At 36.4% G+C, this 141244-nt stretch overlaps 15 protein-coding genes, 1 long non-coding RNA gene and 3 pseudogenes across 19 annotated transcripts; 11 read left to right on the top strand and 8 right to left on the bottom strand.

Moving 5' to 3' along the window:
* Nucleotides 1-2001: 2001 nt before the first annotated feature.
* On the top strand, nt 2002-7515 carry LOC137715104 (telomere repeat-binding protein 5-like). Of its 2 annotated transcripts, none has more exons than XM_068454330.1 (10): nt 2002-2259; nt 3335-3537; nt 3646-4480; nt 4608-4808; nt 4912-4974; nt 5073-5152; nt 5290-5531; nt 5811-6110; nt 6316-6379; nt 6884-7515. In XM_068454330.1, exons 2-10 carry the CDS (start codon nt 3457-3459, stop codon nt 7049-7051), a joined length of 2034 nt encoding a protein of 677 aa, XP_068310431.1. In that variant the 5' UTR covers nt 2002-2259; nt 3335-3456; the 3' UTR covers nt 7052-7515. The 2 variants fall into 2 exon arrangements, with proteins under 2 accessions (XP_068310431.1, XP_068310430.1); XM_068454329.1 differs by having other exon boundaries at nt 3646-4510.
* An 8926-nt stretch (nt 7516-16441) lies between these two features.
* Nucleotides 16442-19209, top strand: LOC137714935 (scarecrow-like protein 14). Its single transcript, XM_068454098.1, has one exon. The coding sequence runs from the start codon at nt 16771-16773 to the stop codon at nt 18985-18987; it is 2217 nt and encodes a 738-aa protein (XP_068310199.1). The 5' UTR covers nt 16442-16770; the 3' UTR covers nt 18988-19209.
* A 6094-nt stretch (nt 19210-25303) lies between these two features.
* LOC137714934 (scarecrow-like protein 33) lies at nt 25304-29299 on the top strand. Its single transcript, XM_068454097.1, has 2 exons — nt 25304-28406; nt 28610-29299. The coding sequence occupies exon 1, from the start codon at nt 25902-25904 to the stop codon at nt 28329-28331; it is 2430 nt and encodes an 809-aa protein (XP_068310198.1). The 5' UTR covers nt 25304-25901; the 3' UTR covers nt 28332-28406; nt 28610-29299.
* Nucleotides 29300-31751: 2452 nt separating this feature from the next.
* Nucleotides 31752-32776, bottom strand: LOC137714265 (uncharacterized). The gene is made up of 3 exons (XM_068453516.1): nt 32687-32776; nt 32213-32501; nt 31752-32116 (listed from the first exon to the last, which is right to left on the bottom strand). The coding sequence occupies exons 1-3, from the start codon at nt 32774-32776 to the stop codon at nt 31752-31754; spliced, it is 744 nt and encodes a 247-aa protein (XP_068309617.1).
* Nucleotides 32777-47922: 15146 nt separating this feature from the next.
* LOC137715694 (beta-amyrin synthase-like) lies at nt 47923-64713 on the top strand. 2 transcript variants are annotated; one of them, XM_068455031.1, is made up of 19 exons: nt 47923-48123; nt 48566-48751; nt 48831-48920; nt 49607-49804; nt 49911-49995; nt 50660-50826; nt 50943-51131; nt 51238-51351; nt 51855-51974; nt 52081-52203; nt 52500-52598; nt 52774-52830; nt 52913-52959; nt 53048-53191; nt 53319-53496; nt 53676-53756; nt 54461-54544; nt 54771-54877; nt 64695-64713. In XM_068455031.1, the coding sequence occupies exons 1-19, from the start codon at nt 47923-47925 to the stop codon at nt 64711-64713; spliced, it is 2289 nt and encodes a 762-aa protein (XP_068311132.1). The 2 variants fall into 2 exon arrangements, with proteins under 2 accessions (XP_068311132.1, XP_068311131.1); XM_068455030.1 differs by lacking the exon at nt 64695-64713 and having other exon boundaries at nt 54771-55300.
* A 3761-nt stretch (nt 64714-68474) lies between these two features.
* LOC137714865 (uncharacterized) lies at nt 68475-69534 on the top strand. The gene is made up of 3 exons (XR_011065478.1): nt 68475-68712; nt 68980-69112; nt 69208-69534. It is a non-coding gene; the product is annotated as an uncharacterized lncRNA (long non-coding RNA).
* A 4327-nt stretch (nt 69535-73861) lies between these two features.
* On the bottom strand, nt 73862-74314 carry LOC137714264 (uncharacterized). The gene has a single exon (XM_068453514.1). It carries the CDS (start codon nt 74312-74314, stop codon nt 73862-73864), a length of 453 nt encoding a protein of 150 aa, XP_068309615.1.
* A 2087-nt stretch (nt 74315-76401) lies between these two features.
* Nucleotides 76402-79039, top strand: LOC137714938 (scarecrow-like protein 14). The gene has a single exon (XM_068454100.1). It carries the CDS (start codon nt 76809-76811, stop codon nt 78825-78827), a length of 2019 nt encoding a protein of 672 aa, XP_068310201.1. The 5' UTR covers nt 76402-76808; the 3' UTR covers nt 78828-79039.
* Nucleotides 79040-79142: 103 nt separating this feature from the next.
* On the top strand, nt 79143-82109 carry LOC137714936 (scarecrow-like protein 30). The gene has a single exon (XM_068454099.1). The coding sequence runs from the start codon at nt 79658-79660 to the stop codon at nt 81725-81727; it is 2070 nt and encodes a 689-aa protein (XP_068310200.1). The 5' UTR covers nt 79143-79657; the 3' UTR covers nt 81728-82109.
* Nucleotides 81874-83659, top strand: LOC137714263 (uncharacterized; annotated as a pseudogene).
* LOC137714262 (uncharacterized) lies at nt 83631-94901 on the top strand (annotated as a pseudogene).
* A 116-nt stretch (nt 94902-95017) lies between these two features.
* Nucleotides 95018-96928, bottom strand: LOC137714933 (uncharacterized). Its single transcript, XM_068454096.1, has 5 exons — nt 96710-96928; nt 96383-96477; nt 95767-95848; nt 95582-95661; nt 95018-95419 (listed from the first exon to the last, which is right to left on the bottom strand). The coding sequence occupies exons 1-5, from the start codon at nt 96749-96751 to the stop codon at nt 95164-95166; spliced, it is 555 nt and encodes a 184-aa protein (XP_068310197.1). The 5' UTR covers nt 96752-96928; the 3' UTR covers nt 95018-95163.
* A 668-nt stretch (nt 96929-97596) lies between these two features.
* On the top strand, nt 97597-100440 carry LOC137715310 (uncharacterized). 2 transcript variants are annotated; one of them, XM_068454592.1, is made up of 10 exons: nt 97597-97685; nt 97966-98016; nt 98347-98418; nt 98640-98664; nt 98783-98815; nt 98930-99051; nt 99141-99271; nt 99369-99592; nt 99759-100000; nt 100083-100440. In XM_068454592.1, exons 2-10 carry the CDS (start codon nt 98014-98016, stop codon nt 100197-100199), a joined length of 969 nt encoding a protein of 322 aa, XP_068310693.1. In that variant the 5' UTR covers nt 97597-97685; nt 97966-98013; the 3' UTR covers nt 100200-100440. The 2 variants fall into 2 exon arrangements, with proteins under 2 accessions (XP_068310693.1, XP_068310694.1); XM_068454593.1 differs by having other exon boundaries at nt 97680-97797.
* A 3063-nt stretch (nt 100441-103503) lies between these two features.
* LOC137715722 (uncharacterized protein C24B11.05-like) lies at nt 103504-105843 on the bottom strand. The gene is made up of 9 exons (XM_068455063.1): nt 105782-105843; nt 105354-105413; nt 105202-105267; nt 105016-105113; nt 104864-104901; nt 104690-104777; nt 104316-104576; nt 104051-104116; nt 103504-103946 (listed from the first exon to the last, which is right to left on the bottom strand). Exons 2-9 carry the CDS (start codon nt 105397-105399, stop codon nt 103788-103790), a joined length of 822 nt encoding a protein of 273 aa, XP_068311164.1. The 5' UTR covers nt 105400-105413; nt 105782-105843; the 3' UTR covers nt 103504-103787.
* Nucleotides 105844-109407: 3564 nt separating this feature from the next.
* On the bottom strand, nt 109408-111511 carry LOC137715309 (uncharacterized protein C24B11.05-like). Its single transcript, XM_068454591.1, has 7 exons — nt 111353-111511; nt 111080-111145; nt 110827-110962; nt 110476-110563; nt 110101-110361; nt 109847-109912; nt 109408-109719 (listed from the first exon to the last, which is right to left on the bottom strand). The coding sequence occupies exons 1-7, from the start codon at nt 111411-111413 to the stop codon at nt 109552-109554; spliced, it is 846 nt and encodes a 281-aa protein (XP_068310692.1). The 5' UTR covers nt 111414-111511; the 3' UTR covers nt 109408-109551.
* A 657-nt stretch (nt 111512-112168) lies between these two features.
* LOC137714261 (ATP-dependent zinc metalloprotease FTSH 10, mitochondrial-like) lies at nt 112169-116588 on the bottom strand (annotated as a pseudogene).
* Nucleotides 116589-117792: 1204 nt separating this feature from the next.
* On the bottom strand, nt 117793-122876 carry LOC137714976 (ATP-dependent zinc metalloprotease FTSH 10, mitochondrial-like). Its single transcript, XM_068454163.1, has 8 exons — nt 122607-122876; nt 122293-122524; nt 122095-122166; nt 121230-121363; nt 120198-120671; nt 119320-120087; nt 118523-118750; nt 117793-118400 (listed from the first exon to the last, which is right to left on the bottom strand). Exons 1-8 carry the CDS (start codon nt 122655-122657, stop codon nt 117921-117923), a joined length of 2439 nt encoding a protein of 812 aa, XP_068310264.1. The 5' UTR covers nt 122658-122876; the 3' UTR covers nt 117793-117920.
* A 2897-nt stretch (nt 122877-125773) lies between these two features.
* LOC137716100 (uncharacterized) lies at nt 125774-127207 on the top strand. Its single transcript, XM_068455494.1, has one exon. It carries the CDS (start codon nt 125893-125895, stop codon nt 127105-127107), a length of 1215 nt encoding a protein of 404 aa, XP_068311595.1. The 5' UTR covers nt 125774-125892; the 3' UTR covers nt 127108-127207.
* Nucleotides 127208-132410: 5203 nt separating this feature from the next.
* Nucleotides 132411-140088, bottom strand: LOC137715500 (abscisic acid 8'-hydroxylase 2). The gene is made up of 8 exons (XM_068454845.1): nt 139742-140088; nt 139049-139367; nt 138799-138948; nt 137839-138099; nt 137641-137730; nt 137136-137321; nt 136398-136516; nt 132411-132785 (listed from the first exon to the last, which is right to left on the bottom strand). Exons 1-8 carry the CDS (start codon nt 139948-139950, stop codon nt 132680-132682), a joined length of 1440 nt encoding a protein of 479 aa, XP_068310946.1. The 5' UTR covers nt 139951-140088; the 3' UTR covers nt 132411-132679.
* Between the last annotated feature and the right edge of the window lie 1156 nt (nt 140089-141244).

The following is a 141244-nucleotide window of genomic DNA, read 5'->3' as shown; positions in this document are numbered from 1 at the left end:
ATAACTGCTCCGACGAATACAACAAAGATTAACGCATGCTTAACAATTTACGATGGTGTTAAATGACTGATACGCCCTTGATGAATGTTCGGATCCGTGTTCGAGGAGAACCATTTGTAGATCTGAGAGCGTGAGGGGGGAGAGAGAGAGAGAGATTTGGGATGGGATTAGTGTTAGAAGGAAGCAAGGAATAAAATAGTGGTCACTTAAACGACTTAAACGACTAGATCAACATTTGAGTATAAATTTTACCTTCGTATTTTACACGGTAATATATCAGGTATTGGGTTCGATTTATAGCACTATTGAATCACACGATGGTTGTCGGAAGATACTGAAATGCCTCTTCAAATCTTTTCGACTCTTGAAAAGATGAATTGTTGTAGCAAAATCATCCGCTGATTTTAAAAAAAAAAAAAAAAAAAAAACAAAAAGACAAAAAGACAACTGGATCTCTACTACTTCTCTGCGGTCCACCACCACCTTAATTTCTCTGTCTTGTGTTTTAAAGCTCATTTGGATGTACTTTTAAAATGACTAAAAACGTTTTTAAATAAAATGTTCTTGGGTTTCAAAAGCACTTTAAGTGCTTTCTACAAGAAGCACCGGTTATGTAATTCTTCCAGGAAGCACTTTTAGTGCATTTCAGGATTTATTAGCATTTTTACTAAGGATTGTTTCCAAAAAAATTTCACTAAAAGCGCTTTTTGTTATTTTAAAAGCACATTCAAACGAGCTCTTATCCTCTGCAATGAAACTGCTTTTTGTAATTACTTGTGGTAATTGCACTTTGTGAAGAAAATTCATCAGCTTATATTTACTTAATCAATGTTTTTTTGCACTTAATTCTTTTGAAGGACGAATGTTGTTTCAGTTTAGACATTTCAAAAGTAATTTGAGATTTCTTAATTAATATATTCTCAAAATCCTGCAAACGAAACATTGTCTAATGAGTCAGAGAGTGACACCGATACAATGTTTGGGAAAAATAATTGTCAAACAAATAGTTCTATTCGATGAGGAACAATGACCAAACAAAACATTCTTAATGAGAAGGCCACACCAATGCGATGCTTGTGGAATCCAATTGAGAACTAGAGTTTCCCTTTGATGTTAAATAATAGGGTCAACATGATTTTGTACAAATCTCTCCCAAAATCATGCAATCAAACAAATCATTCATTCATAGTAATGAGAGTAGCATCGAGACTTAAGTTAAGCTATGCACCCCCTGCCCCTCGACCCCCGATGGCTGGGAGGCGCATAAAACGCTTCGCTTTCAGTTATTTGAAAAACTCAACTGACTTTTCTTTTAATGTGACACTTGAGACAAACAATTAGAGGTAGAATGCTACTTTATATTAAACATTGAATGAACATGATCTTATTCCTAGTGAATTTCTTCTCAAAACCCTGCAATTAAACCTAACATTTACGAGAAACATAACGCTATTTTGTTACTTGCGAAAACCCTTTCCATACTTTGAGAAATTAAAACAATTTGTTTTTCACAACATTGCCAAATTTGCAAGTAGTTAACCCATTTGGAAAAAAAAAATTACAATAGCAAATTTTATTTTTTATGATAACAAAAATTACAATAGCAAAATTTGAACACCATTTTTCTATCTTTTTCTTGGCAACCAAACGCCATCCGTTCATTTTTCATGTGAGATTAACCACAGATAAGAAATAATTCCACGTCCCGCAGAAATGATAACCAATAAAAAATACAATAAATTCTTTGTGACCCATCGTTTTTCTCGATCCGGCGGACCACAAGCAGCCACATGATAGCGTAACACTCCACGTGTCACGATCACACGGCTCTTGGAAAGTGGGGTTCACTTAATAGCGAAGAACCGGTCCTTTACGTGGTTTCCACACACCTGGTATAGCCGGTAAGCCCCGGGGGAATTACCGATAGGTCCGGTGAGAGGGGTCAATGGTATAGGATGCGGGGGTTTAAGCAATGGTTCGTGGTTTTCAGAGGGTTTTGGCGATCGGAGGGAGAGAGACGAGTCTTTTTGGTTTTAGAGAGAGAGAGAGAGAGAGAGAGAAATGGGTGCTGTTTGAATGGGAAGAAAAAGATCTATATATTCCTGGGAAATATTAAAGAGAGAGAAAATGGGTGAGAAAAAGGTGTGAATTTCTGTGTTTGTTTATTTGAATTCTCCGATCTTACATTGCCGGAAAGTTTTCGAGATTTTCGATTTCTCGGCGCAGTTTGAGATTTGAGCTAAAATTCCCTTGCTAGAGGTAAGCATGTTGTGATTTTTTGGCGAAAATTGTTAAAGCTTGCGTTTTTTGGTGGGTTTTTTACGGTTTCGATGAGCCTTTCCCGAACAGTGTGTTTGGTTGCCGAGAAAGTGCGGGAAAGGGGAGAAAGTTTTTTGGTATTTGACGCGGAATTCGACCGGGAAAGCCTTTTTTGGCTCGGAATTATGGGATTTTCGGCTCGGAAATTCTGAGCAAACAAACGGGTCTTAAAAATGATATTTTTTTTCCGGTGGTTTTATGGACGATCTGATTTGTTCCAAGGGTTTGATGGATTCGATCTGGGTTTCCCGGTGGAAATCATAATTTCCATCCCAATTTTTATCCGAAATAAAAAAATTTTCACTCAGAAACTCGAGAAATGAAGATTCTCTGTTTGTTTTTGTCTGTTGTGCAGACCCAATCTGAATTGTGTGTTCTTCAAGGTCTATCCCGGCCGAGCGTTTTAGACCTCTTTATTTTTCCAGATTTTCGGACAATTCCCTGAGAATTAAGGGATTTTTTTTCTTCAGAATTTTGGTTGTTTCATTGCTGGATTTTGTATTTAGATCTGCCTTTTGGGTTTTGCCGTGGTTTAAGGACTTTTTCCTTTTTCCCGCTTCTCATTTACTCCGTCAAAAATGGCGAATTTTTGTTCTCCCGACAGAAACTGTTGAGGATTTTGTATGATGGGTTCGATTGTCAATTGTTGTTTCCTGTTAATTCTTAGTTTTCCCCCTTTCCTTATGTTTCTTGTTCTTCTGGGTTTCTATGTATATGTTTTTGTAGTCAGATCATGTGGATCTGATCGGAGTTTCGGACATGAAATTATGCTGCTTGTTTGTAATTTGATATGTACTTGTACGTTTTTGGAGTTTTTGTATGCTAATTTTGGTTTCTTTGAACCCAAATGCAATCGATGTTGGGTAATAATGTTCCGGATATCTCCCGGGATTCTATTGATATGCTCCTCGATTGTATGTTGCATGATCGAGTGAATTATCCGAGATTATTTTCTGTGATCCTAACAATTAGTTTGTTTCTGCGAAACTCATTGCTTACATTCATCTGTTTTCAGGAACTCTAGCTTTTGGATTCTGATTAGTGGTAGCTCGCAACGTGTATATTAGTTGAAAGGATTATTCTGGGTCCTGGTGCTTCGTGGTTGGATGTAAATTTTCGTGTTATGATTTTTGAGATATGGTGTTGCAGAAGAGGTTGGATTACGGATTCAATGGCTATCAGGTGCCTCCCACTCCTAAAGCTTCTAGATCAGCAAGGGTATGCATATCCAACGACTCCTTATGATTTACATTTTACGTTTGCAATTTATATGCTTTATGTTTTATCAAAAGAATCCATATGCTTAAGTTTCATAACGATTTTCAGAAGCGACGTGCGGTTCGTAAGGTAGTTAAAGACAATGCAATGGGTGCATTTGACTTGTTGGCCACCGTAGCTGGCAAGTTATTGATCGAGGGAGAGAGTTCTCCCGCTTCCACTCATACATCAATCGGAAAAGATCAATGTGCAGGTAGTAAGGAACATTGCCTGGACGGAGATAAACCATTGAAAGTGGAACCTTGTGATCAAGGCAGCTGTGACTGGATACCTTTGGTATCTGATCATATCTCGCAAGGTCAGAATCTAAGTTCGCGCACCAAGGCATCTCCAGTTCATCAGAATGAATGTCATTCTGTTATGACAACTTCTAATTGTTCGGAGAGGTTTGTTTCTGATATGTTGGTGAGTGGAAAATGCAAGAATGAGATGGGAAGGCTTACTGGAAAATTTGAAGCTGGCTCTGCTGGAAACAGGGAGTCTGGTGATTGTAAATTAGATGGTGAAGTTAAAATATTAGTAAATGATGAGACTAAGAGTGGGGAGGTGCTAACTGGTACCGGGGATGATATGTGCAGTTTAGAGGATCCGGTTGTCTGGGAAGGGGAGCCTCCTCCACTAGATAGTTCAGATAGTAGCACCAAGGTGCCTATGTATGTAGACCATATTCCTCAACGATCTTTCCCTGCTAGCCGGGATGATGTAAATGTAGTTAGTAGAGATGATGACGAAAATTCCTCTGGGTGTACACACCCTAGTACCGCAATGAAGTATTCAAGGCCAGCTCCGTTGCGGATTGGAGACCAAAGAATACGAAAATTATTGGCTTCAAAATATTGGAAAGTAGCTCCAAAGATGAAGGATGAGACACATTCTAATTCCTGTAAGTGGCCGCCTCGTACTAAAAAATTTTGTGAGTTTCTCGAGCTTCCTTCTAAAGTTTATTGGTAATGCTGTGTGGTTTTGCTGATCTGTTTTCTAATAACTATTATCTTTTTCTGAATCTTTAGATCGGGATATGAAACCAAATTACCACAATAGGAAGAATTGCTACAAACATCAAAGATCTCAAATGAATATGCCTTTCAAGAAAAGGAGGCTTTTTGACCATAGCACGGTTCCAAATCCTGATGAAGGTATTAGTAGAGAGGGATTCTTTGACTTACGTGAGAAGGGAATCAATGCTTCTGCTTCGTGTTCAAAGATGCAAGGTCATTTTCAAAGCCAGATTCTATTCAATCTGAAATGTGATTATTTTAAAGTGTTTTGAGATGTATGAATCTTTTTACCAAGTAGTTTGAAAAATTTATGCAGCCACTGGGACGTCTTCTTCAGTAGCAGGTCAGCACCCATCTTTCCAATCAAGAAATTCTCATGGTATGAGAAGCTTTCACGTGCGCTTGATATGTACGCTTTTAATTTGATCGGTGTCTTAACATTGCAAGAGCTTCTTACGAGGTGTTTTTCTTATACAGTGAAGCTCAGGATCAAGTCGTTCAGGATTCCAGAACTATTTATTGAGATCCCGGAGACGGCAACTGTTGATTCATTAAAGGTATTTTGGGACTATTTTGATTGTCTTTATCGTCCTCGTTTAGCGTTGAAGTTTAGTGGATTTGTGTGAATGTCTATACATACAGTTCTTTCCCACGGTCTTAGTTCAGCCCCTGATGATGTGTGATTATTCTGCAGAAAACAGTTATGGAAGCAGTGTCAGCTGTCCTTGGAGGTGGATTATGTGTTGGTGTACTTCTTCGAGGAAAGAAAGTGAGAGATGACAATAAAACTTTACTGCAAACAGGAATTTCTCAAGATGACCATCTAGATTCTGTGGGATTTTCCTTGGAACCCAACCCTTCCCGAAACCCCCCTCCTTTATGTTCTGATGATTCTCCCTGTATGCTTCCCTGTGATGAATTAAAGCCTTTAATAAGGTAATGCAAATATGTTCTGGCCTCGTCAGTTTTGCACCTGGTTCAGTTTTTTGTTTATCTCCCTGTGTGCTAATTGATTACAGATGGTGGGGCTTCTTTTCTGTGTTCATTTTTCGCTTTTTCCAATTGAATGCTAGGATGATTTCAAAACTTTTTTACAATGTTAGCCGTTAGGTTGTACATAATAGTCGTGTCTAGTAGCTATGCAAGCTCAGTCTAGGATTGCTTTCAGACGAAGACTAGATGGTTGCTATTTAGCTAATAATGATTTTGCACCAGGTACCAACCGGGTCCTACTAGCGAACCCATACCTGAACCTCATATGGCCAGTTTTGGGATCTTCATAGAAAGCGATCATGATTCAGCACCCTCTCCAACAGAGATGTCAGCTGAAAAAAGCACAACAGATTCTAAAGCACTGGTTGCTGTTCCAGATATGAGTGTAGATGCACTAGCTGTGGTCCCTGGGAACAGGAAATCAAGGCGGTTTGATATTGGACAGCGCCGAATTCGTCGACCTTTCTCTGTTACGGAAGTGGAAGCACTTGTCCAAGCGGTTGAGAAACTTGGTACTGGAAGGTATAAATGATATACGAGCATAAGTTCTCATTTTAACATTCGAGAAAATTGATTTTGTCCACATGACAATCTAAAATTTTACTCATAATTTTTCAGGCCCATGGCCTCAAAAGAGTAAACTGCAAGCTTTCGATTTAGAAAAAAAAAAAAAAAAACAGCTCTTCCTGCTGCAGTGTGGAGTTTTAATGGTTTTACTTATTTACAGGTGGCGTGATGTTAAACTACGAGCTTTCGACAATGCTAAGCATCGAACATATGTGGATTTAAAGGTAAGGAGTCTATTTGCCAATGATGAAATTTGAATACAAGCATTGTTTCTTTCAAATTTTCCTGACTTACGAGAAGTTTACTCATCATTGCATTGGCCTTCTTGGTTTTCTGGTTACCTAATCGAGCCCCGGTAAAAAATTTCAAATTTAAATTTCATATCATATGTTACTTTTTACTATTTATGAATCCTTTTTCGTGGCTTGGGCCCACTCGAGGTACGTAGTTTGATCTGGTCAGTCTGTCAAACAGCTTGCTTGAATTAGAGGCAAATGATTAGGCAGTCTTTATATGGCTTTGTTAATCTGCATAACTTTATCTGTTAAATACAACTGTCTCAAGGAATCTCTTATATTCTGTTCTTCCACGCATCTCCTAAATCTGACTTTGTCTGTTAATTACTGTTGCTTGCTCTGCTTTTTGGTTTTCTGTTTGAAAACTGCTTAAAAAGTGAGGCATGTGATGTGGGTTTGGTTGTGATTGTGTCGTTTTTACGGGTTGTGTAGGATAAGTGGAAAACCTTAGTGCACACGGCGAGAATATCTCCTCAACAGAGGCGGGGAGAGCCTGTCCCCCAAGAGCTCTTGGACAGGGTCCTAACAGCTCATGCGTACTGGTCCCAGCAGCAAGCCAAACAACAGCTCAAACAGCCCGAGACTTGCGTTCTCGTCTGAACGAAAAGCGGCAGCACATGTTGAACAAAAATCGAATGGTTGGATTTAGGAAAAGGGTATGTCTAGATGTCTGATCAATTTTTATTTTTTTTTTGTATTTTTGTTAATGATGTAAAAAAAGTATGACAAAGTACAAGTTGAAGAATGTTTATGACTTGTTTATGTAATATCAGTCGGGTCCGTCGTCGCTTTTGCCATGGCTCCCTTTCCCTGACCGGAGAGGCCGCCGGCCCTTGTAAATGGATGACAAAATAAGAAGAGAGATGGCTAACTGAATTCTTTTGAAACCCAAGTTGTTGGTTGGTGTTTCCTGATTATTTTTTGGGTGATTGTGAAGGTATTAGTTAATGTAATGTTAGTTTAATTTAGCATTCATGCTAATGCAATTCTTGTAATCTTCCATTCTCTTGCTTTTCAGTTGCAAATAGATAACAAAATCTCAAGGCCAACTTACATCATTACTATGAGTTTTAACTTTCTCATGTCTCAGCACGCTTGGTTTGAGATATCTCTATATTTTAACGGACATTTCATTGGTTGTTTTGTAAGCCAATTGTGTACTGATATGAGTTTCAACTTTTTCATATGTATCCTTGCACAATACTTACTGTTACAATGACATTCTCGTTGCATCGAATTCGTATCAGTGTTACGCTCGAAATGCCAAAAAGTATTATAGGATGAGATCCACATGTAAAATAGTAATATGAAGAGGGTAATGACTTGAGCAATACATTTGTCATTGAGGGACTTTCAGGTGGTAGTCAGATTGGAATCAAACTGGGGATAATGATGCATAAATGGTGTGGTTTGAATTAAAATTATAGGTTTGAGATTGGAGTCTAATTTGAAACCACCACATGGTGGTCCAGTGGTTGGGGCGATTCTAAATATATATTTTATACAATTTATTCTGTGTTCAGTTTCTGATGCTAGAAAGTCACATGATCTTGATAAAAAAGAGGCTAAAATGTAGTGATGAGTCCCTTAAAAAAATGAAATTGGAGTCTAATTTTCTGTAGGACAAGTTTAAAAGTCCTGAATTTTTAATTTGGATCGAACTTTTTGTGACATGAGGTTTCTCTCAGTCCACTTTCGGGTTCATCACATTTTATTTAAATAATATTCTTTTTTCCCCTATATTTTAAGGTGGAACTAATTTATTTAATTTTTTGTTTTCTTTGGGGGTGGTGGGTTGTGCAAGTGAATTGTGACGAGTATATGGACCCCTTTAGCCTTTAGGATACAAAAATAAAATCAGAATCCCACACCCTTTCATCAATATTATTTCATTATTTTTTTGAAAGTTTTTTTTTTTTTTTTTTTTTTTTAATTTTATACAACGATACTTTATTTAAAAACGAAAAGTTAGCTAGAGTTAGTCATAACCAAGTGATCTCAACATAAATTTTATATGTCCTAGCCATTTATTTTATTTGAATTTGAGATATCTTACTTACAAATAAACAGAAATAATATTAGATCATCATATCTTTTGGCAGTTTGAAGACTCAATCCAATTTTTGAAAAATTGAGTATGTTGCTTTTAACGGATTCCTATGAGACAGTATTAGATCGAAGGCACTACATATGAATCGTCATCACATCGATATAAGTAGGACATAAAATTTCCAACGAAATAAAGACTGAATACCACTAAACCAAAGGATTATGTGCCAATTTTTTTTATGGTGTATGGTTTTCCTTGTAGAAACCTAAGGATAGAATAAAAAGTGAAGAGATATGGGGGCAAGGTAGGGAAGAAGAATAGGAGAATATGCGAACGGCATGTGAATAATTGAGTAGATATATACTTGAACTTGATCCTCCTTCAAGTTGTTTGGAGAAACGTCATGTTACTTCACATCTTTTGTCATTCAAAACCAAAAATGTTGGGCAAATTGGAATGGTCCCTCCATCCCACCCCACCCACAATTTTGTCAAATTGTCACTAATACGTCCATGCCTATATATCTCTATATCTATATATCTATCTCCTTCGTGTAATGTCTATTAATTCTATGTGGATAGTCTAGATAGGAGTGGATTTGTGGTTACTAATAATTGGGGTGTCTTTTTCTGCCACAATTCTCATTTACAAGGACCATAAAACATGCATGTAAATAAGACCAGTAGTGGTTCCAGGATTCTAACATCGGGTGGTCCTAATCAAGGTATGCTAGGCGCTAGTCGGGTGGCGGGTTGGGGTTTTCTGCCTTTGAGCCTAAACAGGGCCTAGGCATATTTAAGTATGTTTATTTTATATCATACAAAGGAGTGCGTATTTAGACTTAAAAAACTATAATTGTATTGAAAATTTGAGTTTTTTTATTTTAATTAGGTTTATTATTTAACGTATATCATACAAAAATATCAGAAACTTTTTGCTTTAGTATTTTAGTGAATTTGATGGCATGAGATGAAATATCAAGTGATTACGAGTTCGTAGTACTTTACCAAATATTCTCATTTACTATTAAAGGGGGTATAAGACTATCCTTGCTATAAAAGGTGAATAATAATTTTAGATTTTTGGTTTTCTTAAAACTTAACATGTGGGTAGACATGATTGCCTATCTGATAGGGGCCGGGACATGAGCACTCCGGTCCTTATGGGTTAGGCCGTCATCACCCCAACGTAGACAAAGACATTAGTTGCTTACAAAAGTTGAGTGTAGAGTCGAATTGAGTTGCAAAGGTCCATTGTGGAGTGAAGTAGGTCATGCAAGGTATATGGAGCCAATGGACGAGATGATGGGTCTTACTAGGTTCGCAATGGTTTGAAAAAACCATTGGCACCCTGCTTGACCAACTGCCATAACTCGCATTTGCAAAACCAAACCGTGACTTGAGTTCCCAATTTGTGCACATTTGCCTAAGGGGCTTGTACATATGGGCCTCAGGAAACCCAAGTAACCTGGGCCTTCCTTTGTCTATACAGGGTGCATTGGCATCAGTTCAAACTTAAGAGCCCAATTTAACTTCCAACTTTTATGCTCAGTACAGCCGAGTCAATACAAGCATCACCCAAAGTCTCAAGGCCTATAGGCCATAGCCCAATCCAACAAGTACTTTGAGAGAGCATTTGCTCACCACCAGAATTATGGTCAATGCTTATCATGTACCTCATCATCTGCCAACGTGTACTTACACTTAACTCTAGTTAATTTTTTTCAAATTGGGAAATAAACATTGAATATGAAAACCAGAGTTGGTTAAAAGGACATGTGGCAAGTGATGAGATGTATAGTAAGCATACACCATAATTTATAATAGTGAGCGAAAATACTCCCGTACTTTAATTCAAGGGCTAAGGCTTCTTTGACCATGTAGAAAATAGTATCAAGCAAAAGTCCATTCCATTAGCACGCATTCATCTTCTTGTTTTCGTAGAAAAGACATTGGTTTTTTCGAATATCTTAAAAGAATAGTCAAAACAAACACTTTGTTAATTGCTTAGGCACAAAAAGTGGATAAGAAAAAGCATTAGTTGTTCGGCCTAATTACATAAACTGAGATTACTTTTCTTACAAGCCTGGAATTAAGCCGCCTCGTGCTTAATTTGAAGCGAAAGCGACAATATACATGCTACAGAGATTCCGATATTCACGGTTGCATTCTGCTTTCGTTTCTTTAGGAGCACGCATGATGGGACCCGGCTTTTTGCCATTCCAGTTCTTATACACTTTTATCTTTTTCTGTTTTGTGCAATTACGATTAAGTCATGTCAATATTTTATATTGATTTTTTTTATAGAGATAATAAGATAAAAAAAATAATGATATAAAATATTAACGTGACTTAATCGTGATCGCACAAATAAGAGGAGATGTGAGTGTATAGGAGGGCAGAGAAACCAGGTCCCGCACGATGACTAGTCTTTTTGACTATTTGGTAGTATGAACGCGGAGATAAACCTCCAAAAGAAGGAAAAGGAATAAGTTAAAAAAATCAAACTTAGGTATGAAGAAAAAAATGTGACTCGAAATAATGAGGTCCCAGAATGTCACTGAACAAAGACAACGATGCTAATAGTGACACCAACGGCTCAATTTTGATAACATTCAATGGATGTTGCTACAAGTGGGGTATAAGGTACCCTGCCTTTGAAAAATAAAGATGACAAAAGAGGAATTGTGAGGATTATTGGATTGGGTTGGGTCTATGTAACTTTCAATTTCTAATTGAGTTTTAATATAATGACTTATATGGAACTGATTCATTGTTATCTCGGTATCTCGTTTCAATAAAACTGACATATGTAATGTTTGAACACATATTATATGTTAGGGGTTTTTTTAACTTTAATAAATTTAAAATAAACCTGGTGTTATATTACATATTGATTATAATCCCTTGATATATCCTTAATTCAAAATAATTAATGTGCATTTTATTTAATGTCTCCCCATTAAATATTTAAATTTATTCATATACAAATTTTAATTTATTTTTTTTTTGACAAAAAAGAGTTTATTAATTTTATTTAACATTCTTCAAATTTGAAAGACTCAATTAATGTACCTAAATGTATGTACCGAAATGTATTATGTTGAACTAATGTATTTAACTGTTAGTACCGAAATGTATGTATCGAAATATATGTATTGAAATGTATTGTATTAAATTAATGTACCTAAATGTGTGTACTGAAATGTATTATATTGAATTAATGTACCTAAATATTTGTATCAAAATGTATATACCGAAATATGTGTACTTAAATGTATGTACCGAAATGTATTATAATGAATTTAATGTACCTAAATGAAGAAGACAAAGTACACCGAAATATATTGTATAACAAAAATTAGTTTATTTAAATGTTTACAAGTTACAACAAAATATATTATGGTAAATGAAATGAAAATGAAAATGGAAATTATAATGAAATAAAATTAATACATTAAAAATTAGGAAGAAAAGAGAAATAATTAAAAAATCAAAATATAATTAATAAATGAGGTTATTAATGTATCAAGAGACTAAAATTAAATTTTGATCTTACTCATGATTTTAATCTAAAAATCATCTTTATCAAGGATTAAAATAACGTTATATATATATATATATATATTGGATCAAGATATTATGTAATAATGAACTTGTTTTATGTAAGTTGCCATCGGCAGTCAAGTCAAGAAACTGCAGCATGAGGTTAGAAGTGGGTGGGGAGTTGAACCAGGGACCATGCAATTCAATTCATTTTTGTCTCTATTGACCTTCAAATATGAGGGTGGTAATTGAGTCGAGTATGTCATTTCAGTTTGAACATGAAGACCGTAGAGGTATGACGGTAATTCTAAAGAGATCTAGAACTAATGGCGGGAGAGAAGCGTGATAAATTTTATGCGCCCATGCAAGTTTGCCACCAATGTTACTCATATTGTCTCAACACTTATTACTTGATATTAGTTTTATCATAAAAAATTTCGGTAGTTAAGCTGGAATGATATTAATAATATTGATTAAGGAACCTACATGTGTTTATAAAGTTTATCAAAAAGAGCACAAATTTGATCCCTTTCATTGACGATTTGTTTGTCTATATTTCATTTTCAATATCGTTGTATAAAAAAAACTACGAGATTAGATATTGCGATCCATTTTCAAACCATGCGGACCTAACCCACCATGAGATGATATTGCTGATGCATGCACGTTGATCTTGCTAAAGTACTGGTTTTTTATATGACTTATCCACCAAGCCTAGCTAGCAAAAGTATACAACAGCTTCTGAGATCATTAATTTGTTTGCTTATTGATTTGCCATATCTTCTGTTTCTGCTGCATACTAACTACGCATGGGACGAAATTATCTTCAAGATTCCTCAGTGGTTGACCATCTCCATCAACCAATATAATTGTAATTTTCTACGTTCTAAGTTTGTATCCATCTTTAGCTGGCTTTGAAGTTTGAATTTGAATGTGCAAATCTATCTATTAATAAACAAAAAGACTAACGAAGAACGCTTAACTGGTAAGTAAAGTAATATTCATATATTTATTCGACTCTAGTTTTCTTGGTGACTAAAGATTATATTATTAATAGTGATTAACATTAGAGGTCCACCCCGTTGGATTAGGATCCTCTCCTAAGCAAATGGTGAGGATCTTATTGACCAGACCCATCGGGCCGTTTAAATTTTATCCAACGGCTACAATTATTATAATTTTTAGAGGGGCCCCCTGTTTGTAACCGTTGGATAAAATTCGAACGGCCCGATGGGCATGATCAGGAGGATCCTCACCATTTGCTTAGGAGAGGATCATGATCCCACCCCGTTGAAGATGTTTTACTATTTACTAGGTAATCAGAATAATATTTTTTATACAATAATGCTATTCTTACCATATTTTTATATCACAATTGTATACATGCGGACAGCTACATCATCTAAATTAATTAGCATTTAATTTCAAAATGTTAATCACTAATTAATAAAAAATTGTTAATTAAATGATGATTGTGACATGCGAGGAGTTTGATTCTTCTACCTAAGATTTTTTAAGTGTTTTAATTAATAAAAAGATTGAAATTAAATGATGTAACTTGTCTAACTCATCTGCTACCTAAGATAGTAAAGAAATGTGGTATAAAATTGTGGTAAGAATAACATTACTCTTTTTTATATTGAGAAATGTTATGGAGACTCTCAAAGTGAGACTCTCTATAAATTCTCTGACACCTCATGGTTTAACATCAATTTTCGTGCCAACATTAAAAAACATTAAACATGAAATATCAGAGGATTTATTAAGAGTTTCACTTTTAAGAGAGTCACCTTAACATTTCTCTTTGATAATTTCTCATTAAAACAATAAAAATATCGTATGAGTTATATTATTTAATCCCAAATCAAATATTAAACAGAAAATTATGGTGCCGAAGACAAAACTCGACCCATTAAGATAAGCTAAACTAATTCTTGATCACAGGTAGTGGAAAACAGATGCGCATATATATATATATATATATATAGGGCTGTGGTATTCATACTTTTTTTTTTTTTTACTTCTCACACACTCTTCTAATTTTAAGTCGTTGGATAGAATGAATTGAAGAAGATCAACGAACATAAATTAACAAAGGGTATGTGAGAAGTAAAAAAAAAAAATGTGGATAGCACATCTCTATATATATTGACATTATAGGGTTATTCCTGGTAGTTTACTTGGAAAAAGTCACAGTTCATATTTAATGTACATTGTTTGTTTTGATTGACAGATGATGATGGAAGTTTAATTTTATGGTTATGATATTGAATTTTTTGGTTGAATGAAAATTAATAGCGGTGCCTTTTAGTGGAAATACGTCTCTTTAAATATGAAATTTAATACAAAGTTGTAACTTTTAACTTTTTATGAAGAAAAATGCTAAGAAGACTTCGAAAAGTGGGACTTTTCGGGGCTTTTTGCCGGCTCATGTTTCGGCACAATATGTTGTAATGCTGGTATGAAAATTAATGTTAAATTGTAAGGTAATAGAAAATCATACTTTGAAAGAGTCACGTGCGTTCAAAAGGAAGCATCTCTACTATAAATAGGCAAGTCCCATTGTAGTCAGGAATCACTTTTAATCATACATATAGTACACTAGATATTAAAGAGTGTTATTGAGTGTATATGTGAGAGTCTTAATATAATCGTGGTTCACTGAAGCCTTGTGATTGAGAGTATCATATTATAAGGACGTGGTCATTGTATATTGAGAAACAAGTGTCGATCAACTCTGATTACTGTAGTGGAACATAAACTTATCTTCAGAGCAAAATGTCTATTATTTGCCCCTATTTTCAGTGTTTTCTAAACCTCAGACCAAAGAATACATACATCATATTGTTTGTTTTTGATTGAGAAAACCAATAAGATTGGCTCAACTTTCGACATATTGCATATGCCAAGCAAAATCTAGGAGATTTACAAAAACGAATAATACTGGATAGTCTAATTGTTTAAACTAAATTTACAAATAATATGAGATTTAGGATCAGCGAGGTTTTCCCTAGAGCATTGGACATAGAAAAACTATTGTGCATGCACTACCATTACGTGACTGATGATGTGGTGTTACTAGTCAGCCACACATGATGACATCTGCTGGCTTCACGTGCATATTTTCAAAATGGATAAGACTAGAAACTTCCAAATCAACATTTTCAAGTTTCTGGAGGATGCATGCCATTTCTTCGCAAGGGAAGTCAAATCAGACATTTAGAATCACCTTCAATATACAACTTTCGAGAAACCTTTGGCACCGACTAAATTTTGGATCTACAAATATATTTGGGAGTATTTTTCTCACAATCATAAATTAGTATATATTTATTATATATTTAATTATCTGTAACGTGTTATTTCATTTAATTTTAATTACATTTTACAAAACAAAATAAAAAAATTAATATTTAAGTAGAAACCTCCAATCGAATGTTGGCAATCAAAGCTTCGCTTCTTGAAACATTCTAGAGTGACAAGGGCATTGTTGGCTACAACAACTCTCATTTGGTGCCAGTATAGTTTTGGCTCTCATGAAAATGTACGTGAAAGCAAAGTCGGTGAGTTTAGAAAAAATGCATCCATGAGATTTCAAATTCGAGTTAGGATTTGAAACTAGACCAACCCTTTGAAGTTTAATATTTTAAGTAATACTAAAAAAATTAAATTTTAAATTATATCGGTAAGGTCATAGTAGCAAAAACCATTGGAATTTTAATTTTATACATTGGAAAAACAAGTTTTGTTATTAATAGACTAGGTTATGGGAAGGGAATTTATAATATTTTATAAATTATATATTTTATTTTATATATAATAAAATAAATAAATAAAATTTCATTTTATTTTTTAACTTTCTATAGTTATTATTATAGTTATAGAATAATAATACAATAATACATATTTAATATAATCATCTGATATGGTTGTTAATAATGAATTATTAATTAAATATTGATTAACGTATTTATTTACTATTAGTGATACATTACTCTTTTTTTTTTTTTTCAAAAAAGTTGCCACTGATTAAAGACACTGTGTGTGTATATATATATTTGGTACAACGACATATTTTATACTAAAATGAGGGAGAGTTCGGTTAAGCTACACAATAAGCAACTTAATTTAACATCAAATTCGCAATCCACACCTCTTTTTTTTATATTTAGCAAACAATATCATCACACTAAAGGGGTGAGAGAGTTCACTAAGCCTCACAATCAGCTGGAATAATATGTTTCAAATTTGTATTTATTAAGAATCAAACTAAAGACCTTACAAATAACAGTTGAATATCACTAAACCGTAGTACTAAATAATAATTAAAAACAATTCGCCGCTGAAGAAAACAACAAAAGAAAAGGTGCAGTAGGTTAAAATCCATTGGTCAACAGAAGACTTCCACAGCTTTACCAATTGGATGAGCTGCGTAATCTCTCTGCAAGAAATGCCATGAAACCACGCCGTGTGACGTCTCTCGCTTCTTGACTTCCAAATCCTTCGCTCGCCTACTCTCCCCACTTTCATCTTCGTCTCTCCTACGCCACCCGTTTCTCTGGCCAGACCTCAACGCAGTAATGGCTTAGGGTTTCTCTGTTCTCTCCCAGGTAAGCAGATTCTTCACCTCAAATCCCAAAGTTTCAATCTTTCAGTCTTAATTTCCTCAATTTTCACCAAATTCGAACTGGGTTTTCATCAATTTTATCAAAATTTTGATTGACATGGATCCAAGTTCGTATCAATTGCCCAATTCCAATTCCAATTTCATCGACCATACACTTTCCCCCAATTTCAATGAGTACCCAAGTAGCGACCCCTTTGTAGATCTTAGCTTTGTGGACCAAAACCCTAGCAACTCTACTCTGTCGCCGAGCCTGAGCCCCGAGGGAGATGACAGTGACTACTCTGACAGTGTGCTCAAGTACATAAACCAGGTGTTACTGGAGGAGGATATGGAGACAAAGCCCTGTATGTTTCATGACCCTTTGGCTGTCCAAGCCGCTGAGAAGACTCTGTATGAGGTTCTTGGTGGGAAGTTTCCGGCTTCTCCGGATCAACACCCGGTTAATGTAGAGAGCCCGGATGGTTGTTCTTCCGCAACTTTCAGTGATTATAGTGGCAAGACTAGTTCTAGTTCTAGTTCTAGTTCTAACTCTACCACTAGCCATTCGGTCGATTCATGGAGTAGTAGTGTTGATGTTATTGAACATAAGCCCTCTATTTTGCAAAACCCAATTCCTGAAAACTTTGTTTTCCAGTCCAATTCAATGCCCAAGTCTCAGTTTTCGTCGAAAGGGGACGGCTTGGTGGGTTCTTATGTGAGTGAGCGTATGCTTTCTAATTTGTTCAGTGAGAGTGAAATGGTGTTGCAGTTTAACAGAGGGGTAGAGGAGGCTAGTAAGTTTCTCCCCAAAGGCCAATTGATTGTTGATTTGGAGAATAACAAGCCTTACACAATGGCTGATAGAAAGGATGAAAATGTGGTGGTTAAGATGGAGAAGGATGAAGGCGAGTATTTTTCTTCTAGTTTGAGAGGAAAGAAGAGTCATGAGAGGGAGGATACAGATTTGGAGGATGGGAGGAGTACCAAGCAATCAGCGGTTTATGAGGATATGGCTGATCTGTCAGAGATTTTTGATAAGGTGCTAATCTGCAGTGAGGGAAAACCCGACGCTATTGGGTGTAAAGGTGAAGAAGTCTGTCAGGATGAAGCAAACAAGGCTCTGCAGCAGAATGAGCGATCTGTTGGAACTAGTAACGGAAGGACTCGTGCCAAGAAAAATGGCGATAAGAAAGAAGTGGTTGATTTGAGAGCTCTCTTGATTTTATGTGCACAAGCTGTTTCTGCTGATGATCGTAGGACTGCTAGTGAGCTACTAAAGCAGATTAGGCAGCACTCTTCCCCATTTGGCGATGGTTCTCAGAGGTTGGCTCATTGCTTTGCCAATGGCCTTGAAGCACGGTTGGCTGGCACTGGAACTCAATTATATACTGCTCTATCTTCTAAAAGAACGTCAGCTGCTGATATGCTGAAGGCTTATCAGACTTATATTAAAGCCTGCCCATTCATGAAGGCCGTGATAGTCTTTGCAAACCACACAATTTCAAAATTAGCTGAGAAGGCAGAAACACTCCATGTTATAGATTTTGGAATCCTTTATGGTTTTCAATGGCCTGCTCTCATCCATCGCCTCTCAAGAAGAGCTGGCGGGCCTCCAAAACTACGCATTACGGGAATAGAGCTTCCCCAAAGTGGTTTTCGACCTGAAGAAAGAGTCCAAGAGACGGGTCATCGTTTGGCAAAGTATTGTGAGCGGTATAATGTTCCTTTCGAGTACAATGGCATAGCAAAGAAATGGGAAACTATCCAGTACGAGGAACTAAAAGTCAAGAGAGATGAAGTGCTTGCAGTGAATAGTCTGTTCCGGTTTTCTAACCTACTTGACGAGACAGTTGCGGTAAACAGCCCGAGGGATGCTGTTCTAAATTTAATCAGGGGCATGAATCCTGATATTTTTATCCTCAGTATTGTTAATGGATCTTACAATGCCCCCTTCTTCGTCACTCGCTTCAGGGAGGCTCTATTCCACTTCTCTGCATTTTTTGATATGTGTGATACCAATTTACCTCGTGAGGATCCGACGAGATTGATGTTTGAGGAAGAGTTCCTTGGGCGAGAGATTGTGAACACAGTAGCTTGTGAGGGCTCTGAGAGAGTTGTGAGGCCTGAGACATATAAGCAGTGGCAGGTTCGGAACACGAGGGCTGGGTTCAAACAGCTGCCATTGGACCGTGAACTCATGAACAAATTAAGGTCTAAGGTGAAACTGGGGTACCACCGTGATTTCGTGGTTGATGAAGATGGAAACTGGATGCTGCAAGGATGGAAGGGCAGGATTATCTATAGTTCCTCCTGTTGGGTTCCGTCTAGGTCCTGAAATGCATGCTTGTTAGAACTGAATTGACTTGCACAAATAGGCAGGTAACCATTGAAATTAACTTCTGTAGTTCTACATATATATAGTAGTGCTGTATTTTGCAATCACCAACCTGTCTTGGTGACTTTGTACTGGTTGCTTATCAGTATTCTAGTCTGCTTTGTTCGAACTTGCCCGGACTCTGAATCCTTCCGTTGTATATATATCATGCTAGCAGTGCTTGAGTTTGTATTAGAAAGTTGATTTACGGTGAACTATTGTAATATTGAACATTGTAGTTTTCTTGTTGTATGTCTAAGTTGAATCTAATTGCCAAATGAAAGCAACTTTTGCTTTTTTGGAATGCCGGCGAAGGATTGGTTACTGGTTACCGCTTTCACATTCATCCAAACTTTTGATCGCCGAGCTCAAACCAAGCGCGATTTAATCGAACTTATGGCTGACACCGTAGAGAGAGTGAAGCCCGTATGCGAAGTGGCAAAGGTAAGAGTAGTTGGTACCATTTCAGCTTCATCAACTTGAAAAGTAACACCTAGCGAGAGAGGGAAAAAAGGAACGATGGAAGGACAAAAAGGAGTCCAGCTATACAACAGTGCCATGCATTTGTTAAAATTGGTTTTGTTAAGCTTTTCTTGAATTCTTAAGCGCACATTTAACTGTTAAATTTAGTAATTTACACCACTCATTGATGTACTTCAAAATTTTTGAACTGAAAAGATGAGGGATGCAAAATTGGTCGTGTTTCAGATACATAGATAATTTATGAGGAACGCAACCCCTTGTAGTTTCCAAGGAAGCCGACTGATACATGAACAATAGAGCAGAAAATATGCTTGTTTTGGATTGCAACGTGCATGAGAGTAAAGCTAAAATGATGAGATCGATCTCACTAGGTCACCTTATCATAATATCCTAAAGAGTTATGCTAGCTAGCATGAGTCGCTCGCATACGTAACTGTGGCCGTTCATGCGTCACAAACTTCAGGTGTATAGGTTTGTTTGATGACCATTTTGTTTTTTATCTTTGATTTTTTTCTTTTACCTTGGAAAACTGCAAACTAAAAACTTGTGCGGCTATCAAAGGGGCGCGTAATTAAACAAAATAGATGCAACACAACAACGCAGCTGATGACACACTGAATAGTGAATACAACAGAAACAGCTAGCAATACAAAACGACGGGTCGTGTCAACATTCAGCAGACCATCCTTTGTAAGATCTTACGGATCTCAAATAAGGACACCACAAATATCTCTATGTTCTCCAATGCGCCATACGTATGCAAAATTTGCAACATGCCAACAATTAGTACCTTGTAAACTTTTTTATTTTTGTTTCTATATTCATGGAACTCACCAAATATGGGTCATTCAATTTGTCTATCAAATAATATGTCAGTACATTTCATGCATAAGTTATGTTACCGTCATTTGCATACCAGCACGTGAATTATATCTCTACTCTTGATGGTTGTGGAACTCACACATTAAAGGTTATATTCCGTTGAATCCCATGCGCACTTCATGTGATATCATTTTTTCTCCGGTGCATTGGTGAGTAAATTTAATGACTCCCTATACAACATTCAGTGTTCTAAAAATCGACCTAAATGGCTAACCATTGCCTCCATTAATCCATAACCATTTAAAAAATTAAAAAGTTTATTAGACAAGCGCCTGAACGAACTAGGTCAGTTGGGCGCGCGCGGAGGTGCCTAAGCAGGCATGTCAGAGAGTGATATTTATTTTTCAAAAGGTGACTTAAATTTTCGTCAACCACAAAAACAATGCTTCGACTTTGAATGGTGTTCATTAATTGTATTTGCAATTGTGGTTTTGATTTGAGAATGAAAGGGAGGAGATAACGGTGGCGAAATGGTGCTTTAGTCGACGGTCATGGTTTGTGTGGTTGAGGTCCTGTCACGTCCTCACATCGTTATGTGCCATTCATGAACACGTTTACACGAGAGGAGGAGAGCGACGTGAGAGTGAGAGTGAGAAGGAAGAAACTAGAACGTCTAGAAGACTACAAGTATTGCAAATTGCATGTCGGCTCTCTAATCTCTATGGAGGTCCAAATCACTTCATATCTCATAAGGTACCAAAACAAATTGCATGTCATTTTCTTTTCCCCTAAGTAGTACCAAAGTTGTCTAACTAAAGAAATACTAGACGAGACTCCCTTCCAATAATAGGACCATTTAAGCATTATTAACAGGATAATTTCGACATAAAGGGGATTGTTTAAAAGTTGTACCAGACATTCACTCTTTTATGCTCAAGTCTAAACTTTATTCAAATGAGCAGAGGCGAAGCCATGAAAGGGCCATAATGGTCTTGGGCTAAACCGAAACTAAGGGAGGGGCATATCACTAATAACTTTCGATTTCAATAGTTTTAAAAGTCAAGCTCTTTCACGCATGGGCGGAGCCACCCACAAGGCTAAGGTGGGCTGTAGCCCAATGAGGTTTTTTTTTGTAAGTATAGTGCTATCTACACAACCATGAAAGGGCCATAATGGTCTTGGGCTAATCCGAAACTAAGGGAGGGGCATATCTCTAATAACTTTCGATTTCAACAGTTTTAAAAGTCAAGCTCTTTCACGCATGGGCAGAGCCACCCACAAGGCTAAGGTGGGTTGTAGCCCAGGGAGGTTTTTTTTTGTAAGTGTAGTGCTATCTACACAACCATTTTTATTTCTCACATATCCCTTTTAGTTTTTGGCATTCAGATCAAATGAATTGATGAAGATGAATGACAAAAAATCAATAAGGGTTTGTGAATAACACTATTCTTTTTTAAACTTGTGCTTTAATGGCTTATGTTAATGCATGTAGCCTATATAGTCAACTCAATTCCAATACAGGTTATTATTTCATGCATATTTAGTAGAGGATAGGTAATAAATAATACTTTTTATGTTAAAAATAATAAATTAGTTTTATCTCCCGTCCACCTTCTATCCTATTCGTTAAAGAAAAATATCATTTACCCTATGCGATTTAGCCTCTGTACTTCTTTCTCAAGAAAAGAAAAAGAATTTTATTTTAGTTCATAATTAAATCCCTATCTCTGCATATCCTTACTTTTCATTGCGATTTTCCAATAAATGTAACCTTGGTATGTTCTTAATTGCTTTATTTACTTATCTTTGATTTATTTAGTAGGTTAGTTATTTATATGGTCCTTGAAGTTGTCAGTTAGGGTTATGATTTCAAGAATTGTTTATATTCTATTGTTGTTTTTTTGATATTGATTATAATTTTATATAACAAAAATTTTTTTTTTATGATTTTATGATACTAATTTCAGCTAGCCCACCCAAGAAAAAAAAATCATGCCTTCGCCCTTGCTTTCACGCTAGCTGTTTTTACACCACATGATAGTGAGTGAATTAGATACACAAACTTAGTCCAGTCGTACCAAATCAGCTCAAGGCTACCCTGATATTATTTTCACACAAAAAAACCTAGAGTTATACCTTTTATTTCCAACAAAAAAAAAAAAAAAAAAAAAAAAAAAAAAAAAATATATATATATATATATATATATATATATATATATTAGGGGATTAGGTCCCCAACTAGAACATTTTCCCTTTTTTCTTCACTATTGTTCGATTTGAGGTTGGCTCTTATGCAGTTACTGTGAGTTTTGAGGGACAAAGGTGATCAAAAGAGGGTCGGCAGCTTAGGCAGATCCTTATTTTTTTAAAAGGACTTTTATTTTAAATCTGAGTCATGATACATACTGGGCATGGGGTTGAGTTGAGGACGAAGATGAGGGTCGGTAGCTTAGGCAGATCCTTATTTTTTTTAAATTAGGAGAACGTTTTAACGTGAGCTTTTTGGACCCCTTCTGATCTAAAATTCTAGCTTCGCCATTGCAAATGACTAATGAATACAAAGTTTAAGCACAAGAATTTGAGTAAGTTGGAAGCAAACGTATAGAAATGTATCTATAGTCATCTTTTTTTTTTTTTTTTCTTTTTTTTTCTCCTTTGCCTCTCATCAATGTGGGATAAGTTGATCATGTTGTACTGTACGTGACATCATGTCCAAATTCCACAAGTGTTTATATGGACTTGTGGGATGTGTGTTCAACTCATCTCGCGTTTTGATCGATTTGTAGTAGAACGACCGAGTATGATATAATAGTTTCTGGTTGTATTTTGAGCAGTTTCCTATATATGTTGTTGAACTTTTACTTTGCTCTAAGAAAAGTGCTTCATATTTGACCAAAAAAAAGAAAAGTGATTGATGTAGTTACTTGCCTAAGCTTATTGAGCTTGATTGGATCCCTTTGTTTTGCGCTTATCAACCTTTTATGTGTCTTCTTGTTGGCCTTTGGTTCTCGAGAGGGTCTTTGGAATAATTCATTCTGTCGGCTATATATGGTGGAAGTGTGAGTATCAACAAAGTTACATAAAATTTGTCCAAAAAAACAAAGTTACATATATAGAAAAATAAAATTTTGGTGCCATTACTCATATTGGTTGACTTTAGGTGAAATTGAGTATCAACAACATATATATATATATATATATATATATATATATATAATCTGTTAAATTTTCCAACATTTTTGTTAAATTTTTACTAATTTAACAGGTGAATAGTGTTAAAAAGACTACTTTAGCTAATTTTTCATCTTTTCATCTTGAATAATACTCTTTATTCTCACAAACCTTTAAGTTTTTATTATTAACAATTCATTATATCTAAAAAATTATTAATCATTTCAAAACGAAAAAAATTCAACTCATTCATTCTCTAGAAGTAGAACCACTTTCTCTCTCTTCCTTTCCTCTTAACTCACGGGTCCACTCTTGAATTTTATTTATTTTTTTAACATTTAACCTTGAGCAGTGGCTTCATAATCGCAAAATGAACAGTAGCTCGTTAAGTTTATATAGTATCAGATTAATGATGAACCGTACATTTATTAATACATTTGAATAACTAAACGATTTCAGATTTGGATGATATTTTGTAGGAATGATCTTCAAATGAAGATTGAGACATTGAACAATTTTGATTGTGAAATTTCTATTGTACGGATATATTATTTGCAAGTGGAGGAATGATATCATCCTCCCAAGAGGGGGATTGCAAATGTTATTCATTATATAGAGTCTTTTATAGCCTCTTGGAGATGATTTTTATGGATTCGTTCTTTAAACTAGCTTTCTATTAGTTTTATAGTCTTTTGGAGATTCTCTTAGATTTATAATAATACACGATCTTCATCAAAAGTCAACCAATGTTAACACAATCAGAGAAAAACTTATATGTACGTAATCGTTGAATGTATCATCTATCGTGGTTGTGTACTATTCATAGAATTTTGGACATGCGAGACATATTACATGCAAGTTTTTATCGTTTGAATGAGTTTAAGTCTTATGAGCCGTGCAACCCTCATCTTCCTTCCCTATTCCCTTTCCTCCAAATCTTTCAAGTTTACATTCGACTTGGCTGTTATTGTGGTATCTAGGATGCTACTTTTGACCTTGGTCGTGATTTCTACCTTAATGGAAATGTCTCTCCCCTTGTTAACAATGATGGTTGCTCCTTATGAAAACAAGTGGTGTTCTTGGCCTTATGGCTAGGGCTATTGTTCTATTGTTTCAACCATAATTTATTATGTGTGCCTTTAGCATAGATCTGTCATGTTATTCTGATTTGTTCACGATCTATATAAGTGATAATTGTTATGTTAGTGTCGAAGTAAGGATTTTAATCTTTAATTTGTTGGTTGTGCATATTCTCACCAATTCAAGTCAACTTTGTGTTCAAATTCATCTAAAAGGTTATGCATGCTTAGTTCTTAGAGAAGGTTTACTCTTATTTGCATCAGGTATTCTTTTTGTTGGATATTTTTTGCAGTTGCGTTGAAAAGCCTATTGTTTTTTGCAAATAAATTTTAAAGTTTGATGTCCTAAAAAATGAAAAAGGTTTAAGTTAAATTTTTTTTTGTTGTAAATATAAAGTTGAAGCGAACTAAACCGAATCATTTTATTGTAATTAGTTCGATAGTAATTTTGAAGTAAAACTAATACAATCCGATTATGTCGAAAGTAACCTTCTATAGTATAAACTATCAAGTAATAGTTTCACGTGATTCGATATCCTAATGAATAGGGTTTTGAATTTCTACTATGCTTTTCGAGTTTGAAACTTCACCCTTCTCTTCCTCTTAATAATGAATATTTTTTATATAATAAAAAAATAAAAAAAACTACTACATTATTTTAGAATCTTCCATTTTCCATGTCCCATTTCCAAATTATGTTACATTGAAAAGCAAAAGAAAAAGACAGATTATCGAGAGAAAAACAAGGGACGAGTGGGACCAAATCCATGGTTGCAGCGTCAAATATGTGCTGATGTGCGTCGCAGGAAAGAGTTCAGGACTCTCTGACTCCCATTAAGATAAAAGCGGCGTTCCAAGAACGTTCGTGACGCCGGTCATGCCCACCAGCTTATAAATATCAGAAAAACATGTTTGGTTTGGTTGACCGCCGCTTCTTGTCTCAAATGTCAACGCTTTTCTTCAAGGTGCGCCAGTCCTTTTCTGTTCATCTTGTTCTCTGTCGTCCTATTCGGTAAAGGTTCGATCTTTGCTTGTTCATAGAGCCTTCCACTTGATAACCCTTGCTTCCTGTGCAATAAATCTGCAAAAACTCTGATGGGTTATCGATGTTTTTCAATTTCCCTGATGGGTTTTTGAGGGTTTTCTTTTTTGCTTCTGATTTGTTCTTGTTAGTATGCTCTATTCCTTGATGGGTTCCTTCTGAATTTGTCGGTGAGATTAAATCTTTGAATTTCATCATTTTGTGTGTTGGATCTCTAAGTTTTAAAGGGGTTTTAGAGATTACAATTGTCCCAGATATTGTGTTTTTCTGTGATTGTTATGGATCATCCAACTTTCAATGGAGTTCCTGATTACATGAATGGTTTTAGTATTGATGACCTAGCCTTCTCACCCAATTCAACTCAATTCCCAAATCTCATAAATGAATACCAATATAACCAGCTCTCTCCGGATCTTAACTTTATGGATAATCATTTTTTCACTCCACCTGATTTCGAACAGGGTAATATTGTTCCTAAAGTTAGTGTGACCACAATTGGAGAGTCATTTGTTCCATCTAATAGTTTGAGTCCACCAGATGAAGGCTCATTTTCACTGCCTAATACTTTGAGCCCTGAAGGAGGAGACACATCCTCCGACGACAATGATTTCTCCGAATCTGTTTTCAAATACGTAAACCAGATTCTTATGGAAGAGAATATAGAGAAAAAGCCTTGCATGTTCTATGATCCATTGGGTCTTCGTATGACTGAGAAATCGTTCTACGATGTTCTTGGTCAACAGTACCCCTTTTCACCCTATCAGCCCCCTTATATCAATCCGAATGTTGAGAGTCCCGATGGTAATATTTCTGGGAATTGTACTGATTGTAGTGGTAGTAGTACTAATTCTGGTACTAGCAATTCCATTGATCCTCAATGGGTTGGCGATCTAGGAGACCAAAAATCTTCTTTTCCACAAACTCCCCTTCCCAATGACTACCCCTTCCAGTTTAATTCAAATTCCAGTTCGCAGTTGTCTGTTCCTCTGGAAAATGGCGTGACTAGGGTTGGTGACGGGCTGCGTGTTGGTGATGAGCGGCATGTTGATGATGTGCTGCAGGGTTCTTCTGTAGAAGAGTTTGTGGCTCAGAATATATTTACAGATAGTGATTCTATCTTTCAGTTTCAGAGAGGGTTCGAGGAAGCTAGTAAATTCCTTCCGAAAAGCACTCAGTTGCTTGTTGATCTGGAAAGCAACACAGTGTCTCCAGAAGTGAAAGCACATGTGCCGATAGTTACTGTCAAGAAAGAAAAGAGTGAGAGGAAGAACTCACTTAATGGGTCAAAGGGAAGAAAGAATCACGAGCGGGAAGATGTTGATCTCGAAGAAGGGAGGAGTAGCAAGCAGTCCGCAGTTTATTTAGAAGGGACTCAAGAGAGTGAATTATCTGAGATGTTTGACAAGGTGTTGCTCTGTACTGGCGGAAATAATGAATCTCAGTGTGACAATGTTGCTTTCAAGAATGAAGCAAGCAAGACCTTGCAGCCAAATGGACTGGCACAAGGATCTAATGGTAATGGTGGGAAGGCTCGTGGTAAGAAACAAGGAGATAAGAAGGAAGCTGTGGATTTGCGGAATCTCCTGATTTTATGCGCACAAGCCGTGTCAACCAATGATTTTAAAAGCATCAGTGAACTGCTAAAGCAGGTTAGGCAGCACTCTTCTCCTAACGGTGATGGATCTCAAAGATTGGCTCACTTCTTTGCAAATGGTCTTGAGGCTCGTATGGCTGGTACTGGCACTGGAACCCAAATATTTTATACATCCCTTGCTTCCAAAAGGACACCAGCTGTTGAGATGTTGAAAGCTTACCAAGTTCATCTTTCTGCTTGCCCCTTCAAGAGAATGTCAATTTTCTTCAAAAACAAGATGATTTTGAAGATGGCCGAGAAAGCAACAACCCTTCATATTGTTGATTTTGGTATCCTGTATGGTTTCCAGTGGCCCATCCTCATCCAGCATCTTTCAAAGAGAGCTGGTGGACCTCCGAAGCTACGCATTACAGGGATAGAGGTTCCCCAACCTGGGTTTCGTCCAGCAGAGTGGATTGGTGAGACTGGACGTCGCTTGGCAAGATATTGTGAGCGTTTTAATGTGTCTTTTGAGTACAATGCGATAGCTTCACAAAACTGGGAATCCATCCAACTGGAGGACCTCAAGACTGAAAGGAACGAGGTGCTTGCTGTGAATTGTATGTTACGGTTCAAGAACCTACTTGACGAGACAGTTGAAGTGAACTGTCCAAGGGATGCTGTTCTAAAACTAATAAGAAGGATGAAGCCCGATATTTTTGTGCACTCTATTATCAATGGTTCCTACACTGCCCCGTTCTTTGTCAGTCGATTTCGGGAGGCTCTCTTCCACTACTCTGCCTTGTATGATGCATTTGATATTAATATACCCCGTGACAATGAAGAGAGGTTGATGTTTGAGAGTGAGTTCTATGGCAGGGAAGCTATGAATGTAATAGCATGTGAGGGCGTAGAGAGGGTTGAGAGGCCTGAGACATACAAGCAGTGGGAGGTTCGATGCATGAGGGCTGGGTTGCAGCTGCTGCCATTGGACCAAGGTCTAGTGAAGATTTTCAAGGATAAGGTGAAGGCATGGTACCACAAAGACTTTGTAATTGATCAAGATAGTGATTGGATGCTCCAAGGATGGAGGGGCCGAATAGTGTATGCTTCTTCTTGTTGGGTGCCAGCTTAGGAGTCTTGTAGAGTATGCTTGATTGAACTTCTTTGAGAATTGCGATAGAAAGGATGATCGACAAACTGGGCAGAGGTACTATTTCCTTTCGTATTTGAATATTCTTTTCTTCCGTGTTGTACACTAATATACATGCATATACTAGTTAGCTTTATGGCTGAACTACTAGTTGGCGTTTTTATAAAATGAAGTTGATCCTTGTTAGGGTTAAGTTTGTTATTTACTCACTCAGCAAGTTAAAAGAAAAAATCTTATTCATATTTTTCATGTTTTTTCAGGTCATTTGTGGTAATACGGTAATACCTTCTCGCAGAAGAACGTTAACAACACAACTCCTTTTTCTGTGTGGTTCAGAGGTCTGGTTTTTAGTATTTTGTATTAATGGTTTCTCTACTTCATGTTGCTAATGAAAATTAGAGCAAAATGCAAATGCTTGGCTTCGTTAGTATTTCGTTGCTTGTATGGTAAGGTGTATATATATGTTGGTAGGTTTTGGTAGGACAGAATAGTTCAACTTTGTTCTGCTAGAGCTCCATGCGGAGGCTGCATACGGCATCAGACACGCCCGAGTGGAACCAACTTCGCAGGAACCGTATTCTGGGGATCCCGCTGTGTTTGTGAGTAGTGTCGCATGTCTTATCTGGTCCGTGTGCGTCTGAAGACTTCTGAACTTCTCCATCCGTTATAGGATCCCGCTTGACTGTCATTCTCTATTATTCAATGCAAGTTATCAATGTCTTTTCTGGGAAAATTTGAGAAGGGTTGGAAAACTTAGGCTAGTTTGATATTGCTATGCCTTCGTTTTTAAAATGCTTGTGTTATACTGTGAGATAAACATTTGTAAAATAAAGCAGCTGGTGTTTTGTGAACTTTTTTGTACAAGTGCTTTAACAAAAAAAAAAAAGGTGTTCGGGTGTTTGATAAATTTTTATATAAAAATGTTGTGACTATATTGAAAAACTAAAAATGCGAAGTTGGATGTAATGTAATATTCTGTTTTATTTTTTATTTGTGATCTCACTTTCCAAACTTTCTCTCCTCCCTCATTTTCTTTGCCAATGTCAAAACTTGACAAGTGAAATCTCAATTTTGTCGAATGGATAATGTTAGAGAGATTAATTTTAAACTAAATTTACAAATTAAATGATGTGTCAGTAATAAAAAAAATAAGCACGTTAATCAATATTTATGTAATATTCCAATCATCAACGTCCAAATTATTTAATTTACTAAATTTAGTTTAAAAATTTGGATTAGAAATTTGAACTTCCTAATTGCTCTTCCGAATACGTTTGTTCCACCATCGAAGTCCACCCATCCATCGACTTCGACGCTGACCCCAACTCCTACTTCCTCGAAAAATTCAAGCTCTACGAGGCTGTACAAGTACTCAATTTTCCCCCTCTCTCACCAATTTTCAATTCTTCATTCTTCTCTATTTGGCGCTTCCAATTCCAGCGATTTTACTTGATCGGAGCGAGCGGTTCTGTCGGGTACTCGCCACAGGAGATCAGGAGTCTGCTTCAGTGAATTGCCGAGGGCAATCGCGCCACCGGAGGCCTTACTTTTGTGGCCAAGGTTTTTAGGATCACTGCTCAGCGAAGCCCATATTTGACGAACTACCACCATTGCCTGAAATACCGCCATCGATGTCCCGGAAATCCGATGAGACTCAGATTTGCACCACTGCATTGCAACCCAGAAATTCGATGAAGTCTAGAAATCCAGCATGATGGAGACCAGAGCTGAGAGGAAGGAGAAATGGAGGGTATGATGGGCATTTAATGGAGGGAAAGAACTAGTAGATTATCTTATCTGATTGAAATTAAAGCTTATCAAAAAATTAATCAAGTTGTTGTCTGCACTAATCTCCATCTTACTTAAGAGAGCAACAATTTTCCTGAGAATCCTATCATATTAACGAGAAAGCAATTTTTGTGAAACAGAACTGAAGTTCACCATCTGCGAATTGGAGTGGCAAAGTCGAAAGTGACCAGATTTCTAGAAAATGGAAATTTATACAAATTACAGTGCTACCTAAACACTGACTTAACATTCATGCATAATAAATTAAATTAGTTGGTATTCGTTGATCATTATATAGTTCCTATTAATCCATCGTATTATCTAGTTTAATTCACTACCAAAAAATGCCGTTGGGTATAATATTAAGACACAAATGAGGAGTTTGTGTCTCTTTGAACACCGATAAAGTGAAACTGTGTCCATTCAATAAAGGGCACCACATATTGTGCCCAATATAAAAAAAAAGACACAAACACAATATCTGACAGTTTTGTCAAATTATTTTACTTCTAAAGACATGAATTTTAGCTATGCTCTTTGAAACTCGATTTTCATCCCACTTTGCTCCTTGAAATTCAAAAGTCACAACTTTACTCTCTGAAACTCGATTTTAATCTTAGTTTGCTCCATGAAACTCAAAACTCGCCACTTTACTCATTGAAACTCAAAATTCGCTTTACATTGCCTTGTTTCTATTTTAAGAATAATTTCATCCATTCAAAATTTATAATTGGTAATATGCAAAAGTTCCCCTGAAATTAATGAATAGTAAAAAGAACAAAAATAACCATATTCTCTCTACACCGGCCACATCCATTAAGAACATAAGAAATATTGAAATCAATGGAACTAATGATAAGGTGACTGGAGATGAAGGGAGAGAGGATGAAACTATGGACAACGATTAGAAAGAGAAAGGGTAGACAGGTCGGGGAGATGAAACCCTTAAAATATTTTTGATATTTTTCGTACTTATTATTTTGTATATACCTTACAATTGTTGATTTTTTTTTTTTTGGTTTCATCTATGTGACATCATTTAATTGGATATGTGAACTTTATATTTGTGCCACGTCAGTCATAAGTGAGCTCTAAATATACCACATAAGTAAATTTAACATAATAGATAAAAAGAGGTCAAAATGAAGTGAATATTCAATTTTTTGGAGTGAAATGACGACTTTTGAGTTTCCAAGAATAAAGTGGGATCAAAATCGAGTTATAGGAAGTAAAGTGGCAACTTTTAAGTTTCATGGCGTAAAGTGGAATCAAAATCGAATTCCAGAGAGCAAAGTGACGATTTTTTAGTTTTAAAAAGTAAAAGAAAATTAAAATCGAGTTTCAAAGAGCATAGCTAAAAATAAATCTTATTATTTTGTCAAAAACTTATAACGGTAAAATTACGATTTTTTTTTTTTTTTTTTTTTTTGAGAAAGCAAGTACGATATTCATTGAAAATAGAGGAATTCGTACAAAATGAGGATATGGTACATAAATGGGCCTTGATAAAAACCTTGCTGGAAATTTCAATCCGGTCCAAGAAAAAAAGAGTGTCCCGCATAAACAACTTTGAAAGTTAGCTCCTCAAAACAAGATTTCATCAACTGCAAATAATCAAGAGGAGCTATCCTCCACTAAAATATTATTGATCAGCTCCGGTGGTACCACGCACCACTGTATCTCCATTTGACAACCCAACCCAGCTGGAGCAAGTCTGTGCGCAGCATGGTTGGCTTCCCGTCGAACATGGTTGAGTTGAGAATAGGAGAACTCATGTAGAAAAAATTGCACATCTTTAATAATAGGCCCCAACAGTGATGTGTCCTCCCCTTGGTGTTTCATAGCAGCCATAGTTATTGAATAATTGCTTTCAAAAAGAACCTTTGTACCTTCTGCAAATCGTTCTTTTACAAACATCACAGCTCTTCGCGCCGCAGCCATTTCAGCATGTAATGGCGAGGTTGCCACCCCAACCTTCCCTGACAAAGCAGCCAGAAATTCACCATTGCTGCTGCGAATGATAACCCCAACACCGCCACTCGTTGTTCAATCCTCCCAAGCTTCATCAAAATTACATTTAATCCACCCCTCAGGAGGCTTTGACCAACGTTGTTTCATCAAGTTCCGAGGCTCCTTACATGGTAGATGCCACCGATGATGCACTGACAACCACTCCTCATCCCTAACAGTTATCTCCCTTGGTGGCGTCCGAGTTCCATTCCACAACAAATCGTTCCGTGCTCTCCAAATACTCCACATTAACATGAGTACCATTTCAAAGGTCTGCTTCGATGAAACCTGGGCTAGCTGAGCCACCCAATCCTTCATACAAACATTGCTGCAATCTAAAACCCGCAACCCCAGCTGTGAAAACCACACAGCATTAGCTAGGGGACAATCCCTTAATATATTTTAAATTGTTTCCCTGAACATACCAGACACATATCTGTTGGAATCCCACATCGGTGGGTGAAAAGAAAACAATAGGGTTTAAATATTATTACCCCACTCTAATTAATATTGAGATTTTTTGTGATAAAACCTCATACCTGACGGATTGGGCAAGTGATAAAGTTGAGGACAATATTGATGTTGTTAGAGTGGGGTCCCGCGAGCCCGCCGATCCAAAAATCCAACATGGTATCAGAGCTAGGTTCAGGCCCTTGCAAGCCAACGAGTTTGTCACCGAGAAGGAAACAAGCCCGATCCAAAAATCCAACATGGTATCAGGCCAGGTTTGGGCCCGTGCAAGCCAACTAGCTTGTCACCAAGAAGGAAACAAGCCCGATCCAAAAATCCAACATAGTATCAGGCCAGGTTTGGGCCCGTGCAAGCCAACTAGCTTGTCACCAAGAAGGAAACAAGCCATGACTCTTAACAAGAGCTGACCTTAATTTTCCATTGAAAACAAGTCTGAACTCTTAACATAGAGCTGACCTCTAAGTTTCAGTTGCCGATGTGTGGATTTCCATGTGTAAGCCACTAAAGGTGGGTGAAAAAAAAACCAATGGGGTTTAAATATGATTACCCCATTCTAACTAATATTGAGGAATTTTGTGATAAAATGGACAATAGAGCAAGGTTAAAAGCAAGGTTCTAAAAAACGCTAGTTGCTAGTCAGGCGGCGAGATAGGGCCTAGCGCTAGGCCTGGCAATTTCTGACACGACCCGATAACCCGACACGACACGACACGAAATTAACAGGTGTTTGGGTCGACACGATAACGAATCGGGTCTTATCGGGTAATCCGATAAGCACCTGTTAAGATAACGGGTTGGGTCGGGTATACACGTGGGTAAACACGATACACGATAAGCAGAATATTATTTTTATAATTTTATAACCCTAAAAAAATACTGTAATAATTATATACATTAATTTTACAATTTTATACCCCTAAAAATTATATTAAATATATATATATATTAAATTAACTATAAAATTTATAATAATTATAATTATTATATATACTATAATAATTATACCCCCAAAATATTAAGTCTATCTATACTAATTATATATATATATATATATATATATATATATTAAATTTTATAAAAACTATAATGCATATTAATTAATAATTTAATATGCATGAATCATGATCATGCATTTGCCAACTTGCCGCCCTTTTTGAAAAAAAAAAATGGAGGGAAAATGAAAATGTTAAGAAAAGTTGAAAATAAAACAAAAAAGTGAGGGAATTAGGGAAAGATGTTGGAGGGAAAAGTGAAAATGATAAGAAAAAGTTGAAAAAGAAACAAAAAAAAAAAGAGGGAAAAATGAAAATTAATAGAAGTGGTGAGAAATATTTTTTTTTTTTTTAAGTTATTAACTTTTTATCACACACATGACTGTCATGACATATCTCACTATTTTTATAATGACACACGTGACACGTGATGTATGTACTATTCCGTGTACCAGTCAATTATAATTTATACGTACAAAATAAATAGATTTAAATCTACTTAATAAATATATATATATATATACACACACACACACACGGAACTTGATTGATGGCATACGAATTCTCCAAAACTAATTTCAACGATCCCAACCGTCAAACTTGTTTGTATATGCTTTGAGATCACATCAACAAAAAATCATAAAAAATAAACATTCAGAGATCAAGTAACGGGACAAAGCTTTTCAACGGTTATAAACGAAAAATCACGATTTAACGGTTATTTTAACTCTGATTTTGATGATTTTTTATAACTACACTCCTTGACCCTATATGAATACAATGAATGAATTCGATCTTCAATTTAAAATATTTACACAAGTGGATACCACAAAATCTTTTGTTATACTTAATGAAAGTATAAATAAACTCTAAGTGTTAGTCAATCTATCGTTTTACGAATTCTCCAAAACTAATTTCAACGATCCAAACCGTCAAAATTATTTGTATATGCTTGGAGATCACATCAGCAAAAAATCACAAAAAAAAACATTCAGAGATCAAGTAACGGGACAAAGCTTTTCAACGGTTATAAACGAAAAATCACGATTTAACGGTTATTTTAACTCCGATTTTGATGATTTTTTATAACTACACTCCTTGACCCTATATGAATACAATGAATGAATTCGATCTTCAATTTAAAATATTTACACAAGTGGATACCACAAAATCTTATGTTATACTTAATGAAAGTATAAATAAACTCTAAGTGTTAGTCAATCTATCGTTTTACGAATTCTCCAAAACTAATTTCAACGATCTAAACCGTCAAAATTGTTTGTATATGCTTGGAGATCACATCAGCAAAAAATCACAAAAAAAAAACATTCAGAGATCAAGTAACGGGACAAAGCTTTTCAACGGTTATAAACGAAAAATCACGATTTAACGGTTATTTTAACTCCGATTTTGATGATTTTTTATAACTACACTCCTTGACCCTATATGAATACAATGAATGAATTCGATCTTCAATTTAAAATATTTACACAAGTGGATACCACAAAATCTTTTGTTATACTTAATGAAAGTATAAATAAACTCTAAGTGTTAGTCAATCTATCGTTTTACGAATTCTCCAAAACTAATTTCAACGATCCAAACCGTCAAAATTGTTTGTATATGCTTGGAGATCACATCAGCAAAAAATCACAAAAAAAAACATTCAGAGATCAAGTAACGGGACAAAACTTTTCAACGGTTATAAACGAAAAATCACGATTTAACGGTTATTTTAACTCCGATTTTGATGATTTTTTATAACTACATTCCTTGACCCTATATGAATGTAATGAATGAATTCGATCTTCGATTTAAAATATTTACACAAGTGGATACCACAAAATCTTATGTTATACTTAATAAAAGTATAAATAAACTCTAAGTGTTAGTCAATCTATCGTTTTACGAATTCTCCAAAACTAATTTCAACGATTCAAACCGTCAAAATTGTTTGTATATGCTTGGAGATCACATTAGCAAAAAATCACAAAAAAAAAACATTCAAAGATCAAGTAACGGGACAAAGCTTTTCAACGGTTATAAACGAAAAATCACGATTTAACGGTTATTTTAACTCCGATTTTGATGATTTTTTATAACTACACTCCTTGACCCTATATGAATACAATGAATGAATTCGATCTTCAATTTAAAATATTTACACAAGTGGATACCACAAAATCTTATGTTATACTTAATGAAAGTATAAATAAACTCTAAGTGTTAGTCAATCTATCGTTTTACGAATTCTCCAAAACTAATTTCAACGATCCAAACCGTCAAAATTGTTTGTATATGCTTGGAGATCACATCAGCAAAAAATCACAAAAAAAAAACATTCAGAGATCAAGTAACGGGACAAAGCTTTTCAACGGTTATAAACGAAAAATCACGATTTAACGGTTATTTTAACTCCGATTTTGATGATTTTTTATAACTACACTCCTTGATCCTATATGAATATAATGAATGAATTCGATCTTCGATTTAAAATATTTACACAAGCGGATACCACAAAATCTTATGTTATACTTAATAAAAGTATAAATAAACTCTAAGTGTTAGTCAATCTATCGTTTTACGAATTCTCCAAAACTAATTTCAACGATCCAAACCGTCAAAATTGTTTGTATATGCTTGGAGATCACATTAGCAAAAAATCACAAAAAAAAAAAACATTCAAAGATCAAGTAACGGGACAAAGCTTTTCAACGGTTATAAACGAAAAATCACGATTTAACGGTTATTTTAACTCCGATTTTGATGATTTTTTATAACTACACTCCTTGACCCTATATGAATACAATGAATGAATTCGATCTTCAATTTAAAATATTTACACAAGTGGATACCACAAAATCTTATGTTATACTTAATGAAAGTATAAATAAACTCTAAGTGTTAGTCAATCTATCGTTTTACGAATTCTCCAAAACTAATTTCAACGATCCAAACCGTCAAAATTGTTTGTATATGCTTGGAGATCACATCAGCAAAAAATCACAAAAAAAAAAAACATTCAGAGATCAAGTAACGGGACAAAGCTTTTCGACGGTTATAAACGAAAAATCAAGATTTAACGGTTATTTTAACTCTAATTTTGATGAATTTTAACAGCTACACTCCTTGACCCTATATGAATACAAAGAATGAATTTGATCTTCAATTTAAAATATTTACACTAGTGGAATTTATATACTTAATAAAAGTATGAATCAACTATAATATTAATAATTATATACATTTAATATTTGTAATAGATTAGTAGTGTATGTATTATTTTTTTTATTAGGCTTTTATTTTCGAGTGTAGATATAGTACTTGAACGAGAAATGTTTTAATGTTTTCAAGTAATATTTATGTCGCAATGTGTGGTATGTGCAAATTGTAAAAAAATATATATTTTTTCTTAACGGGTCATAACGGGTCATAACGGGTCGGGTCACTTTACCCGTTGGGTAAAGTGACACGACCTGTTAAGGACCCGTTAAGATAACGGGTGTGACACGACACGACCCGTTAAGATAACAGGTGTTACACGAAAACGACACGAACACGACAGACACGACCCGTTTGCCAGGCCTACCTAGCGCCTAGGTAGGACCTAGGCAGGCAGCTAGGCAGACTAGGCGGATTTATGTAAATTTGATATAAAATTGATTAAATTTACTTTATAATATATAAATGCTAAGTTTTTCTTTTAAAATAATATATATATATATATATAATGTTATTATGTTAGTGTATTTAATATAGGGAAATACCCAGAAATAGGACAATTCCTTAATCTTAGGACAGAAATAGATTTTTTTTCTACACCTTGAAATGACTTAATTGCCCTCGTATATAAATGGGTTATTTCCTCCCATTTTCTTATTTATCTCTCTCTACTCTCTCTCTCCCTCCCTCTTTTCTCTCACTTTCTCTCCCATTCTCACTGTGCACACACAATGCACAGTCGTCCCGACAACCAGTGTCCAACTCGAAGTCACCACCAATTTCATCTTGTCCTCATGAGTCCAAAACACCTAGCCTTGTCACGAATCTCATCCCCGATTGTTGGGATAGACACTGAAGCAGGCCACGAGTTTTCTGACCATTTTCTGGCAACACGGAAAGCATTTGAGGCTTGAGACCACCACCACTGGACTCACATCGAGGGTGGGAACAAAGTCCAATCATTAAATGCTGGTGTTTTGTTGGATGAATTTTTCAGGATTTGCTCACTGTATGTACACAACATGCACATGATATGCTCACGGATTTGAGTCAACCCAAAAACCCATAACTCATAGCTCTCTCTTCGAAATCAGAAAGATGACATCATCAGTTGTCCATATACACCATATGCACATCATATGTATAGTTAGGGCTGGAAAAAAATCCCAAAAATCCCAAACCAAACCGAAAAAATCCCAAACCAAAATTCCCGAAAATTTCGGTATGTCATCCCGAACCAAACCGAAATTTTCGGTATGGGATTCGGGATTACATCTCCATTTTTCGGTATTCCCATACCGAATAGAAATAAATATTATACATATATATATATTATTTTTTAATTATAAGAGAATTATTTTTTAATTAATGGTATTGGTAGCCACTAGTGTGATTAATCTTTGTCTCAACTAAATAACTAATGTTTGTTTGTTCAATTTGTTTGTTTCTATATTCCAGTTGTCTCAACTAATGTGATTAATCTTTGGATATTAGTTTCCTGCATACCTAGCCACTAGTGTGATTAATATGTGGATATTAGTTTCCTGCATACCTAGGCAAATCAAGGAAACAAAGGAGCAAAGACCATTATGCATGCATGAACATATCAGTATACATATATTGTATATATATACACGGACAAGGTGGGTACAGGGCATGCAATTAGTTGAGCTCAAATTTTTTTCTTTTGTTTTCGAGTACACAATATAGTTGTTCTTTCAGACATGGGCGCCGCCAAAATTTTCATTTAATTACAACTATGTGGAGGAGGAATCAAAGTTGGAATGTGAGGTGAGATGGCATTAGCCCAAAAACTTTGTGCACAAATGGGTAGTGGGTAGATTGAAACTTAATTTTAGCCCAAAAACATAATATGTCAAATTTTAGCCCAAAAACATAATATGTCAAATTTTAGTCCAAAAGCCCAAAAACATTTCGGGATTCCCGATTTGTCCCGAAATCCCGAAATTATTTCGGAATTCCCGAAAATTGGGATTCCCGAAAATTTGGTTTGGGATTGGTATTGAATTTGGGATTCCCAAAAATTTCGGTTTGGGAATCGGGACAAGGGTTTCGGTATGGGATCCCATACCGAACCACCCCTATGTATAGTACATGCACATGAGATGCACAGAACTGGAGATCGAGTAACGAGCTACTTTTCGCATTAATAAGAAACTTTAACAGCAACCTATTGGTATAGTGGACACAATTAAAACATAATTGTTACGTATATAAGGTTACAATAGTAGTTTGAAAAGTCTTGTTACATATATATCAATCACCGCTTAACCGTGCAGGTGGAAAACATGATACTCGTTGTTGTTATTTCATGGACACGCATGATCCTTAACGTCCTTTAAGCTTTTTCTTGATTTAGTTTTTCACCGAGGCCAACTAGGTTGTGGTCATACTCACTAATTTCGAGACACAACATACGTGCATCATAGCTAGTGAACATTCCAGCTTCTTATATTAAGATGTAGCCATGCACACCATATGCACATTAGAAAAAAAAACTTCACAAATTTCTGCAATTGAACACTTGAACTAGAAATTGTTCCATCTCATTTTTGTAACACGTCAAAACCTGAAATTTATTCCACAACCCATAGGCCCCAACATGAAACACCAACCCTAATTTAACTTCTAAGTATTAATTCATCTTACAAACAACTCATTAATTCCATAAACCATCGATGAAGGAACTTGGAATTAAACACCCTACGTTACTATGCTTGCCAAAGCTTCAGTCGCTAGAAAAAATGGAACTTTTCGGCCTAAATAAAAAATATGGTACAAAACCCATCTCACTTTTCTCACATTTCTCTCCCATCCCTTTGTTTGAAATAATATGTATGAGGTCAACCTGAAACCCTGCTCACTCTTCTCACCTCTCTTTGGACTTCCTTCTCTTCGAAATAGGAGCTCAACCCAGAAACCCAAAGATCACAGAGCTCTCTCGACATCCCTCTCTTCCAAATGAGAAAAGTGATGCAATGGGCTGCTGATTTTTAGTATATATATGTGGGTATTTTAGTAATTTCGATTTTATGCATGGTGTGCATGGCTGGTTTCTCCTATTTCTATCCTAAGATAAGAAATTGTCCCATTTTGGGGTATTTCCCTTTAATATAAGTGGTCTTAAAAAGGTAAAAGAGTATAAAATAATACAAAAAATAGATAAGAAGATGAAAAACAATGATTGATTTAGGTGAGAAAAAAGAAAAGAAATAAAAGAATATAAAATAGTGATAGGAAACTATGCATTGGGTGTAACCAAAACAGGGATGGTGGGACCAAAAGAACTCATCTCGTCCATTTAACTTGAAAAAGAAGATGGTGGTCCTCACTTGTGGTGACTTAACATACGCCCACCTAGGCCTGCTAGCCTCCGCCTAACCTCGCCCAGACCTTGATAACTCTGCCTAGACCCGCCTAATCCTGCCCAGCGTCTGCCTTATACGTTTTCAGATTTTGCGACCGATTACAAGTTAATCGCGGCGGTTGATCTCTGTCCAGTGCCTAGGCAGATTTTTATAACGTCGGTTAAAAGCATAAAAATCCCGAAAACCCAAACCTTCATCCTTTTTAGCCTTACATAAAGTGTCCCAATTAATCCGGTGTACCTTCTTCTTTCCCGGCTCCCCACTCCACCAAAACTTGGCAATCATTATGTTTAATTCATCACAAAGGGTTTTAGGCAAAAGAAAAGTTTGCATATGTACATAGACAAGGATTGAGCCACGACTTTGAATAAAATTTTCCTCCCAGCAGTGCTCACTGCTTAGTAATCCAGCCCTCCACTTGCAATTTTTTCCAAAATCGATATTTCACATATACAAACGTCTATTTCTTTGACTTTCTGATAAAGCTCGGCAGCCGGAGGTATGTATCATGATAATCCACTCTATAGACACCCAAACAATCAGCCAAAAGTTGTTGGTCAAAAGCCGTAAGATTGTTACTGAAAGCCACACAACATTTCTCAAAGTTAATAGCTTGCCCTGATGCCATCTCTTTTCAATGTAACAAATAGAAAAAATAAACACGCTCATTTTCTTATTGAAAAAAGGAAAAACGCCACTTTTTTTGTTGGTTCATTTCCTTATAGTTTAGCCTTTTTTTATTGGTTTTTTTTTCTAAGTCTGTAATTTTGAATGAGATCATCTTGAGTTCAAACCTCAGAGCGATTGCAATACATATGTTGCATCTGTGAATCGAGCAAACAAAAATATGATGTTTGCAATTGCACATATCTAACGACTTTTCCTTAAGAGCAACTCCACCGTGTGGAGTAGCCCCAGCGATAGGCCCCAAAATAATGGGTAGTAGCCCGAGCAACCACATTCAACCTATCCGGGCGATTGAGCCTTAGAGGGCCCGAGCGAGAGGCCTGGCGATTGTAGACGGCCTGAGAGCCCGATGGAAAGGCTGACATCAGCCACGTTTTGAAACTGATTTGCGTCAGGCGCATGAGGTTTAAGCGCGTGTTGGCGCACGTCGTCCGACATGATTGCAGAAATGGGGCCCGCGACGCATTACTGAAAATGTTACCGTTGGGAGGCCACGTGGCGCCTCCACGTCCGTTGGATCTCAATGATAATTTTTTCTATACCGTTGGATTTCCCACAGTAATAATATATTTAAAACCTTATTTAATTGCAGTTGTTGGATCTGAGATCAATGGTCCACGTTAAGAGCCTTTATAAATAAATTAAAATAAAAAAAAAAAGAAAAAACAGTTTAAAATTCTGAAAATCTTACTGTTGTGCCACATGGCACAATCTGGAATGTTGGTATTCAAATTTTTTTTAATCCAACGGCAGAGATTAATTATGTGAATAAAAATTAAAAAAAAATGTAAAAAATTAATAAAAATCCAAAAAATTAAAAAAACAAAAAGATTTTACTTTTCTATAAATACCTTCTCATTATCTTCTACCTTACACCACAATTTCATATTTTCTCAACTACTTTCAACCACATTCCTATTTTTCTCTCAAAGTTTCAATCCAAATTTTTTTCCAACAAAATGACTAATGATGCAGGTACAAATTGGACGCTTATTAAAGATGTTGCGTTGTGTACTAGTTGGGTTGAAGTTACTCATGATTCGATTACGGGTAATGAGATGCAGTTGCAAGAAATGTGGAATCTTATTCATACCAATTATCTTGAGAAAATTGGTGGGAAAAGAATCAAAGAATCGATGTTCAGTCGTTGGAAAATACTTAGCCAATCTTTTAGTATGTGGAGAGACGCTTTGGCATAAGTTAGTAGTAATCTTCGAAGTGGGGAAAATTTAGCAGATCAAGTAATAATATATTATTTATTTGTTTGTACTAACCCAAATTTACATTAGCTACTTTGATTATAATTATTTCTTCTCCCACATTAGGTAGACACTTCAAGCACAATCTTGGTATAATGCCAAATCCAAAAACCAATATCAATCATTCACTCGGTGGGATGGAATATTGTTAAAGATTGTCCTAAATTCAGAGTTATGTCTGTTGGTCCTGAAGTTTTCATGAACAGCACCCCCTCTACACTCTATACCCAATAATTCCTCGCATTTTCATGAAGATGACGCAGAAGAAGTGCCCGAAACTCCTCCTTGAACAAGCGTCGGGGTCGGCCCATTATCCAATTAGGTCTCAAGGTAAGAAGGTTTCAAAGAGAAAAGGGAGTGCTTCCAAGAATGATTATGCAAAGTATATGGAAGAACTTGCTCGCCAAGGTGAATTGAGTTTGGCACGAGAAATGGCTAAATTTGAGGCTGATAAGGTTATAGAGGAGGCAAAAGCTGCAACCGTTGAGAGAGAATTTCAAGCTAATGAGAGAGAAAGAGTCACTTAGGCAAGAAAGGTACAAATTAGAGAAGAAAGAATGACTCAACGAGATCGTGACATTATGAACACACTTTTAGAAGGGAAGCCTCCAAATCCTAAATATTTTTGGAAGTTGGAGAAAGCGGACGTGGTGCAAATTTATTAGGTGATGATGATCCATTCATAAGAGCAAGTGGAGATGGTCCTCGCATGACAAGAGAAGATCATCCTAGCACCACAAATTAGTTAGGTGATGATGATCCATTCACGAGTCCATAATTTTCCAATCATTTTGTTTGTAATCGGAACCTATAATTTTCCAATCACTTTGGGTTGCAATTTATTATTTATTGAATATGGTACTTTATGTTGTTTCCAATATATTGAATTTAGTACTTTATTTAAAGTAAGAGTGAATTTATTTAATTTGGTAATTTATTTATACTAAGAGAATTTTTTTTCAAAGGACATAAACACACCAAATAAAATTACATAGACATACCAAATAATAAAAAACTCACTAAATGAACTAAAAAAAAACACACCAAATAAAATTAAATAAACACAGAAAATAAAAACAAAAATAGTAAATGAACTTAAGTATATTGAGCTTGTTTCACTTGCCATTGGTGCTCTATCAAGTTAATTTGTCGGGCATTGTGCATATATGGCCTTTGAAGTGCAGTATATCGTTGAATTAGCCCTTTCATTGTAACGTCCATCCCTTTTCTAATGGCTCGTGTTGCACGGGTTCTTCGGTGGTGTCATGAGCACAATATATTTGTGTTATGGAATTGTTCATTGTGTCTGGCTCATATTCATCAACGGCATCATAATCGTACTCATCTTCCACAATCATGTTGTGAAGAATGATGCACGAAGCGACTCTAAATCAAACATTCTAGCAACACCCCTGACAATCGCCCAGCGAGCTTGGAAGATACCAAAACAATGCTCCACATCCTTCATCCACCTCTCTTGACAGCTTGCAAAGTGTTTTTTCTTTGCATTTCGCGGACGTGGCACTGTTTTGACAAACGATGACCACCTTGGGTAAATGTCGTTTGCTAGGTAATATGGCATGTCGTACTTATGTCCATTGACCCAGTATGTGACTTTTGGTGCCTTTCCTTGCAGGACATCATTGAACACTAGGGATTGGGCAAGGACGTTGAGGTCATTTTGAGCTCCAGAAACCCCGAAAAAGGCGTACCAAATCAATATATCAAAAGATGCCACCGCCTCCAAAATGATACATTTTGCTCATTTTCTGTCCCTATAAACGCCTTGCCATGCACTTGGACAATTTTTCCAGGTCCAGTGCATACAGTCAATGCTTCCAATCATCTCAGGAAAACCTCTCATCTTGCCCTTCTTCAGAAAGCCTTTGCAAGTCCATCTCAGTAGGTCTTCGGAGGTACTCTACGATGTAGATAGATTCGATTGCTTCGTAAAACCTCATCAGGGACTCAAGAATGGTTGATTTCCCCATCCTCGCTATCTCATCCACTTGGTCTGCAGATGCTTCATATGCAAGCATCAACAAGGTAACAGTAATTTTTTTGCTCAAGAAGGAGACTCATAACACCAAAAACATCATTCTTTTGCACAAAGTAAGAATCATGGTTGCAAACAGCAATCATGATTTTGTTAAACAAATGTCGTTCCATTCTATAACGACGTCTAAAGTACGTATCAGGTAATGCACTGTTACAAACAAAATAATCGTCCATGAGCTCCGTACCTTGTTGTTGCCTGCTTTTATCTAGGTTTGCGGAACAGCTAGGCATGCAGATCTAAGCCACAACTTGGATGACTCGAAGGGAATGTGAGGCTCTGGCCATTATTGCTTCTTCATCTCTCCTTCTACCATCCTCATCATCTTCCATCTCATTTTGGGCCAACTGGAGATTGAACATTCCTTCTGATTGGTTAAACAATTCTTCCTCTTGCTGGTCGATTTCCCACATCATCTTTGAAGAAGAAGACATTGTAAGAAGGAAGCAGAAACTATGAATAATGATACAGTATTTTGGTGAAGAAGGAAGCAGAAACTATAAATAATGATAGAGATCTTGAGAAAATTGGTGTGAGATTTTCTGAGGATGGATGGTAGATTATATGAAGGATTAAGAAATGATTAAGTTGTAGATAATGCCACGTGGCATGTAGTCATTCGTTAAAAATTTGATCGAAATCTATCCTCAAAGATTGTAAACAGATTGTGACACGTGGTGCGACGTGATTAGTTAAAAATTTTATCGGAAATCTATCCTCAACGATTTTGAAAAAGTAACGACACGTGGCACAACGGCATTGGATAAAAATTGGTGTGAGATTTTCTGAGGATGGATGGTAGATTATATGAAGGATTAAGAAAGGATTAAGTTGTAGATAATGCCACGTGGCATGTAGTCATTCGTTAAAAATTTGATCGAAATCTATCCTCAAAGATTGTAAACAGATTGTGACACGTGGTGCGACGTGATTAGTTAAAAATTTTATCGGAAATCTATCCTCAACGATTTTGAAAAAGTAACGACACGTGGCACAACGGCATTGGATAAAAATCTTATCGAAATCCATCACCAATAATTGTCTTTTTGGATAATGACACGTGGCGCAAAGAGAACGATTAAAAATCTTATCCGAAATTACAAATTAAATTATTTTGTATTATTTTATAATTAAAAAAAATACTAATATTTTATTACCTATTGTCAGGGCTATTCAGTGTAGGGGTAGAGATGCAAAAGGCAGTTACTGTTCATTAAGGGCAGTTACTATTCACTGGGTGGATTAAATAGTGAATAGCCCAGGGGACCTTAGCAATGGTGGAACTGCTCTAATTGCAAGCTTTAGTAAGCTGAGTAGAAATTGAGCTAATTATAAACTACAATTGCGACTTGTGTCCAAAATTAACAAGATTCTCACAAGTTATTAAATTAAGGGAGACTTTGAATGCGGTCCTTGGAGCATCTCCAGTGGAGTCTCTAAATAGGGATAACCACCGTATAAAATGGGTATAAAACAAATATAGGGACAAATGAATCTCTACTGGATCGGAAAGTAAGTCCCTAAAGTATAGGGACTCACTAGATACATAGTGTATGTCCTCACATATAAGGATTGTATGAATGAGGATCCTTTCTGGATCCTCTTTGTGAGGATTCTAGGGAGTTTCTAATAGTGTTCGTTCATCGTACATTGTGCGGTCAGAAATCATTGTAAGATTTTTTTATTTAAAATTGAATATAAACAGTACCTGACGAAAACTGGTCCCATGGTGTACGATAAACGGACACGATTGAAGGATCATCAGGATCCTCACAAAGAGGATCTGGAGAGTATCCTCATTGGGACGACCTTGAGTGGAAAACCGAGCCCACAATCTTGATTGAAGCTTTTAATGCTTTTAATTAATTAAAAGAAAGGTTAACATGAACAAAAAAATGGGTGCATTTGTGCTCACCACCATAAACTATGGTGTATTCTCACCATACATCTCATCACGTGACATGTGTCATTTCACTTAACCATAGTTATTTTTTTTTAATTAATTAAAAAAAAAGGTTAACATGAACAAAAAAATGGGTGCATTTGTGCTCACCACCATAAACTATGATGTATTCTCACCATACATCTCATCATCTGACATGTGTCCTTTCACTTAACCATAGTTATTTTTTTTTTCAAAATTGGAAAAGGAACATTTAATGTTAAAGTTAATGAAAGTTAGTTGAAATGATACGTGTCAGATCATGATGATGAGGTGTATGGTGATCATACACCAAAGTTATGGTGGCGAGCAAAAATGCAAAATGTGCACCTTGAATGGAAAACGAGGCTTACAATCTTGATTGAAGAATTTAATGCTTTTAATTAAAGGAAAACTATTGAAAATGACTTAAAAACTTTAAGTTTTAATCAGAAGTACAAAAATGTGTTGTAAGTGAATAGTACCATGAGTGATTTTTTAGAGTAAAATTGTCATTTTTCATTAAAGTAAGCAGTATTATGAGTGTTTCGTTAAAACTCTCTTTAATTAATTAAAAAAATGTTAACATAAACAAAACATGTGCACCTAATCAAATTATCATATAAAATCATAAAAACTTCAAATTTAGGGATTGTAGTATAAAGACTCTCCCAATAAAGGTAATATTTCCTTTAGGGACACAAAGATCCCCTTAAAATATTTAAATGAGTACTCAAAAGTGGTGGTGGGAGTTCCTAAATAAAAACTTCCATTGAAGATGTTCTTAGCGATGGAAAAGGATCCTATAGATCTCGTGATCGTGACCGTTTATCGTATATCGTGCGGTCAGTTTTCGTTAGGTACTATTTATATTTAATTTTAAATTTTAAAATTTGGAATGATTTCTGACCGCACGATATACGATAAACGGTCACGATCACGAGATCCTTATTCCCTAAGTAAAGGATCCGGCGAGGATCCTTTACCCTTAGCAAGCAGTCTCATTTGACTGGACCTTGTTACTTTAAAGTTGTTTATCAAAATCCTTTGACTGACTGAACCTTGTACTTAAAAACAAAAAAAAAAAAAAAAAAAAAAAATCCTTTGACTTTATACACCTCAGCCATTAGTAATTTCATGTATTTATTCTTTTTTTTTTTTTCAAACTTTTGTTAAATGTATTTCCACGATAACTATTATATGGAATTTACAAATTATAAAATTTAAAACTCCCCATTATATGGTTTAAAATGCACATTTTGTGGGTTATAAAAAAGCAAACCTCTATAACCTTAGAATTTCAGCCTTGCAATCAAGCCACGGACATTGGCCTGCTGAAAATTCTGGCCCATTGTTTTACCTTCTTCCTCTGGTGAAAATTCATCACTCTAATTTATAGATTTCATGCAACAGCTAACCATATCAAATGATCTTGAGTGTACATGTGTCACACTCTTGTTACAATCAGTAGTTAGGAGATTACTAACTCATTAAGTTTCCTAACTTCTATAAAAGCTGTAGTGATAACAGTTGCAGCAGTGGAAATTTATTACAAATTACAGTGGTAGCTAATTAAACACTGACTTAATATTCATGCATAATAAATTAAATTAGTTGGCATAATAAGTTAAATTAAGTATCTGTTTATCATATTTATTACATATGGTTCCAACTGCATGCAATGAAAAAATAAAGGAGGTGGAATACAGATTATCATCAACTATAAATTAATCCGTCATATGAACTAACTTAATTAGATAACTGGGAAATTAAGAATAATGTGGAGGCTGAAGATTGGGGAGGGTGCAGATGACCCATATCTGTTTAGCACAAACAACTTTCTGGGGAGGCAGACATGGGAGTTTGATCCTCATGCAGGTACTCTTCAAGAGCGAGCTGAGGTTGAAGAGGCTCGCCAAAATTACCGCAAAAACCGATTTCTGGTCAAGCCTAGTAGGGACCTCCTCTGGAAAATGCAGGTACGTACTTACGTCGACGTACTATTGGAATCAAGCATGATGCGAAAGGGTAAGCTTAGCTCGATTCTTTTTAATGTAACAAAAAGAAAAAAGAAAAAACGCTCCTTTTCTTATCGAAAAAAGGAAAACACTACTATTTTTCGTTGGTTCATTTCTTTATGATTTAGTTTTTTCATAGGTTTTTTATTCTACGTTCGTAATTTTGGATGAGAACGTCTTGAGTTCAAACCTCAGACCAATTGCAATATATATGTTGCAAACTTATTTCTCTGTGTATCGAGCAAACGAAAATATGATGTTTACACAATGGTGCAGATCTAAAGACTTTACCCTAATTGCAAGCTTTAGTAAGCTGAGTAGAAATAGAGTAAATTATAGACACTAAAATTGTGACTTGTGTCCCAAATTAACAAGATTCTTGCTAATTTTTAAATTAATGCAGTTTTTAAAAGAGAAAAATTTCAAACAAACGATTCCTGCAGTGAAGATCAAGGAGGGCGAGGAAATGACACATGAAACTGCAACAGCTGCAATGAAGAGGGCTGTCCATTTCATTTCAGCCTTGCAATCAAGCCACGGACATTGGCCTGCTGAAAATTCTGGCCCATTGTTTTACCTTCTTCCTCTGGTGAAAATTCATCACTCTAATTTTTTAGATTTCATGCAACAGCTAACTATTACTAAATATATTTTCTTCTATTTTATAGGTCATGTGTCTGTATATTACTGGTCATCTTAATGTTGTATTCTCTATGGAACATCGCAAAGAAATTAAGCGTTACATATACAATCATCAGGTGCGAATATGTACAAATTATGTCATCGTACGTATGCCTTGTATAACTAGCTTGTGTTTGTTTTCCCTCCTTTTATATTGGCAGAGGTGGGGAATAACTTATGCCATGTTAGTAATCAGTGCAGGGTGAACTATCAATTTACTCTACAATTATTATTTGAGTGAAAATTAGGTCATTAAACTATTTTTTTTGGAAAAATCAGTCCTTAAACTAATAAAATCTGCCAATTACATCTCTAATATTAAATTCAAAGTTATTCTATTCAATTTTTTGTCAATTTAAGTCACATGACTTGCATGTGATACACTTTAGAGAGTAGATTAGTAGTTTTTCATAGTTTAAAGACTTATTTTCGAAGAAATAGTGTATGAAGTTAACTTTGAAGAGTAGATTATTAGACGTTAGATTCACGACCTGTATGCAACATTAAAGGCTTATAGGCAAGAAAATGGCGGCAGTATAATTTAAAATGTGTCATGTGATTTAAGTTGACAAACAATTGGATAAAATAACTTTGAGTAAAATATTAGGGATGCAATTAGCAATTTTTAATGAATTCAGGGACATAATTTTCACCTGAGGTGATAATTTATGGACTAAATCGGCAGTTCACCCATCAATCTAAACTCCTTTTATAATTATTAAGATTTTATGCTAATTAAAATTTTGTATTTGTGTGTTTGTAGAACAAAGATGGTGGGTGGGGATTACACATAGAGAGCCCCAGCAACATGTTTTGTACGGCTTACAACTATGTGAGTTTGCGGCTGCTTGGAGAAGGACCAGATGGAGGTGAAGATAATGCCATGGCTAGTGGAAGAAAGTGGATTTTTGACCATGGGGGTGTAACCAATATACCTTCTTGGGGAAAGACTTGGCTTTCGGTACTGTGACCTTTTTCCAGCGCCCGTGCGAAAGCACACAGATATATATATATATATGATGCGTGTGTATATAACTTTTGAAGTTAGCCAATTTCTTCTTATGTAGATACTTGGTGTTTATGACTGGTCTGGATGCAACCCAGTACCTCCGGAGTATTGGATGCTTCCTTCTTTTCTACCCATACATCCAGGTTTGCAAAATTTAAGTTCTACTTATTTCTTCGATTGGAAAATAACAAATTTGTATGAACAACTTTCGAAGATATCCGTCCCACTGACGAATTGTTGCACAAGGGATATGACGGTTGTGTTAATAACGTTCATGTACTTCTGGAAGACTGACAAAGTAATTCTAATAGACACCGACGGTTATACTAATTTTTCATATTCCAACTGATATGACAATAAATTTCATCATTTATTGGTAATTCAGCCTAAATACCTCATTTATTTTGGAAAGAGGATCATTTCCGGATCCACTTTGTGCGGATCTCTAGTATCCTAACTGTTCATCGTAAATTGTGTAGTCAGTTATTGTCAGTTACTATTTGTATTTAATTTTAAATAAAAGTAGTTAAATAATTTCTGACCGCTCGATGCATGATGAATGACTAAGATATGAAGATCCTTAGGATCTCACAATTTGAATCCGGATGGGATCCAAATCCTTTATTTTGAAAACAAACTGCCATATGATGTAACTAGAAGCCTAGAAATATTACTGCTCAGATATATTTGGCTTCTTCCTTGTTTTTTTTTTTTGTCTTCTCGAATTTTTCTTAGATTACACCCTAACAACTTTTTTTTTTTTTTTTTGAAAAACATAACCACTTTCCTTATATATGTATATTGCAGCGAACTTGTTGTGCTTCTGTCGCGTTACGTATATGCCCCTATCATATTTGTATGGGAAAAAATTCGTCAGCCCCATATCCCCACTCATTTTACAGTTGAGACAAGAACTCCACATTCAACCGTACCACAAAATTAAGTGGAGTGAAGCGCGCCATTTATGTGCACAGGTGATTGACTTATAAAGAAGATTACTCTATTGTTTACAGTTCATATTTACCATTCGTATTAGAATTCCCTGAACGCGAATGGGATTGGTAAATTATCTTATCTGTATGAAATGAAGGAGGATATGCACTATCCCAACCCTTGGATACAAGATCTGGTGTGGGATTGCATGTACATGTTTACGGAGCCTCTTCTGACCCACTGGCCCTTCAACAAGTTGAGAGAGAAAGCTCTTCAAAAAAGTATCAAACACGTGCATTATGAAGACGAGAGCAGTCGGTACATGACCATTGCATGTGTAACGAAGGTATTACAAATACTAGGTGAATTAATGGAATTGATAAGCATAGAAAATTTGTATGCGTAATATTTCTTCTAACTCTTTGGTGTATCATGCCACTTGATTTGCAAAGGCATTGGTCATGCTTGCTTGTTGGGTTGAAGACCCCGAAGGCGATTCTTTTAGAAAGCATCTTGCACGGATCCCAGATTACCTGTGGGTTTCAGAAGATGGAATGAAAATACAGGTTATAACTACTTTAATTACCACATGTATGTTTATACATGGAGCTCAAAAAGAAACAGGGAAAATAAAAAAGCAATTTTGGAATATTTTCAAAGTAGTAATAACAAAGAGTTTTGTGCCAGGCTTCATTATTATTTGCATTTTCTGCATTAATTTATTAAGACTGACGGGTGCCACAATTATTAAGGTGAAACTAAGATACAAATATCGACAATGTATCACATCCTGAATATTGATACTCGATACTGAATAGGTATGCAAGTAGGAGAAGTTTCAACTGAGGATGTTAATTACCATATATCTTAAACGTAAACATCTTCAGTGCAAGCTGATATTATCAAGAAAAAGAAGAAGGAATATAAAAGGGTCTTAACTTTGCACCTATATATATATATATATATATATATATATATATATATATATATATATATATATTTGAAGTACAGTATGGCTCTCCAATAGATGCGGCTCTGAGTTTGGATCATTTGCCATCCAATTATGCAGAGTGTGGGTAGTCAATCCTGGGATGTTGCTTTTGTCATTCAAGCTTTGCTTGCTAGCAACCTCATTGCTGAAATTGGACCAACACTTATGAAAGGACACGACTTCATAAAGAAATCCCAGGTTTCCATGTTATATTATATATATGTATATGTTTCTAACTTTTCAGTGTAAGCTTCTGCTTACTTGTTTCCAACTTTCATGTATCCCACACACAACTTGGAATTAGGTCAGGGATAATCCTCCAGGTGACTTTAAAAAAATGTTCCGCCGCATTTCCAAAGGATCATGGACATTTGTTGATCAAGATAATGGATGGTCCGTTTCTGATTGCACTTCAGAAAATATGACGGTAAGCAAGCTAATTTTGGTGCACAGATGCTTCTAATAATAGGATATTGTTTACGTTGGATTTTGATAACTCGCACAAATTAACAACCAAACAACCAAAACGCCACACACAAAAGCAAACGCGTGCCAAAACCCCAAGAATTATAGTGGTTCGGTGAATCGTGCCTATGTCCACTCGGTGTTAGCTGATGTATCTCACCAGACTAGCCTGAAAAGCCTATTTGAAAAATACATGCTTTACAGGTTACTACTCGATTATGTGGTTTACTCTGTATGATAGTCTCTTGTATTTTACAGTGTTGCCTACTGTTGTCAATGATGCCATCAGAAATTGTTGGTGATAAAATAGAAGACGATCGTTTGTATGATGGTGTCAATCTCATACTCTCTATGCAGGTGATGATACTCCAAATATAAATTTACCTTATCTTTCATATGCTAAGATAATAGAATGAGAAATGTTGTATTAAAGTCTCTCCTTTTTTCTGGAACTTTGGCTTTATTAAGTTCCATTAATTTCAAATTTTCAAGAACAAAAAGAAATGGTTCGATTAACTAATCACATATGCAGAGTAAAAATGGCGGTGTATCAGCATGGGAGCCAGCAGGATCTCCATCATGGTTGGAGGTATATGTAACTACTACATATATATAATTAAATTTTGTGCAGCATATATATAATGAGATTCTCTCTTTTGTTCCCATTCTAGTTGCTTAATCCTGTGGAATTTCTCGATGACATGGTCGTTGAGCATGAGTAAGATCCCGAATTTTTCTTCATCAATTTGTTTTCTATTCATATTCTAGGGTCCTAAAACAATTAAACTAACTATATAATGATCTAGGTACATTGAGTGCACCTCCTCTGCGATACAAACTCTAGTTTTGTTTAAAAAGTTACATCCTGAGTATCGGAAGAAAGAGATAGAAGAGTTTATTGTTAGTGCCGTACAATTTGTTGAAGACGCACAAAACCCCGATGGCTCATGGTAGGCTCTCCGTGGTTTTGAAAAAAAATTGTTCCAAGCATTTCTTTGAAATTTATATTTATGAAACTATATATTTAGAGTAATGATTTATGCGTTAACTATACATTGGCAATCAATACATGTACAGGTATGGAAGTTGGGGAGTTTGCTTCACATATGGTACATGGTTTGCGCTTAAAGGTTTAGCCGCTGCTGGAAAAACTTATTACAACTGTCCGGCTATGCGCAACGGGGTTAATTTTCTACTGGCAACCCAAGGAGATGACGGTGGATGGGGAGAGAGTTACCTTTCATGTCAACGCAAGGTAAATTCTTTATCTACGAATCAGGTAGGTTAACTAAGCCTCTGTAAGTCATTCATTGATATATACAAACCCTTATGCTGAACTGCCCTAGCTAGTGCAAAGAGACATTGCCTTCTTGTCAAAAACCAGGAAATGCTATTTATACTCTATAAATAGCAAATTGTGGTTTATATATGCAGAAAATTATACCACTTGAAGGAAGAAGATCACACTTGGTACAAACTGCTTGGGCTTTGATGGGTTTAATTCATGCTCAGCAGGTGAGTTAATGATGTAAATAAGAACTCATAAAAGAATAATACTAGGTAGACTAAATTTGCAAACTAAATGATGTGTCACCAATAAGAAATAAGCACGTTAATCAATACTTCAGTAGTAATCTAATCTCAACTTCCATGTATTTAGTTTACAAAATTTAGTCTACACATTTAGTATCTCTAGCATTACCCCTCATAAAATACTATTTTATTAACTAAATATATACTGGAAACGTTTACAAGATAGTAATTTGCATTAATTTTTATGTTGGGGTATATATTTTGGTGTTTCATGTCTTAAGGGTTTTCAGAGTTAGATATTTATAAATATCCTTGTAGCTTGCGGCTTCAAATCTTCTGTAACTGCTATTTGTCCCAAAAAATGCCCACCTCTAATATCTTACTCAACACCCACTTAACCCCAAAACTTAACGCTTTTATCTACTATTAGAGGTAGGCATTTTTTGGTACAAATAATTGGTACATAAGTTTGAAGCCGTAGCGTAGTAGAAGATCATTAATTCTTGACAAAATGTAGTTCTTTCTTTATGTAGCCCTCTTGGCAATTTGGATTCTTCTTATTTATTTTAGCCGATGGATTAAGAACCAGAGTTTGTAATAAGTTTCTTTTCCCTCATACTTTGATTTGTTAATAACATTTCATTCATCCAGGATTCTAACTTCTTTGAAAACAAAAAATCTTGTAGGCAGAAAGAGACCCTACTCCTCTCCACCGTGCTGCAAAGCTGTTAATCAATTCTCAGATGGAGGATGGTGGATTCCCTCAACAGGTTGCGTACCGCTTTCTACACCTAGTTTTCAGAAGAAAGTTAAATAAACAAAAAAAAAAACCTAATATTGAATACTGATGCTTAATTTAGCTTCCATTAATTTCTTTTCAGAAAATGACTTCCTCTGTATGCATTATGCAATCAGAAATTGGGAGAAGAGGAACAATATCATCCCTACAGAACATAGAATTAACCTTTTAATTAACTTCGATTTTCATGTTCGCAGGAAATGACAGGTACTTTCTTTAAGGGCGGCATGTTGCACTATTCAGCATACTGCAATACTTTCCCCTTAATGGCTCTTGCAGAATACTGTATGCATGTTCCTCTGCCGTCCGAAGGCGTTTAGTACAACCCATAATCAATAAATCATGACTGATATAACGAAGCAAATAAACGTTAAAAACAGTCTGCATGATGCTTGAGTGTGTAACAGTTTGATAAGGGTAATCCTTTCTACCTGCGTGCTTCTTTGATCTCATGACGGCTATTCCGGTGCTGGTCTTTGGAGGATGATGTGACCTTTGTCCTCACCAATTCTAGGTTTCTTGATGGTTTGATCTCAGGTGATAGTGGAGGGTGGTCAATCGTGACTGTTTGTTTGTGCTAGGCTCCAAGGTTGGTCTTGGGCCTTTGTCTTCTGTGTGTTGTGGCCTCTTTTCTTTTGCTGTGTTGATATGATTTTGTGCCTTTGTTGTACTTCTCTTGTAGGTAATGAATTTTACCATTTGACCCAAAAATAAAAACATTGGATAATTTGAGCTGAGTAGCTACCTTAATGTGTGATTTCGTTTTGTTGGATTATTGTTTGTCTTGCACTGTCAACGAGGTTTGGTTTTAGAGAACTTTAACGAAAAGCTCCTGGTATTATTCAATTTAACGAAAAACCACATTTTTCCACTAAAAAGTCAATCATGGTATTATTCACTTTACCCTTTCTTTTGTTCTTATCGTTAAAACTCAAAGTTTTTCAAGTCATTTTCATTAGTTTTCATTTGGTTTTATGTCCATCCCTTAGAAATAAAAAAAATAAAAAAAAACTGCTCAAAGAATTGCATCCTTTGCTTGCTGAGTTTTAGGGCTATTCAAGTTGAAATTCGTCCGATTTCTGACTTTGTTATAAGTTTCTGATTTATTAAGACTAGCTAATAGTGAGAAATAAAAATAATATCGCGATAGTGAATTGGTTGAGAAATTTTGAAATAGTAGAGTTTAATAAAAGATCTTCAGAAATGATTGTTTCTGCATAATGAAGAACTATTTCTCATTGCTCAAACAATTTTGAACTAGCCGAGAAAGAAACAAGGGCTCCACATCATTAATTCTTTGGTATTCTTTATATGGTTTCTATTTCCTTGCTGTTGAAGTAACATAATGTTTTAATTAGGGGTTGTGGATAGTCCACACATCCATCTCAATTTTCAGTCGTCGAATCGATGAATTGAAGAAGATCAATGACAAAAAAACTAACAAGGGTGTGTGGAAATTGATCCACTCTCCTTAAGTGGGGTTTTTATCACAAATTACTGATCCTGGAAATTGACCCACACCTTCAAGATAGTCCTTAAAATTGAAAATTGATTAATGTAACTACTGAAAATAGGTGTCACAAATCAATGTGGTCCTTCTATCACAATTCCGTAAAAAATTCTGACCGACACCTATTCAGGGACTATATTGATTGATTTTTAATTTTAGAGATCATATTGATTGTGTCGATGAATTTCAGAGACTATTTGTAATAACAATTTGTTTTAATTAATTAGTTTTATAGTACTATTTTATGTTGGTCACTTTTGACTACTTTAAGCCGCCAGGTCACTGTCCAAACACATTTGATCCAAAAGATCAATTCCTATCCTTATTTGAGAATTAATTTGTTAAATTTTGATTTGGATATGTATCTTAATTATGATTAGGGAACTGCTTCTGCTTGTCTTTATCCATTTAGAATTGTAATTGTTATACTACTCTGTTTACAAGTGAAGAAACTAGTGCTAATGCTATTGCTCTTTGAGAATTATAATGATCATCCTCTTGTACATTACTATAAATTTGGGTACTATTGATAAATATCTCAGGATATATCTCCTTGTCTTTTCCTCAGTCACGATCTGGACGCCTGATGGCTCAGTACGTGATGAGTGAGAATTAGAAATTTTTGTTTTTTTCTTTTTTGAAAAGGGAGAAAATTGATGATAAGTCACAGTTATTCATTCTTTTCGAGTTCGAATAACTATGAGGAATTTCACCCTGTCTATGGCTACAGTCAAGCATACTCACAAATTTGAAGCATCGAACTCGGGACCTTCCATATTTTTTTTGTTTATTAGAAAGTCGTAGTCCACACCCTTACTACTTGGCCACTTGTTGTAGTTAGAAATTAGAAAGTTTTGAAAAAACAAAAGAAAGTCAAAATGTCCAAACATGTGATGTTTACTTTTAGGGAAAGGGATCCTCTCTGGATCCCTTCCTCCAAATCCTAGGAATCCACTAATTTGGGCCATTGAAATTTGATTTAATGGCTACAAACAGGGGCCTACTTTAAAAGTTAGGGTAAATTACACAGAAATACCTCAATTATTGGGTCATTAACAGTTTCATACCTCGTCTTTAAAAAGTTTCAATGTCATACCGTATCTACAAATTTGTTGCAATGTCATACATTTCGTCAGTTTGTCTGTTAATTCTCTGTTAAATACTGATGTGTCTTGAAGCAGGATCCACTCTTTATTAAAAAAATTTAAAAAAATTTAAAAAATTAATTATTATTTTTTAATTCTCAATAAAATAATTTTTTTAAATGGGGGACCCACCCGTCCACCCGTGTCCCCCTTCCCCCCCCCCCCCCCCACCCCCAAACAACCTTCCTTCACCACCCCACTGCCGTCTTCTCTTCCCCATATCCACTCCAATGAGGAACACCACATCAACAATCCACCCAAATAGTCCCTTAAACCCACTAATCCATCCAAACAATCCCTTAAACACCACCATCGCCTCCCTTAACCTGCAGCTCACCTCCGCCAGCACATCTGGGTCCCGAGAATGCGTCAACGCCTGCACAATCGCCCTTGCTCGCTTCGCCAGGTCACCACTTTTGAACACGCCCGACCCTATAAACACCCCGTCTGGGTTCGGGTCGACGTCGCCGTTTCGCGCGTCTGGGTGCAGATTGACGGAGGGAAGGGGGATCCATAGGTGAGATGGAAAGAGGTGGAGATGGAGGAAGAAAGGGCAACGGTGAGGTGGTGAAGGAAGGCTAGAGGTGTTGGGGGGGGGGACGCGGGTGGATGGGGAAGAACAGAAGAAGAAGAAGAGAAGGAGGTGGTAGGTCTTTTGGGGGGGGGGGGAGATGTTGGCGTGGGTGGGGAAGGGGTCGAGGTTTGCAGGGAAGGGATTTGGGCTTTGGGTGGGATAAGGGTGGCGGGGTAAGAAAGGGTGAGGGAAGGGGTGGGTCCCCATGCCAAAAAAAAAGATTTTATTTTTTTCAAAATTTTAATATTTAATTAATTAAATTTTTAATAGAAAATGGGTTCCGTCACTTGCCACGTCAACATTTTAACGGAGGAATTGACAGACAACTGACGTAAAGTATGAAATTGTAACAAATTCGTAGATGAGGTATGACATTGAAACTTTTTAAAGGCGAGGTATGAAACTGTTAATGACCAATAGTTGAGGTAGTTCTGTGTAATTTACCCTAAAAGTTATAATAACTTTAACTGTTGGATCAAATTTCAATGGTCCAAATTGGTGGATCCCTAGGATTAGGAGGAAGGGATCCTATTCGGATCCCTTTCCTACTTTTAGTACCTAAATAATAGTTATCAGTATGGGACAAGGCCGTCCTAGGAATCGAGGCCATGTGCACCACTTGCGTTTGAAGAGCAAGTTACTGATGTAAAAGAATCTAATAATAGTAACCAGTTATCCAAAGTTAGTTAGTTTGTTAGGAATGTTACCGCTGTAATTATTTTACTTTCCTTCAGTAACTTTCATATAAGTGTACGTATAAATATTTCTGTGTAACTTATCATTATTCAATAAGATGATGAATCATTTCTTAATAGCGTTGCGTACCTTCAAAGCCGGCCTTAAGACTAAGTAGTTATCATAGCTTTTTAGATCTCAAGTTTTGCTTTATTATTAAAAAATACTTGCAATATAGAATGCAATTACACAATAATTACAACTAATGAGAACTCCTCTACTCCGTGGACATAACCAATCTGGGTGAACCACGTACATCTTGTGTTATTTGCTTCCCTGTCTCTATTCATTTACATATTTATCCACACTAATGACCATAGCAACCTAGCGAAGGTCACAAACTTGACACTTTCTGTTGTACCAAAGTCCCCGCCGATTTTGTGCATCAACATATGGAATATCTTGTATTTGATGCTTGTACAAAATTGTTGTGTTTTTTGTGGTAGTATTTTCTCATAAGTTTTATATGTTAACTGAGAATAACACACTGTCTTGGTTCATTTTTCTGTTTGTAACAGAAGCTATAAGCTTCTGTGAAGGAAATGCTGGCTAGTTTCACTTCAGTGGTATGTTGATCCTTCCATCGCACTTACTTCAGTGGTTTGTAACTGAAGCTTTGTCTTCGTTTTGTTGTTTGTCTTGTTAGGCATTCAAATCTTTTTCCTTGCTTTTTTAGTTATTTTATTCATTGCATTTATCAGATTTTTAGTGGGGTTGTCTTGGTTTTGTTGGTTAAATTTCTCTTATTGGTTGTTTGGACTTAGTGTTTGCAACATTAATGCATCTGGCCTTTATGATTGCAGGAAATATTTGTTTTGTTGATGCTCCCTGTGTTTGTTGGTGTTTAAGGAGAAAGCAAAGCAGAGGGAAGAGTTTGCAAAGTAGCAGCATGTATATATTTTGGCTATCTGGACAAACTTTTTCTTACTGAAACCAACTTGCATTTATATATTTTATGAACTTGGATATGTGGTTGGATTAATCTATATAACGTAATGACTGTAGTTGTATTTTGTGAACCTTCTTTTATGTTATTGAAAAATATTTTGAATATGAAGATTTGTCAAATTTTTTTCCCTTGTCCTATCTGGTTTAGTATCAAACACATTATAAATAATACGGTCATTAGTCCGATACTGCACCAAATGCCCAACTAATTTAGTCAGTACTATCTGGTGGCTATTTATCCTATCCGACAGAAATAGTCAATACAGTCCGAGCTGCCAAACTAGGCATTAATCCCAAAACTTAACGTTTTATCTAATATTGGAGGTAGGCATCGTTTTGGAACAGAAGATTTGAAGCCGTAGCGTAGTAGAAGACCATTAATTCTTGACAAAATGTAGTTCTTTTCTTAGGTAGTCATCTTAACAATTTGGAGTCTCCTTATTCATTTTTGTCAATGGATTAAGAATCAGAGTTTGTAATCAGTTTCTTTTTCCTCATCCTTTGATTTGTTATTAACATTTCATTCATCCAGGATTCTAACTTCTTGAAAAACAAAAAAATCTTGTAGGCAGAAAGAGACCCTACTCCTCTCCACCGTGCTGCAAAGCTGTTAATCAATTCTCAGATGGAGGATGGTGGATTCCCTCAGCAGGTTGCGTACCGCTTTCTACACCTAGTTTTCAGAAGAAAGTTAAATAAATAAAAAAATACACTAATATTGAATAGTGATGCTTAATATAGCTTCCATTAATTTTTTCAGAAAATGGCTTCCTTTGTATGCAATCGGAAATTAATGGGAGAAGAAGAACAATATCATCACTACAAAAAATATGAGCACTGCGCACAATAAATTATCTGTGCCCTTTGAGGTCAAAAAGCACCAACAATTGTGCTCATAGACCAATAGCAACACTGCAGCTACCATCTTTGTGTATGTGCCCTCTATGGGCGTCACCATTACTAAAAGGGCACAATAGACTGTTTGGTGCTCAAAGAGGCAGGCACAAATAAAGGCCTTTTTGTGTCCTTGTTCTGACAACTTGTCAGATGACCTTCTCCATCCACGTTTGCACTATTTTGTTATTGTGCCCAGTAGGTTCTATTAAAAAAAAAAATAGAAATGTAAAATTTTGAAATAAAACCAAAAGTTTAAAATTTTCATAAAATCAAAGATGCCAATCTCGACTGTAAAAAGCAATCCAATAGTAGAAATGGAATGTCTATAATGAAACTACATAAATATTCCTCATAAATAACATGTTTACAAGTGTTCAAGATAAAAGACCAACAAAATAATGAGATTTTCCTATCAATGTATCCATGCATTCCTACATATAGCCACCCATAACTGATTTTACCCTTTTTCCCAGCTCGGTGGATTATGCAATCACCTTCCTGAAATCCAAACCAAAGGAAAAATGAAAAAGGGAAAGGATCACATATTTCCAGTGATGTTACCCAGACATCCATTCAACATTGAGAATTCATTAGCTCTACACATATATGATAACAATAAGAGTTTCATTTTCTCCGACAAAAAAGAGAACATTTTACCATTGGTACAACTAAATGTCCAATGTACCTTAACAAGACAAGGAAGCAAATCCATATCGACACTGTGAACCATAATTGTAGAAGGAAGTTCATCCTCTTCCTGGAAAAGAAAGAAATTTTGTAAATATAAGTTTCATAAAAAATAAAAAAATAGTTATTTTATACATAATAAGAGCAAAACATTAATAGGACCTCCAATAATGTTGTACATATTTCAAGCAAATAAAAACCAAACTTATTAATGTATGGTACATTAAACACTTACAAAAATGAGAAATAGCACGAAGGTAAAGTACACCTCTACAACACAATATATTCCCGTCAATCCTGTAAAAATATGTATAATCCAAAACCAAACATTATATACAAATAACATAAAAAAATAATAAATTGAAAAAACTTCTGTAATAACAGAAGCAAAATTTTCATCAAATGGTTTAAGGCAAGGGCCATGTCTTTCTGATCCAACGGACAAAGTTGAGCAAACTAGAAAACAAGAAGCAAAATGTGTGATGTTTAGGGGAACTAATGAACAAACATTGATATTTGAATCTACAAAATGCCTCTGCTAAACTGTGATTTACTACTTCTAAATCTACTACAAATTTGTACTCCTAAATCACAATCAATTAGTAAGGCACATGAAAATTCAGGGCATACAGATAATCAAGTTTGGGAGGAATCACGTGAGTCACAAAATTGAAATACACTGAGGTTTTTTTTTAATTATTCAGTGCAGGGAGCTGGTTTTATACCTTCACAACCTCGTGTTCAACATACATAGTCAAAATCTTTCATAAGAACACGAAATCAAGAAAAGGGTAGGAGTTTTACTTTAGTCACTTTATAGCTTAAACAGAATCCTAATGGTGATGGTGTAGATTATTACAGTCACCTGAAAGTCAACTAAAGCCTAAAGATTCCCGTACACAAATACAGCTCATAACTATATTCAGATTGCGTGTGCATGTCAAATCATAAAATCCTCATAGCAAAATCACAAAGAAATGGTATTATAGCAAGAATTGTTTTTCAGTCTCCAGATATTTCAATAGGTCATAGAGCGATGAACTGATGTCTCATGCAAATAACTTCTAAAGTCAACAGGTCACAAGTCCACCAAACCACATTGTACGCAAGATACACATAACATCTTAAGGCAAAAACACTTACTGCTTTTTAATCACTTTTATGTAGATTAAGTAAAACAAAAAATCAGATACTGCACATATAGTAGTAAAAAACAGTCTTTTAACATTACTAGGTAAAAATTAGCATACCATCCAATGATGGGCACGGTGCCAACATGAAAAAGAACTGGCTTCCATTTGTATTCGGACCAGCATTCGCCATCGATAAGATGCCAGCTCCAATATGCTTCAACTCTTTTTTTATCTCGTCCTCTTAACTTTTCCCTGAAACTCATTATACAAAACAAGTTCTTCACTATGGTTCTCAAATCTAATTAAAATCGGGGGTAAAAAAAAAAAAAGCAAATTTCAATACATTATGGGTAAATTCAAGGGAATTTTTTTTTTTTACCCATAAATGGATTCGCCACCCTTTCCTACCCCGGTGGGATCACCACCTTGCCCTATGAAATCCTACCCCAATTCCAATTTAACCGTCAGTAAAATATATATATATATATATATATATATATATCTAATATTTATATACACTACAAAAGCAGAAAATATGAAACCTGGATGTTTCTGTGAAATTACATTGTCGTAATATCCTCTGCAAGCGAGCCCGATGAAGTTCCTGCAAGTCCTCGGCGAGTGTTTGTAATAAAGCTGCTATTGTTAACGATTTGAAAACACAAATAATGTCAAAGATACAAACTTTATGGATTAAATTGTCCGTTTGGTTACTGAGAAAGTGAAAGAAAATTGAAGGGAAAGTTTGGGAAGAAGGAGAATTTACCTCGATGGTGAAGATGGCAATGGTGGTTTCTAGGGCGGCCTCCGGCGACCCTCCTTTTTTGCTTGCCCACATCTTTCTGACTCGAAGATTCTCCTTCATCAAATCCAGATCAATGTAGCTTGAAGAAGACAATAGTAGGAAAGACAATCAAATAGATCTATATATTTTTTGAAAATCAAATCAAATAAGAGAGAATTAGAGAGAGACCGAATCTGGGAGTTATGCTTTGGATTGGTTCATCAAAAACCACCAGATCGGGAAAAGGAAAAGAGATGGACCGAATCTAGGAAGGTAGAGAGAGAAAGGGAGTCGAAGACAGAGATAGAGGCGAGAGAAAGAGAGTCTGAGGGAGGCAGAGTAGAAGATGAAAGTAGGGAGAAGGATAGATGAGAGAGAGGGAAAGAGAGATGAGAAAGAAAGAAGAGGAAAGAGAGATCATTTTTACCTCTTGCATCGAGGTCCAATTCCGGCAGCCTTTGCCGGAAATTGGCAGGAAAGCCCACGATCACCGTTGCTTAGATGTGAAATTGAGGAAATTTGGCTAAGAATTTGGAGAAACAAATTTGGGAGTTGGAAAGAGGACGACAAGAGGATCTAGAGATATAATTAGACAGTCGTTGGTGACGGGTGGACAGTGGCTTTGTTGCGTGAAAGAGGAGGGAGAGGGGGAGGGAGGAAGAATGGAAGACTGCTCAGGAGGACAAGGAGTAGAGTTTAAGAGAGGGGGAGAGAGGAAAGGCGTGAACTAATGTAAAGGAACTGAAAATGGGAAAAAGTAAAAGCAATGGACACGAAAACCTACTTTTAATTTAAATATATTACATCGGAGAGCACGAAAACTCTTATTGTGCTTTCGTAAATTAATAAACAAATCTCATTTCTGACATTTAAAGGTGACACAGCAAGTAGGCACAAATACACTTCATTTTCGGCACAAACTAGTGTTCCTTTTGCTTAGAGAGCACATATAAAATAGTTTTGTGTTCAATGATACTCAAAACGCACAGATTTGTATTTGTGCTCAATGAAATTGAAAAGGACACAAATCAATTGTGTTCTTAGCCCACTTTTCTTGTAGTGCATCCCTACAGAACACATAATTAACCTTTTATTTAACTTCGATTTTCATGTTCGCAGGAAATGACAGGTACTTTCTTTAAGGGTGGCATGTTACACTATGCAGCATATTGCAATACTTTCCCCTTGATGGCTCTTGCAGAATACTGCATGCATGCTCCGCTGCAGTCCAAAGGCGTTTAGTACAACCCAAGATCAATAAATCATGACTGATATAACGAAGCAAATAAACTTGTAAGAACAGTCTGCATGATGCTTGAGTGTGTAACAGTTTGGTAAGGGTAATTCTATTTAATAAGCCCATAAAATTGTGCATTAAACATTGGATGATTTGAGCTGGGTAGCTACCTTAATTTGTGATTTCGTGTTGTTGGATTATTGTTTGTCTCAACGACGTTTGGCTTTGTGTTCCCCTTGTCTATATTTTGTTTTTATTTTAATAAGATAGGGGATGATCGCTGGCCCATCCTTTAGGGAAAAAAAAAAAAAAACCTCCTCAAGGAATTGCGTCCTTTGCTTGCTGAGTTTTAGGGCTGTTCAAGTTGAAATTCGTCCGATTTCTGAGTTTTTTATAAGTTTCTGATTTATTAAGACTAGAAATAAAAATAATATCACGATAGTTTGGTTGAGAAATTTTGAAATAGTAGAGTTTGAAAAAAGATCTTTAGAAAATATTATTCTGCATAATGAAGAACTATTTCTCATTGCTCAAACAATTTTGAACTAGCCGAGAAAGAAACAAGGCTCCGCATAAGTAATTCTTTTGGTATTCTTTATAAGGAAAATTAATGAAAAATGTTTGAAAACTTTGAGTTTTAACAATAAAGACAAAATAAAGGGTAAAGTGAATAGTATCAGGATTGACTTTTTAGTGTAAAAATATGATTTTTCGTTAAAATGAACAGTACGATGAGCTTTTCATTAAAGTTTCATTCTTTATATGGTTTCTATTTCCTTGATGTTGAAGTACCATAACGTTTTAATTATGGGTAGTATTATTCACACTCTCAATTTTTAACCATCGAATCAAATGAGTTGAAGAAAATCAATGGTAAACACTTAACAAAGGTGTGTGAGAGGTAAAAAAAAATGTGTGTTAATAGCACTCTCCCTAATTAGGTTTTTTTTATCACAAATTGTTGGTCCTGGAAATTGACCTACACCTTCAAGATGATCCTTAAAATTGAAAATCGATCAATGTACTCCATAAAAATAGGTATCAGTCAAAAATTTTGACCGAATTGTAACGGAATGACCATATTGATTTGTGACACTTATTTTCAAGAACTACATTTATCGATTATCAATTTCAGGGTTCATTTAATAGTGTTAGTCAATTTCAAAGATCATTTATAATAAAAACTTGTTTTAATTAATTAGCTTTATAGTTCTATTTATGTCGGTCACTTTTTAACTACTTGAAGCCACCAGTCCCTGTCCAGACACGATTGATCCAAAGATCAATTCCTATCCTTATTTGAGAATTAATTTGTTAAATTTTGATTTGGATAGTATCTTAATTATGATTAGGGAACTGCTTCTGCTTTTGTCTTTATCCATTTAGAATTGTAATGGTTATACTTCGCTGTGTACAAGTGAAGAAACTGGTGCTATTGCCCTTTGAGAATTGTAATGATCATCCTCTTGTACATTATTATAAATTTGGGTACTGTCGATAAATATTTCAAGATATATTTCTCTCTCTTTTTCTCACTCACTAAGCATGATGACTGAGTACGTGATGACGAAGAAATTAGGAAAAGATATTCTCCGAATAAGAAATATATTTTTTCCCTGTAAAAATCATGGTTTTATTTTTTTTTCGACCTCCTACCAGAAAATTTGGGGATTACAGATGGAGCCGATGTTTCCCAAGACAAGACACATCTATATATATTTAGATCAGGTTCTCTAAGAAAAGGAATCCTCATTTTTTTTTAAATGATGATTAGTTGTGGGTTCACATCACATCGAACTTCAAACCATTTATTTTTCAAGTTACACCTCATAGATCATCATTACAAAATATCAACTATCGGAAATATTTGAGTCATCTAATTGAGCTCAAAGAAATTGACAAATATTATGTTCGAAAAAATATTAAAATTTTATCGTGTTAATTAAATGGGCAAATTGTTTCGGATTGATTTGAATTTTTATATAGATAATATATGAATCGACACTTACAAGAATAGATGGTTAAAATTATTGAAATTCAATATAAAATGAGTCTGACAACTAATTCCATTTTTTAAGAAATGGAAATCCTTTCTAAAAAAGGCATGTATTGAGATAATGATGACCTTCACTTTAACATAATCGGATCCCCTCCTGACCCAAATAAACAGAACCTAAGAATCAAAAGATCCGGATAGTTAAAATTTGATTCAACGGTTACAATTATTATAATTTGTAGAGGGTCCTTGTTTGTAACCGTTTGATCAAATTTCAACGGTCCGGATTCTTTGCTCAAGAAGCTTATTTTATTTGGGTCTGGAGGAGATCCTGTTCCACTTTAACAATAATAGTTAACCAGAATGTTTAGGTACGTAGAATTGGGTCAAATGGACTTGTCATATGGAAGAAAATTCGTCAGTGTATACTGTATACCATGACAAAAGTTTTTAAAAACAAAAGAAAGTCAAAGGTCCAAACATGTGATCTTTACTTTTGAGTACCTAAGTTGTCAACAGGATCCTCTTTGTTAAGTAGTTATCATAGTATTTTAGATCTCAACTGTTCTATGACTGGTGTCTCACATGGTAACAGCATCAATAGACGTATGGTACTGAGATAATTTTATAAAAAATGGGTATAAAAAATTGAACTAAAAAAATGTGTTTGATAAACATTTAAAAACAACTTCTTTTTATAATTTTGGATGAAAAAAACTGAAAAGGTGAAACAACAAAAATGAGCTTTGAAAAAAAAGTTGAAAACGTTAAGCAGCATAAATATTGGATTATATGTTGAATGTTGGATTATGATTTCTTGTTAAAAGTTAGATTATGATTTCATGTTAAACGTTGGATTATATGTTTAAGATAAAGTTTATAAATAATTTTCTTTTAAAAATAAAGTATATTTAGCAATTTACTTTTATTTGTTAAGAAAATTAAATAAATGGCATATCTAGTATTATATCATTTTTATCATTTCACATAGTCACAGCTGTTTCACATAAAAGTTTATCAAACACTATAATATTGCTTTTTTTTTTCTTTCTTTCTTTCTTTTTTCCAAAAACATTTTTACAAAAAACTTTACCAAACATTCTGCTGTTCTATTTCACAGCTGCTTATTCTCAAAGCACAATAATATCAAACTAGCGCTATGTGCTACATCGATAAGCTAGGGTAACAATTGGTGACTATTATTAATGTGTTTTTCACATATTACAGTTCGCTGTTTCTCATTCATTAACCGAAGTTGAATATACATCAATCGTTCGTCCACGTAAGCATGTGTAAACAACGTATTGGCTTAGACAATTACTCTGTGATAGTGTTTATCTTGATAAGCTTCCATTGCTTTGGAGTGACAACATTTATACAATTGCTCTTGTTTCCAACCATATTTTTCACAAAAAACGAAACACAGTGAACAGTATATCCATTTCAGTAGAGAACTAATTCAAATAAAAAGAGGATTTGGTTATCCATCATGTTGCCAGTTCAAATAAAATTTATATATACTAAAACCCAAACTCAATGTTACTGTTCATTAACAGTAAAGTGACGAAAATACCCTCAAAATAAGAGTGATGATAAATCCACCTCACCTCACGGTCTTATTTCTCCACCCACCTTTTAATAAAAAATTTAATACCAAATTTATTCTCTTGTAAAATGAAATCTAAAACCAAAGAAAGGAAAAACCCTTGCTCTCTAGGTTGACAGGTTTGTTCTTCCCTATCTTCTAGAACAATCCACCTCTATAAATGTTCAAAAAGTAAAGTCCCCAATACCTTTGGCCATTTTAATTTGATCTATTTGTTTTTGTTGTTAGTACCAGCAAATAGCCTTGAAAACTAGGATAAAGGCTTGTCTGTCCACAATCCACAATCCACGTACCGATATTGTGGAAGGCGCAGATGCAGTGGAATGCAGTGTTCTCGGGGCAGGTGGCATCCTGGAGGAAGGAGAAGACGCCGGGAATTGTGTAAAATGTATTGTATAGATGTGATCCTCGTTGTGCATCTTGATCAATTGAATCGTGTCTTTGTAGATTTTGTTTTATTCAATAAAAATAAAAATAAAAAGAATTTCAATATACAGGTTATTCTAGGAATAATAGTTGGCGGGAAGATAACATTTCAAGTTTTTAACATTTTGTGGTAGGTGAGATTATAATGTGAACGGGGAAATAAGACATTAGGGTGGGTCTAGTGGCATTCCAAAATAATTGTTTCATATCTCTTTATCTCGGCTTCTGTACAGTGAAAGTGCAGTCTTGCCCTTTCGATTCCTCCATCATCGGAGGATGTTTTGGCTCTAGTTGTTCTGGATCTTTCGTTTGGTTTCGGCTATTCTCTCTCACGTATCTCCAATTCCTTTGTTTTTCGCCGTCCGTTTTTCTCGGCCTTGACTTCTGTTTTCTTCATCGTCTTGCGTCGTTGTTGAAAATATTGACCGTTTTCCTTAGTTGTTCTTCGATTAGTAGTAAGGGTTGTTAATTTCTCTGCTTTTTTGGTTTGATTCCAATAATTTTTTTCTTGCTACTGGAGGTTGTTAAGCTTCCTTGAAAATCTGCAACTTTGCATTTCTTATGTGCTTTGTGTTTGTGGTTCTATATGGTTTGATGACCTCTTCTGAGAGGCTAGAGGTTTCTTGAGCATTGCTTTTTTCAAACAAGTAGTAAAAAGTATCACAAATATTGCTTTTGAATGTTTTAATTTTTAAACACTAATTGAATTTGTTGGGGACTTTATGCAGGCATCTAATTGGAGGAGGATGCTCGAGTTCGTCTTCTGATTCTCACGAAGATAAAGAAAAGTTTCAGGAAAAATCTTGGTAGTTCTGGTGAGAATTTTACACCTATAGGCTCTCAGCTAAAAACCCAATGCTGGTAAGAATTCTAGCATTTCTGATGTAATATTATTATTGTTTTATGAGTACAAGAGGGTTTTCTAATGCAACTGTTTTTCTTTAACGAATGGTTAGGTGATTATCCATTTATTCTCCAACCTGGAAATGGTCAGAAATCAGAATGGCGAAAAATGAGGGAGAAAGGTGGCTTTGTTGCTGGAAAAACTACTGAACCAGTAGAACTTTCCTCGGTTCTTCAATTCAATTCGAATAATTTTTTTTACCCGGAAACGCTATCGTTTCCTGGTGAGTTTTATAGCTTTCTCAGTGTGGGTGTTTCAATTTCGTTTATGTGATTTTGGATTTGCAAATTTGTTTTCTGTTCAAATTTCCTTTTGTGATTTTGGAGGGTTTTGTTTATCGATTATCTCACTCAGCTCTCTTTCTCACTTTTCTGCTGGATGTCAATGTTTTCAAGAGGAGTAATGCTACTATTCATATGTTTTTGTACACATTTTTATACTATCGTAGCTAGTATTTAATGTAGACAATCATATTATTTGAATTAATCAAATGTTTAAATTGAATTTATTATTTAATAAACTAATAATTAATAAAAACTAATTACTTAAATGATAATTGTGGTATACTAAGAATTTTTATTTTTCTTTTTTTTTAATTTTGCAAATTTTTTAAACGAACATCGAATGTTATTTAAATTAATATATAATTATGATATAAAAATACGATACGATTAACATTATTCTTTCAAAAGTGGTCCAAAACTTTTCTTATAGATGTCAATGTTTTCAAAAGTGGCAGAAAGCAGAGTGTGACAGAAGGCACAGTGTGACAGCCGTGCAGCCTTCTTCCTAGCCGAGTGTGTGCGTGAGCATACAAAAGTAAAGTTGTGTGAAATTGCCAAAAGTTGAAGGGAGGATGATTCTTTACTTTCTTAATCTTTATATTGTTTCATGCTTTTTTATTTAAATGATTACAGTTAAATTACGTCAATATCTTATATTAATTTTTTTATAAAGATAATAAGATAAAAAATAATATGTGAGATGAAAGAATAGAAGGGAATGAGAATAAAAAGATAGAGAATCCTCCTCTAAGATGAAGATTTTTGTTCACCTTTCTTTTTTCGTTTTTGCGTGTATTAGTCTTTGTGTTTTACATTGCAGGCATCATTTTCCAATTATTGTTACCTATTCAATTTATTTGATTCATAAACATTAGTGGACATTTATATTATTGGACTATCTGTCATAGGAAAATTGTTGTCTGGCAGAAACTACTTAAATAAACTCACATCTAATCTTTTTGGCATTCGTAAAAAAACAAATCTGCAATCTTTTTTCCATGTAAAAATCTTTTTAATGTTTTCAAAATAAATAATATTAATCTTTTAAATTTTTCAGACAATCTTTCATATAATTTTTGATCCCGTAACAACGCATGGGTACCAATTTTTAGTAAATACTAAAGGGCTCCATTTTCCCTAGTTATTATGTTTGCGCAAACAAGCTCATGCTACAAAACCCTAACATGAGGTTGAGGGAGCTTTATCATTCAGCTTTTCTCTCTTCTCTCTCACTTCATATATTAATTTTTTGAGTTTACTTTGTGGAGATTGCATATTCGATTGAACTGAATCAAATCTTACACTCAAATAAAACAAAATACTACTATAGGTGAGAGAAAAAAAAATGAAAAGTATGCCTACACAGTAGGATTAGTGACAGCATAATCAATATATTGTTACCTTAAAAAGTTTACTTAGTCAATCTTCTATTTTTTTGTATTGCCAGTGTATAGTTAACCCAAATCTAAGATATAAAAATTACAAAATAGAATAATATATATATATATATATATATAATAAATGTTATCTATTTTATATCTAATTGAGAGTTGCGACCGAGGGTCTAGGTGAGTTAGACGGATCCGTAGGTAGATTTATGCGTCTTTTCTTAATTTTCAAACGCTAGCGCTTAGAGCAACTCCACCGTGGTGGATTGCTCGGGGGACAGGCTAGAGAAAAGGGCCCGAGGCCTTGTGGATTTGCTCCAGCGTGAAGGAGTCCGAGTGGAGGTGGAGGCCCGAGCTCAGGGCCTGTGAAGAATTGCCAGCCCGAGAGCCCAAGTGGATGTGACGTCAGCCTGGTGTCAGGCCCTTTTTTTATTTTTTTTTTCATCAGGCGCGTGCACCCTACTCGCGTGTGAGGATGCGTCGCCTGACATAATTTCAGAAAAGTTAGCCCACTTTTCAGAACTGAAATGTTACCGTTGGAAGCCACGTGGCTTCCTACAGTCCGTTCAATCTCAACGACTATTTAATTTGGACCGTTCGATCTCAACGGTAAAAAAAATAATAAAAATTTTATTTAATATCAACCGTCAGATCGACTATTGATATTAATCTGCTTTATAAATAAAAAAATAAAAGAAAAAATAGTTTTAAAATTAAGAAAAGTTATCGTTGTGACACATGGCACAATCTGGAGTGTTGGAATTCAAATTTTTTTTATATCCAATGGTAGAGATTAATTAGTTGAATAAAAATTTTAAAAAAAAATTGTAAAAAATTTGAAAAAAAATTGTTTTTACTTTTCTATAAATACATTCTCATTATCATCTACCTTACACCACAATTTCATATTTTCTCAACTACTTTCAATCACATTCCTTTCTTTCTTTCAAAGTTTCAATCCATTTTTTTTCAACAAAATGACCTACTGATGCAGGTACGAATTGGTCACTTCTTGAAGATGTTGCGTTGTGTACTAGCTGGGTTGAAGTTACTCATAGTTCGCTTACAGGTAATGAGATGCAGTTGCGAGAAATGTGGAGTCTTATTCATACCAATTATCTTGAGAAAATTGGTGGGAAAAGAACCAAAGAATCGATGTCCAGTCGTTGGAAATTACTTAGCCAATCGTTTAGTACGTGGAGAGACGCATTGGCACAAGCTAGTACTAATATTCAAAGTGGGGAAAATTACTTGGATCAGGTAACAATATATTATTTATTTGTTTGTACTATACCCAAATTTACATTATAATTATTTGTTTGTATTATTTATTTGTTACCTACTTAAATTATAATTATTTGTTTGTATTATTTATTTGTTACCTATTTTCATTATAATTATTTCTTCTCCCACATTGTGTAGAAACTTCAAGCACAAGCTTGGTACGGTGCCAAAACCAAAAGCAAAAATAAATCATTCAATCGGTGGGAATGTTGGAATATTGTCAAAGATTGTCCTAAATTTAGAGTTTTGTTTATCGGTCCAGAAGTTTTCATGAATATCACCCCTCTACACTCTACACCTAATCATGGTTCGCATGTTCATGAAGATGACGCAGAAGAAGTGCCAGAAACGCCCTTCCCTGAACAAGCGTCGGGTTTGACCCGTTATCCAATTAGGCCTCAAGGTAAGAAGGCTTCAAAGAGAAAAGGGAGTGCTTCCAAGAATGATTATGCAAAGTTCATGGAAGAACTTGCTCGTGAAGGTGAATTGACTTTGGCGAGGGAAATGGCGAAATATGATGCTGATAAGGCTAGAGATGACGCAAAAGCTGCAGCTATTGAGAGAGAATTTCAGGCTAATGAAAGAGAAATAGAGCTATTTAGGCAAGAAAGGGAACATGTTAGAGAAGAAAAATGGGCTCAACGATATTGTGAGATTATGAACACGCCTTTAGAAGGGAAGTCTCCAAATTCTAAATTTTTTTGGAAGTCAGAGAAAGCGGACGTGGTACGAATGAGGCGTGCAAGAGAAGTGAGAGCAAGCCAAGATGGTCCTAGCACCACAAGAGAAGATCATCCTAGCACCACAAATTGGTTAAGTGATGATGAATAGAGTAGTTTTTGTAATCGGAGCCCATAATTTTCCAATCACTTTGGATTGTAATTTATTATTTATTGAATATAGTACTTTATTTTTTTTCCAATTTATTGAATGTTTCTTCAAATGAATTTGGTAAGTTATTTATACTAAGAGAATATTTATTCAAATGACAAAAACACACCAAATAAAATTACATAAGCATACCGAATAATAAAAAACTCACTAAAGCTGAACTAAAAAAATTACATAAACATACCAAATAATAAAACACACCAAATAAAATTACATAAACATACCAAATAACAAAAAACACACTAAATGAACTTAATTATCTTCAGCTTGTTTCAATGCCCATTGGTGCTCTATCAAGTCATTTTGCCGGGCATTGCGCATGTCTGGCATTTGAAATACAGTATATCGTTGAATGACCCTTTCATTGTAACGTCCATCCCTTTGTAATGGTTCATGTTGCACGGGCTCATCGGTAGCATCATGAGCACAAAATATACGTGTTCTTGAATTGTTCATCGTGTCTGGCTTATATTCATCAACGACTTCATAATCGTACTCATCTTCCATAATTATGTTGTGAAGAATGATGCACGTCATCATGATAGATCAAAGTGACTCTACATCAAACAATTCTGGCAGCACCCCTGACGATCGCCCAACGAGCTTGGAGGATACTGAAACAACGCTCCACATTCTTCTTGCACCCCTCTTGACAGCTTGCAAAGTGTTTTTCCTTTGCACTTTAGGAACGTGGCACTGTTTTGACAAATGTTGACCACCTTGGGTAAATGCCGTCAGCTAGGTAGTATGGTCCGTTGTACATACGTCCGTTGACCTCATACGTGACTTTTAGTGCCTTTCCTTGCAGGACATCGTTGAACACTGGGGATTGGGCAAGGACATTGAAGTCATTTTGAGCTCACGGAACCCCGAAAAAGGCGTGCCAAATCCATGTATCAAAAGATGCCACCGCCTCCAAAATGATACTTTTTGCTCCTTTTCTGTCCCCATAAGCACCTTGCCATGCATTTGGACTGTTTTTCCATGTCCAGTGCATACAATCAATGCTTCCAATCATCCCAGGAAAACCACGCATCTCGGCCTTCTTCAGAAGCCTTTGCAAGTCCATGTTTGTAGGTTTCCGGAGGTACTCTGCGGTGTAGATAGATTCGATTACTTCGCAAAACCTCATCAATGACTCAAGAATGGTTGATTTCCCCATCCTCGTTATCTCATCCACTTGGTCTGTAGATGCTCCATATGCAAGCATTCGCAAGGCGGCAGTAATTTTTTGCTGAGGAAGAAGACCCATAACACCAAAAGCATCATTCTTTTGAACAAAGTAAGAATCATAGTTGCAAACAGCAATCATGATTTTGTTGAACAAATGTTGTTCCATTCTAAAACGACGTCTAAAGTACGTATTAGGGAATGCACTATTACGGACAAAATAATCGTCCAAGAGTTCCGTACCTCGTCTTTGCCTGCTTCTATCAAGGTTTCCGGAACGGCTGGGCCTGCAGATCCGAGCCACAGCTTGGATGACTCGACGGGAATGTGAGGCTTTGCCTATTCTTGCTTCGTCATCTCTCCTTCTACACTCCTCATCCTCATCCCTCTCATTTTTTGCCACCTGGAGATTGAACATTCCTTCTGATTGGTTAAACAATTCTTCCTCTTCCTGATCGAGTTCCCACATCATCCTTGAGGAAGAAGAATACATTGTAAGAAAGAAGCAAAAACTATGAATAATGATAGAGATTTTTGTGAAGAAGGAAACAGAAACTATGAATAATGATAGAGATCTTGAGAAAATTGGTGTGAGATTTGTGAGGATGGATGGTGGATTATATAGAGGATTCAGAAAGGATTAGGTTGTAGATAATACCACGTGGCATGTTGTCATTCGTTAAAAATCTGATGGAAATCTATCCTCAAAGATTGTAAACAGATTATGACACATGGCGCGACGTGATTGGTTAATAATCTTATCAGAAATCCATCACCAATAATTGTATTTTCGGATAATGACACGTGGCATGCTGACATTCGTTAAAAATCTGATGGAAATCTATCCTCAAAGATTGTAAACAGATTATGACACGTGGCGCGACGTGATTGGTTAATAATCTTATCAAAAATCCATCACCAATAATTGTATTTTCGGATAATGACACGTGGCGTAACGAGTACGATTAAAAATCTTATTGGAAATCCATCCCCAATAATTGTCTTTTCGAATTTTATGACAAGTGGTGCAACGATAACGATTAAAAATCTTATCCGAAATTACAAATAAAATTATTTTGTATTATTTAATAATACTTCGGATAATGACACGTGGCGCAACGAGAACGATTAAAAATCTTATTCGAAATTACAATTAAAATTATTTTGTATTATTTAATAATACTTTGGTTAATGACACATGGCGTAACGAGAACGATTAAAAATCTTATCCGAAATTACAATTAAAATTATTTTGTATTATTTTATAAATAAATAAAAATATTAATATTTTATTGCCTATTGCCAGGGCTATTGAAGTGTAACGGTGGAGATGCAAAAGACGATTACTGTTCATTAAGGGTAGTTACTATTCACAAGGTGGATTGAATAGTGAATAGCCTGGGGGGAGGGCTTCTACACTGGAGTTGCTCTTAGGTGGGGCTTAAGCAGCGTTAAGTGAGCATTTTTAAAACAGTGCATAAGAAAAAATATGGAGTTTTTAGAGAATTAATGGAGGATTTAGTGCAAAACCAAGTAAGGTGGCGTTCTAATATTCATACATATCCGACCGAAGTTAGAGGAATGAGGCTGGGTTGTTGTGGTTGTCGGTGGCTGACTTTGTCCAACTTTACTAAGCCTTTTCCTAAAAGAGTCATTGCCATAAAGATCGATGGATCTCCAGCCATTAGTGTAGCTAGGAATTATTTGTTGGGCAGGTTAAACTAAAATTATTACTACAAAATCAAGTGGTTAAATTTTTACTGTTACTTACATAAAGTTACACAATAATAAGCCTAAAAGCAATAATTTGAAGTAAGAAATTATATTAGATGTCTGGTGAGGATCATAAGGCTGCTCAGTTGATACTGGTGCGATATCATTAGATGCAAAAGGTATATTACTCTCTAATTTATCACCATCATCTCTTTTTCTAAAGAATGAATCAATAGTTCTTAACCTCTTCATTGAACAAACGTTGACCTAACAAATTGAAAAACAATAAACAAGTTTATATAATAAATTATATTTCTAAGAAATCTATCCAAAAAAATATATAGTAAATTTGAATCTGAACTTTTCAAGTACAAACTCTTAAAATTCAACATAAATAAACTCATCAAGAATTAAGAATAACGTAGTCAGAAACTCTATTGACGAGAAAAATCAATAAACTTTCACAATTGTACACGAGTGTCACCAATGCTTTCTAAAAAGTGAAAAAAATCGGCTACTGTTATAGTCTTCAAAAGTTGAAAATACAGTCTTAAGAAACGTGTAAATACTCATTAAAATGAATAAAATAATAAAAGTTAATAATTTTCCTGTTGGCGTGTTTGTTGATTTGTCTGGATCAAAAATACCTGTTTACTGATTTGTGCAAAGTCTGAATCTTGCTATCTGTTTCTGGGTATTTTTCCCACTTGTCCAATTGGGTCAAGTTCTTATCTGGTGAGTTTCATGAGCCAAGGCTCCATTTTTCATTTCATTTTCTAAGTTGTCCATAAATTCTTGGTTATCTGTTCTAAAATTTTATATCCCAGGCCAGTTGGGTTTCTTGAAATTTGAAAAATCTGACTTGGGATTGTTGGAAAGTTGAAACTTTTATAGATACCCTTCTTGAAAGATGTGATGTTTCCATGGAAAGATTCAATTTTGGGGTCTATCCTCATCAAAATCTTGTAAATGGGTTCAAAATGGATCATGAGTCCACCTATTCAATTTTCACTCCAACAAATGTGGACCATAATTCTAGTGATTCAAGTCCTCCTTTGAACACTGGTTCAGATGGAGATTCTACTGACCCTGGAGATTTCAATCATCCTGTGCTTAAGTACATAAGCGATATTCTTCTGGAAGAAGATTTGGAGGGTAAGCCCTGCATGTTGCAGGACTGTTTGGCCCTCCAAGCTGCTGAAAAGTCTTTCTTTGATGTCCTTAATCCAAGGGGTCCTCCTTCGCCAAACCAACCCCCTTTGTCCCATAGCCTTGAGAGTCCGGATGATGATTCCACCCCGAGTTCTCATAGCTGTAATGGCACCTCTATTCCTTCAGAAACCTCCCATTTCCAATCTTATCTTGCTGAGTCTCAATCGGATAACTTTTTGGTTTCGGATCCTCTTTCTGAGATGCAAAGTTTTGGGCATTTTGGAGGTGTAGGGGAAGCATGTAAGTTCCTCCCAAATGAAAGTTTGGGAACTATTGACCTGGAGAGGTGCCACTTAATGTCTCCAGGTCCTGATCCGTGCCCTCCGGGCATTCGCACACTGATGAGGAGGCCGGAGAATGATGGGCACAACTCAACAAATATATTGAAGGGAAAAAAGCATCATCAAAGGGAGGATGGTGATTATCCAGAAGAAGGGAGGAGCAGCAAGCAGCCAGTTGCTTTTGCTGATGACTCGGAGCCGCAAGAAATGTTTGATGAAGTGTTACTCAGTCATGGGCGTCATCATTTCGGTAACAAGCAGTCAAAAGGGTCCAAAACAACACGTTCAAAGAAACAGAATAGCAACGCAGAAATAGTAGATTTGAGCACATTGCTAACTCAATGTGCACAAGCCGTGGCAAGCTATGACCAACAAACTGCACGTGAACGACTCCAGAAGATAAGGCACTACTCTTCCCCCCGTGGTGATGCAAAGCAGAGATTAGCTCATTACTTTGCCGATGGCCTAGAGGCACGCTTGGCTGGCGCCACAACCCCATCATACTCTTTTCTTGTTGGTACGCAGTCATCAGCTGCTGAAATATTAAAAGCTTTTCAGGTATCTGTTTCCTCGTCCCCTTTCAAGCACACGTCACATTTTGTGGCCAACAGAACGATTATGAAACTCTCTGAAAACGCAACAAGGCTTCACATTGTTGATTTTGGTATTGATTATGGTTTCCAATGGCCTTGCTTTATCCAACATCTCTCGGAGAGACCTGGTGGGCCTCCTAAGCTTCGTATCACAGCAATTGAGCTTCCCCAACCAGGTTTTAGACCTACAGAAAGAGTTGAGGAGACTGCACGCCGTTTGAAAAAATATGCTGAGAGATTTAATGTTCCATTCGAGTGCAATGTCATTGCACAAAAATGGGAGACAATCAAGTTTGAGGATCTTAAGATTGACAGAAATGAGCCGACTGTCGTCAATTCTATGTTCCGTTTAAAGAATATACCTGATGAGACGGAGATGTTGAGCAGTGCCAGTCCAAGAGACATTGTGCTAAAGTTGATCAGGAAAATTAATCCAGACGTTTTCATTCATGGGATTGTCAATGGTACATACACTGCACCCTTCTTTGCCGCACGGTTCAGAGAGGCACTCTTCCACTACTCTGCATTGTTTGATATATTTGAGGCCACTGTTCCACGCGAAGATGAAATGCGGCTGTTGTTTGAAAAAGCAGTTTATGGTAGAGATATAGTGAATGTCATAGCTTGTGAGGGACTGGAAAGAGTAGAAAGGCCTGAGACATACAAGCAGTGGCAGTTTCGGAATTTGAGGGCTGGGTTCAAGCAGCTTCCACTAGACCAAGAGCTTTTGAAGCAAGTGCGGAGAATGTCAAAATGTTATCATGATGATTTTTGGATTGACGAAGATGGGAACTGGATGCTGCAGGGATGGAAAGGAAAAATTCTCTTGGCGATTTCAATTTGGGTACCGGCCTAGAGCTATTACAATCTTTACTATCTTTGGTGTTGGGTTTTTTCTGTATTCTTCCATCCAGGAACAAAGGTGTTTATACTGCTTTGTACTTGGTTTTGTGAGTTTATTATTTATTTTTCAATTAATTCATTGCTGCCAATGAGAGCTTGATCGTGGATTTGTAAAACATAAGAAACCCAAATCTATGGAAGCAATGAAGAAAATTGCAACTTAAAGAGGAAAAAATCTAAAAATTGTTGTACTATGAGGTTGCTGGTGAACTCATATGGTCAATCTGTCTTAGCTTTAGTAAACTGTGACTAATTAGAATATTTTTCAAGTTTTACTTTTTATGTTCTTATTTTTATTTAGTCGTTCTTTATTGGTTATTAATTTAATTTTAATCTTTTTATATATTTTATAATTAACATGGTCAGCCTTCACTGCAAAAACTTTGTATAGAAAATTAAATTATGGTGGGAACCCAGGAAAGGTATAATAGTCAAAGCATGTACTTCTGAACTTTGCTGATTCTCATGACTTCCACCCACCGTTGAAGTTAAAGCTGATGTTTTGGTAAAATTTGGCAACTGACTTTGTCATACTTTTTGAGTTCAGACCTGCCCAGAAGTCCATTAAATGCAGTGTGAAGATGTTTCTGCAGATTTTATTGCAAAAGAGTAAAATAGCATCTGTCTGATCATTGTGCTGTTCCACAAGTTCTCAGGTACTCTGCAATTTTTCTCAGTTTTTCCTTCATTAATTTCATTTTTGGTTATCAGTTCCAAATTACATCACTTTTGAGTCTTGAAAAATAAGAATTCTGAGCAAATCCTGCTAGATTGGTTGTTTTTATGGATAACCCTTTTGTTGAAAGATTATATGCCCCCATGGAAGGATTTGAATTCGGCGATGGCTCAAATTTAGTGTATTCTGATGAGAATCTTGCAGATGGGTTCAGAGAGAATCATGAATCCACGAACCCAAATTACTTTACATCTAACTTAGATCATCCTAGTGATTTAAGCACTTCTTTGATCCCGGGTTCGGATGCTGTTACTATCGACACTAATGACTGCAATCAACCTGTGCTCAAGTACATAAGTGATATTCTTCTGGAGGAAGATTTGGAGGGTAAGCCCTGCATGTTGCAGGAATCTTTGGCCCTCCAAGTTGCTGAAAAATATTTTTATGATGCCCTTAATCCGGAGGACCGTCCTTTACTCAACCAACCCTCTTTTTCTGTGTGCCAAAGCTTTGAGAACTCGGATGTCGGTTGTCATAGCAGTGATGGATCTATTGCCAGTTTTCCTCGCAGTAATGGCTCTATTTCTGCTAATAGAGACTGGGTCTGGGATTTGTCACAACCCTTGCATGGAATCAAGTTCATTCCAAATGAAAGTTGTAAAACCATTGACCTTGAGAGGGACCAGTTAGTGTCTCCATGTTCCGATCAGTGGCCTCCAGGTCCTTACACGCTGATCGGGAATTTGGCATCGGAGAATGATGGCTACAACTCAATAAATGGACCAAAGGGAAAGAAGAATCATCGAAGGGAGGATGGCTATGATGCAGAAGAAGGAAGAAGAAACAAGCAGTCAGCTGCTGCTTCTGACAATTCTGATCTGCAAGAAATATATGATACGGTACTGCAGAGTGTGAACCATGAACCTGACTCGTGTTTGCATGATGAATCTTCAAAAACTAAGGGAAATAGGATGTTGCAGCATAAGGAGCAGTCAAAAAGATCTAAATCATTACGTGCAAAGAAACAAAACAGCAACCGGAAAGTAGTAGACTTGTGCAAACTGCTAACTGAATGCGCAGAAGCTGTGGCAAGCTATGACCAACAAGCTGCAAGTGAACTACTCAAGCAGATAAGGCAGCACTCTTCGCCCTATGGTGATTCAACCCAGCGACTAGCTCATTACTTCGCTGATGGCTTAGAGGCACGGTTGGCTGGTGCCAGAACCCCGTCATATTGCCCTATTATGATGCACTCACCAGCTACTGAAATCTTAAAGGCTTACCAGGTGTATGTTACTGCATGCCCTTTCAAGAAGATGGTGCACTTCTTTGCAAACAGAACAATTATGAAAACAGCAGAGAAGGCGACAAGGCTTCACATTATTGATTTTGGTATTTCTTATGGTTTGCAATGGCCCTGCCTTATCCAGAGTCTCTCAGAGAAAACTGGCGGGCCTCCGAATCTCCGTATCACATTAATTGAGCTTCCCCAACCAGGTTTTCGACCTGCAGAAAGAATTGAAGAGACGGCGCGTCGCTTGACTAAATACTGTGAGAGGTATAATGTCCCATTTGAGTACAACGTCCTTGCTAAGAAATGGGAAACAATCAGACTGGAGGATTTTCGTATGGACAGAAATGAGGTGACCGTGGTTAACTGTATGCACCGGTTGAAGCACATGCCTGATGAAACAGTGATGGCGAACAATCCAAGAGATGCTGTCTTAAATTTGATCAAGAGTCTCAATCCAGACCTTTTCGTGCATGGAGTTGTCAATGGAACATACAATGCACCTGCCTTTGTCGCACGGTTCAAACAGGCACTGTTCCACTTCTATACGTTCTTTGATATGTATGAGGCCACTGTTCCGCACGAAGATGAACAAAGAATGTTCTTCGAAAGAGCAATATTTGGGAGGGACATTATGAATGTCATAGCGTGTGAGGGACTGGAGAGAGTTGAAAGGCCTGAGACATACAAGCAGTGGCAGGCTAGGTATGCGAGGATCGGGTTCAAGCAGCTCCCATTAGACCGGGAGCTCTTGAAGAAAGTGAAGACCATGTCGAAGGTGATGGGGTATCATCGTGATTTCCGAATCGAAGATGATGGCCAGTGGATGCTGCAGGGATGGAAAGGAAGAATCGTCATAGCTCTTACTGCTTTGAAGCCTGCATAGGAGTTTCACTCTGTGATGCCTAAAATCTGTATTTTCTTGTATCTTCAATATTTCCTGTAACCCTTTTTCAGTCTTGTTTTCGTTCCTAACTATACGCCTCGTTTGGTATCTGAGATTGTACTAGATTGGATAACTCACTAGATTCAATGTACACGTTGGATGAAGAAACGGATGTGAACTTCCAAATCTTGGCCAAGTTGAAGGAGATGCTTTACTTTTACCTGTTGCTAGTAAGTACGGAGGCTGCTATTGTTCACTTTTTTGGTATTAAATATATTCGAACTTTGGTTCTCTGGTTTACTGTAAATGTTAACATATTGCAAGAGGTTTGTAGCTAAAATGGATGAGAGAATTCACCCTAATGCGTCGTGTTTTGTTCGGTTCTCTGCTCTCCAAATATCGCTTGTATAAAAGAAAACAAATTAGCATGATCAATGTTCAACGTCACAATCACAATCAAGAAAATAATAAACACATGGGCTTACAAATTTTGTTGATTAGCCCAAGTGCAGTTCATCTTTATGCAAGGTCGTCTTCACAAGAGATACTCTCATGTAACTAAAGACATCGCGTGCCAAACATTTATCAAACGAGTAGTGTAGTTTTCTAAACACTTGGCAAACATTTATTGAACTAGTAGTTTACTTTTTAAACATTTGGCAAACATTCAGGTAACGCCACTGAAACAATATCTTAGTTGCAAAAGAGAATCTCTCATTCTTTTTACCTACACAATACGACACTGATATCAAACCTAATTGGCTATGTGTGAGTGGGTGTGTGTGTGCGCGCGCGCGTATATATATTTTCCCATTTTGATTAGAAGGTGGGGGCTGATTTTGTCCCACTTCAAGAGTTAGGATTACATCTATCAAGGACCTCCCCAGAAGGAAGGTTCATTACTATGAACAAGTAGATTTATAATTTGATATATACCTTCATCACTCTCTGATTCATTTTGATTTTAGACATACAGACCAAGAGTGAAGGGGTCCTCTGCTACATTTGTTACCTTCTTTAAAGAGTTTCAGGTTTTATTTTTCTTTCGAGTGACATTCTAACTAATTTAATTTAAACGACAGAGAAGTGGATTCAAACTTCGGTGCAAGGAGGGAGCACACTGCCTCAACCAACTTCTCTAAGTTCAGGTCTGCAAAGAGTTTCAGCTTTCATTCAATCTTTTTTTTCTTGCTCAATCTTGTTTCTGCTCATAACCTGTTTTCTGATACTCTCTCTCTCTCTCTCTCTCTCTCTCTCTCTCTCTCTAATTCCAATATCACAGTTGAGTTTCTTGGAAACTAAGAAAACAAACCTGTTCCTGCTAGATTGGTTGTTTAGGGATACCCTTCTTTTGAAAGATTTTCTGTTCCCCTGGAAAGATTCCCTTTTCGCCATTGTTCTACTCGAAATCTAGTAAATTATGATTCAAGCTAATCCCAAAATCATGTAAATGGATTCCAAGTAAACCATGAACATACCATTCCACTTTTCCTTCCACCCATCTCAGACCATCCAAGTGATTCTTTGTTTTCGAGCCCTGGTTCGGATGGAGATACTATTGACATTAGTGATTGCAATCATCCTGTGCTCAAGTACATAAGTGATATTCTTTTGGAAGAAGATTTGGAGGGTAAGCCCTGCATGTTGCAGGACTGCTTGACCCTCCAAGCTGCTGAGAAATCTTTCTACGATGTTCTCAATCCAAAGGGCCCTCCGTTCAGTCAATCCCCTCTTCCGGTGCACCAAAGCTTTGAAAACTCAGATGATGATTTCACAGTGTTGTCATAGTAGTAATGGCCGTGTTGCTGCTAGGACAGACTCAGTATCGAGTTCAGAAGCCTCTCGTGTCCAATCTTGTCCGGTTGAGTCTCCATCGGATGCATACAACTCAACGTATAGATAGAAGGGAAAGAAAAATCACCTGAGGGAGGATAGCGATTATACAGAAGAAGGGAGAAAAAACAAACAGTCAGCTGCTTCTAATGATGGCCCTGAGCCACAAGAAATGTTTGATGAGGTTTTGCTCTGTCGGGATGCGAATCACGAGTTTGAGCCTTGTTTTCATGATCAATCTGTCAAAACTGATGGAAGTGGGAAGTTGCGGAGCAACAAGTAACCAAAAATTTCTAAAACAGCACGCTCAAAGACAAAGCATAAGAACAGGGAAGTAGTATATTTGTGCACAATGCTGACTCAACGCGCACAAGCTGTGGCAAGCCATGACCAGCGAACTGCGAGTGAACTGATCAAAAAGATAGGGCAGCACTCTTTTCCCAGTGATGATGTAAATAAGAGATTAGCTTATTACTTTGCTAACGCCCTAGAGGCGCGCTTGGCTGGCTCCAGAACCCCCTCATATTCTCCTCTTTTAAGTACGCAGACACCAGCTACCGAAATCTTAAAAGCTCACCAGGTGTATGTTACTTCATGCCCTTTCAAGAAGATGTTGTACTTCTTCGCCAATAGAACAATTATGAAACTAGCAGAAAATGCTACGAGGGTTCACATTATCCATTTTGGTATTTCTTATGGTTTCCAATGGCCGTGCCGTATCCAACGCCTCTCTAAGAGACCTGGTGGACCTCCTAATCTTCGTATCACAGCAATTGAGCTCCCGCAACCAGGTTTTCGACCTACTGAAAGGGTTGAAGAGACAATGTGTCGCCTAGAAAAATATGCTAAGAGATTTGATGTCCCATTTGAGTATAATGTCATTGCTCAGAAATGGGAAACTATCCGATTTGAGGATCTTAAAGTTGACAAATATGAGATGATTGTTGTTAACTGTATGCGCCGATTAAGGCACATACCCGATGAAACAGTCGTGGTGAGCAGTCCAAGAGACACTGTCCTAAACTTGATCAAGACAATAAATCCAGACCTTTTCATTCACGGAGTTGTCAATGGGACATACAATTCCCCCTTCTTTGTCATGCGGTTCAGAGAGGCGCCCTTCCACTACTCTGAGTTGTTTGATATGTTTGAGGCTACTATTCCTTGCGAAGATGAACATCGCCTAATGTTCGAAAAAGCAATATATGGTAGAGATATAATGAATGTCATAGCGTGCGAGGGACTATAACGAGTTGAAAGGCCGGAGACATACAAGCATTGGCAGGTTAGGTATCACCGGGCGGGGTTCAAGCAGGTGCCCCTGGACCAGGAGCTCTTGAAGAAAGCGAAAGCCATGCTGAAGTTGATGCGTTATCATAACGATTTTCGAATAGATGAAGATGGCCACTGGATGCTGCAAGGATGGAAGGGAAGAATCGTCATTGCTCCTTCTGCTTTGAAGCCTGCTTAGGAGTTTCACGATGTGATGCCTAAAATTTGTACTCTCTTTGAATTATCAATATCTCTTGTGGCTTTTCTTTTTTCAATCTTAATTTTCTCTTATCCATCTCCGTCTATGGAGCTTGATCAAACATCTTCTGCAATTTTTTAGTTTGGGAATATGATCATGATGATGTCGGATTTACTACGTGTGTATTTGATGTGCAAATTACACCATAACACTGGCGTACTAGCATACACATAGTAAAAAAAAGTATGATAAGAGCTAGGACTTATCTTAAGAAGTGTAACTTGTTGACAAACAATATCACATATTAGAAAAAATGTGGCTTATCATAAAAGAATGAGTCCGTTCATTCTCCTGTGAGATTACATCTAACGTTAACAAAATCTTCCATTCCTTTTGGCTTATTTCTCACTTAGCAATCTGACATAAATTAATAATTTAACGACATTAGATTTAGAAACGAGAGAAATTTCTCATGAATTTGGGATTTAACTTATCCATGCAAAAAAATTCATTTTCCAACGTGAGTTAAATATTCTCAACACAACTCTTGACGTTAGTACCACAAAAATTAAACACGTGAACAACATTTACTGGGTTACATGGGATCACAGGCTAACTTTAAGCAGAACACATGATTAACCTACAAAACAGACAACAATATACAGTAATCACCAATGGACTTAGAAAAGTTGTTATAATAGCCCACGCATGGACTCGGAAAAGTTGTTTTGGTAGCCCATGTCGGTATGATCGTTATGTTTGTGGTCCTTATTCACTTATACACACACACGTACGCGCTGATGGTGCACAAGGTGGCTGGTGACTTTGTCCAACTTGAAGATGAGATTAAGACTTAAGACCTTCCCAGAAGGTTAAGGTTCATGTATGTATGTATGTATGTATGTATGTATAAAGAAACAAAAAATCCTATCACTAAACACACATATATATATTTGGATATACTTGCAATCATATCTTCTGTCCCACTTATGTTTTTATCTTTTTCAGGTGTGAAATATTCTGCAACACAAAAGATCAAGAGGTACTCTGAAAATATTCAATATTTGTAAGTTCAAATCTTGATTCTGTTCATAACCTGCTTGAATTCCACAACCACAAATCTGTATGTTTGTGAGTATTTCTGATTTACCCATTTGGCTTGATTTCTTATTTGGTGTGTGAATTGCATAAAATAAGATTGAAATTATATCACTTTCTTGTTTTGCCCAATTTTTCTTGGCCATCAGTTCCAAAATTCCAATATCTCAGTTGGGTTTTCTGGAAAAACCAGAAAACTCTTACCAGTTTCTGCTAAATTGGTTGTTTTTATGTGTACCCTTTATGAAAGATTATAAATTTCCATGAAAAACTTTCAGTTTGTTTCGACTCAGAATCTTGTCAATGGATTCCAAGTGAATAATGAACCCACCAATCCACTTTTCCTTCCAACTACCACAGACCATCCAACTGATTCCGGGCTTTCGAGCTCGGGATCAGATGGAGATTGTTTTGACATTAGTGACAGTCGCCCTGTGCTCAAGTACATAAGTGATATTCTTTTGGAAGAGGACTTGGACGATAAGCCCTGCATGTTGCAGAACTGTTTGGCCCTCGTTGCTGCTGAGAAATCTTTCTATGATGTTCTTAATGCGAAGGATCCTCCTTCGCCTGACCAACCGCCTCTTCAGGTGTACCATAGCTTTGAGCACTCAGATGATGATTCCTCACAGAGTTGCCATAGCAGTAATGATTCTAGATCTGCTAGGACAGACTCGGTTTTCGATTCTTCAGAAACCCTGTTGGCTTCAAACTCAATTTCTGGGAATTTTGGAGGAGTTGGGGAAGCAAGAACTCTCATTCCAAATGGGAGATATGGAATCATTGACGTGGATAGGTACCAATCAGTCCCCCCGGGAGGTAATACACTGAGGAGGAATTTCGCACCTGAGCCAGAGAATGATGGCTACATCTCAGCAAACAGATTGAAGGTAAAGAAGAATCGTCAAAGGGAGGATGGCGATTATGCAGATGAAGGGAGAAGCAGCAAGCAATCAGCTGCTTTAGGTGACGACGCTGAGCCACAAGAAATGTTTGATAGGGTATTACTCTGTCATGTGAATCATACGCATGAATCTTGTATTCGCGACAAACCTTTGGGCAGTGAGGTATGTGAGAAGTTGCAGCCTACCAAGCAGTCAAAAGGGTCTAAAACAACCCGCTCAAAGAAACAGAACAACAACAGGGAAGTTGTGGATCTTCCCACCCTGCTAACTCAATGTGCACAGGCCGTGGCAAGTTATGACCAACGAACTGCGAGTGAACTACTGAAGCAGATAAGGAAGCACTCTTCTCCCTATGGTGATGCAACCGAGAGATTGTCTCATTACTTTGCTGATGGCCTTGAGGCACGCTTGGCAGGAACCAGAACCCCATTATATTCGCCTCTTTTGAGTATACAGACACCAGTTGCTGAAATCTTAAAAGCCTACCAGATGTATGTTAAGTATTGCCCTTTCAAGCACATGTTACATTTCCTTTCCAACAGGACAATTATTAAACTAGCTGAAAAGGCAACAAGGCTTCACATTGTTGATTTTGGTATTTCATATGGTTTCCAATGGCCCTGCCTTATCCAACGCCTCTCGGAGAGAAATGGTGGACCTCCTAATATTCGTTTGACAGCAATTGAGCTTCCCCAACCAGGTTTTCTTCCTACAGAAAGGGTTGAAGAGACGGGGCGTCGCTTGAAAAAATATGCTGCAAGATTTAATGTCCAGTTTGAGTACAAGGTCATTGCACAGAAATGGGAGACTATCCAACTTGAGGATCTTAAAATTGACAGAAATGAGCTAACTGTGGTTAACTGCATGCACCGGTTAAAGCACATACCTGATGAAACCGTGGTGGTGACCAGTCCTAGGGACATTGTCCTAAAGTTGATCAGAAAAATTAATCCAGACCTATTTATTCACGGAGTCGTCAACGGGGCATACAATTCACCCTTCTTTGTCACACGGTTCAAAGAGGCGCTCTACCACTTCTCTGCAATGTTTGATATGTTTGAGGCCACTATTCCTCGTGAAGATGAGCAGCGGCTGATGTTTGAAAAGGCAGTATATGGTAAAGACATAATGAATGTCGTTGCGTGTGAAGGACTGGAACGAGTTGAAAGGCCTGAGACATACAAGCAGTGGCAGGTTAGGTATCATCGGGCTGGGTTCAAGCAGGTGCCTTTAGACCAGGAACTCTTGAAGAGAGTGAAGATTATGCTGAAGGCAATGGATTATCATGATGATTTTCTAATAGATGAAGATGGCGAGTGGATGCTTCAGGGATGGAAAGGCAGAATCATCTTCGGTCTTGCTTTCTGGAAACCTGCTTAGGTACTGGATCTCATGATATCTAGGCTAGAGTTTTTAAGAGTCATGGATGACTATTACAATATGCAATCTTTTTGTTCTCTAGTTTTCAAGTTGTTTTTACTATATTGTTCTAAAAATTCTCGTTTAGTGTCACTTAGGCCCTACCTAAGCGCTTGGCGACTAGCCACCGTTTCAATTAATCCGTATATGTTTAAAAATTAAGGAATAGCGCCTAGGATTCCATCTAGACCCACCTAGGCGCCCATCTAGGTCGCAACTCTCAAATAGACAAAAAATAATTAACTATCATTTTGCATTTTATTTTTTCAATAAATTGTTAGAAACTTGTTGATTAATTAGATGAACACTCGTTCTCCATGTTTTCAATATATTTTAATACTTTATAATCTGTATGTCATTCAATTTTGGATAACTAAATTTAATTAAAATTAAAAAAACAGCCTAGGCGGGAGCGTCTTGCCCAGTACCAAACTAGCGCCTAGCGTTTTGTAGAATCTCATGCACTATATGTAGTCATGGTTTATGATTTCATTTATTAAGTTTCCTTTATTCATTTCAGCTTCTTGACAAACAGCTCTCTGATCAAAATGCAGCTCAACTAGAAGAATTTAGTCCGGAAAACCCTCTAAGCGCGGTTTCTTGGCTGCGGCAGCCTCATTGCAGATTATGCGCGCGATGTAACTTCTAACTCGTTACTTACATAGGAAGCAGGGATTAAACTTGAAAAAATTTAATATGGCTTAACAGATTTAAGAACTTGAATTAACGAATCAAAGCGTGAAATGATGAACTCGAAACTTAAAATTATGCAGTGAAAATCATGAATTCACTTCAAACACACATTCGACTTGTAACCTTCAAGAAGCTAGCCGAAGAGGACTGTCACGAAGAACTCATTTAACCGCTGAACAAGTACCAGGCCATTTTGGACTGCTATGCATCATTGACAGTAAACCTAATATACAATGCATGCAGTTCAAGTGTGAGAGAGAGAGAGAGAGAGAGAGAGAGAGAGAGAGAGAGAGAGAGAGAGAGAGAATTTGGACTAAACAACGCTTGAGGAACAAGGAGTGGACTCAGTCGAGCTTCAAGATTCTTATCTGGTGTTGCTGCTGCTATTTTGTTCCTTCTACTGTTGCCTTATTGAGTCAAATGCCACAAAAAAAAATCTCCATGCATTGAGTCAAACCAAATATGCAAAAAAAAAAAAAAAAAAAAAAGAAAATCAAGGCTTTTCTCTGAAAAATTCAAGAGATTGTTCTGGTCCACATCACATCAAATTGGATGAATCTGAACCCACCGCTAAAAAAAAAAAAAGGTCAAAGGTTCAAGAGACTGTTCTGGTTGAAAAAAAATACCCCACCACATCTTCTGTGTTTCGGTTGAGACCCACATTTTGGATGAATCTGGGCCAGTTTATTAAAATGCAAGTACAAATTGGAATCCCCATTAATATTACTTTTCTCTCTCATCTTATGAATCAAGGGTTTGAATTGATTGGCGTCCTTGTTGCTGTAGTTAAATGTAGCCGCCCCACTGCACCATATCATGGATAATGCACCAAAGTTTAGAAAAGTTTGGTACTATCTACACATTTTTTTTTTATCTTCTACATACACTTTTTAATTTTCAACCATCGAATCGAATGAATTGAAGAAAATTAAAGAATAAAAATAAATAGATGAATTTTGAAAAGTAAAAACGAGTGTATGGATAACACCACCCTAGAAAAAACCATCTTTGGTTTAGTAAAGCACATAGTTTATGCATGATTATATGGAACTAGAAACAGCTTGCTAGACTGTTTGGCATCAGAAAATACTTATGTTACTGGACTATGAATTTGATATATTAATTAGGTTGATTCTTGTTTGAATATGTCATCTGCATTCATAATACGATATCATAAGCATCTACTACAGGTGTAAAAAGAGAGCTTTACCTTATATATTGGTTCTCCAAGTTGTGTCATGTGTCTCATAGCCTCGTGGCTAGTGCAAAAAAAAAAAAGCTCATACAATGTCCGTCTCTTCACCAGATTTTAGGACAAGTTTGGAAGAACATTTAACCAAATACAATTGCTTATATCATATTTGACATAAATACACAACATGACACCGAATTTAAACTCACAGTACGATTTCACCAAAAAAAAAAAAACTCACAGTACAACAATATAAACATTTGTATGAGAACGTAAGTTTAACAAGAAAACAATACCTTAATAATGATACTCCAAATTGTGTTATGTAGTGTGTCCATAGTCTCATAATGTGGCGTTGAAGTATTTATCCCTATAGTCAAAGCGTGTTTGGAAATACTTTAGTTAAAAAACGATTGTTTATACCACGTTTGAAATAAATAGACAAACAAACTTTCTTCATGTTAAAACACTGTTTCTTCCAATAGAAACCAAAAAGAAAAAAACAGAAGAAAACAAAACAAAATCAATTCTTCTCGTGCAATAATCTTTGGTTCCCCACTTTTACACTTCACACATTTGCATCCCGATGTATCTGGTTGTCCAAACCAAACAACTAGTTCAAAATTGTTTTTAACTACAAACGATATTCTACACTAAATTTATCATATGAGAAAAAAAAAAAAAAATTCAAACTTAGAACGCAATAAGTTGAAGAAGAACTAACCACGACGACAATTCAGCACTTGCATCGTTAGTCCAAGAAGCTTCTTTTTAATCAATCATCATAATACACAACATTATCGGTCCATTTAGTACTAAACAATGAAAGGTTTCTCCAATCAAGTGTAACCTTTTGCCTCTGGTGATGGCAATCAAAACTTAATATAATAAAGTAGTGAAAGCAAAAGCAAAAAGGAAATGGAATAATATTCCACTCTTAATATAAAAACAAGCAAATCAATTTTGTTTACTAAACTAATCCAATAATTGTAGGATTATCTCTCATTAGTAACCGCTAATCCCGCATAGGGTTAGACTTGGCACCAAATAAGTCAAGCTGAGTTCTGAGTCAGGTTCACATAATCTGATCATGAACTGGTACTATATTCATATTTAATAAAGATTTATTCAACAGTGTAAAGAAAATATAATGCTTTTACATTTTGATAGGGACATACACGGTTATAAATTTTTAATCAAATATAGAACCATAGCACATAAAATAAAAAAATGAACAGCACTAACAATGACCGAAGTACAAACAATAAATTATACTAATTTGTGATTTAGGTGCAGGTTATTACATGTTTAGTGACCTTCCAAGTTCTAGTTTCTATTAAATGTTTGTAATTAAGTTAAAAAGTGCTTCTATTTGGAGTACATCTTTAAGAAAAATGCAAGTGCTTTTTGAAAGAAGGACACAATAGGTGCTTCTTTCAGAAAACACGTCAAATGTATTTTTTAAATCCAACACAATTTTTTTTTTCTGCCAAACGCTACTAAGAACACTTTGGTAATCCAAAAATGCTTTTAGTTACTTTAAAATAACTTCCATGCAGGCCCGGTAATTTCCCTCCAACACATATATTAATCAATTTCCCATTTCCAGGAAGGTGTGATCAGATAGACTTTTGGTAGCAGATCAAGATTCTTTGTTCATAAGATTTATCATCATTCCTCTTTTAGTAGTTTTAGGATTTTTGAGAACTTCATCCAACATGATTGGTTGAAGCCCTGAAATATTTTAAGTTGGCTGCTATTGTAATAGAAGTGCAGGCTTAATTTGACCTTGTTCCAACCTTGAAGCCGCATTGCCTAACATTTATGAGTGCTAAAGTCCAACCATTTTCATTTTGTATTTGTATAGTTTAATTTCATTTTGTTTTTAAGTTTTAAATATTAATTTATAAATTTTCGTTTGTTTTAGTTTCTTCTATTGTTTTACGAAGTTTATGTTGAAGTTTCTAATATATCCCTGGATTTAACGGAAAGAAAGACGATGTTAGTGAACATGGCCAATTGTGCCATACATTGTTAAATTCAGAGACAAAAGAAACTAATATGAGAGTTCACTGAACTATTGCTACAGATAAGCCTACAAGTATATATAAAACTAGAAGTGTTCATACACTTCCTACTCCCTTCATCCGCTCAGATTTCTCATTTGCTTCTGAATCCCGTTAGATTATGGATACCTTTGAGGATGAACTTCCCAGTCCCATGAACAAATCCGTAATCGAGCAAGTCGACAACTCGAATGCGAATCCTGTTCATGAGTTTGAAGCCAGCCATGATTTCACTGATCACAATTTCTTCCCTGTCAATTCAGACCCTTCTGATAATTTATCCTCGTTGCCGGGCGTGAGCGCGGAGGTGAATTTTCCGGAACGCAGTGAAGCATCCAATGCAATTCTCAAGTACATAAGTGAGATGCTTATGGAGGAGGAGGAATACTTGGTGAACAAGCCCTGCATGCTGCAGGAAGGTTTGGCACTCCAAGCTGCCGAAAAGTCATTGCATGATGTGCTTGTTCAGGACCAAAATCCCTCTTCAAGTGATCCACTTCTTAATTTCATACATCGAAATGTTGAGGCCCCGAACGAGGGCAGTAATCACAGCAGTACTGGTTCTATAGCTGCTGGAAACAGGGTTGGCTTGGATTGGGGTTCTGTTCAAGATGTTTTCGAGTCCTCTCGTGCCCAAATTCCAAACCCTTTGGTTTTGAGCGGTGAGGGTGGAATCACGCATCTAAAACACAATTCATCGTCTGTTGTGGAGCTGAGGGAGCTGCAGGGAAACGATGTGAGTTTCAATTCGGACAAGGATGGCAGCGACTCATCAAATGGATCAAGGAGTAAGAGGAGTCATCAGAGGGAGGACGAGGATTCTCTAGATGACCGGAGGAGAAACAAGGATCCAGCGGTTTATGCTGACGAATTTGAGCTACCGCAGCTGTTTGATGAGGTACTGCTCTGTCAGGGTGAGAAACAAGAGTCCAACTCATGCTCTCCCAAGGAAAGCGAGAAGTTGCAGCTCAACCGGAAGTCAAAAGGATCGAAGGGCAAGAAAACACGCAAGAAAAAGCTGGATGACAATGCGGGGATGGTTGATCTATGGACGCTGCTGACTATATGTGCACAATCTGTTGCAAGCTATGACAAAAGGAAGGCAAATGAACAACTCAAGCAAATAAGGCTGAACTCTTCTCCCTACGGCGATGACACGCAGAGATTAGCTTATTACGTGGCCAATGGCCTCGAATTGCGCTTGGGTGCTGATGTTCCCTCGAACGCTTCCCTTCCCAGGAGTGAGATGTCAGCTGCTGATATCTTGAAAGCTTACCAGACTTACATCACGGCATGCCCTTTCCAGAAGATGTCGAATATCTATGCTAACCAAACGATTCTGAAACAAGCAGAGAAAACGACAAGGCTTCACATCATTGATTTCGGTGTCCTCTATGGCTACCAATGGCCTTCCCTCATCCAAGACCTCTCCAAGAGAAACGGCGGACCTCCCATGCTTCGCATAACCGGAGTAGAGTTTCCCCAGCCGGGTTTCCGGCCTTCAGAAAGGGTCGAACAGACAGGGCGGCGCCTAGCGAATTACTGCAAGAGGTTTAACGTCCCCTTCAAGTACAACATCATAGCAACAAATTGGGAAACAATTCGGTCTGAGGATATCAAAATCGACAGAGATGAGTTAACTGTAGTCAACTGCTTGTACCGGCTAAAAAACCTACAGGATGATACAGTGACAGACTCTCCTAGGGATACAGTTTTGAAGCTGATCCGAAGAATTAGCCCAGATTTGTTCATCCATGGGGTAGTCAATGGATCCTACAATGCACCCTTCTTTGACATACGCTTCCGAGAGGCACTCTTCCATTTTTCTTCCCTGTTCAACATGTTTGAGGAGACTGTGCCACGAGAAGATCCACAGAGGTTGCTCTACGAGCAAGAAGTATTTGGCAGAGATGTTATCAATGTGATAGCATGTGAGGGTCCAAGAAGGGTCGAAAGGCCGGAGACATACAAGCAGTGGCAGACTAGAAACAAGAGAGCTGGGTTCACGCAGGTACCGTCAGACCAGGAGATCTTGAAGGAAGTCAGGAGTATGGTGAAGAGAGATTACCACAAGGATTTCTCCGTCGACGAAGATGGAATGTGGATGTTGCAGGGATGGAAAGGCAGGATATTCCATGCTATTTCGTACTGGAAACCTGTTTGAGAGTTACAAAAGGCACCAAGGCAATGCCCGAAAAGTGTGTGCTAGCAGTCTGGCTCATATTCTGCTGGTTTTCGGACTTCGGGAGAGTAATTTTACGGGACTTAGATTAGCTAGTACTGCGTAGAACTTGTAAGCATGATTTGTAGTTATGTACCCTCTTACAATCTGATTTGGGTAATAGTTCAGTTTAATGAAAGTTTATCGTTATGTTTTGAAGACCGGTCGATGAATGCATCGGAGAACCCTGAAAGCCGATATTAAGGCCGTCAACCATAAGTATTCTCCTGTGTGCTAAACATGCTGATAAACCTAGGAGCCATAGCATCTTCACCACAATTATCAAGATTCCAAGGTAATTCTCTTATAACTCCGGTAACCAAATCGTTGAACCACAAACAAAAACGCAATGTCATAAACCATAGATTGGAGCATGAACTTCTTTACTATACTTAAAACTCCCGAGTATAATAGAAATTTGTGTGCGGAAAAGCGAGCATTAAATATTTGACAAGAAGATTACAGATTTAAATGATAAGGCTTGAAAGCAGTTAAAAAGTGAAGTACACGCAACTATAAGTGAATCACCTAGTTTTGCTTAGCCTCTTTTGTTTTGACCCTTTGATGGTCTAAGAACATTCCAGTTCAGGTTTTCACCCCTTGGTTTCCTGAAGGAGCCCTTACTTGTATTTGGTGACGACTGCTGACCAACTTGATTAAGTTTGGGTGACTTGTTCGGGTGTTGTTTCCCAGATCCTACTTCGGACTGTTTTCTTTTATGGTCTCCATTAGGCTCACCGTTCGACTTATCAGTATTTGAGCACTCTGCTTCATCCATCGAGGATCCATTGTCTCTGTTGAAATGCAAATAGGAGAAAAAAATATAGGAGAGCAGAAGTAAAACTTCGGAATCAATTTTTGCCGGCATATATTTCTTAGTCATCCAACAGACCAAAAATTTCCATTTAAAGAGACAAAAGAGCAAAAATTAAGTATTGAAATGTCAAATCACCCACCTAAATGACACCTTTTCACTTTGGATGCTAGAAGACGTGGCAGCAGGCTGACCAGGGTTTTCCGATACTTGATTCAGTTTCTATCATGGAAACACTTTTATGTGAGGTGAAATAAAGCCAATCAAGAAGCACACAAGATGTCAATAGCCATTAGAAATCTTAAGATCCATGAACCTTATACTCACATCAATCGATGGATTGAAACTTTGAAACGACATCCGCCCTCTAACTGCTTCAGGTTGAGGGTCACCTTCCATTATGACCACACTGCCCAGCCGTCCACATGAAGCAAGTAAAATTTGAACAACAGGAGGTGGAGCAATGTAACTAATGAATAACTATAGCAGGTAGTCGCAGTCATCTCTGGTTCAATGCACGGAGTTATTTTAACTTAGGCCTTAGGGCATCCACGTTGGGACATTAATGCCTTTGCATACTAAGGGATCCCAAAAAGGGTTAAAACCCTATTAATGCCAATTAAGTAAAACTCTCTCTTGGAAGTTATAGCTTATAGTTAGGTTCTACAAACTGGTTCTCTAGGAATCATCATTCACAACCCATATCCAATTTTTCGATACCAATAAATCCAGAATTTCTCCAATTCCTCAGATACTACACCTACTTTAGGTCACAAAAAAATCTTTCCCATTGAAAACTATCATGCAACAAACAATTACGAAGCGAAGATCCACAGTAAACCTTCAAATATATTCATTTCAGTAATTTAATCCAAAAGGCGAAACAGCTCAAATAGTTTAGATAAACATTAGAACAAGAAACAAAGATGAAAAAAAAATCTACCACTTTCGTATTTGGTGGGAAGGGAAAGCAAAATCCACAGCAGGTTTGACATCTTCTTCTTTCTTCACTTCTCTCTGAGTTGCTCTTTGCATAAACTACAGTAATTAAGAAAAATTAACCCATACGTTAAATTAATCTAAAAAACTAATTACAGGTGCACCAGAAAATTATAAAACTCAAAATTTAAAAACCCCAATATGAATTTAAGCAAAAGCCGGATCAGATTCTAAGCGGAATTATAAAAAATAATAATAATTAATCTGAAATTAACACTGAAAATAAATCGAAAACCCCAAAAAGAATTGAAATTTCTTCGTTTCTTTTTACCTTTAAGTTCCTGAGAGTGCTGGAAAGCTCTCGCTTCGCCATATTAGCCTTCTGGGTTTTCACCCTGGAATCCAATTGAGAATTGAAGTCGTTAACTTTAAGCGGTAATTTCTCTGCGGAGGCTCCGCCGTGAATGAAAAAGCTTTCCTTTATTTGTTCTGCAACTGCGGGAAGAGAAGACGAAGAGGGAGGAAGCAAGGGTTCTTTCGGGGACGAGCACCGAACGAAAAGACAAATTTGACGCTCTCCAGCGATGGGCTTCTTTTGGGCCAGGGTTTGGGCCAACTAGGTCACCAAGTCCACGTCAATTCCAAATTAGCACTCTAGGTTTTTGAGGTTGTTAATCCTTTGATCTCTAAATTTTTTGTATCCGGTTGGTCGCTTGACTTTTGAACTTTTATTTAATATGATAAATTTGCAAGAGAATTGTAGTTCATGTTGAGTAGGACAAGATAGAGATCGATTAAAGTGGAGAAAATAAAATAAAATGCAAGCGTATGGAGTAATAATATAACGATCATAATCATTAGTTCTATACAGTGACATGAATTTGTTTCTGGAAACTTTGGATATCATCCACTGAAATTCCTCATCTGTTAAACTAAAAGAGAAGATTTTTTAACACAAGCTATTCTACATTAAAGATGAGATAAAGCTTTTGACCCCGAGAGTGAAAAAAAAAAAATACACTAACCAACTTTTAAACTTTATTTATAAATCATGTGATAAAAAATAAACACGCTAATTCATACTTAAATAATAATTCAATCATCAATAATCATATTATATAATTTACAAAAATATTATTCAAATAAATGAGTCGTTTGATTTTTGAGTTCAAATAGAAGACTCTCTGAAGTCTATACCTATAAAAACTCGGAAAGCACCCTTCTCACATAAATCACTCTCTGCCCTGACCCAGCTAGCAAGAAAGAAACGCAGCACTTCTAATCCATCATCCATTACAATCGCAAAGGTGCCAATCAAAATCCACACTTTCTGTTCTAACACCATTAACAATTCAGCAACTTTTGGTTCTAATTTCTTCTGGGTATTCGGTTTTCAATCGTTTTGCTTGAAATCAAATAGTGGGTTTCTTATTCTTCTTCTTATCTTTGTTCCCTTTTTCTGTGAACAGAAATGGGTATCTTTGTTTGTAACTGTATATCTGAAATCTGTATGTTTTGATGGGTATTCTGAATTTTTTTTTTATTGAGAATTGGATTCTTTTCTCACTGTTTTTGCTTATTTGGCAGGATATCGGTAATATTTTGGCCAGTGGCAGCTTGTTGGACCCGGTGAATATGGTAAGTTGAATGACCCATTGTTCTGTTCCTTTTAGTTTGTGCTTTCTAAAATTGGAATATGAGAATAAAGTTGTTGACTTGATTGTGTTGGTGGTTTAGTTTCTAATTCTGTTGATTATAGAAACCTTGAATAGTGATGTTGATGCATGTTTGTAGGATGAAGGAGGTTTAAGATTTGACCAAAAATAGGAGGTTTTAGATTTGAACGGTTTCGGGTCTCAGTTGATGAGCTTGGATGCTTCTGTTTCACATTTTATCCATGATCTAAATGTTTGGAGTTACTTTGACTGAAGAATTTTGTTAAATGATCTGATTATGTTTATGTAACAGGCTTATGAAGACTTTCGCACTTCAGCGTTTGAGCAAAGTTACCGTTGTTACCCTGTCTCGTTTATTGAGAAGGTTTGAATTCTGAAACCCAAAAGTTAAATTTCACTAATGAAGTGTGCTCCATAAATGAGGGCAACACTCTGAAATCTATCAATGGAACCAATGCTGGAGTGGGAATGCATCTTCCAGTATTTGAGTTTTGTGAATAGTCAGAGTGATGTATTAGTCATAATTGAATTTATTCATTCAGCTTCCTGTTTGTACTGATTCCCCTTTAATCTCGGTCTTTGCAGCCACATCTGGAGAAGGGTGATAAAAGTATGTTTATCTGCTTGACTAGTTTGTTTATACTATCTGTGTGATGCTTTCTTTTCGATAGAACATGGTAGTACTGAATGCGTGTCTAATTATACTTTTTTTATATTTGTCCCTCCAGTTTTAATGCCTCCGTCAGCTCTTGACCGCCTTGGTAATTGATCTTTCTGTCTCTTATTTGTCCTGCTGTTGCGAATTGAATTTCAATTTATCTAACCCTGTCTTAATATATGACGATGTCAACTAAATGAGAACTTTTCTTTTCCAGCATCTTTGCAGATCGACTACCCTATGTTGTTTGAACTTAACAATCCTACTGTTGGACGAGTTACTCATTGTGGGGTTTTGGAATTTGTTGCTGATGAGGGTCTAATATATTTACCATACTGGGTACACATCTTTCCCTCACAAGTTGTAGCAGCAGCATTCCTGATACGGTCGTGCTTCTAACTCATTTATGTTTTTTTGTTCCTTTGTAGATGATGCAGAACATGCTCCTTCAAGAGGGAGACATTTGTCAAGTAAAAAACAAAAGCCTAGTAAAGGGAACATATGTGAAGTTGCAGCCTCACACTACGGACTTCCTTGATATCTCAAACCCCAAAGCCATGTTAGTTAATCACTTTGAATTTTCATTTGGCTAGTTGGATTGCAGTTTGATATAACTGTGAAATTATTTTTAATCCTAACTGCTCTTGCTGTCGCAGTTTGGAAACTACATTGAGGAGCTACTCGTGTTTAACCACTGGTGATACTATCATGGTTCCTTATAACAATAAGCAGTATTACATTAACATAGTTGAAACAAAACCCTCCCCTGCAATCAGTATAATTGAGACGGACTGTGAGGTTGATTTCGCCCCTCCTCTTGATTATGTGGAACCTGTAAAACCTGCACCACCTACTTTGTCTAAGAAGAGACCACAAGAAGGTGCTCATGTTTTTTTTTATAATATATATATATATATATAATTTGATAAATGGATTGCAGTTCTAATCATTGGCCTTAAATGCATATTAGTCTTCTGCCTACAAGACTGTAGAATTCCTTTCTATCAACTGACGTTGATTTTCCGTTTTTAATGGTTATCTTTCAGCTGAAGAAGTACAACCTGAAAAGATACCAAAATTCAATCCCTTCACTGGTTCAGCAAGACGATTGGATGGAAAACCGATGACAGAATCAGTTGCACCAGTTTCCGCTCCTATACTGAAGCAGCACCAACAGGAGAGTGAAAATGGAACCAAGGATTCAAAGTCATCGACTTGTGCTGCACGTAAATCTGGAAAGCTTGTGTTTGGTTCAAATGGTAACCAACCCACGAAAGAAACCCCAAAAGTACGTCCCTCATTGTTTGTGATTTTAAACAATATAAGTATAACACCATGCTTATCTGTTGTATCTGTACTTGTAATCCCAGGTTGCCCCAAAGAACGGCAAGCCAGAGCCATCTAAGAAGGTAGAACATACACCTCAGAAGGCAGAAGAGACGAAGTTCCAAGCATTCACGGGGAAGAAGTATTCACTGAAAGGGTGAACTTAAGGGCGTAACTTCATCGAAAACAAGGAAAGAAAAGAAGGCATTTCTTCTATCAATTCTGTTTTGAGAGATGAAACATTCAAGTTGTTTTGGCAATGGAAGGTCCAACCCCAGAAAGCGCCCTGCACTTGAATGATGTTTTTCTGTCATATGTAAATAGGCACATGAACCAAAGGTTGGTATAAAGTGTCATACAGATCAAATGGAACCATGTTCATATATTTATAATTTAAAATATTTCTTGAATTTTGTTGATTGTTGTTAGGCCATTGTGCCTTGCTTCTCTTCGTTCTTCGGAAATCGTTACCTAGAGTAAATTATGCAACCTACCTCGGTCCTTAGGGTTCGGTAAATTAGAGTGTTTGATAATATCTGAAGTGCTTCTTCAGGAAGGCATCCAAGTGAAAAGAACCTCCCATAGAAAGCAGTGTGAGAACTAAATGGTGAACCAGTGGCAATAACATACAGGTCTTTTACTGTACTAACACAAGTATTCAACTCTTAACACGGTTGCGAATGCGCGGTTGAATGTTAGTTCGTTGCTGTATAGCAATATTATTTTTCCATTATACTTTGTATTTAATATCGTTCGTGAAATTTAAACTTAGCATCTCTTTCTATAGATTATGCGCCAAAATCGCTTTTCTCATTGTGTGACATCGAAGTTTGGTCCTTCATTTTGTTGATTTCATCATGATGGATACAAACCATATTTCTGTGCCAAATCTCAAATGATGTCATTTGCTTGATATAAAGTTCATCTCCCTGCGGCCCTGCCATTTTGCAAATTTGATCGCGATTGGATTCTGGAACCGAAGTAATGGAGATTTATTCTTAAATTTATTTTAGATTAGTTTTATATTTAAATTGATTTTATTTGTTTTTTATTCGCATAATGCAAAGTTGGCATCCACATTAACAAAAACATGGGCTTGCATTTGTCATGTCATCATGTAACGGTCAATTTGATAACTTGTTTAACGGAGGTCCGACATTGTAACGAATTCGTAAGTTGTATGACTTTACAGTGTTCAAAAATATGATATATGAGTTTGTTATGTGACCCAAAATTAAAGTGGTAAAATGTAATTTACCCATGAAATTAATTAAAGGCAATATTATTAAGTTGATTAATGTGCATTTTAATGGCACGACACTACGTGATTATGTGACCACAACACTGATTAATTTCTCATAGTTAAGGCGTAGTAGTTGACATGATTCTCATGCACACATCATTTTTCACAAATGAATGGTTGAGATTTAACAAAATTTTATTCGGTTAAATCTCATCCGTTCTTTATTGCTTTTTTATGCTCAGGAGATCAGCCAAGCTCGTAGTAACTAGTAGTTGCTTAATTTGAATAATCCTTACGTTTAATTAAAAGGAGGGAGGTGCAGAGATTTAAACTCAAAATTGTTGTAATATTAAGAAAAGAAAAAAAATAAGTCAATGTTTGCAAGGATAAAGATGCTTGGAAAATTTTCAAAAGTGACATGAATTTTATTATATGTATTCAAAATTCACATTTCCATGCATTTTTTTTTTTTTGTCGAAATTCCATGTATAATATCATCAACTTTCACATGAGAAGAGTTTATCTAGTTTGGAGGAGTTCCTTCTCAAAATACTTATTGACTTATTCATAGAATTTTGTGTTTATAATCAAAACTGTTTATATTATAAATTACTCTGTAAAGATCATCACCGTAAAAAATCAATTAAAACAAAGATCAGTTAGTCAATCAATTGTAGCAAATAAATAGATGTTTTATAATGTTTTTCAGTAGGATTCTCTCCCCTCTTTTTCCCCTCCCCTTCCCTCCCCTCCTATTTGAACGGTCACGGTTAAGCCACGTTAACATTTTATATTAATTTTTTTTATAGAAAAAAGAAAGACAAAATAGAGAATGTGAGAGGAGGGGATGGAAGGGGATGAAAAGAGAATGGGAGAGAATCTTTGTCCTTTACTAAATTCTTAGTCAAATGTATTCAAGTAGGGTTTTCCGGAACATATTAATAAGCTAGATTCATATTTTGAGAAGAAACTTGGAAAAAAGAAAGAAGGTGACTTAGACAAATTTTTTTTGTCAATAACCTCATACCAATCAATCGAATATTCATTAATACGTAAGAGAAGAACAAATTCGTACAAATTCACAAAAAACCATGGGTAGGAACTCAAAAAGAGATATTGAAGTTGTCAACTATAACCCCAAAAGAACCAAATTCTGTAAACAACACAGAGGAAGAATGCAAGGAATATCTTATCGAGGTAATTGTATTTGCTTCGGTTATGTACTTCATTTGTTTTTATAAAGTTCGATGACTAAACGATCTTAGTTTTAATTAATTTTTTGTAGAAATGATCTTTACAAATTGACTTATAATATAAATGGTTTTGATCAAGAAAATGAAATTATGTGAATAGCCCACGAAGTATCCTTTGAGAAGCAAGTCTTTCTCTTTTCATATACGAGAAAACTCTATATTTCATACAAAGAAATCTAAGACACTGCTTAAGCTATTTTATCACATAAACATCAAGTAATGTCTTATGCCGTATACAGAATTTACGTAGTTTACTAGCTAGTTGAAATAGAACATGCAGCTGGAAGCGTGAAACATTAGTAATAATTATCAAAACCGGCGGGTGGAACCTCTCCCGGCCACGGCCACGGGGACTCAACGTAGGGATTTCCGTCGAACGTCGATAATGTCTCGTACGTGAGTAGAGCTGATAGCACGAAGGAGAAACATGAGTCCAGACCAAAAATAAAGCATAAAAGTACCTTAACTGCCTAGGAAAACATAAATTTAGTTGCGATAACATTATCCTTAATTGATTAGGAAACTTTATGCACGAAGGTTTAAGCTGCACAAAGATGGGATGGAAAGAAACAAAAAAAAGGAAAGAAAGCGGCATACATTTGACAGTAACAATTGTGCCCGCCCAATGGGTGAACCGCTGTGTTCATCCATTTGTAAAGTTTATTTTGGAAACCGTTGATTTTCTTAGTTATCTTTTCTTAGGTTCGAATATCGTGAATGGCAAATTCGATACCTAATTAGATTGTTCATTGTGTGGTTTAACCGAACTTCCCTTCCTCTTAGTGTAAAAATATTGATGTACTAAAAAAATAAAAAAAATAAATAAATCGGTTGTACCAAAAAATCAACCAAATTGTAGATCATTTAGTCTTTTAAGTAGATGGACAGTTCATCTTTATGTTAGTTGTTACCAAAATCATGCATTTAATACATACATATGGATGAATTAGCAATCTACAAGTTGATTGATTTTTTAACAAACGGGGCCTTTAAGTATAATCTTATTATAATATAAAGAAGGGTCTTTCCAGCATGATTTAGACAGAACAATGCTAAATAGTGCTATATCAAGCTTACCATCTAAGACACTTATACAATTTTAAGGTAAAAATTACATGATAATATCGACAACTCATCAGCCGTTTGGTGTTTCCGGCGCTCCACTACAAGCTATTTCCTTTTCTATGCTTGATGTGGTAGAACGTAAGAAGCTGTGTGTTGGTAATCAACCGTTCAGATGACTTATAGGTAGGCTAAGCTTCTACCAGTTGCTCAATTGCAATCTCTCGTGAATTCCGGACATTTTCAGACTCCCCGGTGCTGGTTTCCCAGAGTTCTGGCAGTGCTTCCTTCATATTATGGATGCTCTCAAGTGCATGGTCCACGCCTTTAGTTCGGTGAGAGGTACCAACCTACAACGATTTTGATAAACGATATTTTGTGAGGATGATATTCCAAGATCATTTTTCAATAACTGCGATATTAAAATTGCTCCAATTTCATATTTGCAGCTTACCAATACTGTGTGAAGGCCACACTGCTTTGCAGTTTGTAAATTCCGAATGCTATCGTCGAAGAATAACTGGAAACCGAAATCATAAAATCAATACAGTGCGGAAAACAAGTAACTGTAGACATTTAGAAAACTACTTAATAAGTAAAGCTAGAATAAATGGCGATAAGAAACAGAATTACCCCACATTATGTTAAAGTGTAACCTGCCAACTTATGAGACATATGGATCAGTCAATTTCCCTTGGTAAATAGGTAAAAGATCTTACCGTTCTTTGAGGGTCGATGTTTGCTATCTTAAAAGCTTCTTCATATGCCTGTTCAAATGGTTTGGAGACAACTGGGGTCTTTGGAATTACCGCACCAGTATTTGGTTGTTCAATGTGTTCAGCTACACCTGCACCCACAGAATCATCAGCACAGTTGGTGGGATTCAGTGTCTCAAAGCATATAACCGACTCAAAGCAGTCCTCAATTCCAAGCCTTTTGAGCACAGTAGCCGCATGTGCCTTATCCGAATTCGTGAAAATCTACACAGAATAACCAACATAACATGAGAAGCAAGCATTAATGTAATGAAATTTCCCTTTTCTTTTTCCTCAAAGAGAACATCTGAGTGCATTTCTGGATTAATAAAACTTACGACTTTCCGGACAGGCAGACTAAGTAAAAGACCCCTCAGAACAGGATCAGGATGAAGCAATTCATATGGCAACCTCCCATGAACAAAACTGCAAAAAGTAATTATTGCAAAAAATTAAGATGGAGCGATTGTCGTAAATGACAGGAGCACAAACTAAGGTGAGGCATTCGGTACCTATGAAAGTCATCATAGTCGAAGTTATAGCCCTTCGCCTGGAAATCAGGAATAAAAAAACAAAAACCATGTTCAATTGCCATTCTGATATGCCTTAATTAAGTAATTTCAGAAACTATAAATAAACGTTGAAGGGATCGCAATCACCATACCTTAAGACCAGCCATTGTTGTTCCATAATCCTTGTACAAAGAAATACACAATTCCGGAACTTCACTTTCGTCCATGCCAAGCTTTTGAATCATATATTCTACAGCAAAAATTTATAAAACTTACACTAAAACAATGAACATTTCACAATGAAGTTTTAAAATCCAGAATCATAAAGCCCACCTCACCTTTAATATTCGTAGTGATTTGCACTGAAATTCCAGAACTCAGAGGGTAAAGGGTGTCATCTAGATCTGGAAATCAAAGCAACTAGTTCTTATATCCGCCTTCGAAACCATAAATTTCACATAAAAAAACCTGTGTTAAAAAATAAACTTACCAAACAGAAGGCACTCATATTGGTGATACTGAACCTGATTTTCCATCTTTATCCACAAAGCTTCAAACAAGACGAATCGAAAGAATCATTAAGCATATAAACAATTACATAACAACAAAACATTAAAAAGCAAAAGGCAGTTTCCATTTACCAAAAACACAATCAAAGCAAAGCAGATGACTAAAATCCCAGGAAGTGTAGCCATTTAAGCAAGATTTCAACGGACAAAACAATCCCAAATTTTGATTTCTCCAACATTAACCATTCTAAATTTCTAAGTGAGAAAACAATGCTTCATCAGAATCAAAATAGAAAACCCAATATTTGGTTTCTCCTACATTAACCATTAATTGCAAATACAAAAAGAAAAACATCCAATGCAAGAAAACCCTAACAAAGTAAGAATAGACTAGAGCAATGAGCGTTACCAGATCCGAGTGACCGACGTTGCAGAGCCACAGAGAGAGAGAGAGAGAGAGAGAGAGAGGGGGGGGGGTACTTTAAGTAGGGTAAAGTGAAAGAATAGAAGAAGACTCGGAAGCGTGGAAGTGTGTTTAAACAGGCACACAACCGTTTTTTAAATATTAATTCAATTTATTCAACCAAAGCCAGTAAAAGATCTGACCTCATTACGTGGCCGTATTGGAGCCTAACACGTACATATGTTACATGAGCTTCTCCCAGAAATCGCGTTAAACTGGATAAGTGTCGCGTATCACCATGGACGTTTTAGTTTGTTTAATTTTTATCATGCGTTTTTTTTCTCGTTGCATGTTAGCCACGTCCCATAAAAAAGAAGAAGAGAAATATGAGAAAAATAAAATAAAATACATAGTTCACTTCTAGGTTTTTGGGGCAGCAAGGAAACCAATTTTATTTATTTTTCTTGAACACTTGGTCCCTTCTAAAGTTGATAAATATAAAATATCTTACCTATTTTTAAAGAATGGACTTCAGACATCAGTTTTTAAAAGTTGTCTTATTGTTTTTAAAGTTGTAGGTTACTTTTAAAAGTTGCTTTTATAAAAAATGGGGTTAAGTCTTTAATGAATATTTTTAGTTTTTGTAACGCACTCATTAATTTTAAAAATCTCCTGCATACATTTTCTCCCTTGAAAAAAAAAGTGATTGCTATCACTTACCACTTCAACCACTAATCTTTCATCACCACCGTCATTACCACCAACATCATTGCCATCAACATCACAACAATCATCACCACCCCCAACATTGTCATCGCCACCGCCACAATCATCGTCACTACCACCACCATTGCCGTTGTCACCCACTATCACAACCACAAACTGCCACCACTATCATCACAACCACAACTGTCATTAGTACTACCATTGTTGTTGTCATTGTCGCTATAATCATCACCAATGCCACCGCCTTTACCACAATTATAACTTATGGATCCCAACCACCACACCTCACTATGGGCACCACCACCTTACCCTTACAATTGGCCACCACTGCTGGCCCGCCATTGGTACAACCACTGCCATCACCACCATCGTTGTCGCCACCATCTACAACTACATGCCACCAGCCTTGTACCACTGCCACCATCACAACCATCGCCAAGAATGCTGCAATCGCCACCACTACCACTGCCACCACTATTGCCTCTACATCACAATCACCATACCTTATTATTAGCACTACCACCACACCTCCACTACGGCCGCCATGATCACCGCCACTATCCTCACCACCATTGTCATTACCACCACCGCACTACCATGTACATTTTTTTTCATTACATACAAGTATATCATTTGTACATTAAAATGTACCAAACTCTTTGACACTGCTTTTCATACTCACAACATTTTTAAAAATACAGTTTATCAAACACTTAACTGCTTTATTTTACAGTTGATTATTCTTAAAGCACAGCAAAATTGTTTTTCTTTATTTTTTATTTTTTATTTTTTATTTTTTTAAAGCATAGCAATCCTGAACCGTCCTAAGAAGTATTTGGCACTTTTTTATGGAAGAATCGAGAATCAAATAATATTTTCTTGTTTAGGCATTGCAACACCTTGTGAAACTTAAATATCCTCTAAAAAATAGAAGGCTTTTTTCAGTAGAGATTACAACTTAACACCTTACGAAATTTGATAAAATTAAAAAATTAAAAAAAAAAAAAAATCCTCCAGCAATAGAAAGATTTTCTTCCAAGGATTCTTACCACGTTGGGACTTTACCTTTACGAGAGTATTCCATCAACCTTTATAGATGAGTAATGTTATTCATACCATATTTTTGTATCATATTTTCATACCACCTTAGATAACATTTGATGTAGACAGCCACATTATTTGAATTAATCAGATTTTTAAATTTAGTTCATTATTTAATAAACTAATAATTAAGGAAAACTAGTTAATTAAATGATGATTATGATATACGAGGAGTCTTTCTCATTCATTTTATTGGATTTTGCAAATTTTTCAAATGATGTGGCTGTCCATATCAGATGCCACCTAAGGTGGTATAGAAATGTGGTATAAAAATATGATATGAATAGCATTACTCTTTATAAATATAACATGACGATCTTAATGCCCATGTTGTTTATGCTTGTACGGAATTTATATTCACTTCTTGTTCATTTTACGTTTTTGTGAAACCATTTTGATTTTGTGTATATCATCGTCGGTCTTTTACGTAGTGAAGGTCAGCTTTATACACAAATTGTATATATTAAGAATAATGTTAGGTAAACTAAATTTGTAAATTCAATTTGCAAACGAATACTAATAAAAAAATAAACACGTTAATCAACACTTAAGTAATGATCTAATCATCAACTTCATGTCATTTAGTTTACAAAATTTAGTCACCAATAGAAAATGATGTGTAGACAACTAAATGATGTGTCACCAATAGAAAATGAGCACGTTTATCAACGCTTAAGTAATAATTCAATTATCAACTTCCATATTATTTAGTTTACAAATTTAGTCTTCCCAACATTATCAAATTACTTAAATATTATATCATGATGGACGCTTTGTTTAACTGTACGTTTTAAGTTTCTTATTAACTTTGACAGACAAATAAAAAAAGGAAAACTAATGAAAATGGTTTAAAAATTTTTAGTTTTAATGATAAGGACAAAATAAAGGGTAAAATGAATAGTACCAGGATTGACTTTTTAGTGTAAAAATGTGGGTTTTCATTAAAGTGAACAGTACCGTGGGCTTTTCGTTAAAACTCCCAATAAAAAAAGGTGTCTTCATTTAAATATGGTAATATGCCATTAGTATATTTACAACAACTAAGTCTGTTTCTCATTAAGTGGGGTCGGCTGTATAAATCTTAGAACCCAAGTGTACTCAGTTTTACGCGAAGTCTCTGTTAACTCCAAGTACTCCATGTCTTTTTTTAGAGTCTCTTTCTAAGTCTTCTTAGATTTTCCTCTACCCATTTTGGCATATATAAGCCTCTATCTCACAATCGCATCCTCTAGTTAGAGCATTTGTAGGTCTTCGGTTAACATGTCCAAACCACCTTAGTATTAGTATATTATAATATTAGTAAAATTCTTTGAATACACAAAATTGACACACTCGTAAATACATACGAGCCTTACCATTGCACGTGAGTTTTAGTACTGGTTTGGTATTGTGGTGATTTTATAAAAAGTGGGTATAAAAACAAAAAAACTAAGCTCCAAAAAGTGTTTGGTAAATACTTAAAAACAACTTATTTTCACAGTTTTGGATGAAAAAAAGCTGAAAACATGAAGCAGCAAAAATAAGTTTATTCTCACAGCACAGCAGAAGCAGTTTTTTTTCAAAGCACAGCAATACCAAACCAGCCCTTACTAGTATATTCGACTGTCAAATTTGTGTTTTCAAATAATTTCACCCTTACCATATACCCAAAGTTTAATTGTTAGAAATAAAGGGGACCAAAGGATCGATAATAAAAAAATTCACATCAATTGTTATCCAGGCTTTTTTTTAGATTTATTTGGGTAGGTTTATGTATTATTTATTATTCAGTGGCTGTGGTATTTATTTCGGTAGCTGTGAAAAAGTTTACGAAAGAAGCTTGATTTTTATCATTGATAATTTGATCATACAATTATTAGGATAAACATATTTCTAAAAGTATACAGTCAAGTGCTAGCCTCCATGCTTTTCCATTTGCTCAAAGGAGCTTTGAAATTGAAGCTAAAAAGCTAAGCCCTGGCAGTCACTGATTTCTCCATTGCCAGCTCCCCTGACAAAGTTCTAGCCGTGTCTGTATTTTTATTGTCGATTTCCCAAAGTTCTGGAAGTGCTTCTCTGATATTGTGGATGCTCTCTATTGCATAATCCACACCCTTTGTTCTGTTGGAGTTGCCCACCTATACATATATATATATATATATGTATGTATATGTATATATATAGGGTTTAGCAATGTTAGGAATGTTTTATATTAATTAGCAATTAAGATGAACTGAAAAATCTTATTTTGTGTTTACAACTTACCAATACAGTATGGAGACCCATGTTCTTTCCAGTTTGTATGTTCCTTAGGCTATCATCAAAGAATATCTGCAAAATTAATCAAAAAATTTCTTTGTTAGAAGGCTTTACTCGAGTCGCTTGTGTTCGAAGCACTTTGTTTAGAAGCACAAGAAGAATTTTATCACAACTCACTAAAAAAGCTTCTGATTGTTTAGTAGCACTTTGGGCACTTTAAATTAAAGCACTACCAAACAGACTTTACGTTAGTTTCTTACAGTTCTTTGAGGGTTAATGTTGGCGTTTTTAAAGGCTTGTTCATATGCATTTGCAAATGGTTTGCAAACAATTGAAGTCGCCGGAAGCTCTGATATTCCAGCATCAAATAAACAAGAACGATAAAAAACACTTGTGCTGCATCCTTCATCATCTTTACTGGGATTCAGAGTCTCAAAGCTAATAACTCCTTCAAAGCAGTCATCTAATCCAAGCTTGCTTAGGGTTTTTGCCACGTGGACGTTATCCGCATTAGAGAAAATCTGTTTCATGCATACAACAAAAAAAACATAATCAGAGAAATATTACATATAAAAGCTAATTAGTAATTCATTAAAATTAATTTCTTATTTAAAGGTGACTTGTATGTAGCTTACAAGTTTCCTATATGGCAGGCTCAGCAATAGAGCCCTTAGGACAGGGTCAGGTCTTAGATTCTCATAGGGCAATCTTCCATGAACAAAACTGTAATATTTGGGAATTTGTGAGATTATTGCATCATATAATGATGGAAAATAAATAAATTAAAAACAGGTAATGAAAAATTTTGGTACATAGACTTAAGGTAAAAGAGGTAGAAAAAGACCTAAGAAGACTTTGAAAGATACTTTAAGAAAAGATATGAAGTACGCTAACGGAAAACCGAACATAGTGATGTTGTAGGATTCATACAGACAACCCACTTAGTGAGATATGACTTGGTTTGTTGTGATGAAAAAATTTGATACCTATGATAGTCCTCGTTATCAAAATTATAACCAATGGCCTTGAGACCAGCTATTGATGTTCCATAATTCTTGTACAGTACTTGATTCAACTCAGCGACTCTTTTTTCCTCGATGCCTAATTTTTGAACCATGAATTCTGAAAAAAAGATAATTAAGAATAATCAGATAAATATTCAATTTCACTAAATAACTGATGAAATTAACTGATGAAAGGTGCGTGTTTGGATGGAGGCATTGATGGATTATGGTGTACCTTCAATATTCTTGGTGCATTGATCAGACAATCCAGAACTCAAGGGATAAAGGGTATCATCAACGTCTGCGACAAAACAGATTTTTTGTTATTGTTTCTTTTTCCTGTTCGAGCCATATTACAATCTAATTTATACTACGAGGGGAATTCAAACACGAGTGCACAGGGGGACACCACACTGCTAATCAACTTGGTTACATCCAAGTTAACAAGCTATTAGATCTGGTAACTTAAAGGGCATGATATATGAGACTAAAAAGGGAAAAGACTTACCAAAGAGAAGGCACTCATATTTCATCTGATCAGCCTTCTGATATTGGTTTTGGAATTCCATTTTAGCACTAAAATCAAAGCTTCAAAAGAAAGCGAGAAAGTTCCTCAGAGAGAGAGAGAGAGAGAGAGAGAGAGAGAGAGAGAGAGAGAGAGAGAAGGTGCAGATGAGAGGTTTGAGTTGAGAAAATATTGAAGGTCTTGAAGCATATTTATGGTGAAATCCACAGGAATGTCACAGCATGCCACCTTCTTTGACACTCAACGTCCAGAAAGTAGAAACATATATGCTAAATATCTCCACTATATATATGGATAGATGCCACTGGCCACCACACACAATTCAAAAGTTGACAGCTAAAAGAAGAAAAGAATTTTTGAACAAAGAAAAAGAAGGGAAAGCGTTTCTCCGTGTACATATATCAACGGTGAAAGCGAGAGAAGCATCGTATCGGAGCCTCAACAATCAGCATATAGAATAAAGTAGCGTGTATGTCACAATGAAAGCTTTTTTGGGTGCAGTTCACGACGGACGTCGCAAACACAAGGATACATTTTTCTACTGGAATACTCTCGTAGGATTCGAACACAGATGAAGTTCTACCATTTGTCCTCACGAGGTGTAATATTATCAATATTTATTTTATGGTGTAATATTATATATGCATGTTGTAATATAAACAAATTTATAGCATTACAAGGCTGTGTTACAATCACCTTAAAAGCTTTTCACTTACTCAACCAGAGTAGAATCAATGGCATTTTGCATTTTAACTTTAGTGAGGTGTTACAAGTAACTTTAACAACGATGGGAACATTTTAAATTACTCAGGGACATTATGGTTAACGTGAGAATCTGGTGTTTGTGTCACAGTCTTTGATCAACTAAACTACAATTTACATCCTAATAGAAAAAGAACTTGAGCATTTAGTGCCAATTTTTTAGCCCCTGAGAAGGCAGAACATGAGGTTCAAGAGGTGATGAGCCATCATCCTCGGCCCCAACCAGCGGTCTCCACTGTTTTCTCATCACCTTTCCCTTCGAAACCTTCCTTAAATCTATCGTAGTTGGTCGCTTCAGCAGGTTTATATGGTCTTCCCCCCAACGCCTTGAGCAGGTCATCTTGGTGAAGAACTTCCTTTTCAAGCAACAGTTCTGCAATTTGAGCTACTTGCTCTTTATGTTCCTCTATGAGTTCAACTGTGCGTGCATACGCCTTACCCACCCATTCACGCACTTCACTGTTAATAAGGGCTCCAGTCTTGCTGCTGTAGGGCTTTGACATCTCAAATGATTCTTCCCTTTGAAGGAAAGACAGGAGACCCACCTTGTCACTGAAACCATACACTGCAATTTGGGCGTATGTCATCTTTGTCACTTTCTCCAGATCGTTTTGGGCTTCCGTAGATATTTTTCCCAACATAACCTGCACCCCAGAATATGTTAAACAAACAACATCATTAGACGACTAATGAAGTTCCAGGGAACTTGAGAATGACGATTGAAGAATGAGAAGAATTAAGAAACATATATAATGCATCATTAACGTATTCAAAAAATAAGACTAATAAAGTTTCTTGGATACCTGTTCAGCTGCTCTACCACCGCGGGTCATGCAGGTCATATCAAAAAGCTGCTCCTTGGTCATGAGGAGGTTTTCATTTGGAACATACTGGGCAAACCCAAGTGCTGCAGTAGCTCGAGGAACAATGGTCACTTTCAACAACGGTTCTGCGTGTTCTAAGAACCAGCCAGTAACAGCATGCCCTGACTCATGGTAGGCAACAGTACGGCACTCGAGCTTGCTTATAACATGTTTGACAAGCAAAAGGATGTCAAAATTCCAATCATATAGAACAAAGACAAAGAAAAACACTTAAGGTTAAAAGTCAAAGCATTCTCTTCTAAGACATAAAATCCCTTTCAGCTACCTAAAAGCTTGATCTGGACCTTTATTAACACTACTGAAACCTGCATAACGGAAGGTAAAGTGGGATCTACAAGGGCCAGATCAATGGAAAGAATCTGTTCTAACTCAACATAACGGGCCACCTATAGCCGCATAAGATCCAAACCCATGTTATGCAGCATTGCTCTTTCATTTTTGGACAATGTGGAGAGGAGAAGAGAGGGGAGGGAATGGTTATTTACTAAGAATGAAACATAGTTATCGTATGCCATGAAACTAAAGGAACGAGCCAAAAATGACTCACCCTGTTCTTCTTCTCCAAACCACCAATAATTCTGTCTATAGCCGCCTCAAAATGCTGCATTGTGACCAGCTCACTCTCATTTCTTGCAGCAATTAGAGCACCTTCATTGCAAACATTTGCAATGTCTGCCCCAGCAAACCCTGGAGTCAGGGCTGCAAGCCTTTGAGAATAATATGATGGTTCATGATCAAGTTTGATCTTTATCAAGAATATCCGAAATATCTGATCACGACCTTTAATATCAGGTTTATCAATGGAGACTAGGCGATCAAATCGACCAGGCCTTAATAAGGCTTTGTCCAAAATATCAGGCCTATTGGTGCCAGCAAGAACAACTACTCCAGCAGTTGTTCCAAAGCCATCCATTTCTACCAACAAATGATTTAGAGTACTCTCACGCTCATCATTGGAACCTGACAAGCCACCAAGTCTGATCCAGATATAGATAGAAACGGAACACCAGATTCCCCTGCAGTTGCTTTTGCTGGAAGGGTCTTTCCAGTGCCTGGAGGGCCTACCAATAAAGCTCCTTTGGGAATTTTGGCTCCCAAATCCTCATCTTTCTGAGGAATCTTGAGAAAGTGCACAAATTCCATGATTTCCTGCTTCGCTTCGTCGCAACCAGCAACATCTTTAAAATAGATCTGTACCAATTAAAAATATCCGGTAGTGCTGAAAACGTGCAACAGAGTGCTTAAGAAAATATATTACAACAGATTAATGACAAGAAAATACTAGGGAAACAAAAATCCAACCTTGTTCTTTGCATTTTTATCTACTTTCGTAACTTGGGCTTTTCCTATATTGAATATTCCGCGGGCACTTCGTCCACCAATACCTCGTCCCAACTGCACTAACAAGAAACTTCCCAAAAGCAGTAGTGTAGGTAAAAATCTCATCACTTCTAGGAACCAAACCATATTAGAGCCATATGTAACAGGGACGAAATCATGACCAGCTATTCCCAATGCTTCCTGGGCATCCCCCAACCCTCCTCTCAAAGGATTCAATACTTACAATAATTAAGTATTTGCACCGGCCCCATTTTGCAGGAACACTGGTATCAGGTCCTTGGACAACTTCCTCACTTGTCTGACCGCGTGGCGAGCTACGCACATACACGAATGCAATTAATTTATCAAAGACAACTATATCATCCACTAAGCCCGGTTCCAGATGTTGGTTTTTAAACTCTTGGAAACTTATCTGCATCTCTTGCACACTTACCTGCAAAGACCAAAATTGCATCATGTGAGTAGCGAACTTCTTTCTGGTATAGAGAAACTACCGTAAACATTAAACAGAGCGATACCAAAAAAGCGATTACAAACAGACTCAAATATTTCACAAGATTCGTACACAGTACATTTTAATGAATTGACTGATTTGGAAGTGAACGGGTATTTTCTCAGTAATTAGGGTCACAAGACATGTTGGCTGAATCTAGCTCAAGACCAACTTCAACTCAATCTTAAAGATAAAGGACATTTATTCCACAGTAAAGCTAATCTGAATCAAAATGGGCCAAACTTCTATGATTTTGAACAATTATCTTCTGGAAGATGTTAAGCAACCAAACGACATTCCCAATTCTCTCTTCTCACGTAGGGGATTCAATGCATGTATGGGATTCAACGTGGAAATAGTTGGACTCTAAAACATTTTCCTTAGAGTCGACTCGGCTTTGTATCACAACAAAACAAGAAATCATACAATGCAGAATCAAGAAATTGCGAGCCTGCCTCAAGAAAAATTCCCGATTATCCGTCTTTGATTCGTCTGAAATTGAAATAATATTAAAGTTAATAGAAACGTAAGACATTATAAATGCAGAATCAAATACTAACATAGAACCTAGACTTTTAAATTTGACACTATTTTCTATCAGACCCAGACGAGTCTCGTATGATCAAGTTTCCATACAGAAAAACTGCGGTAATTTAGCAGTGTCAGTGACAAACTCCTACTAAATAAAATGTCCACCTTACTACAAAATGCGTCTTGTTTTTTGATAAACATTCAATTCAACCGATAATAACAGTGAAAATGTATCGAAAATAAGCCCCTATTGGAAGGCACTTTCTTCCTTAATTCAAGGGATTAATCATCTCCCTTAATTCAAGGGGATGTTATTTTATTATTCCCGCACTTTCTTCCTTAATTCAAGGGATTAATCATCTCCCTTAATTCAAGGGGATGTTATTTTATTATTCCCTATGCCAGACAACTTCCGTAATTCAAGAGTGCTTTCTTCCTTAATCAACTCCCTTAATTCAAGGGGATGTTATTTTATTTTTCCCTAAACCAGCTGTTGTGGTGTAAAGCAAGAGGTTAATCCTCTTATATATTGCTGTACAATTGTAAAAGAACACACAAGTGAAATATAATTCAATCCTTGAAATTCAATAGCCCCGTTGCAGCTGAAAGGACAGCAACTTAACCTTTCGGCTTCGTTTTCTGCTCATCCCCTTTCGGAATTTCCTTCTTTTCCTTGGGATGGAAGTTCTCATAACCTGCAACACCAAGAGCAACAAAAGCACATACTCAATCAAACCACTATATTTCTCCACAAATCACAGCAATTATTATATTCATTTAGCTGAAACAAAAATAACTAGCAAACCCACAATACAAGGTAAAAAAAAAACTGCAAATTGCTTACTCTTTTTCTTTGGGGTTTCACTCGAAAAGTGTAGGCAAAGTTTAGGGTTTGCACGAATGCAACTGAAATCCGAAACGCGGGCTTTGTGGGCTGCTATTGACACAGCAAAATACGACCTCAAAAACCCTAATTCCCCATCGACCGGACCAAGATACGATCCACCACGTGGAACTCCAGAAATCCCTCCATTCCCATTTAGACCCGCCGATCGCCGACTTCCATGCAACAAATTCTACCACCAAAACAAAAACCCAAAAACTTAAACCAAAAATTAAATTAAAAATCGAAAAAAAAAGAGATTGGGAACCTTACCCTGAAGCGAGAAGATCGAGAAACGGAGCGACCAATCCGAGAAAAAATCATTACTTTGATGTCTCAGGCGGGGAGAGAGACTGAAATTTTGCTTCCGAGAATCGTTGAGAGCCAATGGAAACTTACTTCTCGAGCTGATTCGATGAACCCATTTCGAAAAATCCGATTTTTCTTTGTTTTTTTCTTTTCGTTTCGTTAAATTAGTTTGTGCGTAATTCCTTTTTGGTCAAATGATATCCATTAATTTTAACACAGGGACTTTGAGGTGCCTGGGACGGACGGCAAATGCTGGCAAAGTCCGATACCGAACTGAGAGTTCTATGCACGACGGCTATGGGATTGGAAAACTCCTACAAATTCCATATGGATTTTTAAGGATTTCTAGATGGATTTATAAGGATTTCTGTTGATTTGGTTTATGATTTTGGTGGATTTTTAAGTGTTAGATCCTAATTCAACCTTGACCTGTTTATGCAGGTGAACCATGGCGTTTGCATGAGTAGAGGAGAAGGAGAAGAAGCTCAAGTATATTTTTGTAATATATTTGTTTATTCATATAGCCGTTAGGCAAAGCACTTATACATTGGTCCATTTATGATCGAAAAAAGATCATCGTCGGATCCTCTTCTTAGGATCATGTGATCATGATCGTTTATTTTACATCGTACGGTCAGAAATCATTTAAAATTTAAAATTAAATATAAATAATATGTAACGAAAACTGATCGCACAATGTACGATGAACAATCACGATGATGAGATCTCCAGAAAAGCACACTGCCAGCTGGCATATTCTAACAAACTCTCCCTAAATACAAGTAATCCCTTGCTTAACTAATAACCAATAGTAACTCCGTGATTAAGATAATCACGATTATAACATTAAGGCAATGGAGATGGTAACCCAACAGACAGACGAGAGCAACCATTGCTCTTCAGCACTTTTGCACTCCAACCGCCATCGCCGCCCTTGAGAAATTCACCATTACCCAACACCATCATTCCATGAAATTAGAAATAAAAAATAAAAATAAAAATAAAAAAACTCCGAAAAATCCCCAAAGATTAGTGGAAAAAGGATAAAGAACAAGAGTTGATCGCCGTGCGGGAAAAAAAGTGAAGATGTGAAAATTGGGACCCAGGTACACTATATATGAGAAATGATGCGACCCATACATGAAATGTGTGAAATGTGTGAAATGTGTGAAAATTGGGACCCAGGCACTTGAGCTTTTGTATGGAAAACGCGTGGTCGTTGTCACCAAATAACAAATAAAGTATCGTACAGATTTCGACCATACATGAAATGTGTGAAATAGTTAGCACAGAAGTTCCAAGGGAAAGCAATTACAATGTACAAATTACAAACAACTTTCACGATAACTAAGTAGGCAGAACCTGAGGCTCAAGGGGTGATGAGCCGTCATCCTCGGACCCAACCAGCGGTGTCTCCACAGTTTTTTCATCATTTTTCTCTTCGAAACCGTCCTTAAATCTGTCATAGTTGGTCGCTTCAGCCGGTTTATATGGTCTTTCCCCCAACACCTTGAGCAGGTCATCTTGGTGAAGAACTTCCTTTTCAAGCAACAGTTCTGCAATTTGAGCTATTTGCTCTTTATGTTCCTCTACGAGTTCAACTGTGCGTGCATACGCCTTACCCACCCATTCGCGCACTTCACCATCAATAAGGGCTCCAGTCTTGCTGCTGTAGGGCTTTGACATCTCAAATGAATCTTCCCTTTGAGGGAAAGAAAGAAGACCCACCTTGTCACTGAAACCATAGACTGCAACTTGGGCGTAGGTCATCTTTGTCACTTTCTCCAGATCGTTTTGGGCCCCCGTCGAGATTTTCCCCAACATAACCTGCACCCCAGAACATGTTAACCAACAACATCATTAGATGACTAATGTAGTTCCAAGGAACTTGAGAATGACGATATAATAGAAGTCTTCCAAAAATACAACTAATGAAGTTTCATGGATACCTGTTCAGCTGCTCTACCACCGAGGGTCATGCAGGTCATATCAAAAAGCTGCTCCTTGGTCATGAGGAGGTTTTCATTTGGAACATACTGCGCAAACCCAAGTGCTGCAGTACCTCGAGGAACAATGGTCACTTTCAACAACGGTTCTGCATGTTCTAAGAACCAGCCGGTAACAGCATGCCCTGCCTCATGGTAGGCAACAGTACGGCGCTCGAGCTTGCTTATAACCTGTTTGACAAGCAAAAGGATGTCAAAATTCCAATTATACAGAACAAAGACAAAGAAACACTCTGAAGGTTAAAAGTCAAAGCATTCTCTTTGAAGACAAATATCCCTTTTAGCTACCTTAAAGTTTGACCTGCACCTTTGTTAACACTACTGAAACCTGCATAATGGAAGGTAAAATGGGATTTACTAGGTCCAGATCAATGGAAATAATCTGTTCTAACTCAACATAAGGGCCACACATAAGATCCAAACCCAATACTATAGTTTAGGAAGATGGATAACAAGAGTTTGCCTTCTAAGTATTTTCCTCTTCCAAGGTATGCTATGATTATCTCAAAATGTTCCAATCAAATCTCTAGCTAAAGTGCACATCACAAATTCCACCATAGAAATGACCAGAGTCCTAATTAGGGAGGACACAATGCTGTACCGGCCCATGTTATGAGCATTGCTCTTTCATTTTTGGACAATGTGGAGAGGAGAAGAGGGGAGGGAATGGTTATTTACTAAGAATGAAACATAGTTATCATATGCCATAAAACTAAAGGAACAAGTCAAAAATGACTTACCCTGTTCTTCTTCTCCAAACCACCAATAATTCTGTCTATAGCCGCCTCAAAATGCTGCATTGTGACCAGTGCACTCTCATTTCTTGCAGCAATTAGAGCACCTTCATTGCAAACATTTGCAATGTCTGCCCCAGCAAACCCTGGAGTTAGGGCTGCAAGCCTTTGAGAATAATATGATGGTTCATGATCAAGTTTGATCTTTTTCAAGTATATCTGAAATATTTGGTCACGACCTTTAATATCGGGTTTATCAATAGAGATTTGGCGATCAAATCGACCAGGCCTTAATAAGGCTTTGTCCAAAATATCAGGCCTATTGGTGCCAGCAAGAACAACTACTCCAGCAGTTGTTCCAAAGCCATCCATTTCTACCAACAACTGATTTAGAGTACTCTCGCGCTCATCATTGGAACCTGACAAGCCCCCACGCCCCCTTGCTCGACCAATTGCATCAATCTCATCAATAAATATTATACTAGGAGCACATTGCCTTGCTTCCTGAAACAAGTTTCTGACTCTTGACGGTCCAACACCAACGAACATCTCCATGAAGTCTGATCCAGCCATAGATAGAAACGGAACACCAGATTCCCCTGCAGTTGCTTTTGCTAGAAGGGTCTTTCCAGTGCCTGGAGGGCCTACCAATAGAGCTCCTTTTGGAATTTTGGCTCCCAAATCCTCATATTTCTTAGGATTCTTGAGAAAGTGCACAAATTCCATGATTTCCTGCTTTGCTTCATCGCAACCAGCAACATCTTTAAAATAGATCTGTACCAATTAAAATATCAGGTACTGCTGAAAACGTGCAACTGAGTGCTTAAGAAAATATATTAAAACAGATTAATGACAAGAAAACACTACGGAAACAAAAAGCCAACCTTGTTCTTTGTATTTTTATCTACTTTTGTAACTTGGGCTTTTCCTATATTGAAGATTCCACGGCCACTTCGTCCGCCAGAACCACCAATACCTAGTCCACCCTGCATTCTCCGCCCCATAAACAAGAGGGATCCCAAAAGCAGTAGTGTTGGTGCAAATCTCATCAATTCTTGGTACCAAACCATCTCAGAGACATATGTAACAGGAACAAAATCATGACTGTCTATTCCCAATGCTTCTTGGGCATCCTCCAACTTCTCCTCAAAAGATTCAACACTTCCAATATTGAAATAGTATTTGTACTGGCCCCCATTTGCACGAGCAGGGGTACCAGGTCCTTGGACAACTTCCTCACTTGTCTGACCTCGTGGCGAGCTACGCACATACACTTTTGCAACTGATTTATTAGAGACAACTATATGATCCACTAAGCCTGGTTCCAGAAGTTTGTTTTTAAACTCTTGGAAACTTATCTGCAAAGAACAAAATTGAATAGCATGTGAGTAGAGAACTTTCTGGTATAGGAAATTTACCGTAAACATAAAAGCCATTACAAACAGGAATCAAATTTTTCACCATATTCGGACACTGATAAATTCAATGAATTAACCGATATGGAAGTGAACAGGTATTTTCTCAGTAATTAGAGTCACCAAACACGTAGGTTGAATCTAGCTCAAGACCAACTTCAACTCAATCTTAAAGATAAAGGGCAGTTTTTTCACGGTAAACCTAGTCTGAATCAAAATGGGCCAAACTTCTGTGATTTTAAACAATTATTTTATGGAAGATGTTAAACAACAGAACTAATTTCCCAATTCTCAGCTCGCATGTAGGGGATCCAACGTAGAAATAGTTGGACTCTGAAACATTTTCCTTACAGTCAACCCCGCTTTATATCACAACAGAACAAGAAATTATACAATATGGGCCTGTAGTTACATAAACACCATTCAGAAAACCTAAAATGGAAAAGCATATATAGCAAGAGAATTGAAAAAAAGAGATCACATATTTGTGTGCACACTAACCTGTTGTTGATCAGGAGAACCAAAGGAGAAGGAGGAAAGAAATAGCCCAATGACCAATAGCGGGGTAATTAAATTTTGAAACTGCCTCAAGAAAGTTTCCTGAAAACTCCCCTGATCATCTGTCTTTGATTCATCTGAAATTGAAAAAATATTAAAACATATTCCTAAAAGTATGGGTGATGAAAGAGCAATCATCTTGGAAAGGGAGAGAAAAAAAATAGTGAGGAAGAGAATTAGAGAAAGGAGAAAATGTTTCAGTATCAAATACTGAATACTGAACACTGAACAGCTTTCAATATCAAATACTAACACAGAACCTCGACTTTTAAATTTGCCACCATTTTCTATCAGACCCACATGAGTCACAGATGAACAAGTTTACAGACAGAATATTGTAGCCATTTATCAGTGTCAGTCACAAACACCTACCAAATAAAACGTCCACTTTACGATGAAATACGTCTTGTTTTTCAGGTATCCTAAGCCTAGGTAGGGAACAGCGAGAGTCGAACTTTAACTGTGAGTGTGGGGATAGTGCTTTACAACTAGAACCATGTGTCTCCACAAAAATGCTTGCTTATTGTAACCGGCAAATAAAATGTCAAAAGGGTGTCACTTCGAACTCCAATGCTTCAAAAACACATTATCTTTTTTCCTGACAACATTAGTTATGTAGCCAAAACTCCAAAACATCTGAGCACCCACGAGACTCTGATAACGTAAAAACACTAATCTAACATAATTAAAACAAACAAAAAAATCCAACATTTTTCCACTTCTATGATAAACAATCAATTCAAACAATAATAACAGTGAAAATGCATTGAAAATAAGCCCAGTTGCAGCTGAAGGACAGAAACTTAACCTTTCGACTCCGATTTCTGCTCATCTCCTTTCGGAATTTCCTTCTTTTCCTTGGGATAGAAGTTCTCATAATCTGCAACACAAGCACATACTCAATCAAACCACAATCTTTCTCCACAAATCACAGCAATAATTACATTCATTTAGCTGAAAAACAAATAACTAACAAACCAACAAATAAAAACTGCAAATTGCTTACTCTTTTTCTTTGGGGTTTCACTCGAAAAGTGTCGGCTAAGTTTAGGGTTTGCAAGAATGCCACTGAAATCCGAAACGCAGGCCTTGTGGGCCGCTATTGACGCAGCAAAATACGACCTCAAAAACCCTAATTCCCCATCGACCAGACCCAGATACGAACCAAAACGCGGAACTCCAGAAATGCCTCCATTCCCAATCAGACCCGCCGATCGCCCACTTCCATGCAACAAATTCTACCACCAAAACAAACACCCATAAATTTAAACCAAAAAATATATTAAAAAAATAAATAAAAAAAGAGATTGGGGAGCTTACCCTGGCGCGAGAAGATCGAGAAACGGAGCGACCAATCCGAGAAAAAATCATAACTTTGATGTCTCAGGCGGAGAGGGAGACTCAAAATTTTGCTTCTGAGAATCGTTGAGAGCCAATGGAGACTTACTTCTCGATCTGATTCGATGAACCCATTTGGAAAAATCCGATTTTTTTTTTTTTCTTTTCGTTTTGTCAAATTATTTTGTGCGTATTTTCGGCTGTGTGTGAGCGTTTGGGAATTGGGGACGGGGGAGGGGAGAGAGAGACAAACAAAAGGAAGTGTTTGGTTGTATAGATATTTTCATTTAAAAAAATAAATAAATACAGATTGTAGTTTTGACCCGACAGTTTATCTTTTCAACTAAAAGATTTACAAAAACACTTCAACTTTTTCTGGTAATCACGATTTAATAGCATTGGGAATTAAATCAAAGATGTATCATGTTAAATATGATTCTAAAATTTGTTCTCAACTATTGAGTCAGCTCGTAATTGGTTGTGGAGATATTTGGTGGTCAAAAGGGTGTTACATAGTTTATATTTATTAAAACTACGGCTGTCTTCCCAAAAAAAAAAAAAAAAAACCTACGGCTTGGCAGACAAGACAAGACGTTCCACAGAGTTTGGCTTTGGCTGTTGAAAATAAATAGTGATTTGACGGAACCTTTAACGAACTTGGAACCTAATTTGAGTTTTAAATAATTAAGCGCTAGTTTGGGATTTAGGGTTTAGGGTTAACAATAATTAATTGTAAAATAAAGTAGTTTATAGTTTGATAAGTTGTATTTTGAAAAGTATCATCGGTCTAAAAGAGTGATATAAAAGCATTTAGTAAATTTTAATGTAAAAAAATAATATAATTGTATGTAGTGACAAAAATGGACATGATAGTTTGGGTGATGACAACGATAACGGTGGCAAGGGCAATGGTTGTGATTATGGTGGTGTCAATAAAGGAGTATGGGGGTCGAGTTGCAGAGGTAACAATGGTGGTAGGGCGTCGACAACGGTAATGGTGGCAGTGGCAGCAAGGATGGTAGCGGTAATGGTGGTTGTGGTAATGACAATGATAGTGTAAGAGGTTAAGGTTTGTTGTGGTATGTAGAGGTGGTATTGGTACGATTACCGTACCAATACTCATGTACCAATTACTATACCAAACTTTTGGTATGGTAAAATCTATTACCATTACCATGCCAAACTTTCGGTATACCAAATTTCAGTATGCTAAATAGTTCGGTTGACATAGTATGATAATTGTAATTACCACTTTGTTTTGGGGCACTCTTTTGGGCCAAAATTTGGTTTTTTTTTTTTCTAACCCAATTCAAGGCCCAAACGTGTTTTTGCCACTCTCTTTGGGTTTTTAAAACTTTTTTAATTAATTATGAGAATTGTATAGAGAGTCATTTAAGAAAAAGAAGTAAACAGATGGAAGAATTGCTGAAAGAACTCAGCATCCCTAAAAAAATAGTACAAAGATTCCTAAATTCCATCTCTACATTCTTTAAAATTGTACAAAAATTAACTTGATATACAAAGCCAGAGAGAAAGACAACCCAATTTGATGAAGGAGAAGATGAGATGGACTGTGAAGAGAGAGAGTCGCCAAAACGGGAGCAACAGAGATGAAGTCCATGGTAGGATGAATGAAAATATGAAGTCGCAATAGAGAAGGCTTAGGTTTTTTTTTTATTGGGAAATTAGAGGTTAGAGGGTGAGACGATGATTTTGGATAAATGACTACGAAAACAAATATAATTGTGCATATATAATGATAATAATACATAATTACATGTATAAATGAATAAATAAATGATATAATATTAATAGGAGTGGTACGGTACAGTATACCATTGGTAATGGTTTTGAATACCATTATCATAAATGTATGGTACGGTACAAATATCATACCAATGGTACAAATTTTTTGGCACAACTTTGTTATGGTACGGTTGGTATGGTAATTTGGCAAAAAATTTCACCCCTAGTGGTAAGTGATAAGTGGTCATGGTCACTTTGTTCTTCAACAATAAAATGTGTTTAGAAGGATAAATAATGTCATTTAAAAAAAATAATTAATAAGTGTGTTAAAGGAATTAAACATACTCATTAGGGGTCAACTTTGTTTTTTATTAAAACAGCTTTTAAATGCAACCTGCATCGTATTTTAAAAGTTGCTATCTTGAAGTTATTGCTTTTAAAATAAGCGAAATATTTTATTTTTACAACCACTTTTTTACTGCTTACTCTAAAGTAAAACAACTTTTGTTAAAAAAAACAACACCAAATTGAGTCTAAATGATAAAATTTAAGTTCTATTGAGTTAAGTTAGATCCAGTTTGAGTTTCATAAGGTGTTTACCGCAAATAAGCTTTAATTTTAGGGAACTTTAACGAAAAGCTCCTGGTACTGTTAATTTTAACGAAAACCATATTTTTACACTAAAAAGTTAATTCTGGTACTATTCACTTTACCCTTTTATTTTGTTCTTATCGTTTTCTTTTAATTTTATTGGTCTCATAGTGAATATAATGATTTTTAAGTCTTAAGTTGAATGTAGTATGGTAACAATGTCAATTTGTGATGCAATTGGCTTTAAAGCATGTTAGATAAATTTTTAATCACACGTGGGATTGTTAGAAATATGGGCTAAAAGTCAAATCATGTAATGAAGAATTTGACGGATAATCCACACTATTGATCTAATTAAAAAACAAGATTCGTGCTAAAGGTAGTTTAATTATAGTTATGTAACTAAATATTGAATTCCAAGGATAAGGAATATGAGAAGAAGCAATCCAAAGAACTTGGATTCAAGAAAATCAATATACGAATACTCACAAAAGAAGAGATTGAAAAGGGTAATAAATAAATGAGTGAAACAAAGGAAAGATAGTGTTGTTTTGACAAAATTAGATATGACCAAATTGAGCACAAAATTTAAAGAATTTTAAGGAAAAGATCACATTTATATGCAGAACAAAACATGTAAAACGACATTGATCAATTTTGAACGATAATGATCAAAATAATGACAAGAAGTGTAATCTTGGACCATAAATTAGTGAAAAAAAGTTATGGGCCAGTGCAAAAGCAATCTAGGCCCAATTAATCTTTAAATTAATTTCATAGGATAAGAGCCTTTCGGCTCCATCGTGCACACAATGTTTCAATAACACACAGAAGAATGACAGAAGCCCTAATTTTCCCATGTCTGTCTCTTTGGATACTCTCTTGACTAAATTTGGATTGGATTAGCGAAATTGTGCATCCTCACCCAGCCATGGAAGCCAAGTCAATGTTCCTTCACTCCAAAACAATCCCCTTCTGTTCCACCTTCACAGACAGACCTAATTTCTCTTTCAGGCATTTCAGCAAACACCTTTCGTGCAATCCAATAAACCACAGCCCTACCTTCCGCCATTGCCTTAAACCCCTCAAAACCCCAGCAAGTTTATGTCTTTCACAAAACCCATCATTCTTATCATCCCCAACAAGAACAGGAAGAAGCACCCATTTGTTAGCTCCACTCAAATGCTCATTTTCCAGCACCTCAAGCCACCCAGAATCTCAAACTCCATTGCTGAAGCTTATCAGTAACCTCTCATTTGATTCATTGAAAACTCCCCTTTTGAAATTAACCCCATTTGATGTGATTAAGTGGTCTGGGATTTTGTCAATTGCAATTGCAGCCACAAAAGGGACTCTGAACTTGCTATTGAGCCCCTTTTTCTGGATGTACTTCAGCTGGACTTGGATGTTTTGGCCTTGGTTTTTGGCTGTATCGGTTGCGGTTTACGGGTTATACTGCTTTAGGAAGCATTTGCGCGGTGAAGCAAATGTATTTGAGCAGCTTGCCATTGTTACTTCAGTGTTTTCTTGGCTCACACTTGTCCCACCTGCTCATTTCAATGGCTTCCTTGAAGGTTGGCCTTATGTATTCTTCTTTGTGTACCATTATTTCTTTTTCTTCAATGTTAGTGTGAGGAAACGGTTATATGGGGATTACTATGCCCGCCCACATGATCCCAAGTGGGATGTGAGCCCACCGAAATGGTTGCGCATTTTGTTCTGTGTTGGGGTCATGGCTGGTCACTGGCTGGCTGCATTTGAAGGACCCGAGCTTCATCGCATTCCTGGCAAGTGGAGCAATGTTCCTATTTGGATTTTGATATTGGTGACTCTGCTAATGCAGTATAACTCAACATTGTATCTTGCAAAGTATTCAGAAAAGGTTGTGGTGCCAACTGCTGTTGTGCAGTTTGGGCCTTACCGGTGGGTGCGTCATCCAATTTATGCGTCTACAATGCTTCTGTTTGCCACGTATTTCATTGCGCTTCGGGCACCTTTGAGCTTGCTATTCATTGTAGCGGTTTGTTCGTTGTACTATGATCAGAAGGCCAAAATGGAGGAGGCTTTGATGGTTGAGACTTTTGGGGAGAGGTATACGGATTATGCAAGTAAAGTTAGGTACAAGTTCATTCCTTTTATCTATTAGTTGTTCACGAGGTATGCAGTTATTAATTTTGTATTATGGAGGATATAATGTATTGTACTAAGTACTTGAGTTTTGAAATCAATATGAGAATGTTAGATTACATAGACAAGTTGAGCATTTTTATTTGCTGATTAGGTTATCTTTCATGTTGGTTTTTTTGAGGTCCCTTTTTATTGGTTACCTTGTTACATTTGTTTTATGTCTTCTCTTGGAAAAAATAAAAATAAAAAGTGTTAATTAGTTTCCCCATGGGATAGTGAACATGGAATTATGGATTAATACAGACCCAAACCTGAATGGTAAAACGTTTGAGTCAATCTGAGTTCCTTGAGTCATGTACCGAGGCCGTTAAGGGAGCTTGGAAGCGAGTACCAGACCAGAGAAGTATCTAATACTCCAAGTAAAGGTGTGAGAAGAAATATGATAGGTTCACATTTGACAGGTAGTTTCATTGAGAAAAAAGTGTGAATTGGTTATCCTACATGGAACTGAAAACAGAATTGTTGATTATTATATGCATATGCATCAATAGAATGGAAACCTAAAAAGTTTTACCTTTTAGGTCAAGTTGAGTTCCACATGTATGATAATAATATTTGGTTCTTGACCCCAATTTCTCCAAATCCTAGCCCCTTGTGTTCACTTGTCTGAGTGGTTTTTTATATATAGGCTTTAATCGTGAGGTTTTGTTTCACCATGATTTGTTGGAACACCATGCATGCTAGGATATATAAAGCAGCACCTCTTTGTTCTCTTTGTTAATCTCAAGTTATTCGTTGTTATTCGTAAAGATCACTTGATTGAAGTTTTCACATTTACTTTTAGATGACTTCGTGTAAGTATGCAAGATTTGTGTGTGCTGAAGTAATGATATAGAGACACGATCAACAAGGTGTTACAAACTTCGATCACTTTGCTCAGTCTGAATCCTGGTTTTGGCATTCTCCATCAAGCACGTTGGCATGATTTGACCGCAATGAGTCATGCTGTATTCAGATGGCCTGGGGATAATCTATCCTGAGTTGGTCTTGGGCTTGTTGCTGACCCAACTGAAACTGGTAGTTGATGTTACGAGTCAAAGTTAACGACTGATAAAAGCTCTAAAGTTATGTCACCACTTTAGTTAATTGAAAATTGCAGATATCGCTTCCTGAAAAGTTAGGTCAGATGAAGTTGAAACTAATCTGAGCATTTTGCAAGAGTGTTAAAAATGTACCAAGCTGAAGAAGTATGTTAAACTAAAGGTCATTAGAAGTGAATAATAAGTGAAAACTACAAAAAAATCATTAGCAGGTGGACACATAAAGAAAGGTTGTTGCGAAAATTACTTTGAAGATTAATTCAGTGCATGAGGGAAGGCCAACTATGCTCTTGAGATAGTTCCTTTTTCCGGGTTTAAGCCATAACTCTAGGAAAGAAAGCATTTAGATTCTGGGTAGATTAAGTCTGACTCAATCATGTGTTTTGTTTATTTATTCTTTTTTTTTTTTTTAACCTGGTGTTACCTTTTCTATTTGTATGTCTCAGTAATGGAATCAAGAAATATCCGTCAATGCTTTTTGTGTTTCTGTGCTGAGGCGTATGAACTTACCGAGTTTTGTATCCGTATTTTGTTATCCCTAAACCACAACCTTGTTAATTAAGTGGGTTTACTGCTGTGTTTGAGATGCATGTAACTAGCTGGTCTCTTGATCTTGACACATCCTCATCTTCTTGCTTGAATTGGCATGTTTCATTCCTTCCAAATGTTGTATACTTACTAGTATAATTAGATAAGCATAGCAAGAATGTTATCTTAGATCGAAGTGAAGCATTATCTGTGGCTCTTATTACTAGGAATGTCTGTGTTTCCAAGGTATGGTAAACTATTTGAAGAATTTTACATTAGTATTTCATTAGATCAAGAGTTGCTGAACTTTAGGCATTGACAATGTGTGGTCTTGCTTTCTGGAAGAGCACGTACGCAAGCCAATTTTGTAGCATTCCCTCTGGTGCATCGAACTTAGAATGTTTGACAAGGTCTATTTATTGGCACGTGAAACTCCGCGTCGTGAACACGAGGGTCTCCTCATCAGATGTGAGATCTATCAACTTATATTTGATTTGCGCCACAGAGTTTCTCAGGAGCACTGGGAAACTGCCGAGTGTCTAGCATTTTATCTCTTTGAAAAATTAGTAGGGTCTTTTTCTTCATCAGCAGTCAAACAGATCACTATCGTTTATGTCTTTTCTGTTTTTTACAATTTCATGCACTTGAGAACAGAGATTGTTTGGACATTTTCAAACTCACATGTTTTTCGTCTACGATGTTTGGTTTCCTCTTTTCTTTCTTCCACTGTTTTTTCTTCTTGTAAGGGTATGTAGGTGGGGGGCCGGTTAGCACGAGTAAAGTTTGCTCGTGTTTCATGTTGTGAATTTTACTTGTGCCATTTCCTTATCCATTTAGATTAAGAACCTGTTTCCACCCTCCCAAGCTGTATGTGATCGGGGAGTTTGTTTCTCGTGTTACACCTCCGATTTTACTTGTTATTTATCGCATCAGTTCTGGTTTTCGACTATGGTTTCAGAAACTTCAGACAATTTCATGGTTAGGATATGGAAACAAAACTCTCTCACTTTTGTTCATACCTGAAAGGTCGTGTACCAGATTAGGATCTGCCCGTTGTGTTCGTCTTTTAGATATATTTTCTGTCGGAAATCGACATGCTGTGGCCCGTGTACAAGCTTTGCCTTTGCAAAACTTTAAGTGAATGCCTGATGCAGTCATAAAATATCCCGTTACACGCGTGCATTAAGCATCTTTGATCGTAGTAAGGGCTGGTTTGGTATTGCTGTACTTTGAAAAAAAACTGCTTCTGCTGTGCTGTGAGAATAAGCAGCTGTGAAATAAAGCAGCAGAGTGTTTGGTAAACTTTTTTGTAAAAGTGCTTTTGAAAAAAAAAAAACAGTATTAGAGTGTTTAGTAAACTTTTATGTAAAACAGATGTGAAAAAAAGCCGGTTTTTCAAAGCTAGGTTTTGCAGCTTCTTGTTTTTAGCTTTTTTTCATCCAAAACTGTGAAAAAAAGCTGAAGCTGAGTGTTTACCAAACACAAAAACAGCTCCCAGCTTTTTTTGATAGCAGCTTTTTTCAGAATCACCTCAGTACCAAACCAGGTCTAAGTGTGTTGTTCGCTTGTCCTCTTCATGTTTTGGGGTGATTTTATTTCTTTTAAACTTTATGGAGAGATTTTACGAGATAAAAGTATCTCCAACAAGGTTAGTTAAATTTGATGTCAAATAATACAAAAGTTATTTACAAGTAATACAAAAGTTAAATACAACTAACCAACTTAACGATACTACTCCAACAATGCTCTCTAATTAAAATTACCAACACCATTGTCATTGTCACCGTTCCATCACGACCACCACCACCACCACCACCTTCCCATTAGGGTCGTTGTCATTGCTCCACCACCACCACCACCTTCCTATTAGCATCGCTGTCATTGCCACATAACTACGTGTCAAAACTACTCACCACTCCCACCGGTGCCATCACATTCATTGTCACCATTACTACCGCTTACTATCACCATCTTTATCGTTGGTCATCCGAACATACAAGTTAGAAATTGCACAACTGAATCTCATTGCTTGACGTCGAAAATGTTACAGTCAGTTACAAGTTTAAATGGATTAAGAGCCACCCACTTTTGTGGGGTGACTTTCGCTTGTGCATAATTATCAGATCCAACACACCGTATTGTTCCATCGTCAACTAAATTGAATTTCATGTCAAAATTGAGAGACATATCTTATTTAATGTCCCTAAACCTCAATAGTTATACCAATTGAACAAACATGATTAATTTGTAGTTGCATTGTCTTTATAGGTTAGTAAAAACAGTCATCTGTCTCTAATTAAGTAAATAGATGTTTTTCTTGTAGTGCAGAAAGATGTTTTCTAAATATGATTGTTTTAATCTTAACTATATATAATGGATAATGTTATGATCAGTTGTCCATGCACTTTCGCGGGGTGACTCACGATAGCCATGCTCATGTGTAAGCATCGGATCCGAAACATCTCATTGTTCCGTCGTCTACATTTTTGGCATCACAAACATTGTAACCTATTTGATGTGATCAATTTGGAGGGATTATTGGTCAAATTTGTATCTTTTTGGCACAAATTTATTGTGTGCACTCGAAAGGCTCAGCAAGCCAAGACAACTGGAATCATCAATTAAACATCCCTCCCAATCATTTTCTTGGACAAATACCATCCCTCTCAAGCTCTAGTTTTCCTTAAGTTATAACATTTTGGCCTTATATTTGACCAAGTTTCCTCCTCCCAGCACACCGGTAGTTCAACTGGAATTACTTAGTCTTCCACGTAGGCTTCAATGTTATGTGCTGAGACACTGCCCGACGTGGAATTCTAGCGTGCACACCCTCCATACCCATGCACATTTTGTTAAATGTCCCACATCGGTGGGGATGAAGTCCCATAATGGGTTTAAATAGGATTACCCTACTTTAATTAATATTGAGATTTTTTGTGGTAAAACCCCACACTTGACAAATTTGGTAGGTAGTAAAGTTGGAGACAGTATCGGTGTCGTTAAAGTAGGCAAGCCTGGCGATCCAAAATTCCAACAGGCTAGCAAAGCCTACAGTTTCAGGCCCACTCAAGCCAATGAGTTTGTGTGCAAGCTAACGAGCTTATCATCCATAAAGAAACAAGTCTGAACTCTTAATATAGAGACGACCGTTGAGTTCCATTGAAAACAAGTGGGCCCAACATGAGTCGACATCTGAGTTTCAATTACCAATATGGATCTCCACGTGTAAACCACTAAATAGGATTACACATGAGGGGGAGTGTTAAATGTCTCACAATGGGTTTAAATAGGATTACCCTACTCTAACTAATACGAAGGCCCTTTGTGGTAAAAATCCCACACCTGACGGATTAACCAGGTAGTAAAGTTTAGGACAGTATCGGTATTGTTAAAATAGGACGGGTCAGTTGGTTCCTGACTGTGTTAGCGTTAATAACACATGGGCCAGACCTCCAGCTTGGCCTAGTTGGCTTCAGATTCACAGGAAAAATCAATGATAACTGAAAGTTACTTCATCCACAATCCAAAACCACACACATCTGATCTTCCCTCTCATCCTTTTGTTATTCACACGTTCAACAACATATCTTACCATCCATCTCCTTTGTTTTTTCATCGAGAATTGCCGTCCATGAGAAATGTTGTGCCGCTAAACCAAATAATAATGCACACATCTTAATTTGCGCTTTGAAAATTTTCTTATGCACAGAAACACATTTCTATCACACATTTAGATTCACAGTTCGACACTGACAGATCATGATCTTATGCTAGCCAGCAAACCAGACAAATTCACGTACCCAAGTGAAGTGAGGTAGAAGAAACATAGGATTCCCAACGACAGATTTGAAAAAGGAAAAAACAACATTGAATTAAAGTAAAAAAGGCTCAATGGGGTATGCTTGCTTTTGGCCCCATTGGAAAATATTGGATTGCCGTCGAGAACTCAGAAGCTTAGCTTGATTAAGTCGCCTTCTTGTTTCTTGGGACTACTTTTATTGGTAATCCCTGTTTGGGTACTGGGAAAGGGCCATACTGTATCCCCTCCTCATCTCCCGCCACCTGCCACCTGATCAATACCAATCATACAAAACTTAGCCAAAGCATTTTCTGTATTGTCAATTCATAGTTTGATATATATATATATATATATATATGAAGAAACTATTTATGTTTCTAATCACTACTTTAGTAAATGTGCCATCGTGTAAGAAGCATATGGCTATTTAGTTGGTAGCCATCACATCGCTAAATATCAGTGTTATTGTCAGCAACAACGTCAAACTCATTTGTTTAGCCAAAGTGCTGTATAGCTTTGGATGCTAACAAAATCATGTGCCTAACTAATCATATCTGCATGCATGTTCTTGTGAGATATTTGATGTGGACACACTTGAGCATGATGTTGTGGTGCAGAACATGCAGAACAGAGCTATGGTGGCCACCCGTGTCAATAGCTGGCACAACAATTGTATCATAGCCATTCCATCTAGACAGAGTACAGCTGGCCAATTGTATGACATGTTATGAAATCAAATTTTAATCAGCTTGAATATTAATGATTATTGGTGGAGTCACCATTCTATGTTACGGAGGGCTTTCGTACATGGAGAGAAAATTTTGAACTTATAACATGGGCCATTGAAGTAATCATTACAAAATTGAAAAACCAATTAAATTTAATAGAGTGAATCAAAAGAATTGTACAGTACAACTAAGTGGGAGATAGCCACTAAAAAAAAAAATTAATATTTAAAGAAAATAAAAAGAAATATGGTTTAAATTGTTTGATAAAAAAAGAAGAGCAAGGAGGTGTGCAAATAATAGTTGATTACGTTGAAAAAAAATGATTATGTTGCTATGGGAATAAATTACCCCCACCCCTAAACTCACTGTTCCACTAAACCGCAAAAAGAAAACAACAAAACTATTATAATAAAAAAACGACCACGCCACACACCGTTTGACTCAACTTCTTCACAAGAATTCAAATTTTGGGCCACCGGAGAATCTCTTACACCGTAGTTAGCATGAGCCCGAAACTACTCTCATCCCTTAGTGGCTCCACCCCTGATTGGTGATATATCAAGTAAACTTTGTTTTGACATGTGGACCTGTGGTACGCCAATCTACAACGTAGAGGATACCCTATGAGGTCTAGACTCCTCAAATGAGACCAGAGATTTATGAACGGAAATGGCAGATGTCTCACGATCTGTGAGATCTAATATCACTCAAGAGTGTCTCTATCCTAATAGTTGATTAGGGTTAGAGGAAGGTCCTACCTGTAGCTGTATGATACAACTGATGGCTACGTACATCATAGTAGAGATCACTATTCAAATCTATTGGCTCATATGATTTCTGGAAAATAGCTAACTATTTATGTGTATGTACGGAGGGAGAAGGAGAGGAGAATGTTTCAACCCCTAATGGAAATGGGACGAGAAAGGACATGAAAGAGAGACGAGAGAAATGGAAGACTCGAGTTTCGACCGGCGATAAAAGGAAGAGCTGCCGGAGGAGGAGAGTTCAAAGATGGACAGTTAAACAGTTGGAAGGATCTAGTAAGAAGGCAAAGATGGACGGTTAAACAGTTGGATGGGTCTAGTATATATCGTACACGAATATTAGTAAGAAAGGCGGCTAGGCGTACACATTCGTTTAGTATTGATGTTGTTGTTTTAATTTTTTAAATTTTACTTCAATTTTAATTACTCAAATTTGAAAAAGAACTTGAAAAGATATGTAACTACCCGAGAGAATGTTTATTCTTTTCGTCGTGTGAAAATTTTATTGATACTTGATTAGATTTATGTTTGTCTTTTTTTTTTTTTTTTTTGTACAGCTGATAGTGTTAGTGCATTAAATTATTTGTTATTTGGAAGAAGAGAATTAGTGAAAATCGAACTCACATCAAAATACATAAACTTAATTACTTTTCGTCGTTACGGTAAAACACTACATCTACAAGGATCCATGTTACGGATCTCAGGGAAAAAAATTCAAAAGTAGGTAAGAGTTAAGTTATGTTTGACTAGTTAATGCTAGGTGCATGCATGCCACGTGTTGAAGTAAACATGCAAACTGAACGAATCTAGTTTGGAATAGACATATATCATAGGATAATATTAGAAAGATTAAATTTTTTAAACAAAATTTTGGAAATTAAAAGATATATAAATTTATGATTAAGTTATTACTTAAGGATTGATACACATACTCATTTTTATTAGTGACTCATCTTTTAATTTGTAAATTTAAATTACAATTTAGTTTTCTACTAAGAAACCCTAGTATATAATGTTAATGCCCGGCCACTCGCCCTCAGTGGAGGAAGGACCACTTCCACAGCCTAAGGAAGGACCATTGGATTGGACCACCAATCATCTCCCGACCCCTGCCCTCTAGGCTCTGGTCAACTAAGAGGGGACAAATCACTTTTACAATTAAAAGAAAACGAGAACATTTTTTCATTTTATTTAATCGTATAAATGTCATAATTAAAAATGTTTTATTTAATCTTATAAACGTCATAATTAAAATTATTTTATTATCATCAGTAATAAAAAAAAATTAGTATACTACTTAAAAAAAGATTAGAAATGCTACAGAGAATCACCTAGACTCAGCTAGCCATCTGAAGTTTAAAAGAATGTTCGGACTGAAGAGCAGATAGAACCATGGATTTATCGAATGACGTTGATGAAGAATTTTTTAGTGTTTATAATTGTGTTTTTGGTTGTTGATGAATTTTCAAGTATCCCATGATGCGGTTTTCGGCACGGTGGCAATGCTAATGGGGTTTATGCCGAAAAGAAGGTCCAGTAAAAACTGAGTAATGTTATTCATACCATATTTTTATATCACATTTCTATACCACTTTAGGTGGCATCTGATATGGATAACCACATCATTTGAAAAATTTGCAAAACCCAAGGAAAGGAAGGAGAAAAACTTATCGTATACCACAATCATCATTTAATTAACTAGTTTTTTTTAATTATTAATTTATTAAATAATGAACTAAATTTAAAATCTAATTAATTCAAATGATGTGGCCGTGCACATTAAATGCCACCTAAAGTGGTATGAAAATGTGGTACAAAAACATAGTATGAATAACATACATGTGTCACTTATAATGAATAAATTTGTATATTTTATGAGTAATGCTATTCTTACCACAATTTTATACCACATTTATTTACGATCTTAGGTTGAGTTGGGCAAGCTATATCATTTAATTTCAATTTTTTTTATTAATTAAAACACTTAGATAATCTTAGGTGGCAGAAGAAGATTTCTCATATACCACAATCATCATTTAATTAACAATCTTTTTATTAATTATTGATTAACATTTTGAAACTAAATGCTCATTAATTTAGATGATGTGACTATCCACATCAGATGCCGCTTAAGATGGTATACAATTGTGGTACAAAAACATGATTAGAATAACATTATTGATATTTTATTTTCTACTTTTAGAAATGGGCCTTAACTGATATGGATTAAGGCATAAACTCCAGATGGCCCACGAGTCTGGGGGGAATGGTTTTTGGGGTGAGTCTCCGTAGCAATTCTCATCTCATTATTTTTCACAGATTTGTCACGTTATAAATATTGTTGGCAATGCTATTAGAAGATGTGCAGAGAGAGGCATAGAGAGAATTACCTGTAAGCAGTGGTGAGGTGATGGAGGAGGATGAGCATCTCAAGCTTGGCCAGCTCACTGCCTGGACAAGAATGCACGCCATTTCCAAACGGCATGAAAGTGTTTGGTCTTGGTGGAACCTGCACCATCACACAATCACAAAAACCCAAAAACAGACAAATACATTAAAGCATCACTTCAACCAATAATCCACGACAATTTCTAACAATAACTTAACTGAATATTCTCAAATTTCGTTTACCACATATAGTTTTAGACTTCTAGCAAGTAAACAAGAATGAATACAAAATTGTGGATAGTGTCGATGAATATATGATATTTCTTTTCAACTCACTATATATGTTCTGCGTTCAAGTTGTAATAAAAAATAATGACTAAATATATATTCAAATTTTTAATTCCTAAGTGCCTACAAAAACAAAACAAAGTCACGTGACCTGAAACTTAGAAAGATATTCATCAGCCAGACCCAGATCCTTGTAAATAGAGAGGAAGATTCATGTAAGAATGAAAAGGACATGACCAGGATAATCCTCCAGCCATTGATAACCTTATGTTTCTGGCCAAAATAAGATAAAGTATAACAGTCTACTGCATGAGCATATGACCCACTTGTTGAATATTGCCCCAGAGACACAGCACTGGTCACACAGACGATGAAGAGATCCAAGGGATATTATAAATTCATTATCTTGAGATTATATAATTTATTTGTTTCTTTGGCTAAGGTTTTATTACCTCAAATCTTGAAGGGTCAAACTTTTCGGGCTGAGGGAAGAAATCATCACAGTGATGAATGCTTCTGAATAGAGGCAGCACCTTCCAACCTTTAGGGATAAAATAACCCTCGAACTCCACGTTTTCCACTGCTTCTCTGAATGTGAAGGACAGTATACTTGCTGTTCTTAGAGTTTCTTGAATCACCTGATGAGATATTTCATTCATTTTCACACCCACTTAAATCATTCTGATAAAAACATATAATCGTAAACATACGTACTTATCTTATCAGAATGAGATTCTGGGCTATTAATCATATTAATTTTGTCAAAAAAAAGGGTGGTCCAAATACACAATCTTGCAGCACAAGCATCTAGGTTAAAACATGAATATCCTAAGAGATTACTACTAGGATAAAGTCATTGTATTGTTGTAAGACTTGTCAACTTCAAAATCTAATTAATTGATAGTGTGACAATACAACATATATTCCGAATAGAATTTTATGAAATGATTATTTTACCCTGGTAGTTAAGGGCATGCGCCTAGTATCATCCCACGTAAGCCCACGATTCTCATTGACTAATTGGCATCGAATTCCTTCTTGTTCTCTCTGAAACATCAAACTAGTCAATGTCTATATGCATGTATATATTAATTAAAACGAAATATTGGTATTTTTTTTTTCTTTGGGAAGATTAACTAAGGAGAGAAAAATTACAGTAACAGCTTCTAGGAGATCGGCATTTTCGTGGAGATATTTAATGAGCCAAGTTAGGACACTTGCAGTGGTATCGTGAGCAGCAAAGATTACCCCAATGATATTGTCAGCAATTTGAGAATCACTAAGCTGCAAATTAAGCTTATTATTCTGGTCTGTTGCTCCCAGCATTACTCTCAACAAGCCACCACTATCTTCTTTATGACTCTTCCTTCTCTCTTCTATCATTTTTTTCAATGTCTCATTGAGAAGCTTCCTTGCCTGTTCAACATTAGTTAGCAACTCCATACTCTATTCTCTAGTAGTACTAAGTAGACCATTCAAAGGAGTAATTCCTCAGCTGCAAATTAATAAAGTCTTGACATATATCATTAAAAATCTTAAAAAGAAAACTTTATTTATGCAAGCCAAACTTTGATTTGTTTGCAAGAAGAAATTAGTTCTTGCATATCAATATTTCTTGATACATGTGCATATATAACGAGTTCAAATTTTTTGCATCCAATTTGTGTGGCATTTTCGTGACCTCCATTGTTTAATTAACACGTGTTAATAAATTCAACATTTTTTTATAACTTTATTGTTATAAACTTAATATTTGTCAATCAATAATAAAGATCGTAAAGAGGTCACATACAAAATAAGTACAAAATATTTGATCTCATATATAACTCACCAAAAGTATAAAAAATTAAAAAAAATAAAAAATTAACTGAGTCTTGACACATGCATTTACATGACTAACTCATTAAAAGTAAAATAATAATTTCTTTCACACGTGTCAGAAATCAATGAAGGTCAAATGTTTCGAGATAAATTAAGGGAAGCTTATGATGTATGTATTAAAGTTGAATGCGCAAGAAACTTAAAAAAAAAGAAGCCAAATCTCCAATGATATTTGTTGAATTTGGAAAATTGGGTGGACCACAATAGAGACAATCACAACATATACATAAATACCTTCATGGCTTTGTGAAAGGGAGTTCCAGGTAGATCAAGAGGCATGGAATTGTAGCCTTTCTCAAGGCATTGATACAGATGTTTAATTCCTTCCATTTCAAAGTCCCTTTTGTTTCCGAAGGCTGAAATCATTGCCACATCAAAAGCATACTGACATGCCAAGCCAAGAAAAGGAACAAACTTTAAGATTCCAATGCTCAGAGACATGCAAAAAAGTCAAAAAAAAGAGTCCATGAACTGACAGATATACCCTCTTCATCTCTTGCAAAGTGTTGATGGTGTTGTTCTTCCAAGTTGGGAGAAGATTGATAACAATTTGTTCAATCTCTGAGACCGACTCTTTTATTGCACAAGGCAAAAGGGAAGCCTGAACCATCTTCTTCAACCTTGAATGGTAGGCCCCTTGGTGGAAAAATATTGCTTCCGGTCCTATCATTCTCTCTTTGCTTCTTGGATAGGTCGGCTTGAACAGATGTGCCCTGCTCACAAGAACCATTCTTGCTGCTTCTGGGCTTGTAATCATCACACAAGGACACCCCAATATATGCGTCTTAAAAATATTTCCATACCTACAACAAATCAATAAAAACAACCGTTGTGTCTCATCTCTCTCTCATATTAACTCGTTATATATATATATTTAGTTTTCCAAGCGAGACTATATATTGGACTTGTGCTTAGCTAAGTTTCCTTCAAGTTCGAATCTCCTCTTCGTAGTTTAGATTAATATAGTATAAATTATCACGTGTATAAGTAAAAAGTTATATATGTATATATACACATGTTGTATGCAAAAACTGTATATATACTCTGTAAGCGCTAGTGAATATGATACAACCAATTAAGAAACTTGTTTGGAGAAAAAGAAAAGAGAGAAAAACTAGCTACGATGAGGAGAATTCCCAGGACAACATGGGGTTCTTGTGATATGAGTTGAGTGTACCGTTTTTGCCTGGTAGAGAAGAAAGAATTTGGGTTTTCAGTATAAAGCTTGAGGGTCTCTCCTATGTAAGGCCAACCCATTGAGCCGGGGGGGAGGCGTTTGTGCTTGGGGTGGCGCCATTGGAGGACAAGGCCGAAGAGCAGCAGGACTGGAATCAGAAGAAGAACAAAATCAGAATGCAAAAAAGTTGATGAAGCAAAAAGTTGCATGGTGGTGGAAGTGGTGATGGGAGGGATTGAGAGGTGGCGTTGGGTGGCTTGAACAAGTAGCTATGCTAGTGGTGAGTGAAAGAAAGGATGAATAAATCGAGTGGTGGATTGGGTTTTATAATAGTGGTATGGAGAAAGAGAGGTTTGTAGGTAGGAGGTGTTTGGGACAGGCGTCAGTAGTTTTATGGGAACACCTTGCTTTGGTCCCTTTTTCTATAGGGGTCATCCCCACCTTCCTTTACCCCCACCTCGTCCATACACATCGATGGGACATTTACAAAAAATAATAATAATATTACATTTGCTACATATTTGTATCATTTTTTGTATATATTTTTTTAATAAACATAGAGCCTACTAATAATGCGAATCATATCTTTATTAGAAGATTTTGATACAAAAATCTAACTAAAAATATCATGTTGCTCAATTGGTTAAAAACATTTATCTTTCCACCTGAGATTCCGTGTTCACATCCCCTTTCCCATAGTTTAAAACAGATATTCTATTGTCTGTAAAAAACAGTTCTAAATCTGATTATTCAACGATGACTATACTAATGTACAATACCTAAGGGTGTACTCAAATTATAATACTGTAAATTCGTATATCCGATACCAAACAAAACATTATGAATGTGAATTTCACATGGTGAGGCCAAGTCCAGGCCTGTAGGTGATACAAGTGTAGCCACAAATCTTGTTTGGGCTACTCGTGGCCTCATACGTGGAAGAATCTCAGGTTAGTTTGCGCTACTGAGCCATCAGTTCCGTACAAATTTAGCACCATGCTGCGGTCCACATTTCTCCTCCGCCGCTGAGAGTGTCGTGTATTTGGCTCCTTTCCCTCTCCTGAACCTTGTTTTCTGGGTTCCTCTCCTCTTTTTTCTTATGCCATTTTAGGCAAAAACCCCTATCTCTCTCTCTCTCTCTCTCTCTCTCAGCCAATTGCTTTGCACTCACTCTCGGTTGACATGTCATTGTTTCCTTTCCACGTACACCAAAACCACCCCATTTCATGATGCAATGCAACCACAGGTTTCAACACATGGACATGCTGACATAATTGCCAATGACTTTTGTTTATAACCTCAACTGATCAAAACAGTTCACGATTTTCATCCCTCACCCAGAATAAATCCCTAAACCGCTTACTCGTAAGTGATTGTTAGTCATTGATTGATGTAAAACTTACTGTAATCCTCAAAAATTCATTAAGTCGATTATAAGAGAGTTAGTAAACCCTAATCCAAATAAGCAATTCACGTGGGTTGGGTGGCAATCTGGGTGATACA

This window comes from Pyrus communis, chromosome 14 (genome assembly GCF_963583255.1).
Source record: "Pyrus communis chromosome 14, drPyrComm1.1, whole genome shotgun sequence".
In the NCBI taxonomy this organism is placed as follows: domain Eukaryota; kingdom Viridiplantae; phylum Streptophyta; class Magnoliopsida; order Rosales; family Rosaceae; genus Pyrus; species Pyrus communis.
Note: the sequence above shows the minus strand (reverse complement) of the source record. Positions and strands in the feature narration are given on the sequence as shown.

Excerpts from the sequence above, each read along its gene's own strand:
- LOC137715104 (XM_068454329.1), top strand. The coding sequence starts at position 3,457 with ATGGTGTTGCAGAAGAGGTTGGATTACGGATTCAATGGCTATCAGGTG. Across the intron at positions 4,809-4,911 it reads TTCGTGTTCAAAGATGCAAG|CCACTGGGACGTCTTCTTCA; the intron begins GTCATTTTCAAA and ends AAATTTATGCAG. Across the intron at positions 5,153-5,289 it reads CAACTGTTGATTCATTAAAG|AAAACAGTTATGGAAGCAGT; the intron begins GTATTTTGGGAC and ends ATTATTCTGCAG.
- LOC137714935 (XM_068454098.1), top strand. The coding sequence starts at position 16,771 with ATGGATCCAAGTTCGTATCAATTGCCCAATTCCAATTCCAATTTCATC.
- LOC137714934 (XM_068454097.1), top strand. The coding sequence starts at position 25,902 with ATGGATCATCCAACTTTCAATGGAGTTCCTGATTACATGAATGGTTTT.
- LOC137714265 (XM_068453516.1), bottom strand. The coding sequence starts at position 32,776 with ATGTTGGATTTTTGGATCGGCGGGCTCGCGGGACCCCACTCTAACAAC. Across the intron at positions 32,502-32,686 it reads TCACTTGCCCAATCCGTCAG|CTGGGGTTGCGGGTTTTAGA; the intron begins GTATGAGGTTTT and ends TGGTTTTCACAG. Across the intron at positions 32,117-32,212 it reads TCCTGAGGGGTGGATTAAAT|GGAAGGTTGGGGTGGCAACC; the intron begins GTAATTTTGATG and ends CTGCTTTGTCAG.
- LOC137715694 (XM_068455031.1), top strand. The coding sequence starts at position 47,923 with ATGTGGAGGCTGAAGATTGGGGAGGGTGCAGATGACCCATATCTGTTT. Across the intron at positions 53,192-53,318 it reads CAAAACCCCGATGGCTCATG|GTATGGAAGTTGGGGAGTTT; the intron begins GTAGGCTCTCCG and ends ATACATGTACAG. Across the intron at positions 53,757-54,460 it reads GTTTAATTCATGCTCAGCAG|GCAGAAAGAGACCCTACTCC; the intron begins GTGAGTTAATGA and ends AAAATCTTGTAG.
- LOC137714264 (XM_068453514.1), bottom strand. The coding sequence starts at position 74,314 with ATGATTGCTGTTTGCAACTATGATTCTTACTTTGTTCAAAAGAATGAT.
- LOC137714938 (XM_068454100.1), top strand. The coding sequence starts at position 76,809 with ATGGAAAGATTCAATTTTGGGGTCTATCCTCATCAAAATCTTGTAAAT.
- LOC137714936 (XM_068454099.1), top strand. The coding sequence starts at position 79,658 with ATGGATAACCCTTTTGTTGAAAGATTATATGCCCCCATGGAAGGATTT.
- LOC137714933 (XM_068454096.1), bottom strand. The coding sequence starts at position 96,751 with ATGGCGAAGCGAGAGCTTTCCAGCACTCTCAGGAACTTAAAG. Across the intron at positions 95,662-95,766 it reads GTTTCAATCCATCGATTGAT|AAACTGAATCAAGTATCGGA; the intron begins GTGAGTATAAGG and ends TTTCCATGATAG. Across the intron at positions 95,420-95,581 it reads AGTGAAAAGGTGTCATTTAG|AGACAATGGATCCTCGATGG; the intron begins GTGGGTGATTTG and ends GCATTTCAACAG.
- LOC137715310 (XM_068454592.1), top strand. Across the intron at positions 99,052-99,140 it reads TAATATATTTACCATACTGG|ATGATGCAGAACATGCTCCT; the intron begins GTACACATCTTT and ends GTTCCTTTGTAG. Across the intron at positions 99,272-99,368 it reads ATCTCAAACCCCAAAGCCAT|TTTGGAAACTACATTGAGGA; the intron begins GTTAGTTAATCA and ends TTGCTGTCGCAG.
- LOC137715722 (XM_068455063.1), bottom strand. The coding sequence starts at position 105,399 with ATGGAAAATCAGGTTCAGTATCACCAATATGAGTGCCTTCTGTTTG. Across the intron at positions 105,114-105,201 it reads AATCACTACGAATATTAAAG|AATATATGATTCAAAAGCTT; the intron begins GTGAGGTGGGCT and ends TTTTTGCTGTAG. Across the intron at positions 104,577-104,689 it reads GTCTGCCTGTCCGGAAAGTC|ATTTTCACGAATTCGGATAA; the intron begins GTAAGTTTTATT and ends TATTCTGTGTAG.
- LOC137715309 (XM_068454591.1), bottom strand. The coding sequence starts at position 111,413 with ATGGAATTCCAAAACCAATATCAGAAGGCTGATCAGATGAAATATGAG. Across the intron at positions 110,564-110,826 it reads GATAACGAGGACTATCATAG|TTTTGTTCATGGAAGATTGC; the intron begins GTATCAAATTTT and ends CAAATATTACAG. Across the intron at positions 109,913-110,100 it reads ACATTAACCCTCAAAGAACT|ATATTCTTTGATGATAGCCT; the intron begins GTAAGAAACTAA and ends TTAATTTTGCAG.
- LOC137714976 (XM_068454163.1), bottom strand. The coding sequence starts at position 122,657 with ATGATTTTTTCTCGGATTGGTCGCTCCGTTTCTCGATCTTCTCGCGCC. Across the intron at positions 122,167-122,292 it reads TGAAACCCCAAAGAAAAAGA|ATTATGAGAACTTCTATCCC; the intron begins GTAAGCAATTTG and ends CTTGTGTTGCAG. Across the intron at positions 118,751-119,319 it reads GTTTGGAGAAGAAGAACAGG|GTTATAAGCAAGCTCGAGCG; the intron begins GTAAGTCATTTT and ends CTTGTCAAACAG.
- LOC137716100 (XM_068455494.1), top strand. The coding sequence starts at position 125,893 with ATGGAAGCCAAGTCAATGTTCCTTCACTCCAAAACAATCCCCTTCTGT.
- LOC137715500 (XM_068454845.1), bottom strand. The coding sequence starts at position 139,950 with ATGCAACTTTTTGCTTCATCAACTTTTTTGCATTCTGATTTTGTTCTT. Across the intron at positions 139,368-139,741 it reads TTCTCTACCAGGCAAAAACG|GTATGGAAATATTTTTAAGA; the intron begins GTACACTCAACT and ends GATTTGTTGTAG. Across the intron at positions 137,731-137,838 it reads ATCTCCTAGAAGCTGTTACT|AGAGAACAAGAAGGAATTCG; the intron begins GTAATTTTTCTC and ends TTGATGTTTCAG.